At 34.4% G+C, this 144,179-nt stretch overlaps 11 protein-coding genes across 12 annotated transcripts in view; 5 read left to right on the plus strand and 6 right to left on the minus strand.

Annotated features, from left to right (window-relative positions):
- Positions 1 to 27,676: 27,676 nt before the first annotated feature.
- On the minus strand, positions 27,677 to 32,001 carry LOC132618574 (laccase-7-like). The gene is made up of 6 exons (XM_060333601.1): positions 31,823 to 32,001; positions 30,800 to 30,951; positions 29,933 to 30,177; positions 29,232 to 29,360; positions 28,174 to 29,133; positions 27,677 to 28,073 (listed from the first exon to the last, which is right to left on the minus strand). The coding sequence occupies exons 1-6, from the start codon at positions 31,919 to 31,921 to the stop codon at positions 27,943 to 27,945; spliced, it is 1,716 nt and encodes a 571-aa protein (XP_060189584.1). The 5' UTR covers positions 31,922 to 32,001; the 3' UTR covers positions 27,677 to 27,942.
- A 15,848-nt stretch (positions 32,002 to 47,849) lies between these two features.
- Positions 47,850 to 48,985, plus strand: LOC132619557 (uncharacterized). The gene is made up of 2 exons (XM_060334421.1): positions 47,850 to 48,395; positions 48,596 to 48,985. Exons 1-2 carry the CDS (start codon positions 47,850 to 47,852, stop codon positions 48,983 to 48,985), a joined length of 936 nt encoding a protein of 311 aa, XP_060190404.1.
- A 906-nt stretch (positions 48,986 to 49,891) lies between these two features.
- LOC132619558 (uncharacterized) lies at positions 49,892 to 53,434 on the minus strand. Its single transcript, XM_060334422.1, has 10 exons — positions 53,018 to 53,434; positions 52,832 to 52,924; positions 52,669 to 52,743; positions 52,039 to 52,176; positions 51,605 to 51,959; positions 51,379 to 51,520; positions 51,121 to 51,247; positions 50,493 to 50,735; positions 50,207 to 50,409; positions 49,892 to 50,120 (listed from the first exon to the last, which is right to left on the minus strand). The coding sequence occupies exons 1-10, from the start codon at positions 53,432 to 53,434 to the stop codon at positions 49,892 to 49,894; spliced, it is 2,022 nt and encodes a 673-aa protein (XP_060190405.1).
- Positions 53,435 to 55,020: 1,586 nt separating this feature from the next.
- On the plus strand, positions 55,021 to 57,783 carry LOC132618330 (zinc finger BED domain-containing protein RICESLEEPER 2-like). Its single transcript, XM_060333399.1, has 3 exons — positions 55,021 to 55,158; positions 55,661 to 57,332; positions 57,475 to 57,783. Exon 2 carries the CDS (start codon positions 55,669 to 55,671, stop codon positions 57,088 to 57,090), a length of 1,422 nt encoding a protein of 473 aa, XP_060189382.1. The 5' UTR covers positions 55,021 to 55,158; positions 55,661 to 55,668; the 3' UTR covers positions 57,091 to 57,332; positions 57,475 to 57,783.
- Positions 57,784 to 65,259: 7,476 nt separating this feature from the next.
- LOC132617370 (protein disulfide isomerase-like 2-3) lies at positions 65,260 to 71,350 on the plus strand. Its single transcript, XM_060332363.1, has 9 exons — positions 65,260 to 65,453; positions 66,170 to 66,328; positions 67,908 to 68,021; positions 68,505 to 68,662; positions 69,431 to 69,530; positions 70,222 to 70,398; positions 70,496 to 70,641; positions 70,735 to 70,881; positions 70,961 to 71,350. Exons 1-9 carry the CDS (start codon positions 65,331 to 65,333, stop codon positions 71,133 to 71,135), a joined length of 1,299 nt encoding a protein of 432 aa, XP_060188346.1. The 5' UTR covers positions 65,260 to 65,330; the 3' UTR covers positions 71,136 to 71,350.
- Positions 71,351 to 74,036: 2,686 nt separating this feature from the next.
- Positions 74,037 to 77,928, minus strand: LOC132617361 (GDSL esterase/lipase At2g04570-like). Its single transcript, XM_060332355.1, has 3 exons — positions 77,472 to 77,928; positions 75,179 to 75,668; positions 74,037 to 74,466 (listed from the first exon to the last, which is right to left on the minus strand). Exons 1-3 carry the CDS (start codon positions 77,841 to 77,843, stop codon positions 74,270 to 74,272), a joined length of 1,059 nt encoding a protein of 352 aa, XP_060188338.1. The 5' UTR covers positions 77,844 to 77,928; the 3' UTR covers positions 74,037 to 74,269.
- A 15,946-nt stretch (positions 77,929 to 93,874) lies between these two features.
- LOC132619337 (uncharacterized) lies at positions 93,875 to 97,098 on the plus strand. 2 transcript variants are annotated; one of them, XR_009574692.1, is made up of 2 exons: positions 93,875 to 94,206; positions 94,744 to 97,098. XR_009574692.1 is itself a non-coding variant. In XM_060334273.1 (2 exons), the coding sequence occupies exons 1-2, from the start codon at positions 94,093 to 94,095 to the stop codon at positions 96,871 to 96,873; spliced, it is 327 nt and encodes a 108-aa protein (XP_060190256.1). In that variant the 5' UTR covers positions 93,875 to 94,092; the 3' UTR covers positions 96,874 to 97,098. The 2 variants fall into 2 exon arrangements, 1 of the variants encoding a protein (XP_060190256.1); XM_060334273.1 differs by having other exon boundaries at positions 96,661 to 97,098.
- A 6,522-nt stretch (positions 97,099 to 103,620) lies between these two features.
- LOC132619559 (uncharacterized) lies at positions 103,621 to 105,901 on the minus strand. The gene is made up of 2 exons (XM_060334423.1): positions 104,494 to 105,901; positions 103,621 to 104,003 (listed from the first exon to the last, which is right to left on the minus strand). Exons 1-2 carry the CDS (start codon positions 105,899 to 105,901, stop codon positions 103,621 to 103,623), a joined length of 1,791 nt encoding a protein of 596 aa, XP_060190406.1.
- A 1,788-nt stretch (positions 105,902 to 107,689) lies between these two features.
- Positions 107,690 to 111,482, minus strand: LOC132619060 (GDSL esterase/lipase At2g04570-like). Its single transcript, XM_060334035.1, has 3 exons — positions 110,930 to 111,482; positions 109,162 to 109,660; positions 107,690 to 108,010 (listed from the first exon to the last, which is right to left on the minus strand). Exons 1-3 carry the CDS (start codon positions 111,296 to 111,298, stop codon positions 107,817 to 107,819), a joined length of 1,062 nt encoding a protein of 353 aa, XP_060190018.1. The 5' UTR covers positions 111,299 to 111,482; the 3' UTR covers positions 107,690 to 107,816.
- A 23,325-nt stretch (positions 111,483 to 134,807) lies between these two features.
- Positions 134,808 to 143,477, plus strand: LOC132617094 (protein-tyrosine-phosphatase IBR5-like). Its single transcript, XM_060331989.1, has 5 exons — positions 134,808 to 135,353; positions 140,345 to 140,444; positions 142,132 to 142,189; positions 142,547 to 142,653; positions 142,875 to 143,477. Exons 1-5 carry the CDS (start codon positions 135,114 to 135,116, stop codon positions 143,156 to 143,158), a joined length of 789 nt encoding a protein of 262 aa, XP_060187972.1. The 5' UTR covers positions 134,808 to 135,113; the 3' UTR covers positions 143,159 to 143,477.
- A 546-nt stretch (positions 143,478 to 144,023) lies between these two features.
- The window catches only part of LOC132618681 (E3 ubiquitin-protein ligase bre1-like), a 1,223-nt gene continuing 1,067 nt past the window's right edge, over positions 144,024 to 144,179 (minus strand). The window contains exon 1 of the mRNA XM_060333700.1: positions 144,024 to 144,179. This exon is cut by the window's right edge and continues 1,067 nt beyond it. The gene's annotated coding sequence lies outside the window, so the exon portion shown is untranslated.

Genomic DNA, 144,179 nt, shown 5'->3' on the forward strand with positions numbered 1-144,179 from the left:
GGTGTCCACCTTCAAAAAACCGAACCCGAAATAGCCAAATCGAAGTTTGATAAAACCGAACCGAAAAACCGAACGTCCACCCTTATGTTTCACTTCTCTCTGTTTGGATCGGACTAGCTTTATTCTATTACTCTGGTAATCTTGAAAAAATCGAAGATGATTTAAAGATATACGTCAGTGCAAACATAATGAATTTTGACATATGAAGTACGTCGGATTTATGGTTTTTATATATTCTTCCAAAAGTTTCTTGTCTCGTGGTTGTAATTTCCATATTAATTAGCCATTCGCAATTTCCGCTTGGAAATTCACGGGTAACCGTGAAGTATTAGACTAGAGAATCTGAAGAAAAGAATCAGGTGACTTCTTACCTCTCCTTATAATTTCCGAAAACTCCAACATCTGTATAAATGCCACTACATTTTAGAGAATATATATATATATATATATATATATATATATATATAATTGGTAATAATTTGGTATTATTAGTCAATATATTCATGTATTCGAAAATGTACCCCCAGCAAAATGTAATTGAAAAAAGACACCACCTCCCACACCATATACCGAGTCAAGTTCTTTTCTTTTTTCAAGAGTCAGGTTCAGCTAGCTTAGCACAAGTTTCTTAGGTACTGTAGATTTCAATAGATCATATATTTGCAAAATTTATAAGCTAACATAATTTAATGTATTCTTTAATATTTTGGAACTGAATTAGTTACCAAATTATGTAGTTAGAAATTAGTGGAATGAAAGGAAAATAATTTGAGGGTTTAATTTATCCTTATATTTGAGATGGTTTGGCCATGTGCAGCGGAGATGCGTTGATACGCCAGTGAGGAGGTGTGAGAGGCTGGCAGTGGTGGGCCCGAAGAGAGGGAGGGGTATGCCAAAGAAGGCCTGGAGAGAGGTGATTCGGTAGGATACGACGCTACTTCAGCTTACCGAGGACATGACCGGTGATAGGAGGGTGTAGAGGTCGAGTATCAGGATAGAGGGCTAGTAGGGGGCCGCAAGGATTTCTTTTCCGCATTAGGAGTATTATTATATTTGTTCACTCGCTTATTTTTTAGATCTCTCATATAGCTTACTTGTTTCTTTCTTTCTTTAACGTCATTTATCTTATTATATATTGCTATTACTGTCTATTATTATTGTTGTCTTGACACTTTTTTTGAGCTGGGGGTCTATCGGAAACAACCTTCCTACCTCCCAAGATAGGGGTAAGGTCTGCGTACACTCTATTCTCCCCAGACTCCATCATGTGGGAATACACTGGGTATGTTGTTGTTGTTGATTCTCTCACAACTTTGTTCTTTTTAACGCGCAGCGGGAAGGAGAAGGTAGAAATTCTTTACACGGAACAATAATTTCTTTTTTTCATTTTCATGATTATTTTTTTATGTTACTTATTTGATCTTTCGAGAGATTAATTTGAATTAATTGGAGATAAATTAATTTTTAGTTGTACCAATCCATACTACCCGTTTTTATTTTTTATTTTTTGGACAGTGGACACAATGTTCAATTTTTTAGTGGAAGGGGGGCCATGCAAAGAACTAGTCATATGATGTGCAAACATAAACTACCTTTTGTACTCCACTATTTTAGAATGAAAAATAAAGTATATACATGGTTGGTGGATGGTCAAATCATATGTGCACGGACACTACTAAAAATAGAGGTATTTCCCACCAACATTCAGTGAAAAATTTATGCTATAAATTTAAACATGATTTTTCCACCTTATTCCCATCGAACCAGCTCACTGGGAAAACGCATGGTGGGAAACATGTTCCCATTGAAATGCTGGGAAACTTCCTAATTTTTCCGTATGAAAACACTTCCATTTAGTTTTTTCCCACCGACATTCAGTGAAAATAGCCACGAAACATTTTTCAGTGGTAAATAGTGATGTTTTTTAGTAATGGAAAATAAGAGTAAAAATATTCAAATAGCATTTATTTTCTTTTAATTTATGATATATTCGACTATTCGTTACGTTTTGGAACTGTTAAGAATACTATAAAATATTTCACTGACAATATTATTGTATCAAATTAAACTGACGAAATTTAAACTTTAGTGTGATAATTTTTCTGTCAAATAATTTTCTACCATCGTTCTAATATTTTCTTTTACTTCTACATATATAGTATGCAAGTTGTTGACACCCAATTTTGTCCCTCCTTTATTTTAATTTTATTTACTCGGGCTTCTAAATTTATTGACAAGCTAAATACTTTATTGTTATGTCACTACTATTATTTTCGCTACGTTTATTTTTCAACATCACGAGCATTACTTTATCACAAATTTTAAATGTCCGTCATCGTTTCATTTTTTCGGGTTTGGGCTCGTTAAATTAATTATAAGACAACACTTTGTTAAAACCTTTTTTTTTTATATATATTAATTATTAATTGTCTTTACATAGTATATGTTGTACTAGTTGTTAAATTAGAAGCCCAAATTAAATAGAAGAGGAAAGATCAATAATTTTCAGCCAAATTAATGGCCCAAAAATACAAATACAATAATCAGCCCACAATTTTATTCCCCAGCCCACTATTTTAATCCAATATCCGGTCCAGCCCAACACTCGACCCGGTCCAACCCATTTCCCCCTTCACCCTTTAACCTAATTCCTCACCTCCTCTTTCTCATTTCCACGCCGCCCTCACTCTCTCATTCCCTTCTCCCTTTCTCTTCCGCTTCTTTCTCCTCTCTCCTCACGTTCCCCCCACTTCGCCTCTGCCATCCTCCCTGCCACTTCCACCACGCTTGTCCCCCACGCCTGTTCCCCTCTTCGTCTCTCTCCCACGCTCCTCTCTTTACTTTAATACAAACAAAACCCTATAAATGGGATCCGAAGTTGAATCGTGGGAGGGACGGACGTTGTTTTTAAAAAGGGGGATTTGGGCTGGAGAAAAGGGATATTCAGTATCTTTGGGGATTTGGGGGAAAGAACACTCAACATTTCTTATTTTTGTTACTCTAAATCTGAGTTTTTGTTCAAATTCTTTTGTTAGAGTTCTTGGATTGAAGACGAAATCAATCCTACAAAAAGGACCGAAAGATCTGGAACCAAAAATCCCCTACAAACACAAGTTTTAATCACAAAAGAAAGCCTTACCCGAAAATAACAGCTAACGTATCACTCTATTTTTATTTTGATCTGAAGCTTAGTTACTTTAATCGGTTTCGAGCTCGTCGTGTTCGAGTAGATTCGAGGCCGTCGACACCCAGTTCACTGTACCCAAAACAGGTCAGCAATGTCCCTCTTTTGCTCTATTTGTTCGAAATAACGTATTATGTTACGAATGTAATTTACCTGGGTTTAGATGTGACGAAATGATTGTACGACATATCGATATTGGTTGTTGATTTTATTTGGTCTGCAAGATCATGGCTGCCTGTTTAAACTGATAAGATTAATGTTGAATGGCTAGTTTGAGACTTAGGCCAGTTTACCATGTCTTCGCTGCACGGTTTAAGTCGAATTCGATTAATGCTAGATGATAGTCGCTTGTCTGTTTAGTTGTGGTTTCCTCCAGTTTACATTGTCATGATTTTTTTTTTGTTAAAAGACAGAATCTTATCGATGTTAAGGGATAATGATGTGTTTTTATCTGTTCAAATGATTTAATGAAGGTTGCTAGGTTATATAGTTTGGCTTTCAAATGCATAAGTGTTTAGTTTTAACTTAAAACTTGATTGTCGTATAAGTTATTTGGGTTAACATCTGTCTAGTTCATAGTTTGCAAACCTGCACCAATGCCCTATTAAGTCCTGTAATGCTGTTTAAAGTCCTTTGTTGACAAAAATTGCTAGTTGTATACTATATGATCATTTCTGTTAAATCTATACCTGATCAGGCTGATTTAACTATGTTTGTTTTAAGCATTGAATTTGTAGTTTACTAGATTGTTCAGCATATAAATTGGTTGGCTGGTTTGGCTTTAATATATGTTAGCATATAAGTTAGTTCTATCTTAGTTTATTTGTCTGTGTTAGCATTAGTATGCAGTAGTTGAGTCTAGTTGTCCAATATGTATATCCTCATATTGATGCGCATGTTCATTTGGTTGTTTGATCAAACAGTTTAAACACTCTATGCCTAAAATTACTGTTGGTACTGCTAGTATGAAATTAGACATGATCCTTTTGCCTTAGGTTATAATTGACATGAAGGAATAGATTAGAAAGATTTATCTCCGGATGGTGAGTTTGGTAAAAATCGTGAGCAACTTAAAGCAGCATACCATATGACTTGTTTGTAAAAGACAAATGATACCCTTTTGTGTCTTGTATGACTTCTCGGACTGTTTACATGATCATGCCATTTACATTCTGATTTTCAGTATATTCTATAGCTCGTTCTTTTAGGGCATAATTTGTATGGAATCATCTGTGGAAGCATTTGTCTGCTTTTCCCACTTAGTTAGTTAGCTGAAGCATAGGAATTTGAAGAGTATGTTGTACTTTTGCATACTCTCTCGAATTGTTTTGTTGGTGTTCGAGTGATTTTAGAACCTAACTGGGGGTTTCAAAATATACTCCTTTGTCTGGTATTGAAAAGCTTCAGAGGATGTCACTCGGGTTGTAAGAAGAAAGAACCTTGTTAATGCATTGTTATTTCCATAGGAACCCAGGTGATTAGGTTATATTCTGGGCTTTGACAATCTAAAACATCCTTGAAAATGTAACTAATATCTTGCAGTCCTGTTATGTACACATGTGATTCAAGTTTGTGAAGTATAATTCTGTGTTTAAGTCTGGTTTCATTGTTAGAAGAAGTTGTTGTTATTGTTCATTGGGTAAATAGGATATCTGCTAATGTGCGTATGAAGTATAGGTATTTGAACTCAACTGTTTCAGTTTCTGTTTCTGTCTGTGAAGAGATGCATGAGTATTTTGAATTACAGTTGATCTCGGAAATGTGCTATATGTTCTAAGTGAGATAATTCTGTCCAAAACTGCCCATTTTATCTTTGTTTTACCTATCATCAGTTCAGTTAGCTTCTGCTTTGGACCGAATACAATCCCTTTTCATTCTCACTGCAAGTATTTAGAATTCTACGTGCTTGCTTTATGCTACATCTGCCCTGGTCGCTTCTTTTCTTGTTGTTTGTTTAAGAAGACATTAATATACTAATCATAGGCAGCCCTCCCTGTTTCAGGTGAAGGCCATTGGCCTGTCTTGAATTTGCATTACATATGTCCAATTTTATTTATTGGGATATATGCTAATCCTTTTTCTTTTGTTTTTATGCATGACCATCGCATACGAGTCCGAGAGACTCGTTCTTCCTCCGCACTGGGCGTTGGGCTAAAGCCCAACAAACCTCTTCTCGAGTCGGCCCGCAGCATAAATAGAACATAGAATCTGGGCCAAAGCCCAATAACAAAATAGGCTGCAGCAGCAGTCCTAAAAAAATGGACCGATCCATTTGCTCTTCTTTCCTTCTATCTTATTTTTGTTGTGTATTTTTTATTTACCTTGTATGACTAACACTTTATTTTTGCATTTTTAGTTTATACGAGTTATAGAGAATTAGTACGGGTACTTGTGGAAACAATAAGTAGTCATCTTAAGTAATTCCATCAACTTTGTTTTCTTTCATCTATTTTGTCTATTTCCAAAATTGTTTATAGTACTTAAAATATTCACTTATATTACACAATTGATCTTCAAAGACGCGAAGTCGTGAACATCTATTTTGAATTAAGAGTACATCCTATTCTTATTATCTTAGAAAATTTTGAAATGTCACTAAGATGTAAGTATGAACTCATGTATACTTTATCGACAACTCTTCAAGTTTGAATCAATCACGTACATTGAGAAAAAAAAATCCATCTTATCTTTACTTTTAAAGAACGAAATCAGTTAATGCCTCCCCTTTTGAGTTATTTTCAAACATGTTTAAAACATTACACCATCCCGCGTTTTTCTTCAATTTATTTTCTTTTATGCAAATTATTATTTTCTACAAGTCTTATTTTAAATAAGCATTCTCACATGGCTATTTACCACTTTAGGCATATTTACAAGTCTATATTTTTTTTTCTATAATACTATATTTACACTTAGCCTAACTAATCGTAAGTCCGGTCGGATTAACCATTATTAATGGAACTTAGAGGATGCCTAATACCTTCCCTCTAGGTTAGTTGAACCCGTACCTAGAATCTTAAGTTTCGCAGACTTTAAACAGAGCTAACTTTAGAAAATTAACTTTAATGAACTTTAGGTGTCCTAATTCACCATAAATAATTAGGTGGCGACTCCTTAAAATAAACAACAAACAGGAATCACCAATATGTCGTACTTCAAATTTAATCCGGTTAAAATGGGGTATGACACAAGTCATATTAATTAACCTATTAAGATCCCAACATAATCATAAATGGGGTGGGGGGAGTAATATCATTTGTTTGTTTATTTCAGCAAAAAGTGGTTTCTTGGTTGACATCTCCAAGGATGTCATCACAGGCAATTAATTATTAATTGTACTGAATCGTAATCTTCTTTTCAAATATCTTTAGAAAACTTTAATTTGAATATTGGAATATGGTGAAATTTAGAGGATAGGTGTTAGTAAAAATTGAGAACAATATAGATCACTAACAAGAATAACAAGAAAACAAATTATGAAATCACTGTTGTGTCGTGGCAAGCCATTGCCTTAAAAGCGATTTCCGGACTGACCACGGTGCGAATCGTTTAGCCCGGTACGCTCCTCAGGATTCCACAACAACTCCCAAATACCTGCACTGGTGGTTGAAAGTATAGAGCTTGCACAAAGTATTTTGCCCAGGAAGAGAAACAGTGAAAAAACTTTTATGATGAAGAAGATGATTTGTTTCAGTGTATGTTAAAATAGAGATCACTACTTCTATTTATATAGGTAAAAGGTAAGGCGGTGATAACCGCTAAATTTGAAACGTCTCATAACATTCAGGGAATTAATAATAAGATTTTGTAACGTCTCCAACGTTCAAGAAAATAAAGATCGCTATTAGTGCTGAAGTAATGAGCCTTTAACTGTTAATTCCGGAGATATGAATTCGGCAACTAATTCCGGAGATACGAATTCGAGGATACAAATTCGGAGATACGAATTCTGAAAAGTGAATTCGGAGATATATTCGGTAAGCTTATCTTCAGACAATTTCGGGTAGGCTTGTATTGGACAATTCCGGGTTCGGGTAGACTTGTATTTGGACAATTCCGGGTAGGCTCAAAACTAACAAAAATAATAGTTAGCAAAACCAGAATGGAATTAGGCCTTACGTATACCTCGCGCGCAGGGGGTGGGGGGGGGGGATTTATCACTTTTGCCTATTGAGCCCAATTCTCATGTGCGCAAGACTCATCTCTTTTTCTAGCCCAATTTACCAACCCAACAGCACAAAATTCAATATAAGGAGGAAAGAAAGAATTTCCCCTACCTATGTGGGACATTTGCACTTTATAGAGGAGAAAAGATGAGTAAGGAAAGAGGAGTCACAAAGAAACTTTGGCTTTGCATTACCAACATAGAATTGACTAGAATAGCAATAATAACTCTCACATTCTCCCACTAATGCAAAGATAAAGAATAGGAATAATTTCTGGGCAAAAGAAGGAACATGTACTTAAGTGTTAATATCTTTCGATTTGAATTAACACGTAGTGAAATGAGGCAACAACAGATATCTAAAAAGTGAAGTACTCTTGAACTAAATGGACATGAGTTGAGACCCCCACAACACATACTATATCCTTAGTTTTATGCAAACTCCGCGATACTCACTAAAATGCTTTTATGGTCATGCACACACCTTGGGTCTAATGAGTGCTTTAGAAAGATGGTCTAAGTCTTTCATAAAAGGTGATCATACCTTTACACTCACATAGGTGATTTCATCAAGTCTATCTCATAGACAACTGTTATATCCCATTTTAACCGGGTTAATTTTAGAGTACAACATATTGGTGATTCCTATTTTTTTGCTTATTTTAAGGAGTCGCCATCTAATTGATTTTAAGGTGAATTAGGACACCTAATTATTAATTAAGGTAAAGTTAACTAAACCTCCGTTAATAGTCTGCTTAATCAGTGTGATTCTAGGTAAGAGTTCTATATTATTCCAAAGGGAAGGGGTTAGGCATCCTTTAGAATCCGTTAACTACGGTTATCCGGCCAAACTTAGGTTAATTAATTAAGAGTAAATATAATGCTTAAATGGTTCGTTCACAAATGTTGCTAAAGTTTTAAAAGGAAAATAATATTGGTGGAAATAAGATTTACAGAAAATATAATATAAAAGAAAACTTTAAATGCTATTTTTAAAATAGGGCTTATAAATGTCGCTAAGACTTTAAATGAAAGTAATAATGATGTCATTTGAAATAATACTTGTAGAAAATATGATGTATTGCATAAAAAGAAGATTTTTAAATGCTATTTAAAATAAAACTTGGACATGCTAAAGCCTTGAATGGAAATGTAGTAATGTTCTTGAAAATAAGACTTGCAAAAAACATAACAACTCGCCTATAGCCTTTTAGCAAAATGTGAACTTTAGACAAAATTTGTATTATATCAATATAGTGATGTAGAAATACCTAGACTTATTTTCTTTAAAATGTGATGGAAAGGGTATGAGTTTTGTTGACACCCAATTTTGTCCCGCCTCTCCTCCGAAATACCTATTTATGCTTCTAATATTTTTGGAAAATTAAAAAATATATATTTATATTTTTTCTATAATTAGCCTCTTATCAATACCGGCGTTTCATTAATCCATTACAGTTACTAGCCATCATTATTATTATTAGTATTAGTATTATTATTATTATTATTATTATTATTATTATTATTATTATTATTATTATTATTATTATTATTATTATTATTATTATTATTATTATTCACAATTTTTATCATTTCGGCATTTTACCAGCTTACGCACACGCTTCACATTTATCGTTGCATAATTAAATAATAGTGTTTATTTACTTTGAATTTTCGAAATATTATTGCACGGCTATTACAATGCCATTTTTTTTTACTATCTGAGCGTTAATAATTGCATATTTTATATCGAGTAATATTTTAACACAAGTTATTTAAATAGGTCTTTTATTTAAAATGTAGTAGCCCAACCAACTCATACTATTTTCGGATCAATTCACAAAACCAGTACACATTTTAATTTACCAGCCCATTTTAATTCATCCCAACCCAAGTCAAAGCTCAATCAACAACATTATTTTCGAATTAGCCCATTATCACTTAAAATAAAAGCTAGCCCATTCATTTAATACCCAGTCCAAAAGAAATTGATCCAGCCCACAAATTACCGGATCCGACCCATTCCATTTCAAAATAAGGGAAACCCTAAGGGTTTCCCCTTTCATTTTGTCACTCCTTCTCCGCCGCACCCTTCCTCTTTCTCTCCTTTCTCTCTCTTCTCCCCTTTTCCGCCGCTCTCTCCTCTTCTCTCCATCATCTCTTCGTCCCCACCACCGCCGCCTGCACCCCGCTCCCACTTCCCTCTGTTCCCCACCTTCGTCTTGTCCCCCCGCTCCTCTCTCCTTTTTCTTCAACTCAAAAGAGCCAAAACCCTATAAATGGTCGGCGTTGAATCCGAAATGAGACAGGTTTTAGAACCCCCAAAATTGCCTTGCAAAAACGAGCTCTGGAACCTGAGGATCCCTGGAAAAGAAGATCGAAAAAAAAAAAAACACGAATCCCTTGAATCTTTGAAAATATCGATTCTTTGAATCGCAAAAATCCCCCTAGAAAGCATTAAGTTAGCAGCAGTCGTAACATTCTTGATATCGATTTAACATACTAAATTGATTTTCTATTTTATTTCGCCATTTTTATATTGCATTGAATCTGAGGTACACGAGCCTAGATTCGATAAGTTCGAGTGTAGATCGAAGGCCTCGTACCCACTTCGCTGCACCTGAAGAAGGTAAATTTCCTTCCCTTAAATTATTTTTGTATTTGTTGAAATGTTCGAAACTGTTTATGTGGTCTGTTTTGCTTAGTTGTAGTTCAGATTTTTGTTCGAATGTCCTAAGCTCATTTACTGGACTCTGTGTTTCGAAGTCTTTAATGGCCTTATTTCTGTTTCTGTAGCGTTTGTGAATGATATCATGTAGTTCGTAACTCTCCATGCCATTTCTGTTTGGGTTTCCTTTTCTTTTCTTTACCCTTTTCCTGTTTGACATGATAATGAGTAACAAAATTCAGCTCTATATGAGTTGTTGTTGGTCCCCTGTTTCTTAACTGGTTTTCAGATTCTTGGTTGAAATTGATAAGTGTTTGTGTACTCAAAGAATGACATATATTCTTGGAAACAGTTTAGTAGGAACCACTGTAGCAACTTAATACACCACTAGATGCTTATTCCACTTTCTGATAAGGTTAATTTCTAGAATGATTTGTTACTCTTTTCCTAGTATGATTGAAGTTATGTTAGTTGAAGCATTTTCCTATAGAAAGTAGGGTCATGGTTTGCTTTGATAAAAAAAAAAAAGGTTGTTTTCATTTTTTTTTAATTTGTTATTTTCCCTTTTGTTTGTTTACCAGTACTCCTTTAGACCATATATCTGGTCTCCTAGGTTCCTTGATGAATGTTCTGGATGATCAGAGGCAACTATTAAAGTTTGTTTAAGTTTATAAGTTCAATTAGTGATCTTCCAGTTTTCCTTACTGTTTTGCCCAAGAAAACAGTGATAGTTCAGCTTGGTCCTTCAAGGTTATTATCTATATCCAAAGTGTTGGTTTTACTTAAGTTTAGAGAAAATTCGTTTCTTTTCCTTATGTTAGAATTTGAAAAGGTTGATGTACAAAACAATTAACTGGTTACTCTGATTATTATAGCATGCCTTTGATAGTTTTGTATGATAAAATACCTAGTTTAAAGGGGTTGTTTGAAGATGTGTTGAAATCTCTTAAGTGTACCTTTCTTGTGTGTTGAAGTTCTAATAAAGAGGGTTGGGACCAGTTTTAACCTGTGTGTTTATTTGAAATGTGATAAGGTGTTGGTTTTGTTCTGATCAAGTGGCATGAGTTTCTCTGACCATGCCTGCCATTAGTAAACAGGTCCAAGTTTCGTTGTTCAAATCTTTAACTTAGTTGTGACTTTTTCCAAAACTAAAATTATTAATAGTCCCAGAGGTTAAGCACTCCCTTCTTTAGAAACTATCAAAATTGTTTTCTTTTCCCTTGGTTTAGAAATCATGCTTTGAGTTTTCGTTAGAATAAGTTTTTTTTCGGTACTCCCTCAAACTCAACATACCTTCTCAATATGTTTCAGGAAAGATTTCAAAAGGTTTAAGTGTTCAAGCATGTTTTGACTGATAAGTTGTGGTGTGTGCTCACCTGATCTGTTTTCATTGAGGACATTAGTTGCAATGATTCAAACCTTTCTTAATTCTGTTCTGGATGATAAAAGGCTGGGCACATATTTTGTTTGAAATTTCTCTTAAAAGAAACTCTCACTTTTGTCCTAATATGATCAGTCTTGGAAAGCTAATCTCTCTTTAAGAATCTTGTTGAGTTGATGCCATTCCTCTCCAGTTGTGGATTTATTAACTGCCAAAGTCTTATTCATTACGTCTGTTCTGAGTGCTTGTTGTTCCCGTTATGTCGGTTCTGAGTGCTTGTTGTCCCTGTTATGTGTCAAGACCAAGTTTTTCTTGTGTACAACTCATGTGGCAATTTCTATTTAGTCAAGTATGAAGCTTAAGTCCCTTCTTTATGTAGTCTCAATCTCTGTTTCTATTTAGTTACATATATAATGCTTGGGTCACTCTCTCTATTGTTGATAGTTGTTGTTGTTGGTTTGTAGCTGAATATTTCCCTGCTCTTGTGCTAGATTGCTTCAATTTTGTGAGTTATAGATTATGCTTGATGATTTCAATCATTTATTCAAGTGCAAGCATCAGTTTCACCTAATTTAAATCTAAACCAGTTGGCACATTTTTTATAGCAAGTCTGTTTTCCCCCTCCTTTTCTTTGCATGACTTGGGGGGATTTTCCAAATCCCAAATGTCTCGGAGCTGCCATCGAATTTATGAACATTTGTTGCACCAGTGACAACATTTTTGTCCACTCTGTCGCTACTTATTGATGCCATAGATTGTTTCTCTGTGGCTGCTGCTTTGCTGTTAGGTTTGTGTGCCATATTTGATAAAAATAGCTGCTGTTACACTTGATAAGATGAACTGTTGATGCATCCTTAGTTAAACTTGCTGAAATTGTGGTCCTTTAACCTGATGTACTTGGGTGAATAGCAACCCACTGCACAGCTGGCAAATTGCGTGCATTATTACGATATAAACGTTTTAATGTTGTTGAAGCAGTGAAGTCATATATACCTGTGTACACATGAAATATACTTAAAATATACATTTATGTATCATCTACTGATCTATTTTGAGTTTATATTTTACATGTTTTACCTTATTCGTTGAGTGTATACTAATCCTTTTCCTTTCAAATTTTTTATGCATGACTATCGCAAAACGAGTCCGAGGGACTCGTTTTCATCCACATTTGGCGTCGGGCTAAAAGCCCAAACGACTCCTCTCTCTGTCCAGCCTTCTCCTGTCCGCAGCAAGCATATACAAAACATTATGGGCTGAGGTCCATATAACAGGGATAGCCCACAGCAATGCACTGAAATTTCTGGGCTGAAGCCCAACAGCAGCTTGGTCCAGCAGCCCTAAATGGGCTGAGCCCATTTAACTTATCTGCCCCTTTTATTTTATTTTATTTTATTTTTTGTGCATTTAATTTGTATTTCATGACTAACTCTTTATTTTGTTTTATTTTCTTAATTTAGATAAACCTTAGTGAAATTATTAGGTTTAGTTTTAATAGTGGGTAGTTAGGAAGACTAAAAATTAACTCCATAAGTTTTATTCCCTGTTTTTTATGTTAAAATTATTTATAATGTCTAATATTTATTTTTATTGGGAATAATAGATTTGCAAAAATGGCATGACTAGATATTTAAAATAAAGGGAATCACATTTTGCTATCATAGACATTTCAAAACATCACTAATACGCAAATATAAACTCAAGTATATATTTTATAAACATTGTTTTCAAGATTCATCCAATTATATATATATTTTTTAGCCGAGCATCGTTAAGTAAGTTAGTGAAAGGATAAAGAAAAATTCATCATCTTTTGCATTCTATTTCTAAAATAAGTCTAGATTTTCTTTTATCACTATACTCATATAATGTAATTTTATCCTAAGTTTAAATTGGCTAGGTCTTCTCTAAAAGCTTCTATCCATATACAAATCATTATATTTTGCAAATTTCATTTTTAAAATAAAATTATTATTTAAAGCTTAACAACATTTATAAGTTTTATTTTTAAGTGGATTACTATGTATTTCTTCAAGTTAGTTTAAATAACATCACTATGTTTTCCTTTCAAACCTTAATAACATTTACAACCTATTTTCTTAAGATTTAAGCATTATATTTAATCTTAATTAATTAACCTAAGTTTGGCCGGACAACCGTAGTTAACGGATTCTAAAGGATGCCTAACCCCTTCCCTTTAGGATAATATAGAGCCCTTACCTGGAATCACATTGGTTAAGCAGACTATTAACGGAGGTTTAGTTTTAGCTTTACCTTAGTTAACATCTAGGTGTCCTAATTCACCGTTAAATTAATTAGGTGGCGACTCCTTAAAATAAAATAAATAGGAATCACCAAAATGTTGTACTCTTAAAAATTTAACCCGGTTAAATAGGGGTGTAACAAGTTTTCTTTCTTTTATATTAACTATACTTGGCTAAAAGACGTGTATTATTGGATAAACTTTGGAGAATTATTCATAGAATGTATTTGAATTTATATTTGCATGTTAGCGACATTTTGAAATTTCTTTAAAATTAAAATATGATCCCTTTAACCCAAAATATGTAATTACGCTATTCGCAAATCAATTATTCTAAATAAAATAAATATTAGATATTATAAATAGTTTTGACAAAAAAGAGAAAAAAAAATGAAGCTAATGGAATTAATTGATCTTTCTTAAGTTAACTACCCTTTCACTAAAGCTAACCCACTAAATTCGCTAAAGTTCACCTAAATTAAGAAAATAAAAACAAAATAAAAAGTTAGTCACATAATACAAGTTAAATGCAACAACATAAAATAGAGGTGTAAAAATGTAATGAGATGGGCTTAACCCATTTTTTGGGCTGCTGTGAACAGGCTGCTGTTGGGCTTTGGCCCAGTTATTTTTTATAGACTGCTGTGGCTGCTGCCTATGTTCCTGTCTATTGGGCTTTGGCCCAGAAAATGTGTGTCTTTCTAATTTGCTGCGGACAGAGGGCTGGAGAGAGAGAGAAGGCTGTTTCGTTGGGTCTTGGCCCAACACCGAATGCAGAAGGCGAGTCCCTCGGACTCGTATGCGAAGGTCATGCGAAAAAAATGAAGGAAAAAGATTAGTGTACAATCGATGAATTATGTCAAACATGTAAGATATAAACTCAAGCAAGCTAGCAGATTGTGTATATTCTATGTATATTTTAAGTATACACAGATCTATCTCCGAATCAGTTGGCACCAATCAAGCAAATTAACTAAAGTCTTTACATCTTATGATATACCCGAAATGAGGAGAATTAGACACTGCCCAGTCATGGGAAATTAAAACAGGGAAAAAACAGTGATACGATGCACCCACATTAAACATGCTAAACAAAGAAAAGGATTTAGACATAATAACCAGCCATGAAGAACCAAACAGGGGGGACAGCAGGATCTATCACTACAACAAGCTGAGTAGAAAGGCAAAGAGACCACTATTATGACTAAACACACTGATCCCCAACCAAACCTGTATTTAGACTTAAGAAAACTATTTAATAATACCCTATCTATGAGGACACAGAATACTCAAACATCAGCAAATTTCAACTTGTTGGCATACTTGAGACATCATTTCAAGACATACAAAAAGCACTCAAAAAATGGGTAACATTCGGAGTCAACAAACAGATTTGCACACTGGATCCACATTTAACCATTTGAAGAATTTAAATATAGCATTTTGCATGTGTGGCACAGGCAGAGTTTAAAAGAGATGCACTAGCAATACACAGCGCGTATTGAACCTAAACATGGCAGATTTGTGGTATACAAAGCAACCACTGAATTCGAGAGGAGTATTTATAATATTCAGACACAGTTTAGTCCACATTTTCATATTAACAAGACAAACACTAATGACTACATCAAATATCACCCCTGCCAACAGCTCATGATTCATCTCTAAGAAACAGATTTTCAGTCCAATGGTACCAATTCTAAATTCAGTCAACGTAATGCATTATTTGAACACCTGATTTAATATATCATGGAATAACAAAGAAAACAGCAGCCAAGGTGAAAGAGAACATGCGAGTTACAACATGTTTGAAGGGGAGGAGTTATGCAAAAATTCATTCAATGGTACATGATGACATATCTAGAACAGGGAGAGTGATAAATCACAAACAGTAATTTAAAATTCAAGAAGTAAAAGAGGACAAGGATGAAGTTTGATATTCATGATTAATAAGATATCCAAAATGAGATGCAATGCCACAGAATTCCCAAGGAGGAAACTAACTATGCAAGACTACTGAGAATGAACTCTTAATAAAGAATTCAGGTAATCCAAAAAAAATCAAACTCAAGGCGCTGATGGTCATATCAAACCAGATTCAAATGCTATGATTATATAATGGTCACATATGAGTTGAATTGAGAAGCACAGAACCATATTATGTCATCAAGACAGTAATTCAGATAGATACAGTTGAATATGAAGTTACTAGATATGTATTATACACTTAGATAACTGCAGACAATTATGTGTTGAGTCATGGAGCATGGATATATTATTAACAAGTGATAAAGCATAGTGATTAAAGAAAGATTCCAACAATGCATAATAAACATAGAGTCAAGTATGCAATTGTTCCATTAAGACAACATGACAATTGAGTAAGCAAGCATGTGAAGAGCAGTAATGCTTTTATAAAGGAAAAACACATCAAGGCATGGTTTACTAAGTCACCATCAATGCTAGTTAGAGTTGTTTTCGTGGCACATTTGCAATAGTTCAAATTAGGCAAGTTCACATTGGTTAACAGTCAAGATTGGTCAGGGTGACTCAACAATCATCCATGATTCAGAATTAGGCAGACTTGCACTGATACTGTTCCATATCAACCAAAGCAAACATTCATGACTTAGGCCTTTACTACTGATGTGAGATTCCTATTAACAGCTAATCACATTTTAATCTGAACAACAATAGTAATGCCAGCTCAAAAATCAGACCAGAGGTTCATATGGCATCAGTCGCATCCAGATAAGGGAAACAATAATGACAAATGAGGTTAACAGCATATCATAAAGCTTATGCTCAGCACTGACCATATCCAAGCTTAAAGCAGATAACTATATCAGTATAGGCTAGCAAAATTGCAAAGTTCTGGTTCAATGCTAATCATGTTCAACTTATGATAGTCGATTATGACAATATGAACTAGTATGAGCCTCAAACCAATCTTTTAACATTGATCATATTCCACTTTAACAAACAGTCATGGCAAGATAAGCTAGAGGGGACTACAGCTAACCAGACCAGCAACTATCATCTAGCGTTAATCGAATTCGACTTAAAACATGCAGTAAGGATGTGGTAAACTAACCTAAGTCTCAAACTAGCCATTCGACATCAATCCTAGCAACTTAAACAAACAACCGTGACTTTGTAGGACAAATAAATCTTAAACTAATCAGCCAGCATCAATCATATCAATTTAAACAAGCAACTATGACATTGTCGACTAAAAGGGACTTCAATTAACCAACATCAAATATGATACACCAATTATCAGCACCTTGGTATGGTTAATCCGGATTTAAAACATGTATAAACACTGTTTAATTACCAGCAAAAACTCTTCAATTGCACTAATATAGCAGACTGCCTACATTAATGAAATTACTACTAAATCAATTCACACAAAATTCATAAACAAACTAAGCTACCAGGATGAAAATAAACTAAGATGAGGAACAAATTACCTTTTTTGAATGCAGCGAAATGGGGTGCGGGGGTTTCAGATCTACCTCAAAGACTACCAAATCCGAGCTTGCGAGCCTCAGATTCACAACAACAACAGAGCAGACGAAAAACAGAACAACTGTTTTAGTATTTTTTGACTCGATATTTTGAACTATCACGACAACTGCAAACTTAATATTTTGGGACTTTTGTGCGGCTGAGGACTTGTATTTTTCAGGGGGTTTCAGGTGATCCAAAAAAAAACCTCTTTTGTAACGGATTTTGTGATTCCTAAGCCTTGATTCTTAGGGAATTTCCTGAATCGAAAACTCCTCCCCCAAAATGATTTGGAAACCATTATTTATAAGGCGAAATCTATGGATTTTTTTTTTGTGAAGAAGAGAGAGAAAAGCGTGGGGGGAACAAGACGAAGTGGGGAACAGAGGGAAGTGGGAGCGGGGTGCAGGCGGCGGTGGTGGGGACGAGAGATGATGAAGGAGAGGAGCGGATGGGGAAAAGGGGAGGCGGCGGGTGGAAGAGGAAAGAAAGAAAAGAAAAGAAAGGGGGGGGGGGGGGATTTTAGATTCAGGAAAAGATTGTGCCGTCCGGGTCGGATTTAATGGGTAGTGGGCTGGGTATTAAAAATGTGGGTTAATTGATTTGGGCTAGTGAATTAAAGAACGGGCCGATTGAATTAAAATGTGGCCAGGTGAATTGAAAATTTGGGTTGATTTGTGAATTGGTCCGAAAATAGTATGGGTTGATTGGGCTACTACATTTAAATAAAAGACCCATTTAAATAATACTACTTAATATAAAGTGTGCAATTATTAGTGCTCGGATAATAAAATTATATGCCGTCATAATAGCCGTGCAATAATATTTGAAATTCAACAGTAATTAAATGTTGTTATTTAATTATGCGAAGATAAATGCGATGCGTGTGCGTGAGCTGGTAAAAATGCCGAAATGATAAAAAATTGTGAATTATAATAATAATAATAAATAATAATAATAATAATAACAAATAATAATAATAATAATAGCTAGTAACTGTAATAGAATAATGAAACGCCGGTGTTGATAAGGGGCTAATAATTATAGTAAAAAATATAAATATATTTTTTAATTTGTCAAAAAATATTAGAAGCGTAAATAGGTATTTCGGAGGAAAGGCGGCACAAAATTGGGTGTCAACAACAACCTTAAGGCTATGGAATCATTAAGAGCAAAAAGCTCAACCTTATAAACACTACTACACGCCATAGGGATAGGAAATTTAATGTTTATTGATGGCCTATATGGCTTCGTTTGACAACAAACTAGTATCCACCATATTACCTCAATCCATAGGCTTTACCCCCCCCCCCCCCCCCCCCCCTTCCCCCCTCGACGTTTCAAGGATCATTTTCCTTACTAAACCCTTGGTTAAAGGATCCGCCAAATTTCTTTCGGACCTTACATATTCCAAAGAGATAACACCATGTTTCAACAACTGTTTAACTGCATAATGTCTGATGCGAATATGTCTCCTTTTACCATTGTATACACTGTTCTTAGCAATCCCAATTGCCGCATATGAGTCACAATATAAGGAGACTGGTGAATCTTGTCTTCCCCACAATGACACATCAGCCCAAAGGTTTCTCAACCACTTAGCTTCTTGTCCTGCTAGCTCAAGAGTGATGAGTTGTGAAATTACGCGATATTCGATGCTAATTCCTTAAGTTTTTGTGACTCTTTAAGCACTTTTGTTGTTACTTTTTGTGTTTTTATGTTGTTTTGTAGGATAAGATGCCCGAAGAGCATAACAGAGCAAAATGGACCAAAATGGAACAAAATAAAGCAAAACAAGCCAAGATAGCTGAAATGAACCAGAGCACCACCTGCGAATCGCAGGTACTGCATGCGAGTCGCAGGTGGTGCAGCATCTGTTGACAGAGAATGGCCAAATAAAATAAGACAATGATGCAACACATGCGATACCACATGCGACTCGCATGTGGAACCTGCGAGTCGCATCCTGTGTCGCAGATGCTGCACCTCGGCTGATTTATGAGATATTGGTGCTCTATCCAGTTTTATGTGATTTAGAAGTGATCGGAAGAAACCAAGTGAAAACAAAGTAAAAAAGAGGCCAAACTGGACATTTTTGCAAAACTGTCAAAACTGGACAGTTTTGCAAAAACGGGACAGATTTGCAAAACTGAAACTTTGGGGTTTATTTTGTCATATTTTGACTTGGGAAATTGGAGGAGCTATAAAAGAGAGGCTTAGGGCAAAAACATTTGGATATTTGGTCATTTTTCTTACAAGCTTGGAGGCTAGGGTTTTTCTACACAATTGGAGGAGAAGATTGGAAGCACTTCAATGAGATATTTCTTAATCCTTTCTTCAATTCCTTGTTTTGTATTGTATATCTAAGTGTGTAGCTTTTTATTCCATTACTTGAATCTTGTTTATGAAAATATTCTTGATTAAAGTTTGGTTTGAAACTCTTGTTATGCTTATGTATTGAATGATTTTTATTTCTAATGAAGTGGGTTATTGTTGCTTTAATTAATCTCGTTCTTGAATGTTTCCAAAGGGATTAGCTAACCTTAGGACTCACCCATTTACTTAGATTGAGCTCGGAAGAGGAAATCTAGGTTGAAAAAGATTAATTAACAAGAATTTGGGTCATTAAACCCATCTAATAACTTGAGCTCGGAAGAGGATAGTTACTTGAGGTTAAATTGATTGTGCCCAATATCACACTCTAAGGCTTGGAAAATCTTAGAGTGAAATTCATTGATTTGGTTGGAAGACTTTCAATGAGATTTTAGAAATCATTATCTATTAACATAAACCCGCTCTTAGTTGTAAAATCGTGAAATACATTGGATCGTTACTTGAGTGTAATATCCTATTATCCATGCTTGTGGTCATTGATCATTTTACTTGCTTTCTAGGTTAGTTTACATTTACGCATTAGTTATAATATTCTCCAAAAACCAAAATATTATCCATCGTTTGGCTTTAGCTTAGTTGGTGAAAGTTTCTTACTTTCGTAATCGCCTAGCATATTGTTCCCTGTGGGATCGACCCCGACTCATAGTTGGGTAAAATATATTGCATACGACCGTGTACACTTTCTCTTTGAGGAGTGGATTTGGATGTTATCAAAGAGCAATAAACTCAGACTCCACAGTAGAACGTGCTATACAAGTCTGTTTGAGGACTTCCATGAAATAGCACCTGCACCTAAAGTAAACACATAGCCACTAGTGGAGCTAACTTCATCATTGTCAGTTATCCAATTTGCATCATAAAAACCTTCTAAAACAACAGAAATTTATTAAAATGCAAACACCAATCCATAGTACCTCTCAAATACCTTAACAAACAATGAAGAGCATTCCAATGTTCACTATATCAGGCCGAGTATAGTTCATGAGAAACATTACACTCCCAATTATTTTAGCATATTCAGTTTGAGAAATACTAGATTCTTTATTCTTTTTCAAGTGTACATTAGAATCATAAGGTGTTCTCACTAGAGTAACGTCAAAGTAATCAAACCTTTTCAACATCTTCTCAATGTAATGAGACTGACACAAAGAAAAACCATTAACAGTTCTTTTGATTTTAACACCTAAAATCACATCTGCTTCTCCAAGGTCTTTCATATCAAACTTAGAAGACAAAAAATTCTTCGTCTCATTTACAATATTCACATTAGGACCAAAGATTAATATGTCATCCACATATAAACATATAATCACACAATCTGATCCTATCATTTTAGAATAAACACAGGTATAAAAAGCATTAACAAAAAAACCATCAGCCACTAATGTGCCATTGAATTTGTCATACCACTGCTTAGGTGTCTGCTTTAGGCCATACAAGGAATTTCTCAATTTGCATACTTTTTCTTCCTGTCCTGGGACCACAAAACCTTCAGGTTGAGTCATATAGATCTCTTTCTCTAAATCACCATTTAGAAAAGCCGTTTTAACATCCATTTGGTGTACCACTAAATTATGTATAGCGGCTAAGGCAATAAGAGTTCTAATGGTTGCTATTTTAGTCACAGGAGAATAAGTATCAAAGTAATCAACACCTTGCTTTTGGGTAAAGCCCCTAATTACAAGTCTAGCCTTATAGTTATCAATTGTACCATCAGGTCTCAATTTCTTTTTAAATATCCACTTGCTACTTATGGTCTAGAACCTTTAGGCAAATCATGCAAGTCCCAAGTGTGATTAGAAACTATAGAGTCTAATTCACTTTTAATGGCCTCTTTCCAAAACATAGCATCTATTGACCTCATTGCTTCATCATAAGTTTTAGGGTCTTCCTCCATTAAGTAAATAGACACTAATTCATCATTTAAAACATCAATATCACAATTCTCAGTCAAGAAAACAGTAATAAAATTAGGACCAAAACTAGTCTCAATTCTACGTCTTTTACTTCTTCTAAGTTCAATTTCATGCTCATTATCAACAACATTAGAAGAAGGCACAACATGAGAATTAACAAATATAGATGTAGAAGCATTATTTTGCACATCACTAGGCACATTATTTTCAACGGGAAAACATGCTAAAAAAATTCTGCATCTCTAGATTCACAAATAGAATAACCATTCAACGACATAAATCTATAAGCAGCACTATTTTGAGCATAACCAATAAAAATAGTGTCAAAAGTTTTAGATCCTACATTTACCCGTTTGAAATCAGGTAGACCAACCTTAGCCAAACACCCCCACACTTTCAAAAATTTCAAGTTAGGAGAAAACCCTTACCACAACTCATATGGAGTCTTGTCTAACTTCTTATGAGGGACTCTATTAAGAATGTAACATGCAGACAAAACAGCTTCGCCTCACATGTTGTCAGACAGACCCGAACTTAAAAGCATAGAGTTCATCATTTCCTTAAGGGTTCGATTTTTACGTTCAGCTACACCATTTTGTTAGGGAGTATAGGGAGCACTAACTTCATATATAATACCATTTTTCTCACAAAAAGCCTCTAGAGTATTGGTAATATATTCACCGCCCCTATCAGATCTAAGTCTCTTGATTTTCCAGTCTAATTGGTTTTCCACTTATGCTTTGAATTTCAAAAACATGCTTTATGCCTCATCTTTAGACTTAAGAAAAGAAGATATACCTTAGTGTATCTAGAAAAGTCATCAACAAAAGTAATGTAATACTTCTTTCCACCTTTAGTAACTGTGTTCTTAAAATCAGCTAAGTCTGAATGTACTAGTTTAAGCAATTTTGTCTTTCTACTAGTAACAGAATTAAATGGTTTCTTAGCATGTTTTGGTTCTACACACACATGACACTTAGAAAATTCATCAACTTTTACCGCAGGGATTAATTTTATTTTTCTAAGTCTTTTTATAGAAGCAATATTAACATGACCTAGTCTACCATGCCATAAATCAACAGACTCAGCAATATAAGCAGTATTAGAAACATTTTCATTATTGATAATCTCTTGAACAATGTTCAGTACAAACAAACCCCCACTAAGATACCCCTTCCCAACAAAGTCTCCTCTACGAGAAATAATTATTTTATCTGCTTCAAAAACAAGTTTAAGGCCTGCTTTGTTGAGAAGTGCTCCAGAAACTAAGTTTCTACGAAAGGAGGGTACATACAGAACATTGTTCAAGGCTAAAGTTTTTCCAGAAGTTAATTTAAGTAGGATTTTTCCTTTACCCATAACTCTAGTAGTAGTGGAGTTACCCATGTAGACACACTCGCCATCAGTAGACTCCTCAAAGTTATGGAACAACTCCTTATTAGCGCAAAAATGCCTTGAAGCGCCAGTGTCCAGAACCCAATCAGTCTTGTTAGCCACCAGATTCGCCTCAACGACTACAACAACAATAACTTTATTCCCCTCAGCAAGATTGGCTTGGGCAGCACATTGTCCTCCTTGCTTTGAGTTTTGCCCTTGTCTTTGATTACACTGAGCAGCCATGTGACCAAGTTTCCCACAGACGAAACAAGGTCCCTTGAACTTCTGGATTTGGCTCTCCAGCTTGTTGAAGTGATTCTTCTTCTTCCCATTTCCCTTTTTCGGGACTTTCTTCTATTTGCCTCTGAACCTGTCCTTCACAACAGTACCAGAAGTTTCCACAAGGTTAGCTTTAGGAGAATTAAGGGAAAGAGCTTCCATCTTATCTTTGAGACGGTTGGCCTCCTCAGTCCTCATGTGAATGATCAGTTCCTGAAGGGTCAAGTCCTTCTTCTTATACTTCAGTTGGTTCCTGTAATCACTCCAAGAAGGCGGGAATTTCTCAAATAGAACAGTGGCTTGAAAAACCTCACACATATTCATGCCCTTGGTCAGAACAGCCGCAGTCAAGTTCTTATACTTATGAACCTGTTCAATAATTGGCTTATTGTCAACCATTTGGAACTTAATCCACTGGTCAACAGCATACTTTTTCTTCCCTGCATCATCAGCACCATATTTCTTTTTCAAACTGTCCCATATTTCCTTAGCAGATTTGTTAGTAACAAATAAATCAAACAGAGGGTTAGTCATATAGTTCAGCAGATGTCCTCTAACAGTTTTGTAATCTTTTTCAAAATTCTTTTTAGCAGCATCATCAGTAACAACAGTAGCAGAACTATTTGAAACATCAGTAACACCGTTTGGAACATCAACAGGCGGTGCGTCAAACAAAACATAGTGAACTTCGAATTGTTCAAAGAAAATAAAAAGTTTTTGGACCGGCGTTTAAAATTGTTTCCATCCAAAGGTTCAAGTTTTGACAAATCGGGAAGAGTTTTGTTCATGGAAATAGCCATCTGATCAATATTGTAAAAAATCGCTTTCAAATTGTTAGTAAAAATTGAGAACAATATAGATCAGTAACAAGAATAATAAGAAAACAAATTATGAAACCACTGTTGTGTCGCGACAAGCCACTTCCCTGAAAGCGATTTTCGGACCGACCACGGTACAAATCGTTTAGCCCGGTACGCTCCCCAAGGTTCCATAACAACTCCCAAACACCTGCACTGGTGGTTGGAAGATGATTTGTTTTAGTGTATGTTAAAATAGAGATCACTACCTCTATTTATATAGGTAAAAGGTAAGGCGGTGATAACGGCTAAATTTGAAACGCCTCATAACATTCAGGGAATTAATAACAAGATTTTGTAACGTCTCCAATGTTCAAGAAAATAAAGATCGCTATTATTGCTGAAGTAATGAGCCTTTAACTGTTAATTCTGGAGATATGAATTCAGCAACTAATCCCGGAGATACGAATTCGGGGATACAAATTTTGAAAGGTGAATTCGGAGATATATCCGGTAAGCTTATTTTCAGACAATTTCGGGCAGGCTCAAAACTAACAAAAATAATAGTTAGCAAACCGGAATGGAATTAGGCCGGACGTATACCTCACGCGCAGGGGGGGCGCGCAAATTCATTACTTTTGCCTACTGAGCCCAGTTCTCATGTGCGCGAGGCCCATCTCTTTTATATAGGTAAAAGGTAAGGCGGTGATAACGGCTAAATTTGAAACGCCTCATAACATTCAGGGAATTAATAATAAGATTTTGTAACGTCTCTAACGTTCAAGAAAATAAAGATCGCTATTAGTGTTGAAGTAATGAGCCTTTAACTGTTAATTCCGGAGATATGAATTCAGCAACTGATGCAGGAGATACGAATTCGGGGATACAAATTCTGAAAGGTGAATTCGGAGATATATCCGGTAAGCTTATTTTCAGAAAATTTCGGGTAGGCTCAAAACTAACAAAAATAATAGTTAGCAAAACCGGAATAGAATTAGGCCGGACGTATACCTCGCGCGGAGGGGGGGGGGGATTCATCACTTTTGCCTACTGAGCCCAATTCTCATGTGCGCGAGGCCCATCTCTTTTATATAGGTAAAAGGTAAGGCGGTGATAACGGCTAAATTTGAAATGCCTCATAACATTCAGGGAATTAATAATAAGATTTTGTAACGTCTCCAACGTTCAAGAAAATAAAGATCGCTATTAGTGTTGAAGTAATGAGCCTTTAACTGTTAATTCCGGAGATACGAATTCGGGGATACAATTTGAAAATCATTTTTGTACTAATCTTGGGAAACCCATATGAGCTCATTAAAGTATTATAAATATAAAGTAAAAGAAATGCCTACATATGAGTAAAAGAATTTTCAGAAATTCTCAAATTTCATAATACAATTATAAAGTAAAAGAAATGCTTACATGTAAAAATCTATAATAAGCAACAAATGAAAAAAAAAAGAAAACAAAGAGCAACAAGAAGCAAGAATATCTAGCGAAGAAATGACTATTTTTTAGGTTAATAGATAAGATCAATAGAAGAGAGCAATAAGAAAAATAAAGTGCAGCGGATGAGGTTGTTCCTCCCTTAACCAGGGGTCTCCGGGTTCAAGACTGGGTATGAAAAAATCTCTGGTAGGGACCCTCAATTGGGCCCTAAGCGAAGCGAATCTGGATTAGGCGAGCTCTAATGCGGGTACCGGGATAAAAAACAGGTAAATAAGGCAGACTGTTCGACAACTTTGAAAAAGTAGACCATAAGAACAAAAAATAAATTTGACTTTAAAAAATAAGATCAAGACCTAAAAATAATTAATTGAAAAGTTTGATAACTTTTTGGAAAGTTTTGTGAGGACTACAAAAGCCCTTTTGTTGTCCCTTATATATATAGTAGTAATATATCATACATTTAACCCGGTACATAATATTAAAGAAGAGGACTAGCGGGTTACCTACATTTGTTTGATTTCGTCTCAATTTCTGCTACTAAATGCGACTATATGCATTTTCACTAAAGCTATTTCCCAATATTAAATCTCGATAGAGACGCAAGCAGAAGAAGATATAGAAATTATATGCAAAGACTTTCTTATTTTACTTTACACAGCACGGGTATATTTATATACATCGAAATCATAGACTAATAGACAAACAATAAATACATAAGAAATAAATCCTGGACAGATAAGGAGACAAGTCCTAAGTTGGCAAGGATTATGACGAGCCGATACCCCTTTGCAAACTGAATGTGGCTCGCACACCTTGAGTTTGTCACACAAAAACTGAAAACGAGCCTTTGAAAGAAGTTTAGTAAATATGTCTGCCACTTGGATCCTTTGAAGAGAAAAACTGAACCATCAGATCACGTTTGATAAAAACTTTTTAAAAGAGGTAGGTAGCCTAGTTCGTTATGTGTTTGGTAGACGCTCTTACCCAAATTGAGTGTCAAAAGAGATCTCGATGATGACTAGTCACTTGCTTGGTATTTAAGTTTCTTTTTTGTGGTTGTTAATTGATAATTGTGTGTTCGTTAAGGTTGAGGGAGGATTGAGAAAAAGAGAAATAACTAGTGGAGTAATTAATTTCATTAAATTTAAGATTAATAGTCTTAAGATGATTGGTTTACTTGTCATTTTCCTCATGCATGGACGTCTCTATAGCTAGATTAATTAATGAGAAGCTGTTAATATCTCCAAGTCACATGTGTATTTCGTTCTGTCAAATCAATCTGAAGTGAACTTTTTGGGGTTTTAATATATGTAATGAGACTATCAAATTAATCTTATTCTAGTTAGACTTCTGAAATAAAAATGTAGTCAGTCTCTATTTCTTGATAGTAATACTTTCATTTTGATTTTTTAAATTGTCTATTACTAAGTTCTAAAATTTGAAGGACTAGGCACTTAATTACCTCAGCAAATAGAAATATCATTAGAATTTTCAGTAATATAGTGTTTACTCGGAACTATCTTTATAAGGAAATCTGACAGATTTAATTCTTTAAATGAAGTTAATTACAATTAATGTTCATAAACTTTTACTTGTTCTTTATCCTTAACAATATGATGAATTGTTTTTCAATACTATAATTTTGTCATTTTGTTTTAGACAAGATAAAAAGAAATAATGCTGCACGATGACCACACGTGAAATGCATATCATATGATCATAACTTGTGTGAAAGTGAAATTAGTGGCACTGCTCATTTGGATTATGATGTGAAGTTATAATAGTGGACCCTGCAATACAGTCGTGCACAGTCTGCTTTTCAAGTATTTTGGAGCCAAGTTTAATCCGCAGAACACCAAAACTTCCCTTAATTTGGTGATGAATGTGAAAAATAAAGTTCATTTTTTGGAGTTACAAAAATCCTAGCTATTAGGTAGAACTTGTAGAAAGTTATAGAGTAATATCTTTGATATTTGTTGTACTTAGAAAAAAAATCAAGATATTCTAGAGTCTTGTTATAAGACAAGAATAATTAGATTTTTCTTATATATGTATATGGAACAATATCTAGAACTAGACAAGTATAAAAAGAGATGGTTTTGTACATTTGTAACCGGTCAATTCAAGAAAACATTCTTCTTAATAGAGTTCTCCTATTCAAATCTTTCAAAACTTTCTTTTTTTTTTGTTGAATCTCCCAATCTTAATTAATGATATTGTGCTAGCAGAAGATCTCTCCAAATTTTATTTTTTCTTCCGCTATTCTCTACAATGAAAGTATATATAAACAGAGTTGAAAGTAAAATAACTAGTATTTCGTATTTAATGGGAATCCCAAAGGCCAAAGACATCATCTTATTCATAATCAAAGACTACTCTCATACATTACACTTAACACAATATCAAAGAATGATAATTAAATACAACCATATTTGTTTAACAAGTCAAAGAATGACCAGAAAGCAAATGACTCGCTTATACAATTGGTAAAAATGAAACTGAACAAGAATCATATAAATCACTCAAAAAAAAAAAAAATTAAAGAAGGAAATTAAGAATCTAGCATTTAGGTAGATCTGGTGGAGGAGGAGGTAGCTTAGTTGATGGTGTTGGCCCATTCTCAACAACAAAAGATGTGGCTAAACCCCATGGCAAATGAACATCCAAATGACAATGCATCAGCCATACACCTGCATTTTCCACATTAATTATTAGAACAGTATATCAATCATCATCTAAAATATCCTAGAACATAATAGTTAATCTAAATTCTACTAGTTATATATTTACCTGGATTGTTAGCTCGGAAGCTAACGACGGCCCATCCTCCAACTGGAACGCCAATTGTGTTACGTTCTTGTGGATTGACAAGGTTGAATTTTTTTTGATCAACAGCGGGGTTATAGTTGCCAAAGCCTTGGGCCAATACATAAAAGTTGAATCCATGCAAGTGAATAGGGTGATTTTCTATCCCAATCAAAGCAGTATTCTGGAACACAATCTCAACTGTGGCATTGAACTTTACTTTCTTCACCTTTGTGGACTTTGTGGTCATTATAATAGCAGTGTTGTTGCTATTATTAGGATTTGTGTAGTCAAACTTCAATGGTGGTTGGTCTGGGAAATCAGTAGTATATACTCCACCGACATTATAGAAAAAGGCTTCCAACATTGAAATCTTGTCTGGAAACTGGAAAGATGCATTGTTCATGCTAGCTGCCAATCTTTGCCCATTTGGGCCTGCACATGTTGCATTTCCTGGTCTTCCGTCACACGCAGTTAGGCCCAACCCAATAGTAATAAACATATGCTCATCCACTTTTTGAGGTGGAGGGTTCCAAAATGGCCCAGTTACAAGCCCAGTTATATTAGTGAAGAATTTGTGGGCTGTTGGTGTGTCATTAAAGGCTGGTAAAATTGGCATTATGGGAGTTGATGGTAGTGCACCTTCATACACTATAATTCCCCTAGTTGTGGTGTTGTCAAATGGCACCTCGGCTGCACTAGCGTAGGGGTTAGCAGCCATGTAGTAGGATGCCGGGATCTGGTCGGCCGTCAAGAGGACGTCGGTCGTCTGGCCCGGCCCAGTGACGACTATGTCCGTGATGTAGGGGTCAGTGTAAGCAGCATCAACTGCAACAACTTTCATCTTATGGTTGGCTATCTTGAAAAAGAGTTGGTTATTGAGTGCAGCATTGATGATACGAAGGAGATATGTTTTCCCATGTTTCACCTTCAACTTGTATGTTTCTAATAGAAATTAAAAAGAAAGTCCAAGTTAGCATGACAACAAAATAGAACTAAAGGTGTACATAAGAAATTAAATGTGGTTGGTGTGTAATTCTCACGATTAACAGAGCAAGGGTAAAGATCGCCTGGCCAGCCGTTGATAGTATAAGCATCAGAGTTATTAGGCGCAGCACCACTTGCTAGTCCTGCATTCTCCACATCCACAACATTGGCATTCCACCATTCTCCTGCATTTACATTTCAACACATATACTTATTCATTTGCTGGTTAAAATACTTTCAATAAATTTCCTTTCATTAGTAAAAAGAAAACATACGTCTGCATTTGCTAGTTTTATCGATGGTAAAATTTCACTCCATGCATATCATGTCTATCCTTGTAGTGGTAACTTCAGTGCAGCAATAACTTTATATGCCTCAATCTCAAATAAGTTGGGATTGACTATATGATCTTTAGATATTATGTCCATAATAGCATGTATGACCTATCTTTTGGTAAGTTAAAAGTGCTTATTTTAGAGAATTGATATCAAACTTTTAGGAAAAAAATAAATTGTTTTTGAGTAGTAGCAAAAAGTTTCTTAATAAGCTAAAAAATGTAGTTTTTGTCCAGATTCACTTTTGGAACCTTGACCAAGCACAAATTACTGCTTTAATATAATATTGACAAAAATGTTTTTCAAATTAAAAGAATACGACCTAAAGTAAACATAGAAACATTATTGGTTAATAACTAAATATCAAAGTAAACTCATAATTGTAAAAACTTGTGAAGATATATTGAAGAAGGTTAAGTTACCTAAGAGGATAGGAACTTCTCTGTAAGGTTTAGGGAAAGGATAAGAGTGACCCTTTTTAGGGCGAATAATAAGTGCACCATGAACTGTGGCTCTAAGCCAAGATACATGTGCATGCCACCATAAAGTCCCTTCTTGTCCAGTTACTTTAAACTTGTAGGTATAGCTATGTCCGGGTCGGATTGGGCACTGGGTCGCAAATTCGGGTCCATCAGCCCACCCACTCAATAGCTGGAAGACTCCATGCCTGCATAAATTAATTTTCATTAGTTTTTTTTATCAAGTTATTCCATGATTATGCAATGATAGTATTATCTAATTATTTCAACTATTTTCTTTTAACAAATTGGAGGGTGATAGGCTGATAAAGATAAATGCCATAGAGGTATTAAATAATTAGTGATTATATATTATTACTACTATTATTGAATCTGACTTTTTATGTTAATGGCCTTAATTTCAACTCCAGGATTTGATTCTGTAAAACGACATCTTATCAATACAATTGCGATATTTAGGAGTACTTTGCACAAGTGTAACGTTATGAAACCAAAATTAACAAAAATAAAAACAGTGGTTGTTCTTATAATTCTTGTTTCTCTCCTTCTTTAACAAATTAAATTACATGTATAAATATTTTCCTATATTAAAATAAGGAACGGAGCTATAATATTATGTACGTGCTCAGACGAATTCAGTAGCTTTTGCTTAAACGTTGTATTTGTCTTAAAAAATTCATTAAATATGTATAAATATTTAATCAAACTCAATAACTAAAATGAGCTACGTATATGAGTTTGGTGACAAGTTCAGAATCCATAAACTTCAAATTTTATCTCTACCTCTAATTAAAATATTGAAAAACTTACCAATGAATAGTGAGATTGTAAGGTGAATGGTTGAAGACATGAACGACAAGGGTATCCCCTTCGTTTACGCGTATGGTTGGACCAGGAAGACTTCCATTTACAGCAGTGATCACTTGTCTACGGCACAGTCTCGTTATGGTACGGTTTTGCACCTATACATAAAAAACCAATATCATAAACAATACATTAATTAAAGAGTTTACTTCTATTCGATGTTAGGGTAATTTTTTTTTATCCTGTCAATCATGATATATAAGTGTGATAGATTATAACTTGAAAGATAAGGCAAGTAACCTGTCATAACAGGTTAAGATACACTAATAACGTAAAATTGTAAGTGTATATGATTAAATAATTAACTTCTACATTAAATATGTAGAAGTCCTACCAAATACATATTATTTTTGCCATTTTTCTTAAATACTCAACTTAGATGAGATGTAACAAGTGGAAGACATCGTCAGAATCTCGGTCGATACATGCGTATGTGTATAGTATATCTATAGACGGATTATTTTAGTACGTATAATGGAAATGCTGTCGGGTTTATAGTTTGAAGTAGGATTTTAAGTCAGACTTCAAGGAGGAAATGATGAAAACAATACGCCATGCACTGCCGCAATTTACGTGACGGACACAAAATATAAGAAAGAAAGACTTTTGAAATTTGTGATCTAAAAAAATTCATAAATATTTGTGTGTCTAAAAATCATCTCATTAACATAAAATGAAAAGTTTAAAGTCAGTAAATTTATTTCTAATTGAAGAAGTATGACATTCACTTTCGGACAAATCACTATGACGGAAAAGTATGCCACTTAAATTGAGTTGGAGGGAATATATAGTTTTGGTTTAAACGAAAGTTAAACTAAAAGTTGTCTAATCACCAAAAAGGAACTTGAAAAGGAAATATGGTCTTATGAAAAATCTAAATTGCTATTTATACATTTATATGAAACAAGGTTTTATGAAGAGTTGAATAGCTATTTTGCATGGGAAATAAAGAAAATTACTAGTACATACATGAAAAGAATGCTCAACAACATCAGCTGAAACCAATGAGGAGCAAGAAGCTAGAAGAGCTATTATGGTGCAAGCAAACAAGAAAACTTGATGCCCCATTTCCTCTAAAAACAAGAACACTTTCAATTCAATATGTAAAGGCTATAGAACTTGAAGAATGTGAGGTGAAGAGAAAATGAGAAACGAATGCCTTTATATAAAGAGGAGTTTATACACGCACAAAAGCCAGAGGCGGCACCTATTTTCTAATCAAGAACGTATACGTAATATATTTATTAGTTTTATTCTTTTTGTGGAATTGTTTATCCTAGCTAAAAAAATTATTTCACCTTTTCCTAATCTCGTTTTCCATAGGGTCTTGATATATCTAATTATTCGCCAAACTTTTCCACGATTGCGTGGAAGACTTTGTTTAAGCCAAAACGAGGGCATTTGAAAATTTGTAGATAATAATTTAGCAAAGGTTCCTTATAAAACAGCTTGAGTTGGCCATCAAATAAGTACTAATCTGAATAAGACTTTCAAACTGTCTTTTTATGGAATTATATACAAGAACATCTATGTTCAATTTGACTATTTCGTCTATTTTGTTTTTCAGAGTTTTCTCAATGGTTTAATTCCTATAAGCTTTTTTTTATTCAGATTAGGTAGCTTCCATTGTCGTTAGTAGTTGAGGTTCTATTGACATTTGTAACTAGCATTCTTTAATTTTTCTTTAGCCATCTTTTATCGCCTATCGAGCGGGTAGATGACTTTAATTTACTTGGTCCAGACTTCAATTCTACTGAATTGCTGAAGTACTTACTATTTTCTTTTTCTTTTGAAGTACTCTTTAAGTGTTTTTGTTAACCACGTGACATTTAGAGCTTCTTCTTTTTTTAAGTACTCTTTAAGTATTTGTTTTAACCACATGACATTTAGAGCTTACATATTCAAGTGACTCACTAATAGGAAACACTTCTTAAAAAACTTGAGACCTCTGGTTAATTAAGAGGAGAAGAAATCCGTCTATCCTCCCTTTGTCATTGGCACATATTCTAAGTATTACTACTCGCGTAAATGAAATAAAAATATATGTACAACAATTTGGTCAAAGAAACTTAAAAGGTTAAAAGAATTTCAAACTTTTCCCTATAGATAGTTGTTCATCATATATATATTTACATAAATTGGGCTACCGGCCAAGGCCAGCATGGAAAAACAGAGTTAACAAAGTCCCAAATCCCAATACATTGTCAAAATTTAGCTCTTTTTATGCTGTTGCTTACAAATGTTATGCTATTTATGGAGTAAAATAGGAAGTACCATTCGAGATATCTCAATCCAGTGGCATAAACAAAAGGGATAAATTAGAAATGAAGTACTCCGTTATACATGTTAAAGTACATCCTCGTATGAAACTATGAATATGGCAATTTTCTAGATTAAGGTAATCTAAAATGTTGTATGGATCTCATTTGACACGCAATACCAACCAACGAATAATATTGACTGAGCAATATTAAATGGATCATAGGACTTTGTTACCAGTAAGTTTAATTTCCATTCACCTTACACGATACAACCTTGTAGTAATTTGCTTGGTCAAGGACATGAGTCGGTTATTCATGCTACACATTTGACAATTTGTATTATCAATATACATATTCTGCATTGATCTTTCCCCCCCTCCGGCCTTCGATATTCAATGCCAAGGGAGAGATGGTATTTATCGGAAAATATATACTCGCACTTAGTGATTTAACTATATATAGTTAAGCGATAAATAATTAGATATGCAAGATTTTGCATTAATTGATTTGATACAATATGCACTGGAGAATGTCTATTTTCTTTCAGAACTAATTTGTAAAACATTTTTGATCCTCCATTCGCAAGATAAGTAAGATCTCGCAGATAAATAATTGTAAAATAACGGAATATATATTTCAATCCCAAACTATTTAGAATCGGTAACATGTTTCACTTTGTTTAACCTTAAAACGGAAAACAATTAAATTTATGTGTGATGCCAAAGATATGTGGCTAAATTCAATTACGGATTAAATAGTGAAATAAGGCAATAAGTACCCGAAGAAGCAGTAATCTGACCGACTATTAAGTATGTCTAGCCTCGAGTATAGAGACCGAGGTAGATACTTCTGTTGAACACTTACACAGTGAATAATAAAGATAAACTTAAGAACAAATGGGAATGATTTCAAAGGACTCTTATTATTATTGATATGAACTCTTTTGTCTTTTTGTTGCCGACCCTCCATAATGGATGGGAACCTCCTCTTTATATAGTAGAGGAGTCCCAACCCTATTATAATTCTAAACAAAGAAAAGAAATCTGGTGACAGCTGTTACCGAGATCGGTGCCGAAATATCCGGTTGAGGGCGGACATTTCGGCCTTCTCCTTATGGCAGTTAACCGCCTTCCTTTATCGCCTCGTTCCAGATCGAGCTCGATGCCTCGTTCCCGATGAGCCGGTCGTATCGTGCCCGAGCATCACCTTGACAATGGGAAATCGAGCGTACCCTTATCCTCAGTTTTTACCCGTATACACACTTCTCTCAATTTCATTCCATTTATCGGGTTAATCTTCTTACAAAATAGAAGACTATATAAAGATTTACGTCAGTGCAAGCATAATTATTTTTGACATATGGAGTACGTAGGATTTATGATGTTAATATTGTCTCATGATTGTAATTTCTCTATTAATTAGCCATTCACAATCTTCTTTTGGATATTCAAGGATAACAGGAATATACTTGTGAATATAGAAATATCTAGACCGTAATTAATAACTGTGAAGTATTAGACTAGACTAGATAATCTTTCAAAATTAGGAACGAGCACGCGTCATTAATTTCCACTTGCATATCATTCAACTTACTATAAGAAGCAGGTTACCGTTTACCTCTCTTTATAATTTTCCAAAGTTCCAACATCTTTTACTATATATATTTTAGAAAGAAAAAATTATATTTCATATAAGTCAATACATGCATGTATTTAAAAGAAGACGCCACCTCATACACCAGGCCATATACCGAGTCAAGTCTAGCTTAGCACAATTAGTTTCTTTCGTAATTATTGCAGATTTTCAGTAGATCATATATTTTCAAAACTTATAAACTAATATAATATAATATACTCTTTGTTTGTTGGAACTGAATTAATTGCCAAAATATGTAATTAGGAATGAAAGGAAAATATATTGAGGGCTTTATTATTTATCCGCATATTCTATCATTCCCAAGTTTTTGTTCTTTGAAGTCCTCCTTAATTTTAAGCGGCTTAATTGACGGGATATTTCGAGATTAATTTAAATTAATTGCAGATAATTTAATTTTAGTTTTACCAATCCATGTTACTGATTATTTTTTTCCGACACAGTGTGGCACAACTTTTTGTGGAAGGGGGCCATGCAAATAACTAAGTCAGGTGACGTGCAAACGCCAACTACCTTAAGCCTGTTTGGATTGGCTTATAAGCTGGTTCAACCAGCTTATAAATTATTTTTAACTTATTTGAGTGTTTGATAAAATTAGAAAACAGCTTAAATTAATTTAAAAAGTGCTTAAAATAAGTCAAAATCAAGAAGTTGCTCAACCTTAACTTTTTTTTTTTTGCTTAAAAGCTATTTTGGTTTGACCAACAACTTTATCCTTTTATCCCCTATATTTTCTGTTAATTCTAATATTACCCTTACTTCTAAAAACCCTTTAAGCACTTGTATCCAAACATGTAACTGCTTATTTATAAAATAACTTTCAGCACTTAAAATTACTTTAAGCACTTGCGCTTAAAACCCACTTTTTTCAGCTAATCCAAACGGGCTCCTTCACTACAAGAAAGTTTAGAAATCACAACAATTTTTTTTTATATTTAGCAAATGATTTTTTTGTTGCCAAAGAATTTAATTTTGTTGTCATAGTATTGATTATTGTTGCAAAAAGTACTTTTGGCAACAAAAAAAAAAGTTATTGCATGTTGTTGCAATAACAGCCGTTGGGAAAAGTTCATGCAACAAAATTATTTTTTTTTGTTGCCAAAAGTACTTTTTTGCAACAATAATTAATGTATGGCAACAAAAAAAAATTGTTAGACAAATATAATTTTTCTTGTAGCGCTTGTGGACTCCCACTGTCTTAGAATGAAAATTAAACTATATGGTTGATGGATGGTCAAATAATATGCTCACGGAAATAAGAGTGAAGATATTAGAAAATATCACTTCTTTTCTTTTAATTTATGATATATTCGAGTTCGACTATTCGTTTTGTTTTGGAACGTTTAAGAATATTAGAAAATACTTCAATAATGATACTATTATTTTATCAAATTTTATGATTTTCAAAATTTGGATTAGTTTGAGTACTCTCGAAAATTAACTTTAATGTGATAAGTTTTCTGTCAAATAATTTTCAACCATTGTTCTAATATTTTCTTTTACTTCTGCTTATACAAGTCTTATTAGTTATATTTAGGAGCAACATATTAAGCTTCACGTACGTACTATTATCATAAATGGGATGGGGAGTAATATTATTTATTTATTCAATTTCAGTAAAAAGTGATTTCTTGGTTGACATCTCCAAGGATGTCATCACAGCAGCCAATTATTACTTGTGCTTAATCGTAATCTTCTCTTCAAATATCTTTAGAAGACTTTATTAATTTGAATATTGGAATATGATGACATTTAGAGGATAGGGACCAAATCATATAGAGGGAGCAGGAAAACAGTTGAAGTATCAAAAACATTGCTTCTACTAATCAACAAATCCCCTTTTTCTTTGAATTGAGACTAAAAAATTAGACACCTAACTGGCCGGGCATGAGGATAATAATAAAGGAAAAGAAGAGAATATTAACTGAGAAAATCTCATTCCAAATTTCACGTTTCCTTCCAATAATACTCAACGAAGAATTGTCAAGATCTGATATAATACACATGGGTAAAAATCATTTTAGTCCTCCAACTTTACTTTAAATATCAAAGAGCTCCCCCAACATTGAACAATCGACATTTTCATCCTCTTATCTCAATCTATTCAGCCATTGACCGGTAACTTTATATTATTTGACCGATCATCAAAGGGGTAAAAGGAAATTTCACTTATTTTTTTATTATTAGTGAGTACCCTAATTAATAATATAAAAAAAATTCACAGTTTCCTCCGTTAATTAATTCTAACGCTTTCTGCCGTCTTCAATTTTTCTCCATAGCCAGAGCAGTTCTTCATATTTCCGAAGAACCTTTCAAACCCTTGTAACCTTCATATTTCTGGAGAATAATTGTTTATCAGAGTTTGAAAGGTCCTCTGAAAATACGAAGAACTGCATAGGTTATGGAGAAAAATTGAAGACCGCATAAAGTGTTAGAATTAATTAACTGAGGAAACTATGTAAAATTTATATATTATTAATTAGGGTACTAACTAATTAATTAAAAATATAAGCAAAATTTCCTTTTAACCCTTTGATGACAATCAAATAATATAAAATTACCGATCAATGTACGGAAGTTTAGATAAGGGGATGAAAATGTCGATTGTTCAATATTGGGGGAGGTCTTTGATTTTTAAAGTAAAGTTGGAGGACTAAAATGATTTTTACCCAATACACATCATATTCCAGCTGGGGGATCTTCAGCAATTTTACAAAGTAGGCAGAAATCGAATTAAATATAAATAAATTACTATATAAATTGGGAATGAGTTGGATCTCACTTGTCCTAATTAAGGAAAAATGACATGCTTGGTGTTAACACGTTTTTCTGGTAAATATCTACTAGTATTTCTTGCTTTCTTAAAAAATTTGTCCTTCATCAATTTGTAGAAATACATGATGGGTGAAATAAAGAAACATAAAAAGACAATTTTCGGACTAAAAGAGAAAAATACCGTTCAATCGCTTAAGTAATTATAATATTTTCCTTAAATATTTATGAACAAGTCAAAATAAGCGATGTCAGACTAGCCTGTGTTCCACAAACTACTTTATAGGAAAAGAAAACAAGGGAAATTCTTTTTCTAATCCCTCCTCCAACTAATGTAAGTAGTAGTTATCCTTTTTGTTTAATACCTTTGAATCTGTCAAGTAAAATTAAACGCTTGAGTGAAAAGTTGTAAACTTAAGAAACATAATTAAGAACTTAATTAATTCAACATGAGTAAGTACTTGGTAACTATCATACATTTAACCCGGTAACGAAAAACTTAAACAAGAGAAACTAGCGGGTTACGTACATTTATTTGATTGCGTCTCAATTTCCACTACTAAATTGCAACTATATGTATTCTCATGAGATTTCATGAAAGCTATTTCCCAATGGCTTGGTTGTTGATAGAAATGTTTAAGAGGTAGCTAGCCTCTATAGTTCGTTATGTGTTTGGTAGACGCTCTTACCAAAATTGATAGTCAAACGACTAAATGAAAGGTCGATGATGATTGGTCACTTGCTATTGGGATTTCGTTAGGGAGGATTAAGACAGACAGAGATAACTAGTAATAATACTTAACTAGTTTCATAAAATTAAGAATAGTCTTCCTATGATTGGTTTACATGTCATTTTCCCCATGCATGGGACGTCTCTTTAGCTAGATCAAGGAAAAGCTGTTAATCTCTTTAAATCACATGTGTTTCATTTTCTCAAATCAATTCGAAATGAACTTTTTTGGGTTAGAATATGTAATTCGACTTTCTAATTAATCTCATTCTATTTAGACTTTTAAAATAAACACTAGTTAGCCGCTATTTCATAATACTTTTACTTTACTATTTTAAATTGTAAAATTTGAGAGAATATTATTGTGTCTTGTATTTCATATAATTAGGTTGTTTTTATAGGCAAAATGCTAGAACTGTTACAAAATGAATTTGAGCTGGCATATAATTCCTGCGGAGATCAAATTGTTACGGAATATATTCAAGGAGCTGTTATAGGATATTTGTTCTAGAGCTGTTCAAAAATTTATTCTAGAGCAATTACAAAGATTTATTCTGAAATTGTTACCGGGTGCTGAAATTGTACTTGAAAATGGTCAGAAAAATAAAACCAGAATAAAAAAGCTACACCACACGCGTGTCACTTATCACGAGCACGAGCGGACAATGACGGTGTACGTTAGTAATTGCAAAATTTCAACTCAATGAATATGAAGGAAACTCAACTAATCTCATGAGAAAGATGCTCAATATAAAGTGCTGAAAATGATTTTAGACCTTCCTATGTGAGACTTTTAAAGAAAACACAAAAGTAGATTAAAAAAGGGATCCATAAGAAATGCATGTTTTTTGTCATTACATTACCAACAAAAGGTATAATGCCAATGGTTGACAATGTGGAAATGTTATGTGAAAGTCATAAGCGGAATAACTCAATGTCCTGGAGTTGTTGGGTCACAAGCCGTGCTTGAAATAATCAAGCTCTCTCTTATCATCTCCATTAATGGTTTCTTGGACGGACCAAAACTAATATGTGAATTAAGACTTATTTGAATGAGTTTTTTCATAAGTAATTAAGTGTAAGATAAGTTGACGCGGAACAATAAATAAAAAATTTCTATACAAGAAAGTAATTAGTCATTGATACTTGATACATCTATTTCTTTTTAATCAAAGGTGTGAATACAAATTTTCAATGAAAAAAATTATTCTCTATTATTTCATGAAGTTAAATATATAAGAAATTTTACTTGTATTTTTGTTTGTCTTTTAATGATTATATTGTAATATACTTAGTTATGAATATAGCTAATTGTTCTTCAAAACTAAACACCTGGCACAATAGAAATATTATTCAAGCTAATATTTGTATGAGAGTTCATAGCATAGTAGTGTAAGCGTTAATTGATTTTACATACATGGGTGTGTCTACAGTTGAATCAAATTATAACTTTTAGACGTCCTAAACAACAAAATGGAAAAACAACTGACATAAAAGAAAAGAAAAAGGTTGCAAAATCAATATTGATTAAACACAGCTCAACCAAACAGAGTGACTGTGAATGCAGGTTCCTACCGGAAGCCATGGGGATTCAGGAGATACACCACATACTGCGTAAAGCGAACACAGTAGCAGATTTGTTAGCCAAATATGCTCGCACACAAGAAGTTGGGAGGCAAAACTCAGATGAAACAACATTTGGGGACTCACCACCAACTTTTATTAAAGTCCGGAACCAAAATGCCCCCAAAAAATTTTTTTGAACCAAAATACCCAACATAAAAAAAAGTTACCAAAGTACCCATAGCGCAGTATTTTACTGCGCTATAGCACTAACGGAGACGGAGCCGTTAAGTGCTATAGCGCAGTATTTTACTGCGTTATAGAAAAAAAAAAATTGGTACTTCTATACTACAAAAAAAAAAAAAAAAAAAAAATTGGCCAACTTTATTTTTGCAGCACTTAGTGTTATTTTCCATACTTTGACCAATAATTAGTCGTGTGTCAAGATTTCGAAACGTCAATATTTTATATAGAACCTGATATTTTTTTCTGCGTACAATAATGTAGGCTCAATATATCAAAGATACGTAAACGTTCGGATCGTCATTTTAGGGGTTGAAAAGGTGCTCGAAGTAAATTTTGTTTGAAAAAACATAGTGTTTTTTCCATACTTTGACCAATGATTAGTCGTGTGTCAAGACTCCGAAACATCAATATTTTATATAGAACCTGATATTTTTTTCTGCGTACAATAATGTAGGCCCAATACATCAAGGATACGTAGACGTTCGGATCGTCATTTTAGGGGTTGAAAAGGTGCCCGAAGTAAGTTTTGTTTGAAAAAACTTAGTGTTATTTTCATACTTTGACCAACGGTTAGTCGTGTGTCAAGACTCCGAAACGTCAATATTTTATATAGAACCTGATATTTTTTCTGCGTACAATAATATAGGCTCAATATATCAAGGATAAGTAGACGTTCGGATAGTCATTTTAGGGGTTGAAAAGGTACCCGAAGTAAGTTTTGTTTGGAAACTTTAGGGTGTTTTATTTTTTAAGATTTTGATTTAAGCGTGTTATTTTTTAATCAAGACATAATTTTATTTTGAATATAAATATAATTCTAAAAAATATAGGGACAAAAACTAGTTGTAAAGTCGTCAAACTTTAGATGGTCATAACTTTGCGCTCGGACGTCCGTTTTACGCGTTTTTTTTTTTAACTTGCGTATGTTTTCGAGATCTATGCGGACAAACAGCCACAAGGCGGTTTGGCCAAGCCGATTTTTAAAAAAACGTCTTTTATCCCATTCAATTTCGATTTTCCCCCAAATTGGCGTGAAATTTTCAGTTTTATTTACTTATAAGATGATGATACGCAATAAATTTCAACGTAAAAATCCCAGGGTAATGTAGCTGCGAATGTCAATTTCACTTCTACGGTTTCAATTTTTGAAAATAAAGCTGACTAATTTTCTCGACATATAAAGTTAACTAAAATAACTTTACAGTCAAACACTAAGTTTTATCAAATAAAACTTACTTCGGGCACCTTTTCAACCCCTAAAATGACAATCTGAACGTCTACGTATCCTTGATGTATTGGGCCTACATTATTGTACGCAGAAAAAAATATCAGGTTCTATATAAAATATTGACGTTTCGGAGTCTTGACGCACGACTAATCATTGGTCAAAGTATGGAAAAAACACTAAGTTTTTTCAAACAAAACTTACTTCGGGAACCTTTTCAACCCCTAAAATGACGATCCGAACGTTTACGTATCCTTGATGTATTGAACCTACATTATTGTACGCAGAAAAAAATGTCAGGTTCTATATAAAATATTGACGTTTCGGAGTCTTGACACACGACTAATTATTGGTCAAAGTATGAAAAATAATACTAAGTGTTGCAAAAAATAAAGTTGGCCAATTTGTTTTTGTACTGTTTATATAACGCAGTATTTTACTGCGTTATAGAAAAAAAAATTGGTACTTCTATAATGCATTATTTTACTGCGTTATAGAAGTACCAATTTTTTTTTTCTATAACGCAGTAAAATACTGCGCTATAGCACTTAACGGCTTCGTCTCCGTTAGTGCTATAGCATAGTAAAATACTGAGCTATGGGTACTTTGGTAACTTTTTTTTTATTGGGATATTTTGGTTCAAAATGTTTTTTTGGGGCATTTTGGTTCCGAACCCCTTTTATTATGCTTTCTTTTAACAACTAGATGGCCTATGCCCGTGCTGCGCACGGGTCCAACACTTCGAATTATAGTGTATCTATGTATATGTAATTGTGTTTAGATAGTGATAATATATATATATACACACACACAATGTTCCAAATACGATTAATATAACATTGAAATTTGTGCTCCGTATCTAAAACTTTATTATATTCGTGTTTGCTACGAAATTTATTAATACTTTTTAAAAGAGAAGACTTGTTTAAAAGAAAACTATTTTCCTCTCTTTGAGATAAAATAATAGTACTATTTAAACATCAGTTGATACTTTCAATTTTAATTCGATTAATTTAAAGATTAAAATACTTATTATTTTTTATCAACTTTTGATTTGGATAATTTTAATTCAAATTATTAAATTAATTTTACATGTTTAAAACGAAACAAAGTAGAAATTGATTTTCTATTTAAACGAAGAAATGCTATTTTTTATTTTTTGGTAAATATTCTCGGTTTAGCTCATTTTACTTGTCATGTTGTCTTTTGCATGATGTTTTAAGGAAATGTGAATTAGAATTATTCATTTGATATTAATCTCTTTTCACATTTATTAGAGTAAGAATAAAAATAAAAAAGTAATTAAATTATATTTTATTTTTTAAATATATATATTTTAAGTATATTAGGTTTAGTAAACATAACAAATAAATGACATAGCGGAATAACAAATACAACAATTAAATATTTTAAAGAAAAGTAATAATATGGGGTCCATGTTTTTTGTTGTGCAATAATTTCATTTGCTCCCACTAATGGGTTAATATGCATGTGGCAATGAATTCATTATTATTGACTTGATGGGGATACTTTGGGAATTACATGAATATTATTTGATTTTTTAATATATGGGGTGCACGTTTTTTTTTTTTTTTTTGACGTTGCCTTTTTTTTTAATATGGGGTCCACTTTTTTTTATGAGTTCGGAGAGGGTGGGGTCCACTTTTTTTCATGAGTTTGGAGAGGGTGGGGTCCACCCTCTTTTTTTTTTTTTTTAAGAGTGACTGACGACGAAGCATGGGTAAACCGATACTTCTATATAGTAGAAAAATAGAAATATAATAAAATATTTCTATCTATCTTTTAGAAGAGTTGGTAATATAAAATATAAAACGTCATTTTTTTGTCCTTAAATAAAAAAGTAGGTGGGAACACAAAGAATTTTTTTGTCCTTAAATAAAAAAGTAGGACCGAACACGGACGACGATCTTGCCTCTATAAACCGGCTCTTCTATATAACAGTAATAGTAAAGTAATACATATAATTTTTTTATCAAATTTTGATTTGGATAATTCTAATTCAAATTATTATATTAATTTTACATGTTTAAAATGAAACAAAGTAGAAATTGTAAACATTTTTTGTTTAACTCATTTTACTTGTCATGTTATTTTTTACACGATTTTTTAATATTGTTTGATTTTGTTAATATGGGGTCTACTTTTTTTTTTGTGGCCTTTTTTGTTTAACTCATTTTACTTGTCATGTTGTTTTTTACGCGATTCTTTAAGGAAACGTCAATTAGAATTACAATTTCACTTATTTACCTTATTAATTATTTGATCTCCATTTAATATTATTTTCTTTTATGACATTAATCTCTTTTCACATTTATTAGAGCAAGGAAAGAATGAAAAAATAATTAAATTCTATCTTATTTTATTATATAAGTATTTTAAATATGTTGCTGTATAATAATTCCATTTGCTCCCACTAATGAGTTGATACGCATGTGGCAATGAATCCATCATTATTGATTTAATTGTTTGATTTTCTAAGCACTTTTGTATTTTAACTATGTTGTTGTATAATAATTTCATTTGCTCCCTCTAATGGGTTAATACGCATGTGGCAATGAATCAATCATTATTGATTTAATTGTTTGATTTTCTAAGCACTTTTTTTCTTTTTAACATTGTTTGTTTTTTTAATATGGGATCCATTTTTTTTCCCCGTGAGTTTGGATGTGGAGGATTCCACTTTTTTTTCTTTTTTTTTTTTATTTTTTTATTACTGGCTGTACAATAATTTCATTTGCTCCCACTAATAAGTTGATACGCATGTGGCAATAAATCCATCATTATTGATTTAATTGTTTGATTTTCTAAGCACTTTTGTATTTTGAGTATGTTGCTGTACAATAATTTCATTTGCTCCCTCTAATGGGTTGATACGCATGTGGCAATGAATCCATCATTATTGATTTAATTGTTTGATTTTCTAAGCACTTTTTTTTTAACATTGTTTATTTTTTTAATACGGGATTCACTTTTTTTTTTTTAATATTGCTTGATTTTGTTAATATGGGATCCACTTTTTTTTCTTTTTTTTTTTATTTTTTATTATTGGTTGGTGTTTAGTATGGGGCAATAAATTCATCATTATTGATTTAATTGTTTGATTTTCTAAGCACTTTTGTATTTTAAGTATGTTGCTATACAATAATTTCATTTGCTCCCTCTAATGGGTTGATACGCATGTGACAATGAATTCATCATTATTGATTTAATTGTTTGATTTTCTAAGCACTTTTTTTTTAACATTGTTTGTTTTTTTAATATAGGATTCACTTTTTTTTTTTTAATATTGCTTGATTTTGTTAATATGAAATCCACATTTTTTTTTATTACTGGTTGGTGTTTAATATGGGGCCTAAATTTTTTTTTTTTAATATTAGTTGTTATTTAATATATATGAGACCCACAATTTTTTTGAGGCCCACAATTTTTTAATACGGACGCCGAAAACGGACGATCCCACTCGTGCTTCTATATAGTTTAAAAGACAACTTAGGAGTAGTATCTTTTCGATCTACCCCAGTACTGTAATGACTATAATGGTTCCTTTTCTTTCTTTAGTGCTTCAGCAAAAAAAAAAATTTTTAAAAAAATACTTTTTGGTTTTACAAATCACTTTAAAAAGTAAAAAAGTGATCTAAATGGAGTGACGTGAAAGGACTAGTGATTTCAGATATTTTTCTCTTTTTTTTTATTTTTTTATTACATAGGGAAAGGGGATTATAATGTGGGGATTCGAACCCTTACCAACAAATTGAGAGTTCAGGTAGCCAATCAACTGAGCTACTAGATCCCTACACATATTTTTCTCCTTCTCTTGGTTTCCACTCTAAAATAAATTGCCAACTAAAATTAACAGAGAATCACAAGACAAATAGCTTGCGAAAGCTGATATTCTTGTAAAGATACCTACAGAGCTCTAGAATCATAAACTAATAACTAATTATCAATTCATCTGTTCTTATCAACTCAACAGTTCAAATAAGTCCTCCAAATTGAATAATAATATGAATTGAGAACAAGTCCACTACCATATAGTCATATACACAGAATTCAAGTGAGGATCATGCAAGAAATAAGGCCAGAAAGAGAAGTGTAGAACAATTTTTGGACTACATTAAAGTCAAAGTATAAGAAGTAAAAAGCAATAGATTATATAGACCATAATTTGAATTCAAGTGGCTCCTTATTTTCGATTGGATCTTGTTGAAGAAGATAACCACGAAATTACATTCTAAACATACGGCTTGATTACTGCAGGCTCTATTGATAAATTCAAACTTAAATGCCGCTCTTTTAGAAAAACTGAAAAGATGTCATTTAAGAAAATATTTCACAAAAAAAAGTTGGGAAAATTTCACAAATGACTACTATTTAAGGGTTAAATATTGGGTGTAGCTATATGTTTAGTATTTACCCGTCGTAGCAAACATTGTAGCTTGTTTCAGCGATTGTGTATTTGTGTATTCAATATTGTAACTAGTTGTATTCATGAATACAGTCATTGAATTTTGCTGAAATAATTGTGTAATATGCTGAAATCGTGGGATAAAATCTCGTATAAATGGTAATCCAAATAAAATCTTCCTGAAATGACTCTCAACAACCTGGATTCATAATGTCACACGATTCTTCAATTATTTCATTAATTCAAATTTAAAATCTTCTCCAAAAACGTGAAAACAGAGCATATCCTTTCAAAAAAATTGAATTCAAATATTCCAAAAAACATCCAGAAAAATACATCAACATTCAAATGCGAATACGCCACGTTTGTAGACATCCAATTTGTTGTTGTTCATATTAGTTTCTACTGCTTCATTAGTGTTGATGTATGCCGAAATTGTTATAGTGTTTTCGTCGAAATTATATACGTTAATTGATTGGGAATTTTGAAGGTAGATATTAGTTCAAATGATGTTGATGATGAAAGATTAGTTTTACGTTGATTTTTGTTGGTAATCAACATAGCTGCATTGAAATACAAAAATATGTCAAACATAAATGCAGTTATTCGACATTCCGGGGTTTGGAACGCTGAGAATTGTTTTGTGAATTACACAATAGATGCAATCATTTTCAAAGATTATGCCTCGTATGATGATTTAGTTGCTGCAATAGCAAATCAGGTGCGAATAGATACAACTATGAAAACGATCAATATCAGATACATGATCGAGGGTGATTCTATGTCTCTTGAAATATGAAATACATAATGATAAGAGTGTCAGGGTGTATGTTGAACTGAAAAAAGAGAATAGGTAGTTCGGGATGTATCTGTTGTGTATTACTACAGATGATAAGGTGGGTGAACAAAGTGTTTCGGGTGAAATTGTTGTTCAAGGTAAACCAGCGCTAATACCATATAATCATGAAATAGAATCTATGAATACAAATGATGCTATGTCACTGGTAACCAAGACTGTTGGTCAGCCAATAGTTGTATACAATGATTTGATCATTTCAAACAATAATCACAAGGAGGTTATGGTAAATCAGGTATACAGTGATAAGAATACTTTGAAGGCTGTGATGGCGAAGTATGCAATTGATAATAGGTTTCAATTCCGTACGGAGAGGTCAAATTCTATAAGGTTAGCTGTTAATAATATGTATATATATATATATATATATATATATATATATATATATATATATATATATATATATATTTCTGTATCTTAGTTTTTTTTATTTTTAAGTGAGTGTATTAGACATAGCTGGTTATATTTGTGTCTGATTGGTATGTGTGTTCTAAATTGAAAGATTGCATAATGAATTTAGCTGTATACAAATCTGAATTTGCAGCTACACCATTAGGTGTATTTCGGAACAATGTGAGTGGAAATTAAAGGCTTCAAGTATTAACAGATCAACAATGTTCAAAATCAGAGAGTTTGTGGACAAACACACTTGTCCGTTGAAGGATAAGGTGTATTCTTGTAATCAAGCAAGTATTGATTTTGTAGCGGGCATTATTAAACCGAAAATAACAAATTATAAGAGAAAATACACGCCAAGGGATATAATAGATGATGTGATAAATGAATTTGGTGTGGAAGTGTCCTACATGAAGGCTTATCGTGCTAAAGAAAAGGTTGTGAAGGAGTTGAGGGAGGATCCAACTGATTCATACAAGAAATTACCTAGATATGTATACATTTTGGATAAAACGTACCCAGGTTCTCATATAAGAATGCTCAAGAATACTAGGAATAAGTTCTTGTATCTGTTTGTTGCACTGTATGCCTTTATAAAAGGGTTCGACTATTGTCGTCCCATCATAGTTGTAGATGGCAGCCATCTCAAATCAGAATACAATGGGACATTTGTTTCGGCAAGTACTTTGGATGGTGCAGGTATTCTAAAAATACAGTTTTTGATTATTTGTGTAACCATGAATACAGTTACTGTGACTAATTCAATAACTGAAATACATTTTTTTTTTGTGTGTTGAACTGTATTTGCAGGTAACATACTTCCTCTAGCATATGGCATTATTGATTCAGAGAATGATAAGTATTAGACATGGTTCTTTCTGCAGTTGAAGGAAGAATATGGGATAACATGTGTATTGTGTCTGATAGACATGAAAGCATCATCAAGGCTGTAGCCAGAATTTCTCCTGGTGTTCCTCATTTTGCGTGCATATGGCATCTTTGGAAGAATGTATATAGTAGATATAGGAAAAGTCACGAGATGTTGAGTGAAGTGTTCTATTCAATGGCAAACGCATACACGCAAGAAGAGTCTGATATGTTAATGGAAAAGGTTGAGAAGGTGGATATTCGTGTGAAGGAATACTTGGATTTGGCTGGAAAGGAAAAGTGGGCTAGGCTTTATGCTTCAGTTAACAGAGCATGGACTATGACATCAAATATTACTGAGTCTATCAATTCAACAATCGTGCAAGAAAGAGAATTGCCAATCTATGATTTCCTTGAAGAAGTTAGGATGATGTTTGGACGATGGAATCACACCAACCGACAAAATGGTTCATATACATTCACTACTCTCGGGAAAAAATTCAATGAGTTGCTATCTATCAATGAGTATAAATCGACGCGCATGAAGGTTTGTTTTCGTGTTCTTATTATGTACTTGTTATTGTTGGCCATGTTGAAGTGTTCTGAATTGTAAGCAGTAGCTTTCTGATAAGTTTATACAATTGTGTATTCAAAAAATACACCTGCAAAAAACTGAATTACAGTATACTACAGATCTGTATAGTGTATGCGACCATACTTAACTCCAATTTAAATGTTGTTTCTTAGGTAATACTAGCAACTGAATACTTGCACACAGTAATTGATGATGGCCGACGTTTCATAGTTTGTCTTGAAAAGAAAACTTGCACTTGTAAAGAGTTTCAAATGGAGGATATGCCATGCCCACATGCTTGGGTTGTTCTTAAAAGCAAGAATCTAACAACAGACACCTACTGTTCAAACTTATACAAACCGGAGACTATTGTGAAGACTTATGATGTCCCAGTGTATCCTCTGCCTGATGAGAGTGAATGGAAAATACCTGCATCCATCTCTGAAGAGATAGTTCTGCCATCGAGATATAAGAGACCTCCCGAAAGGCCAAAGAAGAAACGTGATAAGCCTTTAACTGAATTGCTACCAAATATACGTTCAAATTCATGTAGTAGATGTTGACATGAAGGTCATAATAGGCGCTCTTGTAAAAATGAGCCTAGAAGAAAATAGTTCAAGTTTCAGTTTTTCTTCTGATTTGTATGTTTTTGATGTGATATGCCTGTTTTAGTATGGATTTAGTCATCTATATCTGTTTCAATGATTGAGTATAGCAATTATATATTGTGGTGCATTTCATTATAAGTCAATTGATGATCTGTTTGTTGTGTATTCATTGAGTTTTCTTGTAAAATATTAGAATATAGTATGTATATAATACACAACCATTATGGGTTATGTATTCAGTCTTATTTTAGAATACAGTATGTATTGAATACATAAACCATTACGGGTTATGTATTTAGAATACAGTATGTATTGAATACATAAACCATCATGGGTTATGTATTCACTAAAATATTAGAATACAATATGTATTGAATACAGAAACCATCATGGGTTATGTATTTGGAATACAGTATGTATTGAATACATAAACCGCCATTGGTTATGTATTCAGTATTATTTAGAATACAGTATGTATTGAATACATAAACCATCATGGGTTATGTATTTAGAATACAGTATGTATTAAAGACATAAACCATCATGGGTTATGTATTCAATAAAAAATTAGAATATCAAATACAGTAAAACACCAAAAAATGAATACATGCACCAGCATGAAGTGTATTGATTAAAACAGTTAGAAGAACAAATACAGTTTTCAAATAGAATACAGCTGTGTATTTAGAACAAAAGACTGTATATACCAAAATGAGATGTATTCATAACAAAGCCACTGCATAAATTGTGCGTCCATTACTAGAAATGTGCATTTGCAACCATGAAAAATACAACCATAAAATCCGATACGGACAACATCATAATCTGATTTACAATTGCTGGTCTAACTGACGAAAGAAACTAAGTAAGAACTATTTTTTCAACATTCTCAAAATCTATCGCTGCTCTAACTGGCTTTGGAGGTGCCTCATCATCGCTTATCGCCTTAGCTTCCATCTTCTGCCGGGCATAATCCCATATAAGTGCAGCATATCTGGTACGCAGTAACTCAACATCAAAATCTTCAGCTGGTATACCATTTCCCAAACTCAAATACTCCGCATATGCAGCAACATAAACCCCCCAATCCCTACGCACAGAAAAAACATATAAATGTATTTAGATAGATGGCTGATCTGGGTATTTAAAATGAGCAAAACGAATAAACACACGTACATGCTACCGGCCGTTTGTTGTGCCAGATTTTCAACATACACGACCTTAAATCTATCAGCCTTGGATTTTTCTTTGTATGCTGGGTGACCATCCCAATCAATGCCTTTCTTTAATTGATAGAATTCAGTGATGTGTAAGTAGAGTGGCAATAGTGAGGACAACTTGTCTATTTCAACCTTAACAGCTACATCATGGCCGAAGCTCTGTACGAATCGTATACATATAGACGTCTGTCCATGAATGATAGAACAACTAACAACCAGTGATTTTTATCTTTCATGTTCACTGGGATAAAGACATTATCAACCATATGCCACGGGAGAGTGCAAATTATCCGGTGGCCTTTCACATATTCACATAAAACATCCTCTTGATTTTCTAGGTTTGCGACACCATCCGGATCACCATAGGATTTAGATATATCATTAATTCTTGTGTTGAAAAGACAATTAACAGTGGTAAACTTATATGTGCTATTGGTGTCATACTTGCATTTCTTGCGTAAGTAGTAAAAAATCACATCAATGTGCTGGAAAAAAGGGATACTAACAGTTAGCATTTAAGACCTAAGAAAACTGTTAAATACACTAAAAAATCACATCAATGTGCTTATTTACTTTCACTGTTTTCATTTTCATAACTGCTTTGATGTATTTGCCCGTATCTGACCTTTCTTATGCTTTCTCTTGAGCCGAGGGTCTTCCGGAAACAGCCTCCCTACCTAAGGTGGGGGTAAGGTCTGCGTACACTCTACTCTCCCCAGACTCCACGTTGTGGGATTAACTGGGTATGTTGTTGTTGTTGTTGTTGTTGTTGTTGTTGTTGTTGTTGTTGTTGTTGTTGTTGTTGTTGTTGTTGTTGTTGTTGTTGTTGTTGTTGTTATTATTAGTGAAAAAAGGAAAGGTGTATCGCACCTCATCATTCAACAACTGCCCATCCATTGCTAACAGGTAAATCAATTTTTTGATCTTCTTAATACCACAATCCAAAAAGTACGGCAGTGTTGCCTTCCCTTTTTTGTAATGGTCATATTTGCTCTTTCTATAAAGTATATACAAATACATATCAACAATATTATATACAAATACATATCAATAACAATGGTACATATTAGTAATATAATGGAAGTTATATTTATAAAATAAATAATTACGGAAGATGAAACAACTTACTTGCTCTCATGCCTAACTAGTAGCCCATCCCTAATCCGTTTGGAGAACTCTGTGCAAACTGTTTTATCAGGAGCCCCAGTGATGCAACACTGCTCAAATGAGTGTTTTTTGTCAAATATTGCAGTCAACTTAACTGAACTGCCTGCTTGAATACAGTAAAATTACATTAAAAATTGGACCACAAAAAGAAATACAATCGTAAAACGACCTATCTGATAATACATACCAGAAGCTAAACTAAAATTTGACAGATAAGGAGATATTTGCAACGGTCCAGGACGCCTATCCTTACGCAATGTCATTACAATTCTCGATATGGTTCTTTGCGATGGAAGCAACTCGTCAGGCAACTCAAACTGAGTTTCCTGATGAATCGCGTCTCCTTGCTTTTGAGCATCAACATTGTATGGTGTTAGCTGTTTTGAATCATGTTCATCAAGATCAACATGGGCAACATCGTCGGCCAGTGTATCGACGATTTTATCATCATTTGAATGGCTATGTATGCTTGCAGGATCAACATAAGCCATATCACTTGTTTTTTGTTGAGATGTATTAATTGGGAACTGGGATCCAAATGCCTAAAATTAAAGTAGATGACAACATTTAAGAACTTCGATCGTAAATTTTAATATACTTTTAAAAAAAAAAACTGAATACCTCTGGTTCATTATGTTCTCCAGATATGACACCTTCTTCCTTGATCTCTTCTGTGGAACCCATTAAGGTATCCTCACTAGAATTAACCTTGATTAAACCAACATCTCCCACTATGCCAGTTCTGGTAGTTGTAATGCCCTGATTTTAAGAGAATAGTAATGTATACATGAATACAATCTACTGTATTATTAAAAATCAACAGGCAGGTGTAATACTGATATTGTATTCATTCAACTGTATTTTAAAATACAACACACATTATATAGTTGAATCCTCATATTGTATTCAACTATGAAAGATGAATACAACAAGCTGTATCAATCTGTAGTGTTAGAATACAATATACTATAGCAATCTGTATCATTTAAATTTAGTCTACTGTATCAATCTGTATTATTTAAATTCAGTCTACTGTATTTCAAAATACAACATACTGTATTCTAAAAAACAACACAGTATTTAGCTATATCTATGAAGAAATGGCTTCTTAAAACTTACATTAAATTCTTAAATACTTAAAAATATGTAGCTGTAATAGTCATATTGTATACATCTAAAAAAATCTTGGTTTAACCGGATTTGGTAAAACATTTAGCCGTATCGAAAAACTGATTCAACCGATAATATTACCTTTGTTGCCTCATGAACTGGTGACTTGTCAAATATGTCATCCTCGAATGTACGATGTGTTTCACCGTCATTTTGCTGAATGGAGCCTCGCTATGAGCACCCTTAAAAAACATCTCTGAGTGTTAAGTTGAATAAACTAGTTTGTTTAATTATTTTATTTTACCTTATCTGAATCATTATTCCCTTTGATTGCTTGAAGAATTTTTGTCAAATTGTCGTTCATCAAATCACGAAGATCATTGAACTCCTCCTTCACCTAAATTTACAAGGAAGTATCAATATATTATGCTTACCATACATTATCAAATACACATACAAACACTAAACAAATCTATAAAAAAACACTTACCGACTTCTTAAATTTATCAAATTCTTTCCTCGTTACAGGCAACTCGTCTTCTTTACTGGTTGACTGGATGTCACACTGGGCAAATGGGGGTGTTGGAGGGACTGCCTCATTGGCCTTTGGAGAAACAAACCTCTTACTCTCCCCCCGTGCAGTATTCCTTGGTGTTGGAATTGGTTCATTCACAAGATCTGCTTTCTTTGACGATGAACCTCCAACAGACAACTGTCTACGTTTCTTGTGTGGTGGAGATTCAGATGCAACAAAACCCTTTACATCAGTGTCCCTAGCCGCGCCCGGTGGGGTAGTAGTAAAATCATCATCATCATTAACTGCTTGTTGCGGGAAATTTGTAGTTGGTGCTATGCGAATGTCATTCGGGGGCAATTGAAAAGCAGCAACCTCATTAACGATCGGCATAATGTTCGCAAAAAAAAAAAGCATCCCCTAAGTAACATTTTAACTCTGTCAGACCTTGTATCAAAAATATAAAAACTAAATGAATGTAAATAGTTGTATAAAAAGTTTGAGCAGAAACAATTACCGTTTTGTCTTCTTTAAACATGCCTTCGATCAGTTCTTTAAATGTTGGTTGACTTTTTATGGTGGTCCAATTCAGTATTCTGGGAATGTTGTTCCCATTCCTGACCGCAATAGTCGGATCAACATTGGAACAACACTCATATAGCCAAACTTTCATAGCAAGTGGCATTCCATGAAGTGTATAAAACTACTTCACAGAATCCATCTTCTATGAAATACTCTTCATTAAGTGATGGAAAGCTACCTTTCCCTACGGGAAATCTCTATAACGTCCATTCTCCACTAAATCCAAATGACGCCTTGGTATATTTACAACATTCCTCTGATCGGACAATATGTACATATGAATGAAATATAGAATGACAATCTTAAAAGCATCAACATCGTTGAGGCCCCAATCTTTTTGCTCGAAGCATTTTATCAAAGCTGCCTTCTTCGGTAGAAGTTTAGACCCACCAAGATATCTTTCTATTAACCTATTTTGCCTGTTTCTGTTAACTTTAACTTTAAACTCCTCTTCATGACCAATATAATTCAAAAACTAGTTATTAAGGCAAACTCCCTAATAGTAAACCGTAAAATGCTTCCATTTATGTCCATTACAAACGCATCTTTAGAGCTTTCCTTTAGCTCTCTTAACATGAAGCGCCTAATCTTTTATGACTGAACCTCACAATGCTGCATCTGGAGGAATACACCAAAGATAGTTTTACCAAATAATTTAAATTGGTTGTCGGTTAGTTTATCCTTCAAATCTTTAAATACTCCAGTATGAGTATGACAAGACATGTGCACGAAATGAGTAGGAGGATATCTCACAAAGAATCTACTTTCCTGTATTTAATAACACAAATGCAAAAGGCTCAGACAATAAAATCATGAACTGAAAGTGTACATAAATACAGTATCAGTCGAAAGTTGTACAACTCATAACTAAAAACTGCAATACATGAATTCATCCAAAAAATTCATTAATACAATACAAATATTTGAATACAAGCTCAGACAATAAATCAGAAAAAGGAGAGCCAAAACATATAGATGGATACAGTGTGATTGAAAAAGGTATACTATTCATATTGTATTACATGAATACAATATATGTACATGAATACATTTCCAGATAACAAATCAGATAAACAAGAGCCAAAAACATATACATGAATACAATATCCCTCATAAAGACTACTACTTGTATTTAGAGCTGTCAAATTGGGCTTGGCCCGTGAGGCCGGCCCAACCTAGCCCTTTAATTAAGTGGGGTTGGGCTAGGCATTTTGCAGCCCATTTAGAAGTGAGGCTCAAAACCCCAGCCTCACTTGACCCTTCAACCTCAGAGGCTGGGCCGAGGCCAGCCCGTGAGGCCCAAAATTAATTAATTAATTATTAATTTAAAATTCTAAAATAACTAAACAAGAAAACATAAAAGAAGAAAAATAGGTACGATACATAAAACATAATACATAATCCTAAAAAAGAAACTAGGGTTTTCTTAAAATCTCTTTCTTTTCTTCTTGCGCAGCTTTCTTAGTTTCTTTACCCTTCGACTGAGTCTTGGTTTATATTTCGAGTGAAGAAGAAGCACAATAAGTCGAAACCTGGTAAGTAATTTCTCTTCTCCATACATAAAGAGTGTTATTTTTGACTTTGTAAATTGATTTGATTTTTTATAATTGATTTGGGGTTTTCGTTATCAACATCTTCTCTTCAGTTTCTTCTACATAAACTAAGTTATTTGAATGAGACCCTTTTGTGCATCTATGTATGCTATTAAGTTAAAAGTCTTGTTTGATTAGGTGTTGGTTGGAGCATATGTGAAATTATAAAGTACCTTTTTCTATAAAGCAAAATTATAGAGTATTTTAAGAAGAAATTATCCACAAACTACTGTAGATACTCTCCAAATCTTGATAATATCAACGAGAACTTCCATTGTGGGTTCAATTTTGTCCTGCTTTGTATTTTTTTAGTAAAGAATTGAAGCCAAATATTGGGTTTTCTTACTGTTAATATGTCTTGGATGTTTATTGTTACTACAACCCTGTTTGAGAATGAATAATGAATTTACATTATTTAACAGTCTTCTTTTTTATCTTATTATAGGAACATCAATGGAGGATGATGATCATAGTACACCTAAAGCTAGTTTAGAGGTGAAATCATTGGAGGATGATGAACATAGTACACCTGAAGCTAGTTTAGAGGTGAATGAACCTGAAGATGAAGAACTTGAACAGAAAAAACCGAGGCAGTTAAAATTGAATGTTTGGATTTATTTCAAGAAGACTGGTAGAGGTAAAGATGGAGTGGAAAGGGCAATATGTAGAGGTTGTAAAGATCCATATCGGGTTGGTTCTACTCCAGGACCCAAAGGTAAGAACTATGGAACATCACATTTAAAACGCCATTTAATTAGATGTAAAAAACTGAAATACCACAGTTTGGGTCAAATGTTTATGGTTAAACAAGGTAAAATACAATCCAGAAAAATAGACCAATTGGTTTCACGTGAAATGCTTGCTGAAGCTATCATTAAGCATGATTTGTCGTATTCTTTTGTTGAATATGATGGAATTAGAGCTTGGGCAAATTATGCAAGTCCAGAATTAATAATGCCATCTAGGAACACTTCTGTTGTGGATGTCCAGAAAGTGTATTTCAAAGAGAAGGAAAAGTTAAGACAAGTCTTAGCTAAGATTCCGAATCGAGTTTGCTTAACTTCTGATTGCTGGACAGCAGGTACTTCTAAGGGGTATCTTTGTTTAATTGCTTCATATGTTGATGACAATTGGAAGTTAGTTAGTAAGATTTTGAATTTTTGTCGTATGATTTCTCCTCACACAGGAGTAGAATTGGCTGCAACTATATATGATTGTTTGAAAGAGTGGGGCATTGATAAGAAGGTGTTCTCTATCACTTTGGATAATGCGACTAATAATGATAGCATGCAAAATATTTTAAAAGGGCATCTTAGTTTGCAACAGAGTTTATTATGTGATGGTGAGTACTTTCATGTGCGTTGTTCTGCCCATATTCTGAATTTAATTGTTCAAGAGGGTTTGAAAGCAGCTAATGATGCTTTGTTTAGAGTTAGAGAAAGTGTGAAGTACGTCAAAGGATCAGATGCTAGAATGAGAAAGTTTGAGCAATGTGTTAAGCAAGTGGGAATTAGTACAAATTTGGGTTTACGTTTAGACGTGGCTACCAGATGGAACTCAACATACTTGATGCTTGAGAGTGCACTACAGTATGAAAAAGCTTTTTCCAGTCTACAGTTGGTTGATAGAAATTACTCTCATTGTCCTACATCTGATTATTGGATAAGGGCAGAAAAAATATGTGAATTCTTGGAACCTTTTCATGAAATAACTAACTTGATTTCTGGTTCAAGTTATCCGACCTCCAACTTGTACTTTATGCAAGTTTGGAAAATTGAATGCATGCTGATGGAGAAGGTACAGAATCCAGATGGAGTTATTAAGGAAATGGCTTCAAGAATGTCCAAGAAGTTTGATAAATATTGGAGTAAATAAGTGTAGTGTTTGCCTTTGGAGCAATCCTTGATCCTCGCTTCAAGTTGCAACTTTTAAGGTATTGCTACTCTAAGGTAGATGATGCTTCTGCACAAGAGAAGGTTGAAACTATGAAAAACAAATTGTACAAGCTCTATAAATATTATGCAAATAGTCAAATTGGAGCAACTACTTCTACTATTTTGTGTAAACCAACTCAAGAAAGAAGCCGATCCAAACAAAAGGAATCCAAATTATTTGATGTAAGTAATTTTTACTTTATTCTTGATGAATTTTCTTATTCATTTTGGTGTAAGTGATACTTTTTAATCAAGCAATTATATTTCCTATTTCTTCCTCTTCTTTTTATTTTTATAATCTGCATTTCATATTATAAATTAATAGGAATTTAAAATGTTCGAGAGTGAATCTTTTTGCAATGCTGGAAAGTCAGAATTGGACCTTTATTTGGAGGAACAGAAGCTGGATTATGAGAAGTTTCATGGGATGGATGTTATTAAGTATTGGAAGGAAAATGAAAGGAACTATCCCGACCTTTCAGTGATGGCACGTGATGTACTCAGTGTTCCAATTACTACCGTAGCATCAGAATCAACGTTTAGTATTGGTGGTTGTTTTGTTACCAAGTACAGAAGTTGTATCCATCATGAGAATGTCCAAACTCTTATTACTACAAGAAATTGGTTGCATGGATTTACTTGGCCTAATGCTGGTAATGTTTTCTTTGGTTAAATTACTATTGTTTTTCTTAATCTATTTGTTAATGGTTAACTGATTAATATTTTGTATGTGATGTAAAATATTGATGAAGATGAAGATGTTAAGGAAACGATACCTCATTTTGATTCAGATGTGATCGATGGTTCTGGTCCTTCTGGATATGTTACAGCTGCAAGTTGAAATGAAGTTGTTAAGCTTTAATTGACTAGTTTTTTAATTTTAACTCGTTAGGATTTTATTTTTGTGACTGGGCAGAATTCTAGTGCAAGATTTGTATATTTTTTGGATTATCAAACTGTAGAAGTTTGCTTACTAAATGTTGACCAGTTAGTTACTATGTTTCTGCTCATTCTTTTGCTTGATATTAATTACTATTATCTTATATAATACACCTGTTATTAAAGTGAAGACCTATAATGGTTGGTGATTTTCCAGTGGCTATCTTGCTTACTGCTTGGTAATCACGTGAGATGGTAGCAGTTTTGAATTGATCATTTTTTATGCAATTTGTACTGTGGCTGCAAATGAAGACAGGTTGTGACTCTTTTTTTTCCGTTTTTGATGTCTCAGTTTACTTTCAATTTCTATTGAAGAGCCAACCCGCCCTAGCCCGTGGCCCGCTTAGGGCTAGGTTGGGCTGCCAGTTTGAAGGCCCTTCAATAAAAAGGGCTAGCCCGTCCTAACCCATTTAACTCCCTAGCCCGTTAGGGCTGGGTTGGGTTGGGTTGGGCCAACCTGTTTTGACAGCTCTACTCGTATTGTATTGCATGAATATAGATCATATACATGAATACAGGCTCAGAGAATAAAATCAGATAAACAAGAGCCAAAACATATACATGAATACAATATCATTCAAAAGGGCTACTACTCATCTTGTATTGCATGAATACAGAGCATATACATGAATACAGTTTCTATCTTTATCAAACTCAAACACAACAAAAATACAAATATCAAAAAAGACCAAAAAAGATACTCTAATCAAATACATTATTGATTTATTGAGTGTATCAAAAAAATACATTGTATTCAGAGATTACAATACCTGTTCTACCACCCCCACTGGTTTTGAAGACTTGTCTTCATCAACATTTTTACCACCCAATGCTTTTGAAGACTGCTCTTCAGCAACACTTTTACCCTTGCTCTCAACATCAATTTTAGCCTTGCTCTTTGAAGAGGCAACAATGACATTTCTACGCTTGTCACTACTTGATTCAAATAATTTGGAATTCGATGGAGTCTGAACACTATTTTTCCGCTTGGTATATTTTGCACCTTCCTCTTCCGTAATTTCAATACCTACAATATCATGGGGCAACTTGACACTATTCTCAGCAGCCATTTTAGCAACAGACCTGCAATTTCGTCTTCATCTTGAGTGATACACAAATCAACAGATGGAGCATCATCAAAATACTGGACAAAATTGGGTATACCTCTAGTAACTCGGGTTGGAGTGCTTCCGTCCGCCATTAAAACAAACTTCTAACCTTTTTCGAAAAAACCCTAGCAATGTCATAAATTTTTGCTTAAAATCAATGAAAGGGAAGAATCTATGAAACAAGATACACTATAAAGAACTAAAAATAACCCCAGAAACTAACCTATTAGTGGGCAGCTACAATTTAGGATGAATGAAACAGTGAGAATCGTGCATAAGGTAAATGGGGAAAAAATAGGAGAAGATTGATCGAGAAAGAGAGAGAAATCGGTTTAAAATTGGATGAAAATAGGGATACACGCGCTTGGATTATGTTTTGCTGTGTTTTACCTTGCAAGTTACTAAATGTCATTAATAAACACTTATTAGCTAAAGGACGTAATTAAGAAAAACTATAGTTACGAAATTTAATTAAGACTTAACTGTTTGTTAAGCCACGAAATTTTCCCAAAAAAATTAGCTAAATCAAAAGAATTGTGTCAGTACGGCTTACATGACAAAACTAAGAGCCCGTTTGGATGGGCTTATGACTTTTGGCTTGTAAGTCATAAGCCATAAGTTAGAAATTTTAACTTATGATTTTTTGACTTATTTTTATTTTTTTTAGCTTAAAAATAAGTGCTTAATTTTTTTATTTTTTTAATCTCACCTAAACACTATAAAAGTGATTAAAAACTCTTTTGGCTTAAAAACATCTAAAACAAGCCAATCCAAACATGATCTAAGTTATGTATTTTCACCGTCTAAACCAACGCAAAAGTAAAGAATAGATATTCAACATTATTGTCATTTCTAGTGTGACAATTAAAATTCTTTTGTTAGCATTAGTATTGATTTATTTTAGTTTAGGCTTTATTTGATTTACTAACATCTATGAGCTATAAAACTTATTGGACCATTCAAATTTCTAAGTCTAATCTTGAAATAATTTGTTAAAAGATAGAAACTATGAAAAAGTTTTAGAGATATTTATAAATTACATTACAAATAAATATTTTTATCTATAAACTGTTTTTAAAAATTGTATACATGTAACTTCGGGTTGGTTTGGTTCGGTTTGACTTTTTTTAGTTAAAAGCAAACCAAACCAATTATGGTCGGATTTTTTTTCAATATCAAAACAAGTCAAACCAAACCACTGATCGGATTTTTTTCTCGATTTGGCTCGGATTATCAGTTTGATGCGGTTTGTCGATTTTTCTTTTGTATACCCCTATTTCAGACAGTGAGTATTTTTCAAGGCAGAGTTTGCCATTTTGCCTTATGCTTGAAGGCAAACTCTGCCTTACGATTTTTTTTTAAAAAAAATTGACTGAGCGGTGGTTCGAACCCGAAACCCATGAGTTTTTAGGCGAAGGATAAAAATTAAAGACCAGCAATTTGAGGGACAAAATTAAAGACCACCCCCAAATAAGGACAATCGTGGAAATTGCCCAATTAAGACTGAAAAGCCCAACAAATCGTTCCAACAAAGTTTAATGGGAAATTTGCACGATTGGCCTTATTCGGGGGTGGTATTTAATTTTTGGCCTCAAATTGCTGGTCTTTAATTTTGCCATTAACCTAAAAATCCATGGGTTCCCGACCCGAACACTTACTCAGTCATAAATTTTTTTTAAAAATTACAAGGCAACATTTGGATTTCACAAGGTAGAATTTGCCTGCAAAACTCTATCTTAAGGCAGGCAAAAGTTTACTACCTTATAAGGCAGAGTTTGCCATCAGGCATAAGACTCTGCCTTCAGGCTAAGGCAAACTCTACCTTAAGGTAGAGTTTGGATTCAAAATTCTACCTTGTGAATTATATTTTTAATTTTTTACTGAGCGGGGGTTCAAATCCGAAACCTATACATTTTTGGTGAAGGAAAAAAATTTAAGACTAACAATTTGAGGGACAAAAATTAAAGACCAGTGCCTTCGAAGAACAATCCGCGCAAAAAAATGAAGTTTAATATGTTGAAAGTTGTAGGCCCATGCCTGCACTATTAGTAGCCCAAATTTGCTGCTCTAGCTTCTAAGGATGTTTGACAATACCTACAACACATTGGACCCATTTCTCTATGTGCATGGGCTCTTCAAGCCCAAAACAAGTTCCAACTACTTTTTTTTGCGCGAAATAGCCTGCAAAAGGACTGGTCTTTAACTTTTGGCCCTCAAATTGGTGGTCTTTAATTTTTATCTTTAGCTAAAAGCCCCTTGGTTTCAGATTCGAACCTCCCGCTCAGTCAAAAATTTTAAAAAAATCGTAAGGCATAAGTTGGGGTTGGGATTCAAAGCCAAAGTTTCAAACTTTGCCTTAAGGCAAAAAAAAAAAAAAAATTACTTTGCTGAAATTTTGCAAACCTCTGTCTTAAGGCTTAATTTTGGATAAACGTTTACCTTAAGGCAAATCTCTGCCTTGTGATTTTATTTTATTTTTACTGAGCTTGGTTTCGAACTCAGGACCTCGGGATATTAAGCGAAGGGTAAAAATTAAAGACCACCAATTTGAGGGGCAAAAATTAAAGACCACCCAGCGAAGAACACCTGCAAATTGCCCTACAACTATAGCTTCCTCCTACTCCTTCCTCCTTTTGCTTCATCATTAGTATGTAGTTTCTTGCTATAGGGATGACGATTGCTAATATTTTCTTTGTCACGATGGTTGCAACCTTGAATTGGATCCATTTCCAAAGCCAATTGTTGTCATACTCAGTGTTTTAAAAGGCGTAAGGCGGGGCGTTTTACGTCTGCCTCAGAGAGGCGTAAGCCCCGAGGCACGGGGCGTAAGCCCCATGGGATTTTAATTTTTAGTATTTTATAAAATGATATAATTATAATCAATACTTTTAAATAGGTGAAATAGCGTAAAAAATAAAGAAAACTATAAATAAGTGATATATATATATAAAAAAAAGTTCACGTGACGATGGGGCCCAAAGAGCACCGGCTGAACTCAAGAGATATATATATGCTCCACCCAAAAAAAAAAAAAGAATTAATTAGAACAATATATTATACGTCTATATATATATATATATATGCTCTACCCTCACAAAAAAACCTAATTAGAACAATCTATTATACGCTACTTACAAGTACAAGTGACTGCTCGTTACTTTTTTGAGATAGTAGAAGACAAGATAAATAGTTAGAAAAGAACATATATTAGGCATTCTAGTAATAAAAAAAAGTCTTGACTTTTAAATTTAATGTTTCAGTTCCTTTTTAAAACATTTGAGTAATTACATGTTGACTTTTGAGAATTTGGGCATTATACTAAGGACTTATTTAACAAATTTCGTTTTAGTTTGAAAAAAATTTCTGGGCTTACGCCCCAACAAAAAAAAACTCGCCCCAAACGCCCGGGCGTACGCCCCAAACGCCCAGGAGTACGCCCTAAACGCCCAGGCGTACGCCCCGAATTGCTGGGCGTACGCCTTTCGATACTTTCGCCCCCCACCATAGCCTCGGGGCAATTTAGGTACGCCTCGCATCGAGGCTCGCCCCGAAAACGCCTTTTAAAACACTGGTCATACTAGCAGTTCTGAGAAAAATCTTTTAGAACAATTCAAGAAACTAAAATTACTGTGCTAGTGCCCACAATGCAAATGGTGTCAGATTCTAGTAGATGTGATATTCTCAAAGTATGTTTGACCTTTCTGTCTTCAGAAAAGAATGAGAGAGAAATTTACTTTGGAGATATTTTTATGAGTTCCACATGAGTATGCCAACTTCATATATTTTTTATCTGAAATTTGACTTGATTGTCCCAAATTTCAGACCCTTTCACGCAAAAAATTAGTAGGGTTGAATGTGAGACTAGCAAGCCAAATTTCAAACAAAACTGTCGTAGGTCGAGTTTGAGGATGCCATGCAAATTTCAGACAAAAATTGTATGAAGTTTGTAACTTCAGACCCATTGATTTGAAATGGTTAAACTTATAAAAATTTATAAATTTCAATTCTGCCTTAAATAAAGGTCCTCCAAATGAATATTGCACTTACCCCATTTATGTGATAATTCAACTCAGTTTCCCTAATAAACTTGGTGAACTCTCCAAAAAAAAAAAAAAAAAAAAAAATGGTAAAGATATCCAGAACTTTGTTCTTGGAAAAGGAAAAGGAGAAATAATGGAAACATCTCATTGACGAAAAGGGGAAAAAAAATAAAAAAAGTCCTACTTTTCATTTTTTTTCTCTATCACTATATTAAGTCCAATTAGGGATGGACACAGTACGGCATATACCGATTATCATATCGAAATCGAAATTTTTGATACCGCGATTTCGGTATTATGGTATTTGGTATGCATTTTTGAAAAGTTTGATATTTGGTATGGTTTTCGATATTGATAAAGAAAATACCGAAATACCGAATACTATACTGAAGTATTCCATATAGTTACATATACAATTCATATATATATAATACTAACAAATATATAATTAGTATTAGTATAAACTAATTGTTTAGACGTTGAAATTGCTTGTAGTTTCTTTTAAATATTTTTCATGTGTAAGATGTTAGTATGATATAATTTATTGAAATGCCTTTTTTATGTACCAAGTATATATATCTTGGTTGAAATGCCCTTTTTGTGTAATTGATTAACGAAGGGCATTGCTTGTACTTTCTTTTGAATATTTTTACACGTGTAAGGTGTTAGTATAATATAATTGATAATATAATTGAGACGTTTCTTGAATATCCGATGTCTTAATTCTTTATTATATGTATAAATGTAAGTCATAATCGAACAAACTATGATTATCGAATTACCGTACCGCAAAGTATCGAAATCGAACTTAAAAATACTGAACCATACCGAATTAATTTAGTATATAATAATGGTATAGTATTTTTAAATAGCAAAAATCGAAATTACCGAACCGAAATTTCAAATACTTAATCATGCCCACTCCTAAGTCCAGTCGTTCTGTTGGATCTCTGAAACCGGAATAACATCATAAGCTGACATGGACAATTCTAATCGGCAATATACTTCAAAAACTAGATGGTAAATTCCAATAAAGGATAAAAAAGTTTCTTTTTGCAGAATATTTATTGTTTATATATTGAACTAATATTTTGGTTGGTATTGAAGAATTTTTCACTCACATAATTTTTATATTTTTTTGGATTAAAATGCATTTCCAAAAACAAATTTAACTTACAAATATTATTTGTTAGCTTCTACAATCTTTTTTTCTACAATTAGACCTCTCTTTAACGGCACCCGCATATAACAACACCTCTCTATAATAGCCAAGTTTTTTTTAAACCGATTTTTATGTTATATTTTTCTTCTCTATAACAGCATTTTACCTATAATAGCAACAACCAACTTATTAATAGTACGCTTTTTGTAAAATTACCTCCATATAACAGCTATCTTCTTTTTTTGGTAATATAATAATTAACCATCTTTATAAAAATAAAATATTTATGATTATCAATTATAAGTGTAGAGATTTTAATCAAATATTTGATCATTTAATACACTTTTTATGACAAAAAATATCATATGAATATATATATTTTTATCATTAAACGATTTTCTTTCGTTATATAAAGTGTGATTAAAGCTTAGAATTTGACAATTAAAAATAAAAATTAGATTTTATGTATTTTTGTGCCTATAACAACGAAGTATTATTTAAATGTCAATATTGTTATAGGTGTATAAAAATCATTCTCTATAATAGCTGAAAAATTTTAAATCCAATAAATATTGTTATAGAGAGGTTTAACTGTATCAATCAAATTTATGTTTAAATGGCTCCTTTAAGTGTTTTGGTGAAATTATCTAGAACTTTCTACTTGAAAAAGGAAGAGAAAAAAAAAAAAAAAAAAACCGTCTCCCCTCTATTTTCCTTTTACTAATAAAATAAAATGAGTCCAATTTGGATCTCTGAAACCGGAATAACGTCATAAGCTGACATGTACAATTCTAATTGGTCAATACCACGTAGTGACCATTGGTGCCTCTCTTCTTTTTATTTTATTTTATTGTGACTCCTCAGTATTAGCCCTCACCATTAATAATACTCCATAAAATCTATTTGGAAAAAGAAAAAAATAAGAAAATAAATGGATCGAGCTTCATTTTTTCCACTTTTCTTGATTGGTTTAAACCTTGTTGTTACTGCTAATGCGTTGTATGGACCTTCATCACCAGTTGTTCAGTTAACTGCATCCAATTTTAAGTCCAAGGTATTTTATTTTATTTACAGCTCCCTGTTTTTTAATTTTCATTTAAAGACCCAATTTTTAAAGATGGGTTTACTTTGATTTTAGTTGAAGGGAAAACCCCATTTTGTTATATCAATCTTTGTACCTAATTTTCATTCAAGACCCAATTTTTAAACATGGATTTACTTGATTTTAGTTGTAAGGGGAAACCCCATTTTGTATTTGACTAAATGCGAGATCAGTGTTTGTTTGTGTAATATTTAGGGAAGGATTGGGTTTTGTGTGAGTTGTTTTATTGATTAAATGTTATTCTTTCTTGTTGTTTGGAATCACTATTACTTAATGGCTATAATGAATTTGCGTTTTGTTCATGTGTTCTTGTGGTGTTAGAGATTAATGCACTGCTTTATTGAAATGTTGTTCCTATATGCTAGTGCTAATAATTTATAGACTACCTTGGCACTATAAAGTTGGCATTTTTTTGTTTGGATCATTGACAAAGAGTAAAAAAAAAAAAAAGTCAGTCCATCTAAGCTCCAATTTTCATTTTCAAAACAATAACTAATTTTGGGGTAAAACTAGAACCCCGTCTGAATCTTTATGAAATGTGTTTATATAATACTTTGGGAGTTTCTTACTGCTTTCTATTGCAAATAATTTCTTCACGTCTTACTTTCACCACATAGCTGCTTTAAATTGCATCTCAAAAACCTTAAACATTTTATGGGTAATTGCAGGTGTTAAATTCAAATGGTGTTGTTTTAGTTGAGTTCTTTGCGCCTTGGTGTGGTCATTGTCAAGCTCTGACACCCATTTGGGAAAAGGCAGCTACCATATTGAAAGGTGTTGCCACTGTTGCAGCTCTTGATGCTGATGCTCACAAATCCCTCGCACAGGTATTGCTTAGTTAGTGATGTCTTAAATATGCATATCCGTTACTTCCATGGTTATAGTGTTTTCTGCCTTAATTTTTTATCAAGTGTGTCTTCTGCCTTATAACCTGAACAAGAACTATTGAAATCTGCAAGGATTTCAGATAAGGATGTATTTAGATGATGAAATAAAACTCTCTAGTATGACATTCATTATGGACCAGATCCAAACTGCCTATTTTATATTTATATATGGTCCTACCTTCCAAGGCCTTACACTAAAGCAAATACATATCCGATCCCAGATTCATGTTACATAGATAGATGTTGCTCGAATTATGGCCAATCACTCAGTTTTGGGCTTCTAAGCCTTGGACATCTTTTTGGGAATTATGAGTTTGAGAATATCTTAACATGTCATTGAAGTATCCTTGAATAGACTGTATGTCTAGAGGAAATGTGAGGAGAAAACTAGCTAAAAGATTTCTATCCATCTCACTTAGGTTCTATTTATCAAACATGCGACTAGCTTACTCTCTTGGAACATTTAATTCTACAGAAAGAGTTGAGGTCCTTGACGTGTTAGCATAGTTAAAGAATCATTGAAACAATTAAAAAAGTTAAAGAATCATTGAACTTGTGCGTGGTTGCTACGACTTGGTCCACATTCATTTTGATTTTCACAGTTGCTATTGAAGCTTATCTCGGAAACAGCCATCCTACCTTGGTAGGAGTAAGGTCTGCGTACATTCTACCCTCCCCAGACCCCACGATGTGGGATTTCACTGGGTTGTTGTTGTTGTTGTTGTTGCTATTGAAGCTTATAGGACTTGGTTTCATGCTGTTCCTAGTTTTCTAAGAAAAGGAAATTATACTAGGAGGACCGTGAACCAATCTAAAATAGCTCCACACTATATAACTTAATAGTTTCCCTAGCCTGAATAAGATTCCAGTCTAATAGAATATGGGAAGAAGCTCAGTAGTAAAGTCAAATTAGGACAACTTGATCTAGTGTTATTACAAGGCATCGCTTAACGCGAGGAAGTGATGTGAAGCAAGGGGTTATTGCCATGGGCTTTAGAGAAGTTTGTGCTTCAAATGATGGTGCACAAAGTGATATCAATGAGAACCGGTCGCTCCTTTCAATATAATCATTATTTTATATTGGATGGTGAGTTGCTTCAATTGCAATTTAATTTTTGTTGTACTAAAATCACATATGTTGGATATTTTTTAATTCTCACATATTGCGCGTCACTTCAAAGAAGCATGTGTCGCTTTTCTCGCTCTTCACTCCAAGTCCCCTGAACCTTGTCGTTGTATTGCACTTTTCGCTTTTAAAAATCACTGCAGTTTGGTTGGAATATTTAGAATTGCAACTTCTGACCTATTTCAAATTGTCATCAAACTGGCTTTATGATATTGCTGCTCTCATTTTTCACATCTTTCCGTGCACATTTATGCTTCTTATGAATAATGAAATATTCTAAAATCTAAAAATGCCAAGCGTCATCATCGTATCAGTGGGTCGGATTTAAGGGTTCTGTTTCACACTTTCAGATAAATTCAGAAGTGAAAACTGACACATATATTCATGATTTAGGAATATGGAATCAGAGGATTTCCTACCATCAAGGTGTTTGCACCTGGAAAACCTCCTGTTGATTACCAAGGGGCACGCGAAGCGAAACCAATTGCCGAATTCGCGTTGCAGCAGGTACTTATCATTGTTTACGTTGTTTGAAAGTCAGTCTGTACTAGGGCTTTCTTCTTCCAACTTTATTTATGTTAAAAAGTCACCTAGCTTCATGTCTTTTTTCTGTCCATTTACAATTTCACCTCCTGCAAAAGCCCTTTGTCTTGAACAAATCAAATGATTCTGCCTTTCATTTTCTTATTGCCAGATATAATGCACTGCTAAATCCAACTCTAGTAGTTAAGATGAATAAATTCCTTTATACGATATCAGGGGTTAAGCTGTATTCATTTACTTGTCAAAAGAAAAAGGATTCTGTGCATTCACTCCTCACGCATTTGATGATAGTAAATAATCTATTTAAATTATAAATTATTTATCGAGCTTTTAATCATTATGTCTTGTACAATTGATGGAATGATGGTCTTGAGTCCTTTCTCCATGTCCATTTGAGTCTTCTTGAGAAACCAGGGAAGGTTTTGATGTCAACTGCTTTATATACAGATCAAGGCATTGCTGAAAGAGCGAGTACATGGAAAAGCAACAGGAGGATCTTCTGAGAGTTCTGAGCCTAGTGCATCAGTAGAATTGAACTCAAGAAATTTTGATGAGAAAGTGCTTAAGAGCAAAGATCTCTGGATAGTTGAGTTTTTCGCACCTTGGTAAGTTTCAAGTGTTACGACTTTAGTTTCTTAATTGTCAGCCATTAAATTATTGTACTTGCAAGAGTCTAAGACCTTTTCTTTTGGTGCATATATGCCTTTTGTTTCCTTCACATGGTGATGACTTATCTAACACTTGCTCTAAGCATTTCTGAGTGTTTCACTTGAGTAGTTGGATTGCTCTTTAAAGACTATTGCTGTAGCAGGGCGCAGAATAAAGATCTATAAATGATTCTAGCGCAGAATAAAGATCTATAAATGATTCTAAGTTGTTATATAAGTAGTAACCCCTAAATTCCTTAGCCCATTATTTATCTATGGTTCCGATTTCTTGAGGAGGAAACTGCAGGACATTGTTTTAAACTGATGTAACCTCTGATAATTGTGTATGCCAGTAAATGTAGTGCTTTACGTCATTTGTAATTAACTATTCACAAATCTGAGAGAGGATGTACCAGACATTAGAACCTTATACAACTATATGGCAGGGAACCTTAGTTTCTCTATAAAGCTTGAAGTTAGAAGGCTCTTAACATTTGAGGTGGACCTTTCGTTAGAGTTTATCCTTGTGGTCACTCCTAAGTTTCTGAAGATGAGTGTGCTAAAGGTTAAAGGACATGTGTGAGTGCGATAAATGAGTCATAAGTTACCTCCTTCCTCCAACTTTTCTTCTTTGCTTCAGACCCTTCTCAGCAATTACTTGCTTTTAAATTATATAATTGTTTCTGTTTACTTACTGATGCCTTAAATTTAAATGGCACTTTTAAGGTGTGGGCACTGCAAAAAGCTTGCTCCTGAGTGGAAGAAAGCTGCTAAGAACCTTCAGGGTAAGGTGAAGCTGGGTCACGTAGACTGTGATGCAGAGAAGGTAAGTTTGGAATCTTATGATCAGTTCGACATTTTTCATCTAATTGATTTTTAGCTCTGTTTTTCTTCTTTCAAATAGTAAGAGAATACAGACAACATGTGAAGGTAGTTTCCGCAAATAAATTTTTTGACACACTGTTCTAGTAGCTTAAAAAGCTGCTTGCACCCATTAGCTTGTGTTATGAAGTGAAACCTCTAAAAAATGAACCTGCAACAAAGGAATTGGATCATTTATTATCTATACTATCATTCTTGATGGTTTTCTGATTGTTCATATTTTCGGGCCTGCAGTTCTCTTTTCCTCTGATGACTTCTAACTCTATAATCATATGTTGAAACTTTTTATTTTGTAACTCACACAACTATCTTTTGTCTCGTAAAAAAAATAGACCCAAAAGTGTAAGATTTGGGTCCACTTTTTTGTGCGACAAAAAGAAGGGTCGCTCAACTAGTGTTAATTGTGTGAGACACATGATAAAGTTTTTCTTAACACTAAACAAACACTAAACAAAATGGTGAGATACGATTGGGTTATCATACACAATTACATGGAAAATGAGGATGACATGGTTGTTCTCATCCCTTGACTTGGAATATCAAATGATAGTTGTGAAAATAGGATTTCTAATTGGAGTTTCTTTTTAACTTTCAACTTTTTGAGTGTCCTAGTTCTAATTAAGGTCTGTCATCAGTCTTTGATGAGCAGGTACAATGTCCAAGGTTTCCCCACAATTTTGGTATTTGGTGCCGACAAGGAAAGCCCAGTCCCATACGAAGGTGCAAGAACAGCTACAGCCATTGAGTCCTTTGGATTAGAGCAGCTTGAAACAAATGTTGCACCTCCTGAAGTGATTGAGTTGACTAGCCCAGTAAGCCGACTTTAATCCTGTGAACTCTTCTTCCTTTCTCTTGCCTATCATACCCATTAAGATAATATGACTTTGTTTGTCCTATCTCCTAATGAAGGATGTCATGGAAGAGAAATGTAATTCTGCTGCAATCTGCTTTGTTTCATTCCTGCCGGATATATTAGATTCCAAGGCAGATGGAAGGAACAAATACCTAGAAATGTTGTTAGCTGTTGCAGAGAAGTTCAAGAGAAATCCCTACAGGCAAGTACAAAAGTTTTATCATGTGCGATACAATCAAGTGGATTAAAATGTTCTCGGATTTGGAGATAACATAAGATTTTGTCAATTTTACAGCTATCTTTGGGTGGCTGCTGGTAAGCAACCAGATCTTGAAAAGCACGTCGGTGTTGGTGGTTATGGATATCCTGCTATGGTAGCTTTGAATGTTAAAAAGGGAGTATATGCACCTCTTAAGGGTGCATTCCAGCGTCAGCCTATAATGTAAGTACCTATCTCCATATGATTAGAATTCCAGTGTATTTGGGATTGAAACATGACATTGTTCATTTTGCATATACAGAGACTTCGTGAAAGAAGCTGGACTAGGTGGAAAAGGTAATCTTCCATTAGCAGCTACTCCTTCAATTGTAAAAAGTGAACCATGGGATGGAAAAGATGGAGAAATCATTGAAGAAGACGAGTTCTCTCTTGATGAACTTATGGGGGATGACACACCTAACAAGGATGAGTTATAGGTCTTCTACACTCTCATACAGAGGATTACGATAAGCTAGAATAGAAACAGTTTTGAGTAACAAAGCCGTGTATTACTGTGTTAGTATATGTTATTCATCATCAGATTGACATCCCCAGTTCAAAAGATTTCCCTTTTCCTTTGTTAACTGGAACTTTACATGGATTGTTACTCTTGGGGATTATATCCGAAGTCGCCTTTTCTTCTGTTGGCTTATTTTCGTCTAGTTACATAAATCAGTGCTATGAGAGGTTTAGAACATAATATATTGCAGACTGTAGCTCTATTCACCATATTGGTAACAGTCCTTTAAATTAGATAAATGTCATAAACTAAGCATTGCTGTAGGAAATTTCAAGATTTTCTGGACTATGTATTTGGTTTCAAAGTTGGCTATTTTTCGTGTCAAGAATCATGATATTTGGATCGATCCTCCATAATTGAATCCATTCGCTCGAAATTTGTCCAAGTGTTTTCTTAAAAGCTATGAATACTTTGCCTGTGAGCATGGGAGAAAGGTAATGATTCAAGTGAAACTATAGGAAAAAGAAATGTAGCAAATAAAAGAGCTGAATAAAGCACTATTCTGTTTTCGGTTTGGGTACCTCAATCTTAAAAGGGTCATTTGCACGATTAACCCTCAAATTGTTGGTCTTTAATTTTTTCCTTTCGTTAAAAATCTCTTGGTTTCGGGTTCAACCCTCGCTCAATAAAAAAATAAAATAAATTATAAGGCAGAGTTTTGCATGGCAGAGTTTTAAACTCTACCTTAAGGCAGAATTTTGCTCTCGGGCATAAGGCAGAGGTTTGTCTTCAAGCATTTTTTTTTTTTAATTTAGTTGGAATTTTACAAATCTCTGCCTTAAGGCTTAGCTTTTGCCCGAATAGGCCTAATTTTGGACAAAAGTTAGGCCTATTCAGGCAGAAGTATGCCTTTTGCCTTAAGACAAACTTCTGCCTTGCGATTTTTTTTAATATTTGATTGAGCGGAGGTTCGAACCCAGAACTCATGGGTTTTAGGTGAAGGACAAAAATTACAGATTTCAAATTTGAGGGGCAAAAATTAAAAACCAGTGCCTTGGAAGGACATTCCGCACAAAAAAATGATCTTAAAATGTCCATGTTAATTGCCAGTAGGGGTGTATATGGACCGGGTTGGTTCGGATTTTTCAAATACCAAATCAAACCAATTGTATCGGGTTTTAAATAGATAAACCAAACCAAACCAACAAAAGTCGGGTTTTTCACTCTGGGTTTTTCTCGGATTTTTCGGGTTAGTCGGGTTTTTTCGGGTTTTTTTTTTTGGTTCAATACGAAGCATCTTATAATAGCATTTGCTTGACCAAAAATAAGCATCTTACCCTTCTATTTCTAATTATGTAAAATGAAAAATGTGTGGTGAATCCATTGACTCATTAAATAAAAAATTCATAACAATTGAATCAAATAAGTACAGAACATGCATGTGATGTATAACTATAACAATCAAACAAAATGTAGTAACAAACAACTTCAATATTGTTCCGTAAAATGAGTTTTAGTTAGCTTTTAAACATTTACTTAAAAAGCCTATCACTAAATGAACAAAAAGATTATGTGCCTGTTTGGATAGACTTATGCCTATAAGCTGCAAACAGCTTATAAGCTAAAAAAAAATAAGTTGGGGTAGTCTAACTTATTTTTTTTGGCTTATAAGCTGTTTTCAGCTTATAAGCTGCTTTCAGCTTATAAGCTGCTTTCAGCTTATAAGCTGCTTTAGATAAGCTAAGTCAAATGGGCCCAATTATTTTTTTGAGCTTATTTTAAGCACAAAATGACTTTAAGCTGGCCAGCCAAACACTCAAAAAAATTGAAAATAGCTTATAAGCAACTTATAAGCCAATCCAAACGGGCTCTATAACTCAAACTTAGCATTAAGAATTAATTATACACCACAAATACTTACAAGGAGGATTATACAAGAGGTGTTTGTTAGAGGTTCCCAGCGGACAACACTCACAAAAAAATTGGATGAGCTGATTTTCTACCCTTAGTCTACCAGTTTTGTTTATTGTTTGAGTTGTTTTGATGTGATAAAGGCTAGTTTTGATCACTGCTAGGCTGTTCTGCCATATTAGTGTTTTGACATTGGACAACAGTAGCTATTTGTAATGAAAAAGTCTCTTTTAATTGCCAAAAAAGAATTAATTATACAATCGGATATGGTACCAATTCTTAAACGGATTGCACCACGAACGAAGCTGACTAATCAATGCTTAAAAGTGATAAAGTTATACACGTATTTATAAATTATATATGTATAAAAATATTTATAAATTGTATATATATATATAATCAGATCAGTTTGGTCTCGATTTGGCTTTTTTTAGTTAAAACCAAACCAAACCTATTATGATCGGGTTTTTTTATCCAACACCAAACCAAACCAAACAAACCACTACTCGAGTTTTTTTTTCCAGTTTGATTCGGTTTGTCGATTTGGTGCGGTTTGTCGGTTTTCATTGTACAACCCTAATTGCCAGCTTATTGAGATGAGAACTGAAAATGGGTACAACTGATAATTACGGAAATATGGAGGGATCATATGACCATCTGAAGTGAGATGAAGTAATAACTTTGTAGTTTAGCTTCAAAAGTAATAAAATTTTGTTTTTAAAATTGTATGAAATAAGTGAAAGCCTATCTGTTGAATTAAAATAAGACCATTTACTTTTGGCGGAAGTAATAAATGAAAGCCTATCTTTTTAATTTTTGTAGTGCACAAAATAAGTTGTAATTACTATTTACTCCTACTCTTTCTGGGAATTAAGCTCAATGTTTTCCTTTTCCATTTTCCTTTTTGACAAAGATCAATGGCAAATAAAGACTTTTGAAGAAGATAAAAGAATATAAACAAGAAAAATTTCAAGAAAAGGTAATTATATTAGCACGTAAAAAAACTCATTTTGTCATTACATATATCCCTTCTTCATATAAGGGATGAAAGAAAATCACCCAACACCACCAGTTAAGTAACTAAAAATCCACTCCATCTAAGAATTTACACACGTAAATTACATACCCTACTAATTATATATGGAATTATGAAACAACCAAAGCATACAAATAGATTTATCTCCATCTTATAATAACTAATTATGCTAAAAACTTGGAGAGTGCTGTTTTAACCACATGATCAGCAATGATACGATCAGTTTTCTCCGTTGGATGAAATGCATCCCAAAATATATATTTGTTTGCGTCTTGACATGTGAAAAGATTGTATCGATCACATGTATAACCCATCTCAAAAAGTCCTGTTGCACAGCATGCCATTGAAGCAACCTCAAACCCTGTCAATTAATAACAAGATAAAATACTATCAGTTTATGTCTGTGTATCAATGGTGTGAAAAAATTCATTAATTCTTGAAAAATAGAAAAACAACCTCATGTATATAATTGTTTAAGTTGCACTGATCGCGTGAAAAAATTTACACATGCACCGTCATTATATATAACTTAACTCTTTTTTAGTTTAAATTTTGTGCATTGACGGTTAGAAGCAGATCATTGATCTAAACTTTTATGGGTTTAATTTTTACGGTTCTTAGTACCGAATCTATTAAAATTGTTTTTAAAAAAAATATGTCTTTTAAAAATTATTGGTTCATACTTACTCTTTAGGACAATTTTAGTGAATTTGTACACAAAAACTTATACTTCGTATGAAAGTACTAGGTTCATATGAATCCGGTAGCGACAAGTTGCATTTGGCCCTGCTAAAGGTGTAAAAGTTATTTACACAATCATGTCACTTAAAAGATAATTGCTGGTAACTCGATTTAATAACATTGATCGGTAACTTTGAGTAAAATAACAACCCACCTATTATAAAAAGTTAAATAATTACACGATTGGTGTAAAAATTTCATTACATAGTCAATGTTTATAACTTAAATCTTTTTTTTCTTTTTCTATTCGTTACTTTCAAATATTGCTTGTATTTTACTAAGATACACTATAAGAACATCTATTTTTAACTAAAAAGAGAGAGAAAACGTACCATATGAGGAAGGTTTTTTAATCATTTGTAGCATAGGGTCGTAAGGGCTAGAAAGAACAACTTGAATACCAGGAAGCTCTTTATTCAACTCCTCCACTAATCCACTCAATTTTCCATTAAAATTCACAGCCACAACATTGTAACTCTCCATACATTCATTCCCATTTCCCACATTTCTTGTTCTTTCTAATGGCATACACCCCATTGGAGGAAGCCCACCAAGTGATATCTTTCTTGCTCCAAGATTGTACAAATTTGTGATGAAATTCTTGGCTATTCCAACAAGGAAAGTTTGGTACTGATCCACAGTGTATTGAGATCTCCTTCGAGGCATTGCGTAGTAGTTTTCAAGGAAGTCATTTGTTCCAAGGCTTGTGGCATATAATGCCTCACTTAGTACTTCATTTGCCTTTGTTTCACCAAGATAAGCTCTTAGTTTCTTTTGGTATTCTTTGTAGTACTCCACTTCTTTCCACAAGGGTATCACACCCTGCAATTTTGGATCATGTGCGAGTAGCCATTCAGTACAACAACAAGAGAAACATGGTAGCTAGGATTATCATACAATGACTAAATACCAGTACTAGAAAATCTCTATTTTCCCACTGAATTTCTCACTGAAAAATGATCAGTGACTATTTCCCACTGAATGTCGGTGGAAAAAATAAAAAAAAAGTAGTGTTTTCACATGGAAAAATTAAAATTTTCTCAGCGTTTCAATGAGAATCTATTTCCCGCTATACATTTTCTCAGTGAATTAGTTTGGTGGGAATGAGGTGGAAATATCATATTTTGTAGCGCAAATTTTCCACTGAATGTTGGTGGAAAAAACCTTTATTTCTAGTAGTGTACTATTTCATCTACTCCATTTTATGTTGTCCTCTATTTTGTTTTAATTCGTTCAAAAAATATGATACCGATATTTGTATGTGAAAATATGAAAATTGATGTTTTATAAGGGGAGACAAATTAGAAGTCATGACATGTGAAGCTCTTACATGTCTCTTCGAAAATACCCAATAAAAGTTAAACATGTGAACTCTTATATACGTGTCTTCGAGAATATCCGATAAAAGTTAAAGATGTGAAATCTTACCACCTTTAATTAACTCTTAAAGGTAAGGAAATTTGGTACCTTGCATATATTTTAGTTTTTGCACCAATTTTTATTTATTTATTTCTTAAAGTCAGATAACTATTAGCTCTCAAACAACCAACACAATATTATGGCACTACAAGAAAGTGCAGAAATGGCAACAAAAAATTAAATATTTAGCAATAACTTAGTTTTCTTGTTGGCAAATGAACTTTTTTGTTGCCAAATAATTTAATTTTGTTGTCATAGTATTGATTATTGTTGCAAAAAGTACATTTGCTAACAACAAAAAAAGTTGTTACGCGTTGTTGCAATAACAGCTTTTGGGAAAAGTCTATGCAACAATTTTTTTTTTCTGTTGCCAAAAGTACTTTTTGCAATAATAATCAATCTATGACAACAAAAAAAGATTTTGTCGCCAAATATATTTTTTCTTGTAGTGTGGGACTAAAATTCAAAGACACTCTTAACATAAGGTGTCATACTATTCCTTTTATATCACTATTAGAAATAGAGGTTTTTCCATTAACACTTAATGAAAAATTTGTGTTAAAAAATATAAGTTTTTCAATCTCCTTCCCACCGAAACAGTTCAATGGGAAGATGCATGGTGAGAACAGATTCTCATTGAAAAGCTGGGAACATTTTTCAGTGGGAGATTTTAGTGAGAAAATAGTGATATTTTAGTATGATAAGCTAATTTTCTATTAAAATAACTAATATGTCCTTCAAACTATTACAAAATTATAAATTTATATGTATAACGACAATAACAACCTATAAAAATGGAATATAGAGGGACTTGAGGTTCTAATATTTTGAGAATTAGAAAAAATATTAGAGATCGATAAATAGTAAAATGCTTGAACCAAACCAAATGAGTTTATAAGATGGTGACTAACTTATGACTTTTGATTTACTTTGACTTATAATTAAGCTCTTAGCTTATAAGGACTATTAATGTTTAATTATCAAACGTGTAAATAAGTCATACTAGAATATTTAAGCTCGCGTGTCCAGCTTATAAGCTTAGTTAAACACCCTCCTACTATGTTTAATGGAGAGTTTGTTTACACACCCAAAGACCAAAGTATGTTTATAACGCTATTTAACCAAGTACTACTTTTATTAAACTGTTCTACAAGTACAAGCTCTAAAGCAAACAAAACATATAAGAGTACTGCAAAGAGGCTTTACCAGAACATCAGCAGTAGCATTATCATATCCAGTACCAGCAGAGGCAAAACTAACTCCAACAGCAAAATCAGACATATTATAAGCTGGATCCAAGTATGCTGGAACTGTTTGTTTTAAACCAGCTGCCTCTGAAATAAAATCAGTAGTAATTCTTCCATTAGAAAATCGACCGGTCGCCCTACCACCTGCAAAATCACGACCATATGGCATAAAATTGCTCCGAGCAATTGTCTCAATATGGTTGTTATTGCCTGGATCGACCGATGAATCACCAAAGACAATAATTGCCGGAATTTTGGCATATGTTTGGGTTAGTAACAAGAAAAATAATTGAACTATAAGGAGCCATGATGATATGTTACTATGTGCCATTTTAATTTCACTTGGTTACTTTCATGCTATGCGGTTGAGTAGTTATATAGTACAGAAAATGAAGGTTAGCAGTTAGAAAAGGGGAGACGAAGTCACGAATGAACTAAAATTTGTTGGGGGTTTTAATGGGGTAGTAATAAATAAGTGCTACTACATTTTTAGGCAGGACAGGGACAAAGAGCTACTACACGAGGATCCTTTCATGTTGACATTGCATGCAATGACGGAAAGTACTTGATTCTGTAAAAACAACCAAATCCAAAAAATAGGTGCATTATTTAATTCATGAATCCAACTACTTTCTTTGGCTCTTGTAGTAAAATTTAATTTAGCCTTTTCAGTACTGAAGAATAAGTGCACTTGAAATGACTTATTTTCCTATTTGTTAATTTTATATGGCCCTCAACCAAACCATATGCATATATCCTTAGGACTTAGGAGTACTTTTGAGTTTGACATCACTTATCTAATAGTACTAAAAAATGTTTTAATTGTCTATTAACATGCAGAAATGATTTTGATTGCATGTTTTTTCTTATATACATAACTGATGAACTTAGTTATATGTTAATCCAAGTCAATTTTAGTTATAAGTAACGAATTTCGGTGTAATCCAAAAAAATAAAAATATATTCTCATTAATTCCCTGAGGTTTGAAGTTTCCAACTTGCTGATGAGAGCATGTATTTTATCCGTTACTTGTATTGATTGCCCTATTACGTATTGAGTAAAAGGCACTGCACATTAATAAGAAAGGAAGTCTTTTGTTTTTATTGTGATTGAGTAGTAATGAAATTCTCTACCTCAGTTCGAGAAGGAACTGAATTGAAGTTAGCTTGCGCATGAGTCATGATTAATTAATAAAAACAAAACTGATTTTTACGCTTAATTATGGGGAAAGAATTGAGAAGCTCGATCAGGTCTATACTGAAGCCAGCTTGACATTTTGGTGTATATATTATCTGCACTGAAAACTGAAATTCATGATGTTCAAGATATAATATATACGTAGAAAATGTAATATTGATCTACTTATACACAATATGAATTTTCAGTTAAAAAATATGTAATTAACCATCCTTATTGTGCCCCTTATATACAAAATACTATTTTATATGAAGGAAAATATGCATTATTCCTAAATTCTAATATATCTGCATTTTTTTTCCCAGTAATATATCTGCAACTTAAGATACCAGCCAAAGTCATCCACTAGCAGGCCAATAGTAGTACAATACGGCAAAATGAAAAGTACTGCACTATATTGGTATTTGGTGGCTAGTGGGCTACCAGTTTCAGGGAGACATGATAGAGGACATAACTTGCTCATTCATATGATTTTTTTTCTTTTTCATTTTTCTTAACCTTGAGAAAAGCCATAAGAAAGTTTAAATTTCAAATTAAAGGAAAATTAAACTAGATAATTGGTTATGGTATGATGGAAAACATTTTCTATTTTCCCATTTTTATGATGGTCCATATGTTTTTCAAAACATTTTCTAAAAGAAAAACAAATTCCTTAAAAATTAGGTAAATGACTTCTGTAGGAAATCAATCCGTGATGTGTATTGATGTATCAAAGTCCTTATATACAAAGTAGGTATCTAACTATCAGCATAATACTCGGCTAAATTATAGGACCTAATTTACTATACATAAGGAAGAGATCATGCCTAATATATGAAAGGATTATCCTAATATTTACAATATTTACGTAGACTATTAGATAGTCTATCACACCCCCGCAGTCGAAGCGGGAGGTTGTCGTACGCTTAGACTGTCCCTGAAATCATCAAAGAGCACGCGCGGAAGACCTTTAGTGAAGATGTCTGCGATCTGGTAACGAGACGGGACGTGAAGAACACGGACTTCTCCACGGGCAACTTTCTCACGTACGAAATGTATGTCCATCTCAATATGTTTAGTGTGTTGGTGCTGAACTGGGTTACCTGATAGGTATATGGCACTAACATTATCACAATAAACCAATGTAGCTGTCTGGATGGGACAACGGAGCTCCAACAGAAGGTTGCGAAGCCAACAGGACTCAGAGACGACATTAGCGACGCCACGGTATTCGGCCTCGGCACTGGACTTAGACATAGTAGGTTGCCGTTTGGATGACCATGAGAGGAGATTATCGCCAAGGAAAACACAGTACCCGAATGTGGATCGGCGAGTGTCCGGACAACCACCCCAATCTGCATCTGTATAAGAAACAAGAGAGGCAATGGAGGATTTGTACAGATGGAGACCAAACTCAATAGTACCTTGAATGTATCGGATTATGCGTTTAAGAGCATGCATATGTGCAACCTTTGGTTCATGCATGTGAAGGCATACTTGTTGAACCGCATAGGAGATGTCTGGTCTTGTGAATGTAAGGTACTGCAACGCGCCGGCCAACTTACGATATTGTGTGGGAACATTGCAAGAAGGTCCGGCCGTGGCACTAAGTTTGGCTTTGGTGTCGACCGGTGTCTGACTCGGCTTACAGGCAGTCATGCCCGCACGCTCTATAATATCTGCTACATAATTTTTCTGAGAGAGAAACATGCCGTGTAAAGTCCGGGTAACAGCAATACCCAGAAAATAGCTTAAAGGACCCAAATCCTTCATAGCAAATTCGGCACTAAGCAGAGACATGATGGATTTTCTGAGGGCATCTGAGGAAGCTGTGAGAATAATATCATCAATATATAGCAGAATGTAAGCAATGTCAGAACCTCGACAATAAATAAAGAGAGATTGATCAGATAGGCTATGTGAAAAACCAATAGTAGAGACATAGTCTGCAAAGCGTTGGAACCATGCACATGGAGCTTGCTTAAGTCCGTATAGCCATTTCTTCAAGAGACAGACATGATGGGGATGCTTTGGATCTTTAAACCCAATAGGCTGATGCATAAAAACAGTCTCATTAAGATTACCGTGTAAGAAAGCATTCTTGACGTCCAACTGATGAATGGGCCAAGAGTGTGCAAGTGCAATGCTCAAGACAGCGCGAATAGTAGCCGGTTTGACAACCGGACTGAAAGTCTCGTCGCAGTCAACTCCAACCTGTTGAGACCTGCCATCACAGACAAGACGGGCTTTGTGCCTCTCAAAAGAACCATCAGATTTCTTTTTATGACGAAAAATCCACATAGAACGAATAAGATTCACATCAATGGGACGTGGAACCAACTCCCACGTCTTATTTTTAATTAGAGCATTATATTCATCAACCATGGCAGCTTTCCAATTGTGGTCATTTAAAGCACTTATAGGATTTCGTGGGATAGGCGAGATGGTGGAAGTGTTTAAGTTAAATGGTTGTTTGGGCTTGAAAATCCCATGTTGTCTTCTAGTGACCATGCGGGTGGGCTGCTGGGCAGGCACGAGTGGGGCAGTGGGGAGGGGCTGCTGGGCAGTGGTCGTGCGGGTGGACTGCTGGGCAGTGGGGGGGCGGACTGCTGGGCAGTGGGGGGGCGGGCTGCTGGGCAGTCACGGGTGGAGTTGTGGGGGGGTTGGGCTGGACCGAGGGAACGACGGGTGGAGTAGGCTGCAACAGAAAATGTAGAGTGTATGGAGAAGTCCCATGGTCCAAAAAATCATAAGAAGTTTGGGTTGGTGAGTGCAACTTTGAGAAGGGAAATTAAGTTTCCTCAAAGATGACATGCCTTGATATGATGATTTTGTTGGTGGATAAATCATAACATTTATAGCCTCTATGATTTAACGGATAGCCCAAAAATACACACAGGGTGGATCTTGCTTGCAACTTATGAATAGTTGTAGATGGGAAAAGTGGATAGCATAGACACCCCAAAACTCAGAGATGAGAATAGGAGGGGGTTCGTTGGTAGAGAACTTGCGTTGGTGATTTTTACCCAAGGACCTTGGTGGGAAGTGCATTAAGGAGGTATGTGGCCATTTGGAGAGCATGATGCCAAAAAGAAGGGGGCATGGAGGAGTGGACAAGAAAAGTGCGCACTATGTTGTTAATGGATCTAATTTTTCTTTCTGCTTTGCCGTTTTGAGGAGAGGTATGGGGGCAAGAAAATCTGAAATTTAAACCATTGGAGGCGCAAAAAGATTGAAAATGCCCATTGGCGAACTCCCGCCCATTATCACATTGAATGTTTTTTATGTCTCTTTCGAATTGAGTCCGTATTAATGCCTTAAAATATAGAAAAGTAGAATAAACTTGGGAATTGTTAGAGATTGGAAAAGTCCAAAGAAAATTACTATAATCATCAAGAAAGAAAACATAATAGCGGTGCCCATTAGAACTCAAAATAGGAGATGTCCATAAATCACTATGAATGATATCAAATGGCATAGTAGTAAATGACAATGAATCATAAAATGGCAATTTAACGTGTTTCCCCAAAGGACAAGAGGGACAAAAAGAAGTTCGGGCCCTATTACATTCAATTAAGGCATTACTACGAAGAGAACTAAGGATAGCATTTCCCGGATGGCCTAGTCGGGAATGCCATAAGCTAGGTGAGGCGGCAATGAAGGTTGATGGTGGAGTGGTCCGTTTTGTGGCAATGATAGGATACAATTACCCGGTGCTCTCACATCTCATTAGGCGGCTCCCCGTCGGTAAATCCTTCACAGAAAACCCAAGAGGATCAAACTCAACAGAAACATTATTGTCCTTAGTGAATTTACGTACGGAAATAAGATTTTTGACGAGTTTTGGAGCATGCAAGACATTTCTGAGACGTAATTGGGGATTAGGTGGGGGTAGGGATGTATGACCATAGCCTCGAATGGGAATAGTGCTACCATTACCAACAATGATTCCAGAATTATTGCTCAAATTAAAATAAGACGTGAGAGTACCTAAGTTGGCAGTCATGTGGGAAGTCGCTCCGGTGTCCATGTACCAATTATCATCCGGTTGATGCATGGACAGAGTGTGCATGGCTGCCTCCACGTCTGTTGGAGAGTACCCAGAATAGGACGGACCATGCATGGAATAAGCCTGCTAAGGTCGTGGACCCGCACCGAGAATGCCGCTGTCGGGCTGGGGGGCAGTGGCCACTGCTGTGGCGGCCAGGCAGGCCAGTAGTAGCCCCCTGCCGGTGGCTGTCCCGTCGGCCACTGGCCGTGGTTGGTCTGTCCGCCGCCGCCGCGGCTGGATTTCCCGCGGTTGTTGTTGTTGTTCCCCTTTCCCTTATTCCTGTTGGAATTCCTGCCAGATTATTATCACGATGGTTAGTTAAATTATTGGTGCCGCCAGGTGGCGGGGAGGGAATATCATTATCAACAAGTAGAGCTGCAGGACTAAATCGCGGGCACGTTCCTTGGCTGCGGCGTCTTCGAGCTTGAGTCTGGAGCACACTTCAGAGAAAGAGGGCAGCACATCCTTCTGCTGGATGGTGGTGACAAAGTGTGCATATGTCTCCGGTAAGCCTGCAAGGAGGCGCAAGACCATACGTTGGTCGGACACCGGCGACCCTACGTTAGCAAGCTGATCCGCGAGTGACTTCAGCCTATTATAATAGGCCATAACCAAGCCGAAATCGGCTATTTTTGTGGTGGTGAATTCAGTTTCAAGGTACACTGCCCTTGAGTGCTTGTTATCTTGGAAAAGTTGAGAAACTCGATTCCAAGCCTTCTCCGCAACATCATCTGCCACGAGAATAGAGGTAAGAATATCATGGGATACGGTGGCGTATATCCATTGAAGGACCACCGCATCTAGCCGTTTCCATAACGGAAGATTAGCCGCCTTCGTTGCGTTGTACGCGGTGAGTTCAGTGGTGTCAGTTGGTGGTATGATGTGCTCAAGTACGGAGTGGACACGGGCAAGAACTTTGAATAGTGTCGCCCATTCGTGATAATGGCCGGTTTCCATGTCTAGAGTGATTGGTATTAAAGATTTCACATTCGTGACGGTTAAAGCAGAATGGAAATTTTTGTTGTCAGCCATTGAAGAGAGAAGAGGGAGGAGGAAGAAGGTGGGGTGGCTACGGCTAGGGTTAGGAGAGAGGGAGGTGGACGGCTAGGGTTTAGGATGCTAGGGTTTTTAGGAGAAACCTAGTCTGATACCATGTTGGAAATCAATCTGTGATGTGTATTGATGTATCAAAGTCCTTATATACAAAGTAGGTATCTAACTATCAGCATAATACTCGGCTAAATTAGAGGACCTAATTTACTATACATAAGGAAGAGATCATGCCTAATATATGAAAGGATTATCCTAATATTTACAATATTTACGTAGACTATTAGATAGTCTATCAACTTCTTTAGTGAAAATAGAAAAAATAAGTTCCACAAACAACATTCTACATGCAAATTGTCATCCTTCCACTCCAACACTCCACACACCCCCACCCTCGCCTTAGGCCGTCCACCCTCACCCCCTGCCCCCGTGTCACAGGCCGCCCACCCCATAACCCACTTCTAGCACCCCCATCCCTCATCCTCCACCCCGCTCATCCCATCTCCACCTTCATAGTGTTTGCTTAAATAATAGTATAAAATCCTTCAGATAATATTTTCTGTTTACTTATCAAACACCTAAATACGTACAACATTTTTCAGAAAAACATTATGTAGGAAAACTTTCACGAAAAACATCTTCATCCCTACTAAACACACCCCAAAGTCTTAGTGCATTTTTTCCTTTCGGAAGTATGCGTTATCATAATGAATGCTGTACGTATTTCATATTTTTCCCGTGATTCTTTGACGTATAATTAAAAAAAGGATACGCTCTTACATGAACAATGTAATTGTATTAAAAAAAAGATGTAGGCCCAATTAATGTTTTATCCAATGTTGGAAACTTGAAGTGCTTTGAATTACACTAGCTAGGAACAACTTCTTAGGGTCATCCACGTGGTGCAAGCTCGTGGAATTGGTTGTTGGTGGCTCATGTAATGCCACCTCTGCATGGGTGAACTCAATATGGATCAACAGCTAGAGGGATTCTGATTACTAGCGCAAAAATAATAAGCATGCAAGTCTACGTTTGCATTTAATTCATGATGAAGAAAATTTGCCGTTCCGAAGTCAACAAATTAAATTCATATAATGTACTGATAATAATATAAATAAGTCGCCTAGATGATAATTACGCTTAATAGTTCAAAAAGGTGGATTAAAAGAGTGTTTGGCTAAGCTTATAAGTGGTCAAATTAATCTATAGATATTTTTTAATTTATCTACGTGTTTGATAATACCAAGAGTGCTTATAAGTCAAATTCATAAATTGATCACTCCTAATTTATAGTTTTATAACTTATAAGTATATTTTTCTCTTACCAAATCTTTTACGGTTTTATCATTAGTATCTTTTGTAATTTCCGAAGTAAATTTCAAAAACATAACTTTTAATTATTTTTCTATTTTATTTTCATTATTCTTCCTTTTTTATATAGAAGTACCTTTATTTTTTTATATTTATTTTTTTTGTGAACAACTTTAAGAACATTTACGTTATTTTAATAGACAAAGTGCTTATAAGCACATTTTTACCAAATACACTAAGTGTTACTACTAGTTTTAACGTACACTTTTAACCAAACACCTAATTACTTATTTGCATAATCAACTTTAGCACTTGAAAATATTTTATGTTTATCAACTACTTTTAGCAAACTAAGACGGATTCTAATAAAGTGAAAATAGTTCATTTTACGTGCTAAACGTCCGTAAAAGGTTAAAACAAACTGATAATATAAAAAGAATTATATTGTCTAGATGTTAATTAAATTCGTCCAAAGAATCCTTTTAAGGGTCCTATTATTAAGATTCTAGAATATGTGTGATGCAGAAAGCGAGAATAGTCACATCTGGTTGAGAAAATAGAAGTTAATGTGATATGGTAGCACCAACCAACCACCGAAAGAAATGAGGGAGGTCATTAACTTGGAGGCTACATTGGAGTTATATTCACTACTGTTGAGCAGAAATGGAGGTGGTAGTTGGATATCCTTTATATTCTTCAACATATATTTATTGCTAAGCAATTCCATCGACGTTATAATTATTTCTTTCTTTTTCCCCTTTCTTTCTTTCTTTCTTTCTTTTTCGTGATGATGATAACTGAGAGTGATTCATTTTCAATATGTTGAAAGAAATTAAAGTTTGGCTTTTCAATAAGCATGCATTTGATATTTGATAAGGCAAAACTCCTCCTAGTTTACGTCTCAATTTATGTTGTATTTTTTAGATATATGTCTCAATTTATGTCACATTTTTTTGATTTCGAAAATCAAATGAACTGATAATTAATGGAACGACCAGGCAGAGGGTGGCTGGCTGGCCGCTCCTATGTGATCATTACTGGGTTCTATATTTATTTAGTTTTTGCTTGGGGCTGCACGAATAGCAGCTTGGAGGATCCTTTATTTACAAAATAATTGGAGTTTATAAAAGCGTATAAAGTTTAGTTTGCCTTAGAACTAAGTTTAGATTTGCGAGACTGAAATGCGAGATCGCAAGACTAAACTTTCAATTCTAGTTGTTTGTAGGGCCAGCTTAACAAGATCGGGGTCCTAAAGCAATATTTCACAGAGAGGTCCTAAATTTTTTTAAAAGAAAGAAAAGATCGTCTTATGTATTTTTATTTGAAATATACTTTTCTAGCATTTTTAGATGTGAAGTCATTAAACAAATCCTTTTCAATTGATAATATAGTTATTAAGGGCTCCTTTTTGAGATTTAATTAATTCTTCAAAATAAAATTCTCTTGTTGGAATTAGAAATATATTTACAACAATATACCCAGTGTAATCCTACAAGTGGGGTTTGGGGAGGTAGTGTGTACACAGATCTTACCCCTACCTTGGGAGGTAGAGAGGTTGTTTCCCATAGACCCTCGGCGCAAGGAAAAACATATTAAAATATTACATAATTAGAATATTTAATATTAAGAATAGTAAAAGCATTGAATTAGAATTTAATAATGCATATATATAGTAATATTTTAGGAAAAATGGAGCCCTCGAAAAGTTGGGGCCCCAAGCCATTGCTTTACTAGCCTTATGGTTAAGCCGGCCCTGGTTGTTTGCGTCTGAAGTTGAGAATTGGTCAAGTCAAACTTCAACTTTTAGATTTATTGAATTCAAGGGCGGCTCAATAAAATTGGTGACCTAAAGCCAAATTTTAACAAGAGGTTTCAAGTATATTCAATAAAACTAACTCACGCACGTGCATCTCATGCGCCGCACCTGCATCCCATCAAATAAACTTAGTTGGAATATGGCCAGTACGATTTCTCATGCATGAAATGTACACATCGTTATTTTTACCAACCGATTTCTGGATACACTAGTTATAATTTTTCATATGCTTCAAATTGTTCAAATCAATTTTAAAGTTTTCTTTTATATTTGCATTAAAAAATTATACTTTATACTTTAAAATACTCATTTTTTTCAATAAACTAATTTATAACCTATAATAGTGAAAAATGGGTCCAAATTTTTTTGGGGCCTAAGGCCTTTGCTTTATCAACTTTACCCTAAAGTCGGCACTATAGTTATCTTTTCTTATCATCAGGTATCTTCGATACACCCGATTTATAGGTGATCAAACATGGGTTGGCACTGCTGACGCTTTTGAGGCAACACCTCCTCTATCAACCCAAGTGTCAAGTGAGGGCGTCGACCACTAAAGTCAGGTCAGCGTCAGCTTATTCCCCCTCGAACCATTTTCTAGGGCGGAGGATTGCACTATATGCTTGGAATCCTTCAAGGTTGGAGAAGAAGTCCAAATCGTTCCCTCATGTCGTCATCAATTTCATGATTGGTGCATCTGAGGCTGGAAGGAATGGGGAATAGCTAGTCGTGTCCTATCTGTAGTCGGCTCTACGGAAATATTGAAGTGTAATTTGTGTCTGGAAAATAGTAGATTTCCATGTGTCATAATTTTCTGCTCCTTTTTTTTTCATGTTACATTTTGTAAAAGTAATTCACTCTTTTTTCTTCTGTTTTTCTTTTGGTGTTGAAATTGAGACGTTACGTGGGTGTTTAATCGAATGCTTTATAGAGTGGTTGTTGACACCCAATTTTGTCCCGCCTCTCTTCCAAAATACCTATTTTACGCTTCTAACATTTTCTGGAAAATTAAAAAATATATATATTATATTTACTATAATTATTAGCCTTTTATCAAAGCCGGTGTTTCATTATTATATTACAGTTACTAATTATTCTTATTATTATTATTATTATTATTATTATTATTATTATTATCATTATTATTATTATTATTATTATTATTATTATTATTATTATTATTATTATTATCATTTTCGGCATTTTACCAGCTCACGCACGCGCATCGCATTTATCTTTGCATAATTAGAATAATAGTATTTATTTACCGTGGATTTTCAAAAAAAGAAATATATTATTGCACGACTATTATAACACCATATAATCTTATTACTCGAGTCCTAATAATCACACATTTTTGTATTAAGCAATATTTTGTCACCCTTGGTATATCATTAATTAAAATGGGTCTTTTATTCAAGTGCAGAAGCCAAACTATTTCTTGCACTCAGTCCGTATTTTTGATTTATCGGATTCCAAATCAAAGTCCAATCAACTCATAAATATTTTCTGACCAGCCTATATTTTTTACCCTAATTTTTAGATCAGTCCGTGTTCTAATTCGCTGGCCCATTCTTTTAATACCCGGTCTAAAAATTGACCCAGTCCACAAATGGACCGGGTCTGACCCGTTTTACACAAAATAAGGGTTTCCCCTCATCTTCCCTTTCATTTTTCGTTCCCCCCCACCGCCGCACTTCCACCGCCGCTTCACCTCCCTCGCCTTCCTCTCATCGCCACCCCCCATTTCCGCCGCTCTTCCCTCTCTTCTTTCCTCTCTCCTTCCCTTTTACCCTAAAACCCCCACTGCCATCCCACGCCTCTGTTCCCCACTAATTTTCTCCTCACGTTCTTCCCTCTATCTCCCACGCTGCTCACTGCCGCTCCACTACCACGTTATCCCTGACACCCCACTCGTCTGTCACACCACTTCACTTTGTTCCCCACGCTCCCTTCCTCTGTCCCCCCCTACGCTCACTGTCATCCCCCACTTAATCTTGTCTCCCCCGCTCCTCTCAAACAAACCCTAATTCGCCCTATATATAATCGTTGTCCAAGTCAAGAAGAGGGGGGATTTTTCGGATTCATAGGAGGATTTTCTGATTCATAGGAGTACCCCAAGAAGGATTTGTTTTTATCTTTGATGAAACCCCTATTTTGATTTATTTTGATTTCTAAAATTCCCCAAGAACAATTTTTGTTTAGCTGCAGAAATCCCCTAAAGTTTTGAGTTTCTTTTAACCGCTTCAAATTCCCGTCTAAAATTACGAAGTCTTCATAAGTTTTAATCTTGTTTTGATATTCATTCGAAATAGAGGATTATTCTGGTTCTCTTTCATTTCCAGCAACTGTTTTCGAGCCCGAATAAATTCGAGATCGGAGTTTGTAGTGTTCGAGTGATATCGAAACCCCTTCACCTCACTTCGCTGCACCCGAAGAAGGTCGGTAAATCTCCCTTTAGTATTTCACCTCCTATTTTAGTCTTAATTGTTAATTTCTGTCATGCCTTAGTTGTCGTATGTTTGGCTGCCGTTTGATTTAATTTCCAGCTAATAATAATTTAAGCATGATTAATGAGCATTAGTTGCTATTTCTAGTTACCTTTTAAGCATGATTAATAGACACTAGATATTGCTATTAACAGAATTATGAGTGTTAGTAGCTCAACATGAGTAGGTATCCTTAGCTATGGGTTTGAGTTTAGTTACTTGTTGATATTAACATCGTCCAGTTTGATATGCTGCTCATATGATGCCTAGCTTATTCCCTGTTACAGTTTGTTATATTAAGATTTGAATTGGTTGTTGGTCCAACCTGTTAGATTGATCACCTTAAAGTGTCCTCTAGATCAGTACTTATATTAAGCAAGGATTCCATGTTGATTAATTTGGTTGTCACAACAAAGTTGGTCATTCCATAATGAAGATTAGATGTTGATTGGTTTCAAACTATGTTGGCAGAACCTGCATTAGTTTAGTAATATTTTGCTAGTAGGTGCAATATTGTGGTTTGTGATTTTATTATTGGTTCAATTGTATGCCAGCATATTCATCTGTTGGTATAGTTAAATGATTTTATATTAATATAAGTATAAATATGGTTAGCTTTGCTGGTTTAGAATGATGTTTGCTTCAGTTCAAGGTCAGTAAACTCCATATTCTTTATCTTCCAGTCCTGATATGTAGTTTGTTTCTATACTTAACTTGCTGTTTAGCTCAACATGTCCCTAGGATGTGTTTAAATGTGTATAGAATGTAGTTTCACTGCCCTGCTTAGTTACTTGTTGTCGGCTTGCCTGCATTATATGTTAGTTCAGTTTAAGACATGTTTAGATGCTCTTGATTAATGTGTAGTTCACTTTATGCTTAAGCCATCCTGTTGGTTTAAATATATACGAATACATTGTGTAATTTGTCCTTGTTAAACATATATCCTGTGTTATTGAATGATCTAAAGTAGAATTCAGATATATATTTGGATCTGATTACCAGTATGTGGTGGTCTAGTTTAAGCTATTGTTTGCTTGAGTATTGGTTCTATTGGTCTATTATTATGGTAGATGTAATGCTATGATTGGTCTGATTAAGTTTAGAAGTTGAATGCTTATTATGTTTTAATGTGTTTTTAACCCAAATTGTCCTTCATGTTTCGAATAAGTCTATTGTTGTCCAATATATACCTGAGTATACATCATTCCTTAAGTTTTAAAAAGCGGAACAGATCTGATCTTATCACCTTATTTCTGTTTTGGTTTCGGGTTTCTATGCAGTCATGGTGGCTTTGATATGTATTCAGTTAGGTAGTTTGTTCTGTCTATGTGCTATACATTATGTGACTTTGCGTAAATCTCCGGTTAACTCCCAATAATGTGTATGTGTACACCACTGCTGTTTGCCTGCGAATTATGCGTATGTATATATGCATCACTTGTGTACGACGCATAGTCTATATTATCATTTGGTGTTGTTCAAATTTTGTGCATCATTGCGAACATATTTCAGTTAGCTAGGTATATTTGCGCATTACTGATATACCTCTATTTAAACCAGCTATGAATATGTATACATGAATTATACTTAAATATACATAGTATATACATAGTATACTGATTTGTTTTTGAGTTTATATTTCATATGTTCAACATTATTCATTGATCATGTACTAATCTCTTTCTTTCATTTTCTTGCATGAACCTTGCATACGAGTCCAAGAGACTCGTCCCCCTCCGCATTCGGTGTTGGGCCAAGGCCCAACGAAATACGATTTCCCCCCTCTGCCCAGCTCTGTCCGCAGCCAAAGGAACAAAAAATGAAATTTCTAGGTCACAGCCCAATAGAAAATACAGCAGCAGGCCACAACAAAATACAATGAAATTGGGCTGAAGCCCAGCAGCCATTTGATCATAGCAGCCTTGAAATGGGCTGAGCCCATTTACCTTATTTACTCCTCTATTTTATTTTCTATGCATTTAAATTTGTATCGCATGACTAACACTTGTTAATTTAGATGAACCATAGTGAAATTAGTGGGGTTTAGTCTTAGTAACGGGTAGTAAACCAATAATTAATCCATAAGATTTATTCTCTTCTTTTCATGTTAAAACTATTGTCTAATATCTATTTTATTTGAAACAATTGATTTGCAAAATAACATGACTAGATATTTAAAATAAAGGGAATCACATTTTGCTATCATAGACATCTCAAAGCATCGTTAATACTCAAATATAAATTCTAGTATATTCATAAATAAATATTCAAGTTTGAATCAATCACGCCTTAAGCATAGTCAATGAAAGATAATTAAAGAGAAAGAAAACTCACTTCCTTTGCTTCCCATTTATAAAAATAGTCTAGATTTTTCTACACCGTCATATTCATATCACACTATTTTATTCAAAGTTCAAATTTGCTAAGTCTACTATTAAAAAACTATTACTCATATGCAAACTATCTTTTGCAAGTTTTGTTTAAAAATAGTATTAGTATTTAAAATCATATTAACATATCTTTAAGTGTTATTTAGCATTTCAAATCTTCTTTTGTTAAATGGCCTTTGAAATCTCCTTTCTATGTAAATTATCATATTTTCCATCAGTCTTATTCTAGCTAATATTTCTCATTTAAAGCCCTCTATCAATATCCATAAGTATCATTTTAAATAGCATTATTACATTTTTTTTCTCTTCTTTTAAAAACCTTAGCAATAATTTACAAATTATTTTCTTAATATTATATTTGCGTTTAGTCTATATTAATTAACCTAAGTTTGGTCGGATAACCGTAAGTTAACGGATTCTAAAGGATGCCTAACCCCTTCCCTTTAGGATAATATAGAGCCCTTACCTAGAACATACTGGTTAAGCAGACTATTAATTGAGGTTTAGTTTTAACTTTGCCTTAGTTAACCATCTAGGTGTCCTAATTCACCGTTAAATTAATTAGGTGGCGACTCCTTGAAACAAATAAACAGGAATCACCAATACGTCATACTCTTAAATCTACCCGGTTAAAATGGGGTGTGACAGTGGTCAATTTCAGTTGCCTTTTGTTGAATTTGAATGACCCCTTTCTAGTCTGGTTTTATTTCAGCTGCTCATTGCATTTCATAATTTTTGCAATTAAATGAAGAAATGATTTAGTGGTTCGCTAATTGTGTAAAATGAACTTTTCAATACATGATTTCATTGTTTTTTTCCATTGTTATTATTGGATGACAACATACAAAATCTCTGTTGGCAAAGGACTCGAGGAAATATAGTGGGAATCGAATTTACTTCATTGATGATTGTTCAAGGGCGGCTCAGTAAAATTTGTGGCCTAAAGTCAAATCTTAATTAGAGGTCTCAAGTATATTCAATAAAACCAGTTCACGCACATGCATCACATGAGATAAACTTAGTTGGAATATGACCGGTATGATTTCTCGTGCATGAAATGTACACATCGTTGTTTTTACTAACGGATTTCTGAATAACACAATTAGAATTTCTCAAATGCTTCGAATTGTTCAAATTTATTTTAAAGTTTTCTTTTAAATTTGAATTAAAAAAACTATACTTTATACTTTAAAATACTCATTTTTTCAAAAACTAATTTATAAACCTATAATAGTAAAAAATGGGGGCCCCAAAATTTTGGGGCTTATGACCTTTGCTTTATCAGCTTTACCCTAAAGCCGCCCTGATTGAATTTTAAAGTTTGAAATTCAAATTTCACACTCGAATGGTTGAAGTTAAGTTTAGCCAGCTTCCAACTTCAGGCCTTTGAGCGGAAATTTGAGAACTTCTAAATTACCATAGATCTGTAATTAAAAACTACCAAACCTAACTACACACATCCAAATATCTGAATTTGCCATAACTAAGCCTTGATGTTAGCATAGTCATTGAAACGTGGAATTGATCATGTCTTCATGAACTATGTATAAAAAAGATTCAATGATTTCATAGAAGACATTCCTAAAGTATTTTACAGTATCTTTTTTTATGAATAAGATTCAATCTTATTACTTTTGAATTACCTAGGAAATGCAATATTTACAAAGCAAAAAATTAGACTCCTGGATAAACGACATATACTCTGAAAAAAACACAATAATGGATGCGAGGAAGGGACAACAACAAAAATATTTGAAGTTTACCAATACTAACTAAATTTTAAATAATTTTTAACAATTAAATATTGTTTAAATAGTATCATCACAAGCAACTATTTGGTGCCATTCATACAAAATTAAGAGTGTCTAATGCTTGTCTGGACAAGATCTTGAGCCCGCCGTTTTTGGGCTGGTGCGAGCCGGTTATTTTACAAGAAAGAGGTGGCTTGACAGCAGAGGTGCACTCACCTGGAGCAGTGGGAGGGAACGTGCACTCGGTAAGTTTTGAATTTCTTTTTTATATATATATATATATATATATATATATATATATGCATATATACCCTGAGAAAAGGGTGATGTAATTAATTGTGCCTCCTAAAACACAAAAATCATCTGGGGGCGCTGATCGAAGTTGCAACTTAGCTTGTTCTTGCGCGCGATGTCGTGGTTTCAAACCCGAGCAGTTACATCTGCGTCACCTTTTTTTATTTGCTTAAATGTATTTTCATCATCTCATCCGGCCCCACCCTTTTTTTCATTTAATTAAAAAAAAAAAAAAGTAGAAGCCCTAATCTCATATGTCTTCTATGCTACTTCATCAGAACATAACAAAAACCCCATTTCCAAAAATTTCAAAGTTTCAAACCAATCTTCACGTACTTCATCAGAGTTTCGTCGGCATCTGCAAACTGGTAAGTGTTTCTTCTATTTTAGGGTGTGATTCTCATATTGCGTTTTTTTTTTTTTGTGCTATGAAAGGAGAGGTGTGATTCCCCTTACGGAAAATATCGTGTTTACTTATAATTTTTTATGAGGAGTGTGATTACTCCATTTCATATTATTTATGTTGTGTTATGAAAGGAAGGGGGGGATCCCCTGTTAAAAATATTGTGTAAATGACTTTGCTAGATAAATTTACCAAATTTGAGTAAAATTTGGGGAATTAACTTATCAATCAGTACACTTTTATAGTCGCACATGCGGTGCATCTCATATAGACAACGACTTTAATTTGCTTGGAGTTTGGGAATTAATTAATGATGATATGTTAGAAAACCCTATAGTGGTATAAATTGACACTGTTGTTTCCTGTTTGTACATTAACGACTGCAATTTAGCCTTGGGGAGCTAGGAAGCAATCCTCTTAGCAAGGCAGGTTCAAATATGAAACTTGTTTCCTAGGGGTTTAATGGTTTACTTATATTCTTGATGAAATCATTGTTTTGTAGGAATTTCTTGTTGATTCTTGTGAATTGAAATGGATGTATTTTTGAAGAAATTTAATTCTTCTCAACCAAGTTTAAGTTCCAGAGGTGATTCATCCTGTCTTATAGATGTGTTTGATGTGGAGTCACTTAAATATGACCCCGGAGAAAGAATAACTATTGATAAATATAGCCCTAGGATACAAGATGATGTGAGAAGACACTATATTTAGAAAGCGCATTGCCAGCCAGTTGGTCCTGCTCATACATTCCCTCAAACTTTAATCGGGACAAAAAATCGTTAATTTGTTCCAGCGTGGTCCGAGGATTCATATTCTAGGTGGACGGGGTATAGTGTGAAGAAAGATGCTGCATTTTTCTTATGTTTCTATTTATTCAAAAATAACTGTGTAAAGGGAAGGGTAGGTGGTTCTTTCACGAAAGTCGATTTTAGACTTGGAACAGAAGTTTGGAAAGATTTACTTTACATGTTGGTGAAGTAAATAGCATCATAATAGGTGTTTCAACAAGATGCTAGATTTGGAAAAATCAATCTCAATCGATTCGAGTTGCTTTTGACAAACAATTTAAGGAAGACAAAAGTGAGCAACGAGTTCATGTGTGGCAAGGTTCCTCTTGGAATTCGGATTGTCTTTTCGAGGTCATGATGAATCTTCAAAAAGCAAAGGCTTTTTTCTAGGGCTTTTGGAATGGTTTGCAAAAATGCTTCTAGATATGGATAGTGTCATATTAAAAAATGCTTCAAACAATGCCATGTTGACTTCTTCAAAAATTCAACAAGAGATTGTGATTGGTTGTGCACAAAAAACTGTGAAAGCTATAATTGATGACTTGGATGGATAGTTGATGAGTCCAAGGGCATCTTGAACAAATGGACCTTGCTTTGCGGTATGTTAACAAAAAAAGACGAAGTGAATGAGCCAGTCATTGCTATTGTTCGTGTTGGTGATACATCGGCACAATCATTGAAGGAACAATATGTTCTTTGCTTATGAGTCACTCTTTAAGTACATTCAAAATACATGGACAAGGTTATGATGGAGCTAGTAATATGAAGGGACACATGAATGATCTTAATGCTTTGATTTTGTAGGAAACTCCATCGGCATATTGCATTCACTGTTTTGCTCACTAATTACAATTGGCTCTTGTAGCTGTTGCCAAAAAATATTTGCTTGTGAAATATTTCTTTGGTATTATTGATAACGGGTTGAATGTGGTTGGAGAATCATTTAAGCGTAGAGATCAACTTCGGGACCATCAAGCAGAAATATTGAGGCAACTTCTAGAGAGTGGTGAAGTTCAAAGTGGGAAGGGTTTAAATCAAGAGCGAGGGCTTCAAAGACCAGGTGACACTTGTTGGGGATCTCATTTTAGAACATTGGATAACTTTGTTATTTTTATTTTCATCTATAGCTCATGTGCTTGATGCGATTAAATCTGGAGGTTCTAACATTGGTGAGAGATCGCAAGCAGGAGATTTTTTTAGTATGATCAATGAATTTGAATTTGTTTTCTTACTTCACTTGATGTTGAAAATATTGGTGATGTCGAATGAGCTCAGCGCATCTTTACAGAGGAAAGATCAAGATATTGTCAATGCCATGATACTTCTTGACATTACTAAGGAAAGATTGCACTCGATGAGAGTCGATAGATGAAAACCTTTGACGAATGGTGTTTCCTCATTTTGTGATAAACATGTTATTTCGGTACCTAAGATGGACGAATTTATATCCATGGAAAGTCAAAGCGTAGACCTAGTAGTGTTACTTTACATCACTTACATGTTGATCACTTTTATGCTATAATTGACTTGTAACTTCAGGGGCTTAACAATTGTTTTGATGTTGTGAGTGGTAAATTTCTCTTAGTATGGCAAGCTTGAATGCGGCTAATGGTTTTGCTAATTTTGATAAGGAAAGAATAATAACATTGGCCAAGCATTATCCAGATGAGTTTGGTGGATTGAAGCTTCGACATCTCAGTTACAAACTTGATACTTTCATAATCCTCATAGGATGTGGTGATCCTAGATTCTCTAATTTGAAAGGAATTGGTGATTTGGCAGAAGCGTTAGTTAATGCAAATCTTGTGGAGACTTATTCTCTTATGTACATACTTGTGAAGTGACATTGATTTTACCTATCGCTACGACAACTGTAGAAAGAGGATTCTCATCATGAAGCATATCAAGAATGAACTGTGTAATAGTATTGGTGATGAATTGTTAAATAATTGTTTAGTTTGTTAAATCAAGAAGGACAAATTTGTAATATAAGCAACGATACTATCATTGACCATTTTCAAAAAATGAAAGCGCGCGTCGATATCAAGTATGAATGGATGATCTACTTTTGCTATATTGGTAGAAATTAATGACATTTATCATTTTGAAGTTTATACTTTACTCGTAATTTATTGCAATTTTTATGTTTTAAGAGAGTTGCAAGCCTTTGTAGCTAGTAATTGACATGAGCATGTTAAAGCTTTTGGTGCCCCCTCCCCCCTCGTCTTCAAATCTTGGGTCCGCCTCTGTTTGACAGGACTCTAACTGGCAAGGGTCATTTGCACGTTTGCTCTATTTTGTGCTGATTTTTAGGTTTTGCACCTCAAGGAAAATAACTTTTTCATGGGGCACAAATTTATATTTTCGCATCATAATATTTCACAAGTTATGTCCACTTTCTTTAAAGAACTTATGCCCCACTAGACATAAATTGAATTGTGAAGGACAAAAATTAATAACAGCCCATTTGAAGGCCAAAAATTTAAGACCAGTCCATTTGAACTTTGAAGGCAAACCGGGCAATTATTTCTGTTTGAAGGTAAACCGTGCAATTATTTCAACTTGGCAAAGCTCATAATTTCAGTCTAGTTTTAGGCAGGTTCTCATTTGCATAACCCGCAGCCCTATCTTTTTCTCTCAAGTTTTCTATAGATGACATATTTATTTTCAAATAAAGGGTAAATTTCTTTAAATATCCCAACAAATGACTTAGCTATAAATACATCCTTAGTAAACACACCTAAATCATTTACATATTTCAAATTTTTCATAAACTAATGATTTTATCTCTATTCCTCAAAACCAAATACTTAAAACCTCTTATCTTATATAATGAAAATCCTACATACACAAAGAACATTTATCTAACTAAATTTACAAAATAAGCAGGAATTTTTTTTTTTTTTTTGAAAAAAAAAAAACTAAAATATGTTATCAAAAAAATAAGGAGAGAAAATCCTTTGTATATTGCTCATGATACTAGAGGTTGGTATTATCTTATACATATAACAAGAAAGTAAAATCATCTACTTCGGATCAGACCACGAATGGTGTACTACATATCTTAGTTAAAGTTACTTTTCTTTAAAATAGTGTGCTACATTTCCCTAACTTTTATATATATATTAAAAGTATGAACTTCAAAACTTAAAAGTTAAATTACCAAAATACCCTTCTAATAACTTAAATATTTTACTTATAATTTTTCTTTATAAAAATGAACAACTGCAAAAAAAAAAAAAAAAAAAAAAAAAGAGCCAACACTTTAAACCCCTTCATGAATAGTCACAACCATTCTATTTACAAAGCCAAAAGAAACAAATCATCACTTCCCAAACTAAAGAAATACATCGTCACCTCCAAATCTTAACTTCTCAGAACAAAGGAAACAAATTGTCACTTCTCATTTTTCAATACTTTTCTACAAAATCATCCATAAAAGCATTTAGTTTAGTAACACGAGCACACTAGAAGAATTAACTAGCGGATACATTATATGAATGGTTATGTTGCCCCAATGTTGTTTCAGAAATGCAAGCACTGAATATGTTTATTCGGCAGGTCATAACTTTTTTTTTTTAATTATTATTATCGCTTTTTGTGTGTGACAAGTGGAAGAACTTAATTATATTATTTAATAACTGCTAAATTATGTTTCTAGGGTTTTCCTCCTTGCATATATATGTTGGTTTAATTTAGTATCCATAGATTACTACCATACTAATAAACTTCTGATTTAGTTTTGTTCTTAGGCTATTTGGATTAAAAAAGAGATGCGGGTATGATTTTCCTTCTTCTTTTTTTATTTCTTCACATGAAGGAATAGATGGCAAACTTATCATTGTGTTAAATATATTTAAGAATGAAAATAAACAAAAAAAAAATGAAAAAGATACAAACTTTAGAAAATAATCCAACTCTCATGATTTAATGACGACATGATCAAGCACCTTCATTAATAGTGCATTATATCTTTGTCATACTCTCTTCATTTCATAATGTTTGTTTAACGTTCCTTTTTAATCCACTTGAAAAAGAATGTCTCTTTCCCTTTTTACAACTCTTTATTTCCAACTTTTCACATGGCATATTAAGACCACAAGATTAAAGGACATTTTGATATATTCTACATATCTTTAGTTAACAATTAGAAGATTCCAAAGTCTTTTATACTTTCTTAAACTCCGTCTTAAATCAAAACCAGACGAACATTTACAAATGGATGGAATAATATTTACCGTAGAAGAATTTTTGTAATTATAAAACGCAGGCAGGCGTTTATAGGTACTAGACTGAAATTTAGCAATGGATTATGTGATAATCATTAATTAGCAAAACCACAATTAAACAATACAATGTATAATCATAGGCTCTTACATAAAAATAGAATGCATAGTCCTGTGCCTTTCCAAAAGGAAGAAAAAGTAGATTAATCAATTGTAGAGGCTGGATTTCACTTTTGATAGTGATTTATTCTTTACTGATATGTTGGAGCCAAATCCTATAGTATTTTTTAAATAGATTAAACATATAAAAAAATTTAATTTTTGTCGTTTGAAAAAAGATGACATATTTTCTGAGTAGTTAATTTTGTTTGTGTACTTAACAATAAACAATAAATAGCTTTACAGAAAAAATTGGTTTACAATATTTAAGGGTTACATATTCTTGCCAAAACTAAAAAGGAATTAGCTTGATTACTTCTGAAATTGAAGTAATGAAATTATCAAACTCGAATAAATTTTAAGTTGAATATATTAATAGAGATTATTAATGACTTCTAAGGTACATAATTCTTTTCTTTATTGAGTTAAGATAAATAAAATAACAATCATTATTTTCTTGTATGTAGAATTTAATTCTATGGATCAATTAAAAAGTTAAATTACATAAATACCCTTCTTATTATTTGCTATGTAAATACCTTAATTTCTAAGAACTACAAATAGAGACATACGCCTATTTTCCTCTTTCTAAATAGTTGCCACCGTTTAGTTGCATCATTTTGTTAGACTGAAATTACCCTGCATTAGAAATCGCACCCAAAATAGAAAAGAATTAGAATAAGAATATTTTTTTTTAATTAATTACATCCATCATTGGATGTGTATTTTATTTCATTCAGCAAAAACTTACATGAAGCACCATCGAAATCAATGGCACTCTACAAAAGTTACTAGTATAAGAACTAGCGAAGATACAAAATAGGCCTAACTAACGAAGAAATTGGCCTTATCATATCTAATTCTCATACTGGGAATCTGAGACTTATCAAGATGGTATGCTCCTCTTGATACGCCCGGGATTTGTTGCCAGTTTTGAAAGACAAAAGTGCCTTCCCTGTTAGCGCCCCATTTAGCTAGCCCATCCGCTACTTGATTGGCTTCTCTATAACAATGCTCCACACTACAATTCATTTGCAACATAGTTTGTAGTATGTCGTCGATAACAGTCTTGAGTTTCAAGTTGTTTGTACCCCTTCCCCTAATCATATTAGCGATCAGCCTTGAGTCCAGCTCTAACTCAACGTTGGTTAAGCCCTTTCGGGCACACAGCTGCAGTCCAAACTTGGCTGCTTCTGCCTCTGCCGAATTGCTGCTGCTGCTGTCCACTTTTGCCGCAAATGCCATGACAAGGTTGCCTCCCTCATCTCTCACTATGCCCCCAATGCCAGCTCCGTTTCTGGACCAGCTTCCATCAGTGTTGATCTTCACTTTGCCAGCTACGGGTTTAGTCCATAATATAATTTTCCAGTTGGTGCTGGGCCTTAGCTTTTCCACGTGTTCACAAAAAGTACTCCAACTTCCGGCTACCTCCAGCTTTGGGAAAGCTTGCTTTAAGGACATCTTGAGATTCCACCATATATGATTTTCCATTCCTCTGCGCCAAAAATTCCTTTGACTGCCATATTTACAAGAACACCTTTGTTTCCATATTTCCCAAAGTATGATCACAGGGAGGATATGTAATGTCATTTTGTGGACTTCATTACTAGTTTTGGATTTCCACCAGTTCTCTAAATTTCTTACGATACTCCAGGTTGGCTACGTGTTGATCCCCAAAGGAGTTCCAAATGTTTTCCAAATCTGTTTGGCCACCGGATTATGTATAAACAAGTGGTGTCTTGTTTCGTGCTTTTCCTGTTCGCAGCAGACACACATACAAGCTCTATTAGTAACAAACTTGCATAGAGTATCATCCAAAGGAAGTTTCCTATGGATGATCCTCCATGCAAGAAAGGATATCTTAAATGGGAGTTTAGAGTGCCATACCTTGCTAGTGATGTATTGCTCTTTCTTGTGGGTTCTGATAATTTCCCATGCTGACTTGGTGGAGAAATTGCCATCTATGCCCGGATCCCATATAGCTATGTCCTTTTTGTTGTTGTTTCCTATACGAACTCTGGAGATGCTTCTAATCAGGTGACTAGGTATTATTTGCGCAAGCTCGTCATTGTTCCATTGTCCTTCCTGAAAAAAATCTTTGACTTTGGTCTTGGAATAAATGGACTGGTTAGGGACTAGCTCGGCTAAGGAACCCTTCCCTGTCCAGTTATCCCACCAAAAGTTACTCCCTCCTTCATTAATTTTCCATATAATATGCTTCTCTGCCTTGTGTTTGATTTTCATAAGTTTTCTCCAAGTATTGGATTGGGGGCCATTAATGGACTTGGCTACAGGGTGTACTCTAGAGCAATATTTTGCCAAGACAAAGTTGGACCATAAGGACTTTTGGGTTCTCAAATTCCACCACCTTTTATAAGCAAAACCATCGCTGATATCTTCAAGTCTTTTGATTCCAACCCCTCCTTCCTCCTTGGTATTACACAAATTGCTCCAAGCACTCCAATGATATTTATTTTTGTCATTATCAGCTCCCCAGAAAAAATTGGCAATGTGATTTTCGATGAGCTTGAAAGTAGTTTTAGGAGGTGTAAGAGCTGCCAAAGTATATGTAGGAATGGCCTGTAGCACACTCTTAATAAGAATGACCTTGCCTTCATAGGATAAATATTTGCTATGCCACCCTGATAGCTTTTTGGTGATCTTATTGACCAGATCATCGAAGTAGCAAATTCTCCTCTGTCCCGCATAAATAGGGCAGCCCAAATAGGTAAAAGGGAACTGCTTGTGCCTAAAACCAGTATTGTCAATGATTCTGTTGATTCTAGAAGGAGAGACTTTTTTTGAGGTACAGAAAAAACTCTTGTCTTCATTCACCTTTTGCCCGGAACTTTTTTCATATTTCCTTACTTGCTTCATGATCAATTTGACAGACTTACTTTTCCCAGCGGTGAAGATGACAATGTCGTCCGCATATGCTAAATGATTAACTTGCGGGCCCTTCTTACTCATGGTGAAAGGGTAGAAATTGGGGTTAACATACAACTTGTTAAGAAGTCTGGATAATACTTCAGATCCCAAGATGAATAGAGAGGGGGAGAGAGGGTCTCCTTGCTTTAAGCCTTGTGATGATGTGAAGAAACCTGTTCTGTTCCCATTAATAATAACTGAGTACCATACTTGTGAGATCAGCCTCCATATAATTTCAATCCACCATTCAGAGAAACCAAAATTCCTAAGAACAATAGTAAGAAATCCCCAAGAAATCCTGTCGTAGGCTTTTGCCATATCGAGCTTGATCACCACATTGCCACCTAGATTAGGTTGCGTAATATCATGGACAATTTCCTGAGCCAGTAGTACGTTATCCGTAATAAGCCTCCCTTGCACAAACCCACTTTGGTTCAAGGAAATCATCCTGGGCAGGAAGGGATTAAGTCTCTTTGCAAGTATTTTGGAGATAATTTTGCTTGAGAAATTACTTAGACTAATGGGCCTAAGATCAGAGAAATTAGTAGGAGAATTGACTTTCGGGACCAAAACTAGGCAAGAATGAGAGAAGAATTTTGTTAGGTTACTTCCTTTAAAGAAGCTTTGGACAAAGTTGAGCACATCCTTCTTGATAATATCCCAACATTTCTGATAGAACATGCCACTGAAACCATCTGGACCTGCTGAGCTAGTAGGGCTCATATCAAAAATAGCCTCCTTTATTTCCATCTCCTCTGGTAGCCTAGCAAGTAACAGGTTATCCTCTTCTGAGATGCATTTGGTGATGCAAGAAACAACCGTTTCATCCACTGTAGTCTCTGGTAAATTGAAGAGATTTTTAAAATGATTGACCGCAACTTTGCCAATTTTTCCTTCGTTCTGAATCCACTTCCCTCTATGATTTTGTATTCTATGAAGATGTAGCCTTCTCCTTCTATCTTTTATGATATTGTGAAAGTATCTTGTGTTGGAGTCTCCTTCTTCGTACCACTTTATTTGGGATTTTTGTTTAAGAAGAGACTCATGCATAGCCATCCAAGTAACATATTCTGCCTGTCCCTTATTTAACTCCGCCCTGGTTTCCTCAGTATTGTCAAGTGTGTCCATATCTTCTAATCTCTGCACTGTTTCCTCCCATTCCACCACCTTTTGGAAAACATCACCGATGACTTCTTTCGACCAAATACTAAGCTGCTTTCCTAAGTTCTTCAACTTTTGATGTAGAATCCACATTGGGTTCCCCCTAATATGAATTTCTCATTCCTTTTTTACTATATCATAGAAGCCCGGTTGATCACTCCAGAAATTCAGGAATCTAAAATATTTGGTGCCCTCATTCATATCATCATAACATTTAAGTAGTAGAGGCCTATGGTTGGACCCTGTCCTACTTAAATGCCTAACCACGCTGTTTTGGAATTTGTGTAGCCAATCATCATTAAATAGCAACCTGTCCAACCTTTTCCATATCCTTTTGCTTGGTCTTCTGTTGTTACACCAAGTATAGGTAGAGCCTATGTAACCAGCATCCTCCATCCCACATCTGTTCATACAGTTAGCAAAGTCCACACTCTTGTAAGCCCTGTAAGGTTTCCCCCCCAGTTTTTCAAAAGCCTCCAAGATCACATTAAAATCCCCCCCTATACACCAAGCACCCTGCACCTGAGGAGTCAAGCTGTCCAGATTGTCCCACAGTTCTTCTCTTTCTGACGCGGTACACCTGGCATATATCGATGTAATATGGACCCCATCGGCACTGGACCCATCATTTAGGTACAAGGTAATTTGTTGATTTTCGTTGGACACCACAGTAGCATAAAGATGCAAAGACCAGAAACACCAGATCTGCCCGATGTCATTGCTAATACAATGCTGAAAACCCAAGAATTTTTTGTATCCCTCAATTTTGTTTTTGTTGATAAAAGGTTCAAAGATAGCAACAAACTGAATGTTATTTAATTTTATCAAACTCTTCAGTCTGTGTATGGCCTTTTTTTACCTGACTCCTCTTATATTCCAAAAGAGAGCACTGATCATTAAGATATTATGGACGTTTTTGTTTGTGTCCTTCCCTTGTTTACAGGGGCCGAACTTCTTTCGCTTTTTTTTTTCTAGTCTTTCTTTGTTTACCTCTCCCTCTCTCTGGGGAGAGATCACATTTTTTTTGAGCTTCTGTTAGATGTTGTTTTCCTGCATCATCCGAATCACCTTGTTCTGCATCTTCAATCAAAATTTTCCCAAAATCTGCGTCGCATTTAGGCGGCCTGCTGTCTAACTCTTCTGCCAATTCTTCCTCCCCTCCTCGTTTTTGTTGTTCTTTATAATTATTCCTGTTTAAATCTACCACAAGATCAATGCCTTTGTGGTTTAAGATTTCAATGTACCTGTTTGAAGTTCCATTCCTGACCTCCTCCACTACTTCATCCTTGCTCTCTTGGCTTTCTATTTGTTCCTCCCTTTCCGCATTGTCCCTGTTCTCCTCAGATTCATTATTTTTTTCCATACACTGCTGTTGTCCTGAATCATTTATAAATGGACCGATTGGAGTAATCTCCTCGTTGTTGTTACTGGCAGTGTCGCCAATATGTTCTGCCTCACTGTTTTGGGGGACTTCTTGATCAATCTGCTTGTCCACATTCTTCTTCTCAACGGAACTGTTCTGTATATAACCTTCCTGGCGATTTTTTATCACCTTGAAGGTGACTTTAGTCTTCTTTTTTAGGGCCTTCTTAGTATGATGTTTTTTCTTCTTCCTCCTCTTCTTTTGATTTATTCTAAATACCATGCTTTCCTTTTCATTCTCTTTACTGTCCATATCATTGTCATTTGCATATAGCTCATCTTCCTGTCCCCTATTATTGTTGCATTCCTTGGTAATCTCCCCCGCTTCAGCATTTTTCGTCACTGTCTTATCCTTGCTGTTGCTGTTGTTTCTCGCATCTGTTGCATTTACTTCCTCCTTTTCGGTCTGTTCCTCAACTTTGCTACTTTCAGTTGTGTGTTTTCTCCCTTTTGTGCTTTCACTTGCTTTTCCTCGCTCCCCATTGTCTTCGACCTCTTTTTGTTTTTCTTTTACATCCTCCTTCTTCTTTTCAGCATGTCTACATTGCAGTATTGAGTGTCCAAGTAATTTACAATGTCTACAATACTTTGGCACATTCTCATACTCAATTTTTTGAGTGAAGCCTTTTAATGGACTATCATCATCCTCTACTCCAATCCAGATCGAGTCAATTTTTGGCTTCGTCAAATCGATTTCGACTCTAACCTTAGCCATACTAGGTCTAGTCCTGTTTTCAGTAGCTAAATCCATTGAGAGAGGTGTACCAATTGTTCCTACTAATTGTTTCACATAATGCCATGAATGGCAATGTATAGGGAGAGAGGGTAACAACACCCAAGTCGGCACTATAGGAGAATCCACATCCGGTCTAAAATCAGGGGTCCACTTCTCAAGCCACATAACTTGACCTTCAATTTCTATAGATCTTTTGTACCAAGTGTTTTTAAAATCCTCTTCATTGTTGAAATCGAGCATTACAGTTCTAAAATCAAAAACACCTATTTTGCAAGTACCTCTTACCGTAACTTTTATCAATGGACACTTCAATAGGTATCATTTGTGTCCTCCCTTTTTCTTTTGGAAAAACAAGCTAGAAGCTTTACACAATCCTCTTTTATTGTGTTTATTGTACAAGTTTAAATAAAGGGAATATAGTGATATACTCCCCGTTTAGCACTCTATCACATTTTCAGCTTTTGTTTTCTTTCTTTTATCCAACTTCAATCTTCTTTCACCAAACCGTTATCTTTTTTCCTCAACCATTTTCTTTTCATAGCTTTTCATTCGTGTACTTGATGGTTAGATTTTGTGCTGGTAATATTTAATTTCATGCCTTCTTTTTTCTGACTATATCCTTTTGCGTTATCTATTTCTAATCGATTTGTTATATTAAAAGTAGAAATCCAAAATCAAAAAGATAAACCTATTAATAATATTTACAATGTATATTTGATAATAATACTTACAAGAATAGCTAAAACTATTTTAAATAAACCTTATACCTTGATTTGAAGGGTTGTGTTCCTTCGAACAAATTAACTTTTCAAATGTGGTATGTTCACATTTATTCTTATGCTCTAATTCTAAATTTCTTCACTGGGTTAAGTTTTTGTGTTAGAAAAAAAAAATTGCAACTTTAATTTTTTTAGTAGCCATTGTGTCTATCAAATTTCAGTAAACCATTTGCATAATGAGGGGAAATTCCTATCTTCAAGATATAATTTATTTAAAATTCATTGCCTAATTTTTTTTTAAACAACCTATTCAATAACGGTGTATATGCAAGTAGTGGTGAAAATACGAATTCCGTTTAACAATAGCATATTGATAAGATTATCAACTGATAATTACTATTTTGGTTTGCAAGAGGCAGTACAATTCGAGGTAGAATACATTTACCAATTTGATAAATAACTTTAAAGGTTCTCTTGAAGAATTATGTGCTACAATTTGAAGGGAGAGTGAAGTAGTTTGATTTTGAATTGACAATATTTTAGTCTTGAAAACTAAGTTCTTAGTCCTTAGGGACAAAATTTTTGAATAATTCATTTCTTGACAATTTTATGCATAATTTCATGAGTTCTTTTTTATTTTTTTGTTATTGTATGATACTGAAAGGTTCAAATTTTAAAAAGTTCTCTTATTTCTTTTCCAAGATTGGTGAATTATTGGGAGTAATATTTTGCATAGCTATCAAAGAGAGAGAGAGAGAGAGAGAGAGAGAGAGAGGGAAAAAAGGGAAACAAATGCGAAATTTAGGAGAATTTGGAGTTAATTGTTGTCATCATTGAGTCGGTTCCCTTTTTTCCGTACTATCCAACAAATTAGGAAAAACTTATTTTATAATTGTTAATTACAATGTCGATATTAGATATCTATTTCAAATGATTATTTGGAGATAAGTTGATGTTGTAAAGAAGTTATATTGTGTTTGACATGAATTTCAGAAAAAGTTGGACTATTATGAGTAAAACATTACTTCACTTGAGATATTCAAACAAAAACTAAAACTTAAAAGATTTCCATTTGAAAATTGAACTAATAAATAAATTAATAAAGCAAACACTGATTTAGCAAATAATGTATGTCTAAATGTCTTTCTAACTCGAGCAAAAATTGTTTGAAGTAATGCGTATGAAAAATTCAACATATATATAAAAAAATAACAATGATATGATATAAACGTGCAACGCACTTTCAGAGAGATTAGTAATGAAATAAAAACGAGAATGTGAAACCTGTAAGGTTAAACGCTGGCATAGAATGTTTAAGATTAAAAAATGGTACGTACTTTTCTCAAACTCATATTCCAAAAATCGAAAAGCACATATGCATCCTCCCAGTTCCCAAATCTACAAAATCCACATAGTATGATCCCACATTAATGCAACTATAAAAATTGTCCAAAGACGTGTTTCAACAAGAATTCAGAAATAATCTGGTTTGTTTTGTCCGTGACATGAAATGCGTCCCAAAATACGAACTTGTTTGCATCTGTGCATGTCAAAGGGTTCAAACTATCGCACAAGTAACCCATCTCAAATAATCCTGTACCACAACATGCTACACTTGCCACTTGAAACCCTGCATTTTAAAAATAGGTTGGCAAGAAAAATGACAAAATTAAATACACTGGTAAATTCATATTGAAAAGGTTACAAATTGGAGATAATTTGTTAGTAACTATATGATGTGAAGTAATAAAAGATTAATTAACTTAGTACCTTTAAATAGCAGTTTGAAGAATAAAGTTTAGTAACAACGACGTATTACCAAACTTTAAGAGAATTAATTAAAATTTGAAGGGGCTAAGCTACTTTTAGGAACGATGCATCATTATCGTTGAATACAATAAGAGAGTAGGGTTCTTTATATGATCTCATTGTTCTATTTGAAGATCATTTCGTCAACGTGAATTATGGAAAACCATATAATAATGTCAATTATTAAAGCTACTCACATGATTTTATTAACTTCTTCAGACTTAATCGCTGATCGAGCCAAATAATTGGACAGAGAGACTAAAGAACAGGTGAACAGCATATAGTGCAACAGCTATACTACTAGCACTAAAACCTCTTGTCATTTCTTAGGAGCTCAACTGTACTGCCTCTAAAAAAAAGTTAACATTTTTTAGGGGAAAATATCCAAATTTACCTATTTACAATAAGAAATAAGTATATTAATTTTATCACTAATTATACTGTTGGATCATTCATATCATTGTAATTAGCACATCGTCTTGTATTCACCCTGATTTTAATAGGACCCCGACATAAAATTGGGTGGATTTATTTCCACGGGAAAAAGTTTGAATTCATCACTCTACTTTTTGCGATGGTTTAAAATTACCTGCTATACTTCAGGTTGGAGCTCCATAGAATCAAGGGCAAATACGTGATGATTTGCTAAAAACAAAAGTATGAATGGCCCAAAATATAAATATAAATAAAATTAAAATATTTCCTATAATTAAGGGGTATTTTTGACCTTTCTCAAAGAAAAGCAGTATGACCAGCTAAGATATGGCGTAAATCCAATATAGGTCAACGTGATACACAAAAGAAAGCTCTCTAGAGATGAGTTTAATGGTAATTGTTGTTTAATAAATGTATAACCTGAAATATAAGGAGTTAACTGATCGTGCATGTATTTTAAATCTTTTAGGACTTAACCTATCTCACAGGGCACAAGAATGTTTTCAGAGACAACTAAAAGTGGAAATATGTACTTACCATATGAGTGAGGTTTTCTGATCATTTGTAGCAAGAGATTATAAGCATCAGCAAAGACCACTCTAATCCCAGGAAGCTCTTTATTTAACCTCTTAACCAAACCACCCAACTTCACATTAAAATGCTTAGCCACATTATTATATTTCTCATTGCATCCATCTCCATTCCCACGCATATAATTTGTTGCTCTTTCTAAAGGCAAACAACCCATTGGAGGAAGTCCAGTTAAGGAAATTTTCCTTGCACCCATATGATATATTTGCCTCACAAAATTATGGGCAAGTCGAAGAAGGAATTCTTGAAATTGTTCTTCAGTGTATTGAGACGAGCGTGTGCTTTGCATTGAGTAGTAATTTTCCAAGAAATCATTTGTTCCAATGCTGACTAAATATAGTGACTCCTTTATTATGTATTGGGCTTTCTTTTTGCCTGCATATGCTTTTAATTTCCTATTATATTCCTTGTAGTACTCCAATTCCCTCCACAATGGTATCACATGCTGCATAAAGTAAAAGAGTTTACTTCTTGTACAAATACCGTATATGCAAAAGAATTTTTAAACTATCAAGTGACGCTAATAATAAATGGTACTAGTTACCTGAAAAATAAGGAAAATAAAAGGTTCTGATAGGTTATGTTACACTGTTAGTGGAAAAACTATTTAAGCTATCTATACATTTAAGTTAGTAAATCCAAGGAAAAATAGCTGTAAGTTTTACTACAACTATCTGTTATTGTTAGCTAAAACAACATAGCTCTTTAAGTAGGATCCTAGAGTGTACAAAAACAGTTTTTTTTTTTCTTCACATAATCCACTAGAGGAATATTTACAATCTTCCAAATTCAATTGACTACAATCAATTATATACTCTCATTTCAAACAACTTGCCCATGAATATAAGCAATATAAAATAACTCAGTGAACCAAAAAAAGGCAATTTTGGACAATGTCGCAAACCACAGCGCCAACTTTGGGCCTTGAATTTCCTATATTATTGTGTAATGATTCCACTAGTTGAATTGACAAAGATGTGCTAGTTTTGTAACAGCGAGGACATAATTGGCTCCAACTTTAAAGAAATGACAAAAGTAGACCATTTTGCAAATTACAAGTATTGTAAAGGTACTCTCTCCGGTTTAAAATAATTGAAGTTTTAAGCTCAAGCACATGAATTAAGGAATTCGCTAACTTTTAAAAATTAAGAGGGCTTTTGACTAAGATATCTTTAATTATGATTTTTTTTTTCTTTTTAGGTTGACATAATTATCGTGGGATATGAAAATGTGTTACGGGCAAGTTTGAAAAAGAGAACTAAATACCTTCTTGATAGACTAAAATCTCAATTATTTTGGACCTGCTTTTAGAGGCTAAATCCTCAATTATTTTGGACCGGAGAAAGTATCATTTTATCAAGAAAGACTAGAAAAAGATAACAGCGCCCAAAATTGGGAAGGAGGGAGTAAAAAGACCATAAAAAGGGAGAAGTTGTACTCCCTTAGTCTCGATTATCTGTCGTGATTTTTAAAAATATTTATCTTAAATTATTTGTTTTTTTAAAGTTTAAGATAAAGTTAATCATTTTTTTCCATTTTATCCTTGGTAGTAATTGTTCTTAAAGAGTACAAACACCTCAATAGAGTACAAATTTTTTTAAAGAGAGATTATATATTTTAAGCCATAAATAAGGGTAAAACAGTCAAAAACTCTTCCTAATTAATATTTTTTTAAGGAGGTACAAAAAACATAATTTGAGACAGAGTAGCTTACAAGCACATCAGAAGTGGCATTATCATAACCAGTACCAGCAGAAGCAAAACAAACCCCCTCAGCAAAATCAGATATGCTAAACATTGGGTCCAAATAAGCTGGAACAAATGGCCTTAGTCCAAAACCTTGAGATATAAAATCTGGTGGAATTCGCCCATTACAGAACCTTCCAGTTGGCTTTTTATCGTAAAAATCACGACCGTATGGCTCGAAATTACTCTTAAGAATGGTGGAAATCTGGTTGTTATTACCTGAATCAACAGAGGAATCACCAAACACTATAATTGCTGGAACTTTGCCACCTAAAGTTGTAGACATTAGTAACAAAAATTGACTTAGGAATATATTGATGAAAGTGTTATAAGCCATTTTTGAGTTGGGATTTTTGAGTGCAAATTTTGGTGATTTTTATATAAGTGATTAATTAATTGGGTTGGAAGGAGGATCAGTGTAAAGGTTTGTTGGGATCATTTAATGGTGTCTAAAGTTATTACTACTATTAATAGGACTAGCAAAACTTTTTGTATAGTAGTGAAGAGTCCAATAAAAGTTTGAGTGGAAGCAATTAATGAGACTGGGTTGGAAAGTATGTAAATTACCGTTCAGCGGTTCTTTAATTTTGAATCGGGAATTGCAATTTTGTCACTCTTCTGTGATTCTTGGTTTGGGTGAACTCGAATTTAATACTCCTAGATTTTGACAATCTTGCTGTAGTTTATAAGATGTTAAGAACTTGCGCACTCATTTTTTGACTGAACTCATTGAGAATGCAGGTATAGTTAACGAAAAAAATTAATTATCTTCATCGCAATTGAACCAAAAAATATTTTAAGCTGATTAAAAGTACTCCCTCCATCTATTTTTTACTTGTCTTGTATACTAAAATAGATGTCCACTTTGGAAAACCAAGAGATATTCACCATTTCATACCAATTTTACCCTTATTATTAATTATTGAGTTGAAAACTTCAAGAAATTGTTAGTGGTTGCACAACTTTTAAAGTATATTTGGTTGATTTCAACCATTAGATGACATATTAGGGGTGATATAGTAACAATATCATTCTATTTATGATTTCTTAAGGGGTGGGTGCCAAGTCAATACAGAACAAGTAAAAATGAACGGAGGAAATAGTTGATAAGCATCACCCTAAAATTTATTTATTAGCAGGCCAATCAGTTAAACTATTTAGAATGAGGTCAAATCGTGTTAATTCTTAGACAAATTTAACGAAAGTGACGTAATAAGAACGACAAAGAGTTGGGAATTTTTTTTTGAAAAAGCAAAGATTCTTATTAATTCTCCTGGATCAAATGATGATAATTTCTGAAGATAGTTGAACATCGAAGTTGATAAAAAAATGTAAGTGTAGAGATCAAAATCCTATGGCCAAACGCCTACTTAGTTTGCAACTTTACAAATTCCGTTCAAGGAAAGAGTCATATCAAAGAAAACCCTATTCACAATATAAATTAAATAAGGGTAAACAACAGTAAAAACTCGAAAGGAAAAAAAAATGGAATTGTACTTTGGGGAATTAATTTTCTTTCTTATTTTCAAAAAATGAATATTTTTGAAAGTGATATTTGATCCTCACATAAACATCCTCTAGTTTATATATTTGGAGGAAGTAAGAATGTATCCACTCGTGTGAATATGTCTTGAAGTTATATTTGTGACGGAACACTCACCTAAGACACATCACACATGGATCTTCATGATAAATAGGGGTAGAGAATAAAAAATGACTAACTAAAATGTGCGTGTAATTTTTCTCTCAGTCAAGGATACATGATTAATATACTAGTCTTAACACCACTCCTAATTCAGTAAAGGAATCAGAATTTTCACTAAGAGAACAAACTACATGATTAATATACTAGTCTTAACACCACTCCTAATTTAGTAAAGGAACCAGAATTTTCACTAAGAGAACAAACTGCAAGAAAATATATATTTAAAGAAGTCAAGAAAATTTAACATATGCTACATAATTTTTTTTTATCTATCCATACATTTTAGTTTTACAGTAAAATGGTGTTAATTCGCCCCTTGAACAAGAATCGCTCTGCCGCTAAATCTGATGGGAATGTACATTCCTCTCCAGTCGATAGGTCTTGATCTGATGGGAAGCTTCCTGCTAACACTTTCTTCTCCTAAACTAGCTATACATTGTACAATTTATAATTAATGTACGGCCCTTTTGTAAATGCAATGGAGGTGTGATACGATTCAAGTATTTCCTTACCTCCTTTAATAGCAAGACCAATCTACAAATTATACAACCAATTAATATAGTGATGTAAAGTTTGGCAATGTTAGTCATGATAAAGCGATAAAACGGCCAAAATTTCACCAAATGAAAGCTTAGTTACATTAGACATCATAAATAAACATTTTCTTAACCTCATTATGACCCTCACAACAATAATACGAGGAACAGATTATGCATGTTTTCTGACATTGTGGACATCTCTCGGTTTTGTAATTAAACAGCTGCAGTGGAGAGGTTTATCATCTTGTATTTCTGTTTATTCACTTTCATTTGGACTGTAGGTCTAATGGGGATAATACTTTTTAAGTTATTGCAATTTGCAGGTTTATTTCATCATATTCCCTCATTAAGATTGCAACATGCCTTAATCCGATCGCCAACAGCTGATAGCAACGACTTATAAATTGATTATTGTACCGCGTGCAGTGACTTAAATTAGTAGTGTGGATATAAGCAATTATCAACATAAGTACATGAGGCTCAATAAAGATTGACGGTCACATTTTGTAGACTATAATAGCAGAGAACACGCCAGAATATTATAAAACCCTTCACCCTTTCCATGTACGGCTGTGCAAATTAACGGTTAAACCAATAATATGAACCGATTATTGGGTTATTGGGTTAATGATTCGGGTTAATGGATTACTGGTTCGGGTAGCGGGTGGTGCCCTTTGGTTATTGGCTTATTGGGTCGGGTCACGGTTTGACCATTTTTGTTAACGGGTAAACCGATAACCCGATAACCATTTATTTAATTACAATTCTACCCTTCCATATATTAAGTCACTTAACTATATTTAGGGTTCACTTGATTTCCACTTCATAACCATTTTTCTTGTTTTCTCAGATCACCAGGACATGTTAATGGTATTGATGTGAGATTATTTTTTTTTCCCACTGAAAGTGCTACTTTTTTATTTTCAGTGGATTCTAAATTTTGATTCTATTTTTTTTGTACTATATTCTTCTGAAAATTGTCCTTTTTTTAATACTACAGTTCCCTGTACACTAGATAATTCCAATGATGGTGTACATGGTTGATGATTAAGGAACTTATCTTTCTTCGACTAGTTGATTTAGAAATTTATCTTTATTTTCCTCTTTTGATACCAGGTCAAACTTTACGCGGTTGACTACAATAGTAGCCGAAGCTCTTGATTTTTTTTTTTTTGTGTGAAGTCTTAACGGTTAAACCGATAAGAAATAACAACCGATTGACCGATAACCCATTAACCAATATCGTAAGGGTTCTTTAACGGTTTAACAATTTACAAACCGATAATTGATAAATTAAACCAATAACTTTCGAACCCGAACTGAACCGACCGATATGCAGCCCTATTTCCATGGGCAGTAGCATCAGGTTCTCAGTTCTCTATAAAAGTATAGTTGCATCATTGTGGTAAGCTTTTGTCCATCTTTTGTTGTTGTACATCCTGTTATTTTATCCATTTCTTTTTACTTAGATGTGATGAATTCACGATTTTTTCATTACCTAAATTTTTTAGAAAGTAAAAGGAAAGTCTAACGATATTAAGAAAAGTAATTAGTTTTCTTCATCTTTTCGATATACTTTGTATAATTTAATTGAAATTAACATCTATAAACATTTGCAAAGTATAACATTTTATTTTTATTTATTTAAAAGTTATCTTTATTTCTAAGTAACCTCATTAAAATCTCAACAAAAGAATAAATATAGCATATATAATTGATGTCTCGAGAACCAAAATATTTTTCTTCTTTTGGAAGAAAACGTTATAATTCACATTGGATGCTGTTAAAAAATTAAGAGACTTTATGTCACATATTTATTTGAAGGCAAAAAGAAAAGGTCTAAAGTAAGGACAAAACATGAATTTTTATTCAATTTTTAAATATTTTTATACAATTTAAATATGTGGGAATGTAGTTTTAAGAGTTTGCAGAAAATATCAAACTAATCTTTCAATAAAGTTAATGTCACAAAGAGCGGGAAAAAAAATAAAAAATAATTACAAATTTAACTTTTTAATCTTGGTTTTCTGCCCGTGCTAGAGTTTGCAGAAAATATTGAACAAATCTTTTAATAACTTAATGTCACAAAAAGCGGGAAAAAAGTTACAAATTTAACTTTTAATCTTAGTTTTGAGTCGGGGCTTAGCACGGGCCAAATGGCACTAGTTTTGTAATATTAAATGCAACTCTTAACTTATCTTGTGGCTGCATTACAAGGCAGTGTAGTGGTTATTTACACAAGTTCTACCTTTTTGAACATGACAGTGTAGTGGTTATTTTCACAAGAAGAGGGTTGTTATCGGCCCCTTTAACATGATGGCTCAACCTGAAAATTAAAATCTGTAAGAAAAAACAGTGTTGAATCTGTTAAGCTATATATGTAAATATATATTCTGTGATTGTTTTTAGTATTGTATATATTTAGTTGCCTATTTAGTAGCCCTAGATTAAGCCTAATTATAGGCAATGTATCCTGTATATATTCGAAGTCTTCAATGGAAAACAATGAGGAAAATATTCTATTATGGTATCATATTTCTAGAGCATATTATTTCTTCTCTTCCACAGCGCCCTTTCTTCTTCCCTAGCCGTCCCTTTCTTCTTCTTCATTTTTTATCCTTCTTCTCATCGTCATGTCTGATTCAAAGAGTTCGTTTCATCCGGCTCTCGCGGTGTCTAATATCCGCAACCATATCTCCATAACTCTTGAAATGGAGAATTTCAATACTCGACATGGCGGAGCTTTTCAAAATTACCGCACGTTCTCACAAGGTCCTTCACCATATTATTCCTCTTGATAATGGCAAGGCGAAGGTCCCTTCTACTGAGGATGAAAAGGAATTGTGGTCGAATCTTGATGCTACGGTTCTCTCTTGGATTTATGCTACCATCTCCAATGATCTTTTGCATACAATCATTGAACCCGATGCTACGGCCATGGATGCTTGGAACCGGTTACGTGATATTTTCCAAGACAACAAAAATTCTTGTGTGGTAACCCTAGAGGCCGAATTCTCCAATACTAAAATGGAGAATTTTCCAAATGCATCGGCCTATTGTCAGCATCTCAAGACAATCGCTAATCAGTTGAAAAATGTTGGAGCACCAGTATCAGAAAGTCGGCTCGTCATTCAACTTGTTTCCGACCTTACCCGGGCCTATAGGGGTGTGGGGACATTGATACGACAAAGTGATCCTCTACATCTATTTTATTAGGCTCGTTCGATGCTTACACTCGAGGAGGCCGGATTGGCGAAGGAGGCTGCCACGGGCTCCGAATCTACAATGGTGGCCGCCTCACATTCAGATGTTGATGATGGATTCTATCATTCGGATCAATCACAGGGCCGAGGAAAACAATCCGGAAATCGAAAAAATGGTAGCCGGAAGTCCAGCGGTGCTGGTCGTGGTTCCGGCGGTTCCAAGAAAGGCCGCGGTGGTGGTGGCCAGAAACAGCAGCCGGGGCAGCAGTGGGTGAATCAGGTTCCATGGGGAAATTTCCCACCTTGGGCTTGGATGTCACCGTGGGCAGTCCTTCTTTGCCCGTATCCAACACAAGGGTGGGCTGCTCGTGGTACAGCAGCCCAGAAACACCAGCCGGGGATCCTTGGGCCACGTCCTCAGCGGGCGTTTGTGGCAAACCCAAATGGTTAGTCCACTTCCTACTCTCCTACAAACATCGAAGCGGAAATGCATACTATGTCTCTCAATCCACCCGATCCGTCATGGTACATGGACACCGGAGCAACTTCACATATGACATCTTCCAATGGTAATTTCTCGTCTTATTTTGATTTGAGCAATCATAATAATGGTATTATTGTCGATAATGGTCATTCTATTCCAATTCGTGGTTATGGTCATACTTGTTTGCCTTCCCCTAGTCCTCCCTTATCCCTAAATAATGTTCTTCATGCTCCCAAAATTATCAAAAATCTCATTTCAGTTAGAAAATTCACTACTGATAATAATATGACTGTTGAGTTTGATCCGTTTGGGTTTTCTGTGAAGGATTTTCGAACAGGGATGCCAATAATGACGTGTGATAGCCGGGGTGACCTTTATCCTCTTACCACTTCTGTCAACAATCAAGCTCTCCACTCAACCTTTGCAGCCATCTCTCCTAAACTTTGGCATGATCGATCGGGTCATCCAGGTGCTCCTATCTTAGATGCTCTTAGGCTCAATAAAAGCATTGATTGTAATTGGGGTTCTAGTTCTAGTATTTGTCAATCCTGTGTTTTTGGAAAACATATCAAGTTGCCATTTGGTTCTTCAAATTCAAGCACTTTTATGCCTTTTGATATTATTCATAGTGATATTTGGACATCACCTACTTTGAGTTCTATGGGACATCGATATTATGTTTTATTATTGGATGATTATTCTAATTATTTGTGGACTTTTCCATTGGCTAGAAAATCGGATGTGTTTGAGAAATTCTTAATTTTTAAAGCCCACATACTCACCCAATTTGAACGTAATATCAAAAATGTGCAATGTGACAACGGGAGGGAGTTTGACAATGGTCTTTTTTGGGATTTTTGTAAAACTAATGGCATGTCCTTCCGTCTTTCTTGCCCTCATACTTCGTCTCAAAATGGTAAAGCTGAATGGAAAATTCGGACTATAAATAATATCACTCGTACTCTTCTTGCTCATGCATCTTTTCCTCCCTATTATTGGCATCATGCTTTACAAATGGCTACGTATCTTCTTAATATTCTTCCGAGCAAGCTTTTGGGAAATCTATCTCCTCTAGAAATTCTATACCAAAGGGTTCCCTCATATTCTCACATTCGGGTATTTGGCTGCTTATGTTATCCCTTAATTCCGTCAACTACTATCAATAAATTGCAACCCCGGTCTACTCCATGTGTATTGTTGGGTTATCTTTCGAATTATCGTGGCTACAAATGTTATGATTTATCTTCCAATAAAATTATTATTTGTCGTCATGTGTTATTTGATGAGCATGTTTTCCCATTTGCAAAGTTGCATACCCCTTCTTTTAATGCTTATGATTTTCTGTGTGATAACATTTCTCCATATACTCTTCATCACATACAAAATCAATCCACTGCCTTGGACGGTCACCAGTCCGCCCAACAGCCTGAACAAATGGCCCAAACTCAACTTGGTGGCCTAGATCCCACCAACTCGTCTCCTCCTTTGAGCCCAGATTCCACCGTTTCTCCTTCCTCAACAAGCCAAACTAGCTCCCCTATCTCTCTAAGCCCAAATCCTACTCCTCCACGTGCATCAGTGACCCAACAGCTAACATCTACTTCAACCCACACAATTCAGCCGTCCATGGTAACCCGAAGTCAAATGGGCATTTTTAAGCCAAATAAAAAATATGCTCTGCAAGCTTCGGTTACTCGTTCTCCCTTGCCCCGTAACCCGGTCGAGGCCCTTCGTGATCCGAATTGGAAAATGGCCATGGATGATGAATATAATGCTCTCATTAAAAATAAGACGTGGGAGTTGGTGCCCCGTCCACTTGATGTTAATGTTATTCGTTCTATGTGGATTTTTGCTCATAAAGAAAAATCTAATGGTGTTTTTGAGAGGCATAAAGCCCGTCTTGTAGGTGATGGGAAAACTCAGCAGGTTGGCATTGATTGTGGCGAAACGTTTAGCCTGGTGGTGAAACCGGCTACGATTCGTACGGTTCTTTCTCTCTCTCTTTCAAAAGCATGGCCAATTCATCAGTTGGATGTGAAAAATGCTTTTCTTCATGGTGAGATACAAGAAACAGTGTATATGCATCAACCATTGGATTATCAGGATCGTTACCATCCGGATTATGTATGTCTTTTGCGAAAGTCATTGTATGGTCTTAAGCAGGCACCCCGTGCATGGTATAAGCGGTTTGCTGACTATGTCATTTCTCTTGGTTTCTCAAATAGCAAATGTGATAATTCATTGTTTATTTATTGCAAGGGGACTGACATGGCTTATATCTTGTTGTATGTTGATGATATAATCCTGACTGCTTCTTCGAACGCTCTCTGTGTGTCTATAATGGGTCTTCTTAGCTCGGAATTTGCTATGAAAGATCTTGGTCCTTTGAATTATTTTCTTGGCATTGCTGTGTCCCAACATAAGGGTGGTATGTTTCTTTCACAGCACAAGTATGCCGAACAAATAACTGAGCGGGCCGGAATGGCCTCATGCAAGTCATCTCCTACTCCTGTTGACATAAAGGCAAAGGTTAGTGCAACTTCTAGTGCTACCTATGAGGATCCCACTCTTTACAGGAGTCTTGTCGGGGCTCTACAGTATCTTACATTCACCCGACCGAATATTTCTTATGTTGTTCAACAAATGTGCTTACATATGCATGATTTGAGAGTTGACCATATGCAAGCTCTAAAGCGCATTATCCGGTACCTTCAAGGTACGCTTGATCATGGCCTCCATCTTTATTCATCTTTTGTATCTTATACTGATGCTGATTGGGATGGTTGCCCGGATACAAGACGTTCTACCTCTGGTTATTTTGTTTTTTTGGGTGATAATTTGATTTCTTGGTCTTCCAAAAGACAACCTACTCTTTCTCGGTCGAGTGCTGAGGCCGAGTATCGCGGTGTAGCAAATGCAGTATCTGAATCCTGTTGGTTACGAAATTTACTATTGGAGCTACATTGTCCGATTAAAAAGGCTACAATTGTTTATTGTGACAATGTTAGTGCAATTTATTTATTGGGTAATCCGGTGCAACATCAACGTACCAAGCATATTGAGATGGATATTCACTTTGTACGGAAAAAGGTTGCCCGTGGACAGGTTCGAGTTCTTCATGTTCCATCGCGATATCAAATCGCGGATATTTTTACTAGGGATCTTCCGCGTGTTCTGTTTGAAGATTTTCGGGACAGTCTCAGTGTCCGTCAACTTCCCGCTTCGACTGTGGGAGTGTGTTAAGCTATATATGTAAATATATATTCTGTGATTGTTTTTAGTATTGTATATATTTAGTTGCCTATTTAGTAGCCCTAGATTAAGCCTAATTATAGGCAATATATCCTGTATATATTCGAAGTCTTCAATGGAAAACAATGAGGAAAATATTCTATTAGAATCAGATGTCTAGAAGGATTCTTCTGATATCACGTACTTGCGTGCAACAATTTCACGATCCTTGGCTTCTGAGCAGTTGAACCAGACACATCCAACACTTTCTAAAATGGTGCTCCTGCAACAAGATTGATATATGGAAAAGGAAACATAAAAGATCATAAATCTTATGCCTGCAATTATATAAAGACAAGTTTGCAGACCAAGTTCCTAAGTATGTGTGTCATTTGTCTTCTCAAGTGCCACTAGAAAGGTAACTTAATACCCTTGGTGGCAACTAATAATGCAGATGAAGTTGAACCACACAATTCAAATACTTTGAAACAATTGGATGACACCCCTCCACTAATGACAAGGCGAAGGCTTGTACAAGAAGGCATGCTTGGCTATAGTGTTTTATACTCCTTAAGGTTTGAGCATAAGCAAATGGAATGCTAGAAATTAAAAGTGATTAGCCAGTTCGACAAATTTTGGCCTAGACTGTATTAGCAGGGTAGCAAAGAAGATCTGGGTAACTTGTTTTTATAATTGGCATGGTGATTTAATAAGACTCAAAGCATACGATATTCTTATTCCTCAATGTGTATTACTATATGTTGCTTCATTTGCTTTATACCTTAATATTTCGCTTTCATATTTTTATTGCAACCTTGCTCCGAAAAACTTCTCTTTTGAGCTGAGGATCTATCGAAAACAACCTCTCTACCCTACAAAGGTAGGGGTAAGGTCTGCGTATATCCTATCCTCCCCGGACTCCACTTGTGGGATTACATTGGGTATATTTCCGTCGTTGTTGTAAAGCTTACAATATTCTAAATTTACTGAAATAACCACTTCACAAAATATAAACTGCCGAAGTGTCTTTTATAGACTCAAACAAGTAAGGTTTTGAATTCTGCCTGTACAAGATACTAGCAAGATTTGCTTTCCCAGTGAAATACATGTAACAAGATGGGGATAGACATACAAAATAATCTAGATTTCAATCAAGCTAAAACTCTCATAAACATCAACATTTCCTACTTCTTTAAGAAGAAGAAAATCTGGTTTTGTTGAATGAAATCCAAATAGCACGACACCAATTAGAAGGTACAGACAGTCAATGTTTGCCTTCAATAAATTCTTTGACTAGCAAACCAAGTCAACTCTAATTCCACAGCCAACCTATACTTACCCTAAGCTTCAATATTTTCCTTCCATATATTTTTGACTAGCAAACCAAATTCAACTCTAATTCAGATCAATGCACTCACTCTGCACCAAACTATTGCTACTTAGCTTATGCAGTTATCATAACGTCATCTGCAAAATTTCGATCCAACACCCTGTTCCTGAATCATTACCTGAGTTATAGGTTCTAATAGTTCAAAAAGTTGAAGTTAAACTGTTCAGGTGCTATTAAGACTTAACTTTCAGAAATGCTCCATCACGTGATCAGTGACCAGCATTACAAGGCATCCTTGATCAATTAATTTATCAAAAAAAAAAAAAACACGGGCAAGGAAACCATCCCTTTGGTGCCTGTGACACAGTAGTACCGAAATGGACAACAGGAAGATTTACCAAAACAGGCTCATAGTAGATTCACGAAAATTAAGAGAAAAGCTAAAGCAATACAAAGATAAAGTAGGAGACCCCGAGGCCGGGACGCAAAAATCATTAAATGCCAACAAACTGAATTCTTGGCCCATTCAACCCAAAGTACACACATGAATGCGCGAGCACAAAACAAACAATTTAAAATTCCAATGGTACCCTCGTTGTTAGTAAGCATCTTGTGGTTGTTTCTCATTTATAAGATAGTAGAAGTAGAAATATGAATATAATAATAGAGAGATTTGTCAGAAACTGTCACTTTCCTTTTTCCGCTATCTGTTGTATATCAAGATGGAAAGTATGTCAAGGAAAAGGTAACTAGAAACATAATGCAAGTTACTTAATCATCTGCCTCCGCCCCTCTGCCCCTGCACCCCTCTGCTTCCGCCCCTGCTTTGACGGCCAGTATTTCATCTCTGTTTCCTTAACTCGTAGTGCATTCTTTTGCTCCAATTCTTCGAACTTCCCAAACTGTTTGATCTTCTGAGCATAAACATTCTTGCCAAGATAATTTGCCTTTTTTGCTTTCCCAAGCTTCAATATTTTTTCTATTCATGTTAGATCGGCCACAACACATAATTTATCATTGGCATCAACATAATTACATAGAAGACAGCACTCCGCCGAGGACCTAAAGCCAAAAGCACAAGAAAACATTGAGAGAGAGTTCAGTAAAAATATCAATATATCAGAGATGATTTATCCAGGAAAAGAGATTACATACTCTTGTTCATCATCTACAATACCATCAATAACACTTGCAATTGCAATTGCAATAGCGGCAATACCCATTATTCCTTTCTTTTCAAGCAATTTGCGCAGATGACCTATTAAACCAGCCTCAAATACAGCCTGGGAATTCAAACACCAACCACAAGCATATATGATTTTAGATTTAAATTCATTCGCAGTTCCAGCTTGAGGTTAAACTAGAAACTTACATACCTAAATCAACAACTCATCACCACATCATATCACTTTACATGAAGTTTATCAATCACTGGATTTTTTACTGTTCTGTCGTTCATTTTAAGTATTAAGCCAATATTTAGAACGAAAAGAAAACCCATAAACGCCACATGCTAAAAGCAATTATGTATTTGAAGAAGTAAACTTTTCTTAGCTACAAGAGATTTGCATTTTTATCAGTAATGTAGAAATCAATGTAAGAGAAGTTGATTTGCATTTCTATCAGTAATGTAGAAATCCAAGTCTGAGAGAAGAGGGGGCAGTGGAGGTGTGATTACATCCATTCCGGCTCTGTTCAAACCCAGAAAATCTCAGTAGTCGTCAAACTATTAATTTTATTACGCCAATGTATTTGATGCACTACCTTTGTGCATTGTTAAACTTCAGTATCTTTGACTTTGACATCAGCTTCGTACAAAGTTTATTCTCCTAAAAAAAAAAGTACTACATGGAAAACATTTTCCAAAACAAGCAATCGCTATCTAATGTGCTTTTTAATCCTTGACGAAATGTTTTAAGTTGTATGCTACAAGTCATAATATGAAGTAAGCAAGAAACAGAAAATAGAAGAATCAGTACACAAATTTCCTCCCAAGAAGGCTACAGTTTTACAGCAGGAGCGGTGATAAAGAATCAGTTACTGATTACATCATTCTTGTGGGCACCTTCTTTCTTTCTTTATAATTTTTTTGACAAAATATAGTTCCTATTTCGCCCCCTAGTAAAATGAACTCTTTCACGATTTTGCAAAGAAATGAATATATTAAATTGGGGTAAATCACAAATTAAAAAGATGATAAGGTGTGAATCAAAAAGTAATGCATAGGTTCAGGGTACAAATGCAAAGAACTCCCTATTTGACCACCCAAGATTTGCAAACTCCTTAGAGAAGGCGTGCACACAACTGTCCTTTAAATCTTGAAGACATACCTTTGCCTACACAATGCTCTCACAAGTAATCTTTGCTATAATCGCGCAGACCATTTCTTCCTCTAGTTCTCTATCTAGCAAGCTCGACAGGTAATCAATGAAGTGTTGTTCCTCGCCCTGCATTGCGGAGTACGTTAGTAAAAATAAATAATATGCATGTCTGAGGTAATTACACTTCAGCAGAAGATTGAAATAAATAACAAAATAAAAAATTCATTTTCAAGTGTGAAACTATTTTAGCACATTGAAGGAAGGAGTATGTTATAATAGTTTGATAGGCCAAAAAAGAAAGAACGAAAAATAAATGACCGTTTTCGCACCTCACGTATGCAAATCTCCTTTTTTGTCATTATATTTACTAATAAATAGAACAGTACGGATGACGGGGTGGGTTATTGAAGTACTGTTGTATCTCCTAAAACATCAATTGACGCATACATCAGATTCAATCGTACGTCAGATTGGAAGAAGTGGGTTAATTGAGAAACTAAAACATTCCACTCACATGAGGAGCTTAACCAACACCGGAAGAACATCCGCCTCACAGAAGGCCTCAACAATCTCATTGTCGCTTGCATAATCAAAATCGAGTGTTTTTTCAACAAAACCTCAACCCAATGTATGGCAAGAATAATCTATTGTACCAGAAAGGTAAGAAAGTACGTCACATACATTACTTAGTACCTCTTGATTAGCATTTTCATCGACAAGTTTACAAAGAGCTTTGATTGCTGGTCTCACCTGACAATTGAATTGGAATCAGTAATGTAAAGCATCCATTAAGTTCGACCTATTTTGAATGCTTAAGAAAACCAATATCGTTGCAGCACATAATTACAGGCCTAAAAACTTTTCATCAGTCATTAGTTGACTTTATTAAAATGAGGTTCTATTATGCCTCCACAAAGCTTTGATAAAATAAACGTGAGTTTTCTCAACATTGGAAGTTTCCAATTTTTTCAGCAAAGTATCCAAAGCCCTATGCCGAAGAGCATTATCACGACTGACACCGTTGAAAACAACTTTTCGCAATTCCTCCACAACCTATAGTTGGAAATAAAATACAATCAGTCTACTAATTAACATAGTTTCAGTCCATACAGCATAGAGGTCTGCCAATTTTAAAACGTACCTTCTCACAAGCACTATCTGTTTCCAGAAGTTCTAAAAGAACTTGCACCACCTCATGCTTAATCACGAAAACAGGTTCTAGCAAGTGGCGTGATAAGTAGTCAGATATATTGTGTATGAGAGTCACATCAGCTTCAGACTATGAATACAAAACCATAAGGATAAAGTAAGTGTGAAGCTACGACCACGAGGCAGTAAAGAAGTAATCAAACATGACTCTCTACCTTGAGCTCTTGTGAACCTGATGTCTCCGTTGTCTGTTTAATACTTTCAAGTAGAAGACAAACATCAACAGATTCAAGATCATCTATTTCAGAAATGAAAGCTGTGAATAAAAATTTGCACGTAAGTGATATGTAAGATAGATAAATTTTGCAAGCGCAGTCTTAGTCATACCTGAGAACCATTCTCTGAGCTCTTTGATCCACGACAGCTGTGTATGGCTATCAGCAGACTCAAGATGAGAAACCATTGATTGAATATCAAAGTCAAACTGTAAACTAACAATTCAGTTACACACATTCAGCCTATAGTTTGGTAAGAAAATACAATCAGCCAGCTAATCAACATTGCTTCAGTCTATACAACATAAGGGGTCTAAAACACACCAGACCAACCTCCTGAGTTTGAAATTTTTGCTTAGGGTCGGGCAGGTACTGGAATCTGTTGTGATCGTCGTCAGGCTATGAACGTAAAACCATAAGGATATAGCAAATGTGAAGCTACAACCACAACACACTAAAGAATGCACAACGAAGTCACTCTCTACCTAGAGCTGCAGCAAATACTTTGTCTCTAGAAAGCCAACAATATCAGAACATACATCTTCTATAATACGAATCAATTCTGTGAATAAAAATTTTCATGTAAATAATAAGCAAGTTGAATAAAATCAGCAGAAAAGAAGTCGAAGCAGTCTTAGTCATACTGTCAGAGAGAATTTCTTCATCTTCTTTGGTCGTTGACTCCTACAAATTGCTAGCGAAAACACGAACAACCCTTGATTGATGATCTAACTGCAAATCAACAAATCAGTTACCATTACCCACATTCAACCTATACTTTAGAAACAAAATACAATCAGCTTGCTAATCAATAGAGCTTGAGCCTCTACAACATACGGGTTAGCCACACACCCTACCACCATCCAGAAGCTTTTGAAGTAATGGGGATGTCACGACCCGACTAGGGGCCGTGACGAGTACCCGGGGCTAGCCATCGAGCACCACTCGTTCTGCTAATCATCACACTCATTAAGCCTTCTTTTATCAAATTCATACTCAAATCATAAGAAAAATCATTTTTCATTTGAGAACATAAATACCTTTATATACATAAGTCTTTCGGCCATCAAAATAATAAATATGACCTCATGAGACCATATAACCCACACTGTGTATCTACGAGCCTCTACTAGAGTACTAGACATATGGACGGGACAGGACCCCGTCGTGCCCAAAACATACATATACATATATACCAAAAGAATAATCAATGGCACCTCTGGAAAATTGAGTGCTCTTCAAAGCCGCTAATAGCTCCTACGAGTCTGGATCAGGATCACCTCCCTGTCTACCTGTGGGCATGAACACAGCGTCCAAAGAAAACGGACGTCAGTACGAACATTGTACTGAGTATGAGAGGCATAAGCAATAGTGATACGTCAATGAGATAAAGGAAGCATCAATAAGGAACATCTATATCTGACTGTCATTTATAAAAGAAATAATAATACATGTTGTCTTACTCATAATCATCATCATATCATATATGCATAAATGTATAAGTTGCCCGTCCATGTAGGTACGGTGTGATAATCAGTAGCTTGCGTCCAGGCCTCCCACGTCCGGGGTACCATCTCATGCCGCCCACTAGTGGTGCTGCCCGTGCCATATAGACACGGTGTAATCATCTATAAGCCGTCCGCCTTAGCGATGCTGCTAGGCCATATAGGCGCGGTGTAATATCATTAACATGTACTCATCATAATGCATGCATAGAAACTCAGAGATAGTTATACTTTATCGAGGTGACATAAGGTCATGGACCCTCGATTCCATTATGGAGCATTTATAAGTATTCTGCCTCACCTTGAAGGAAATAGTATATAAGGTGAGTGTATAGAATAAACAACATCATTAACTTTGTAGGGATATTATATCATGAACTCTAGAATCTTTAGACTTAAACTCATCATCATTATTGGGCTCATAATATATATATCTCTTATCTCATATGGCTAGTCATGAACATAGACTCCTTGTTTTCCGGAATGTAGGAGATTCATGAAGAAGAAAGAAAAGTCAAGTCATAGGATTCATGCCATAGAAAGAAAGGACTAAGCTCACATACCTTTTCCATTTAATTATCTATCGCTTGCTTGTTCTCCTTCAATGCCCACGTTTCTACCTTCAAGAGAAGTCGCATGAACATTAGTTAATCGATTACTTGAACGTGCTTACTAAAGCTAAAGAAAATTGGACGGCATTTCCTTCGTTTATACAACTTTTCCCATAATTTGTATCAACTCCCAAACATTCATAACAATGTTCCCAATATCATAAACGACAAGCATCATTCATTTATTATTATCCACATTTCACAATTTCACTTTAATTCATCCATAATCATGACCATAGTTCACTATCGTGTTCTTTCACATATAATACTCATTCCATGTTCTACATGTCATTCATAACCTATTTACAATCTTAACATATCCATTTTCATGATTCATTCCAACTACTACTCAACAATGTCACTATTCACATATTTATGACCTATTTCCTCCCTCCTTCTACAATCCAAGTGTTTCAACTTTTCAACACCATAAACAACATGTAAATACCATAAAAATTACCTTGGGTGATGGATGAACAACCTTTGAGTGGAACTTCTCTTCTTGCACCAAAACCCTAACTTGCTTCCCTTGAGTTTTCTTGGTGTAGATGAACTTTTTGTTAGGTTTCATACACTTGATTTCATGGTTTTGATGTAGTTGATCATGGATTTCCCTTGTTTTCTTGTGGATGAATAATGGAGAAAGTTCTAGAGGTTTCTTGGTGTGTGGAGAAGTGGAAATGATATGAATTAAAATGAGAGAAGGGTCCTTATATAAAATCTCGAAATCAGTCCCGACCGAGATATACGGTACGATCGACGAAGTGTCGATCGAATCGACGGAGCGTCGATCTGATCGTCGAAGTCGTTAAATTTCCAGTGAGCAACCTTTCGTTTCCTTTCATTCTACGGTGAGAAGGACGGTCCGTCGAACTGATTGACGGAGCGTCGATCTGCTCCGTCGAATGTTCTTTGTGCTAAATGAATTCTACGGCACAATCGACGAAGCGTCGACCCGTCCGTCGGTACAAAGAACGATCGTCGAACCCCCCTTTCGCAGAACTGCAGTGGAGTTTCATTTGACGAACTTTTCTCCCTTGCCTCTAACTTCTTTGGAATCTTAATTAGAATCATTAAGTATCCCTTCTTACTTATAGGGACATCGTATACACCTTAACTTACGTTAGTACATTCACCGCTCAGCAACCCAAAATTCTGAGGTGTAACAGGGGATCACTTAAAATCATTGTCTCTGAGAAACCAATTAGGCTCAGTCTGTGAATGCAAAACCATTACGATAAAGCATGTGTGAAGCTACAACCACATAAAGAAGCCACAATAAAGTAATCAAGACATCACTCTCTACCTTGAGTAGACAAACAAAAGCATAAGATATATCTTCTACTTCTGTGACTATAAAACTTTGCACATAAGTGAATATGAAAATCGAAATAAAATCAGGAAAAAAGAAAGCTTAGTCATACATACAGTCAGAGAGCAATTCTTGAATTTTTTTTATCGCAAACTCCGACAGAGAGCTACCACCACCAAAATCATCGTTTGTCTGTGAACACAAAACCATAAGGATAAAGAAACTGTTAAGCTACAGCCACCTATGTTGCTCGGACTCTCCAAAAATGTCAACGGTGCGTGTTGGATACTACAAAATTAATGCATTTTTGAATAATCTGACACGGGTGCGGCAACATTTTTTGAGAGTCCATGCAACATGAAAAACCACAATACACTAAACAAGTACTCGTAATTATCAACACAAACAAAAGACCTAACACATGGCTATTCAAGGTATACCAATCAACGTTAGTTATATGTGTAAGTAACTTAATTTACTTTTCTAATATTTAAAAGTTCAAAATCAATTAAAATTTTGATCATTAAATTCTTCCTTGTTCAATTAGGTAATATTAGAAGTCCTAACATTTAGAATTTTAGAATTGGTTAGATTCTTACCTTATATAAATTAAGTCCTTATATAATTTATTTTGGTTTGATCAAGTCCGTGTATATTTGGTTTGTTTAGTCCTGACATAATATGTTTGTTTCTGATTTGGTATATATTTGGTCGTAAGTACCAAATTCTGCCCATATGCACAGTAATAATTTCCTTATTCCTCGTTGGCTTCATTTACAGTGACGATGTTTCAATTATCAAGACCCAGAGTTCGAGAAACTCCACTTTTGAAATCTCAGTGAACATCTTTTATTCGGCCAAAAATTACACCGAAGGCATCCTCCTTTATATCCTCCATCTTCGTCTTTTATCCTGGTTGTGGAGAATTTCAATGTGTTTCTCTGGAATTTTTTTTTTTTTTTATATTAAACCAATTCCATAGACTACCTTTGTCTATGGTCATTGGAGGGGGGGGGGGGTTTTGACATTGACCCTACCTTGTTAATAACACATCCGAAAACATACATGGGAGGAGGGCTATGCCATGATTCCCTCTTTTACATTTATGAGGACTAACCTTTCTTACTATTTGTCCCTATTAGCTAGGAGAACACTACTAATTAGATTGATTTCCAATTAGTTTTGTTCTCATTACAAAAAATCTTACAACTCATGGGACATCATATCTATAATACAAAAGCAACCTGATAATATTGATTTAGAGAGTGTTTGGATTGACTTATTTTGAAGCGTTTTTTTTTTTTTTGACATTTAAGCTCCTTTTTATTTATTATGGTATTTGATAAAGATAAAAAATATTTTTAAGCACTTACTTTTAGGCTAAAAAGGTACAAGAATAAGCCTAAAGCCAAAAGTTGGGTATTAACATCTCATAACTTTTAGCTTTTAGCTTATAAGTTATTTTTAGAGAGACAATCCAAACACCCTCTTAGTTTCTTGACCTTACTTACGTAGCTTTTTTTAATGGCTTAATAAATCGATAACCCCTCTAACTTGCCAGCAAATTTCTTTTAGGCACTAGACTTATGGTTTGTTCCAGCTGACCACCTGAACACATGATAAAATGTCCTTATTAGAAATTTTTGGTTCAAATTTTAAAACTTTTTCTTGCGCATGATCTCAAATGCTCATTACGTAGATAAGTTAACCACTTGAAATATATCATCTTATTTAATTATACAAATTATCCTCAATTGAAAAATGTCTGAGGTTTTATTGTTTGCTGAGACTAATCTTTATAATTAAATGAGGTGACATATTTTTAAGTGGTTAATTTGTTTACATGGTAGACATTGAGAGTATGCCCAAAAAAATTTAAAATTTGAACCGAAAATGTCTAATAGAAACTTTATCATATTCTCAGGTGTTCAACTGGATCAAGTCATAGTTAAGTGTCTAAACGAAATTTCCTGATAAGTTTGAGGGACCGTTGATGTATTAAGCCTTTTTTTTTATTGGTCACACTGCCATGTAAGGAGCGACCGAGCTTCACATGCTTACTTTATTTGGGATTGAGTTTTTTGCGTTCAATAGAAACATTTTAGAGATTGATTAAGTGTCTGCTAGGTAAAAGCCTCCTTTAAGATGGCTAAGTGAAATTTGATGACAACTTTAAGGGGTATTCAACCTTTAAGGTTTTAATTCCGTCATGTGAGCCTCCTTTCCATTTCATTTAACCGATTATAGGTTACCTGGACCTACCGTATCCACCTTTAAGTACACAATTATAAAGTCTAATTACTATTATAACGAATATGCACTTAGTTATTTCACTAGTTTCACCAGGCCCGGGCTTAGCACAGGCCCAATTTCAAATATAAAAAGTAATATTTTAATTAAGAAAATATAATTTATATTGGTAATAATTAAACTTCAAATAAATATATTTTCAATATATAAAAGCAAAACTTTCATTTCACTCTTTTAATATCTTAACTTTCATTTTGATGCAATTATTTACTTCAAATTAATGCGGAGCCATAATTTGAAATATATGAGTTTCAAATCCTTATTTTTTAAGTTATTTAGTTCTAAATTAATAATTTGTACATATTTAATGAACTTTTAAGACAAATACAGAATTTGGACCAAAGTGCTGCCGAATTCGATCAAATCGGTAGCTGACACTCTAATTCTTCCCTACTTCAAACTCATTTTGTGTTTAAAAGATTAATTTTAGTTAACCAAACAAGAAATTTTAAAGATAACCCGATCTTAATTGATAACATTGTCTTTATTTTAACATTATATGGCATCATTTAATAATTTTTAAAATTATCTTAAAATCATTTTTGTACTAATCTTGGTAAACATATATGAGCTCATTAAAGTATAAATATTAAGTAAAAGAAATGCTTACATGTAAAAATCTATAATAAGCAACAAATGAAAACGAAGAAAACAAAGAGCAACAAAAAGCAAGAATATCTAGTGAAGAAATGACTATTTTTTAGGTTAATAGATAAGATCAATAGAAGAAAACAATAGGGAAAATAAAGTGCAGCGGATAGAGTTGTTCCTCTCTTATGCTACACGAATCTGGATTAGGCAAGCTCCAATGGGTACCGGATACCTGATAGAAAACAGGTAAATAAGGCAGAATGTTCGACAACTTTTAAAAAGTAGACCATAAGAACAAAAAATAAATTTGACTTTAAAAAATAAGGTTAGGACCTAAAAATAATTAATTGAAAAGTTTAATATTTTTTGGAAAAATTTGGTAAGGACTACAAAAGTCCTTTTGTTCTCCCTTATATATAATAATAATATATCTGGATATTCAAAACATAGCAACTCCTTAATTTTAGGCTCCAATCTTTCAAGAAAAGGCCATAAATAGTCCCTCATCTATAGGAGTAGGTCTAAAATGGTCCCTTAACTATATACTTACCGGTTTTAGTCCTTTAACTATTCAAAAACTTATCAAATTTGGTCTCCATCTATTTTTTTATACAAACAGCGTACAAACTCATAAACCTTCGTGAGATTAATCGTTAAACCATTCCTCAGACCTATATTTCTCTCTCCCTGCTTCTTTTTCCTCAAGTTCATTCTTTAACCTCAACTTTTTTCCTCAAGTTCTCTCTCGTGTTTCTTAACCGACGGACAGCGTCGGTTAAAACCGACCCAGTCCGTCGATTTTGTTAAAGAAAAAAATTAAAAAACTGACGGTCTCACGTCGGGTTTTTTTTTTTTTTTTTTAAATTAAAGAATGTAATGTAGGAACTTGGAGTCAAACCCAGCTATGTTCCTTGGCATTAAAGGACTTTACCACTAGACCACTGATATTTTTTGTTCATATACTTACATTGATTTAATTTATACTGTTTTTTCGCTCTAAAAACTGACGGACTCCGTCTCCGTCGATTTTTTATAAAAAAAAAAAAAAAAACTGATGGACTCCATGAGTTTATTTTAGAAAATAATATAACAAATAATTATATTTTTTCGCGCATTTTTGTGCAAAAAATAATCGATGCAGTCCGTCGGTTTTCTTAAAAAAAATATTTAAAAATATTATTGAAAAAGCCGACAGAGTCTGTCGGTCTTTCCGTCGGTTTTTTCCATCGATTTTTTTTCTGTCGATTTTTATCAGTTTTTTTTTTTTTAAAACAAGAGGAGCTTGAGGAAAAAGAAGCAAGAAATATAGGCCCGAGGACTGGTTTAATGATTAATCTGACGAAGGTTTATGAGTTTGTACACTGTTTGTATAAAAAAATAGACGGAGATCAAATTTGATAAGTTTTTGGATAGTTAAAGGACTAAAACCGGTAAGTGTATAGTTAAGGGACCATTTTAGACCTACTCCCATAGATAAGTGACTATTTATGGCCTTTTCTCCCAATCTTTCCTACCCCCTTCTCTCTCTCACACACACCTATAAATTTGTCATGTTTTATCTTCGTTTTTTTTAATCTGATTTCAATTTTCCGTTCACTCGACAACAAATTTGAACTTTGGAATACTGAAATGGCATCATTTTATCAGCATCTCAAAATTTTCAACAAAACTACATCAAATTTCAACTCCAGCATATTAAAATCATCACGTTTATCAATTCGCTTTGAATTCGATTTCATTTTTTCGTTTAGTCGATTTAAAAGAATTAAAGCTTCATCGTTTAATCAAAAAGCTATTAATTACCTGAAGACATAAAAAATGATATCTCCTATACAAAATTAGCAACATGCAATTGGCATGATGAACGTTTCAACAATTTATCTCCTATGTCGTTTTTTTTTTTTTTTTTTGAGAAATTATTGAGAGGTTAGCAATGTTGGGTTGGAGGAGGGATGGAGGTAGGTCGAAGAAGAATTGAGGCGAGGTGATTAGACAAGACATGACATATCTTCAGCATACCGATGATATGACCTTAGATATTAGGTTATGGAGGACACATATTAGGATTATTAGGTTTTTCTTCGAACTGCTTAGAAATGCTTTCCGAGGGTCTATCGGAAACAATCTTTCTACCTCCTAAGGTTGGGATAAAGTCTGCATATACACTACCCTCCCAAACCCACTTATGGAGTTACACTGAGTATGTTATTGTTGTTGTTGTATACATTAGGTTAATTTTTTGGTTAGTTTTTAAATATAGCTTTTCAAATTTAAAAAAATTATAATTTTACCATTCTTTTTTTCTCGCAAAACTTTAACTTTTCCAAGTAAAATATATATTCAAGCACAACTACAATTTTTAATCTCAACTTCAAACACTACTTTTTTTTTTAAAGTACCACTCAATTTATGTCTAAACGCGTATTTACTATATTTAGCTATAGATCTCCCTATAATCAAATGTGAACACTTAACTCTCCCATAATTTCTTGCCCCCTTATATGCATATTAATTTCTTTGCCTTAATAGGATTAGTAATGTAAGGCCCAATCCCTTGCTTGTATATCTTCTTTCGAAGTTCGCTTTTTATTTTAGAAAATACATAAAATTAGCCATAAGCACACCGCCTAGTAGATTTGCTAAAAAGAAAAAAAACATGTAGGGTCTCTCACAATACAGGAGGATTAAGAGTTTGATATTTAAAAAATATGAGGTATATATTAGCGATTGAATCATATCACAAAAGTATTTTAGTGTAATTTATGCTTAGCTATAAATAATAATTATTAGGAAAAAAGTACTAGTAGTTTTTAATAGTACTAATTTGTTTTATTTTTTTAGTCAATTTCCATGAAGATAAAGAAACAAAATACAAAGGAAGAACTCAATTAGACTACAGTACCAAAATTAATGTGCATCACTGATTTATCCCCGCTGCTATTGGCTAAAGGGGTTGTTTGGCACGCATACTAAATTATTTCGAAATTATAGTTCTGGAATTAATTTATTCTATTCAGAAAGAAGGATAAAATAATCTCAAGTTTGATTGAATAAGGTAAAATATACAGAATTAAGTTTGAGATTAATTTTATACTCTGTTTAATAGAAGATATAGAGTTGGTAGAAAGTACCTTCCACCAAACAGAGTGTAAAATTAAGCCCAAACTTAATCCCGTGAATTCTCACTTATCTCGTGTACCAACGACCCCTAACTATTATGCAACTTTGCACTCCATCAAACCCTCAAAGAATCCCCGGTAGGCAGTATAATATCACCAAATTTATGTACCTCCTACCAAATATAACAGAGTATAAAATCAATCCCAAACTTAATAATGAATATGCCACCCTATCCTATATACCAAACGACCCCTAAGTATTATGCTAACCTTGTACTCCATCGAACACTCAAGAATCCCCCGGTAGCTATAAAATCACCAAATTTAGCCTAAATCACCGTCTGACACTTCTCCTTACAATAACACTTGGATTTAGAAATTCTTTTCACTTCTTTCCCTTAAAGAATCGCTACAAATAATCAGATCAAATCTAGACAGATTAAAGTTTCTTCTTTTTTTTTTTGATAATGAGGAAGAGAGAAAGAGAAAACCCATGTGGTATTTGTGGTCATTATCACAAGTATGAAGAAGGTGAACCATGTGGGATTTGTGGTCATAGAATGGCTGTTGTAACTGATAAGAGTTCTTCAATACAAGTTAGTGCTTTTCCTTCAGAGATCTTGCCTGAGTTTCTTTACTTGGGTAGTTATGATAATGCTTCCAGAGCTGAACTTCTCAAGACTCAAGGGATTTCTCGAGTTCTTAATGTTAGTCAATCTTACTTGTCCCTTTTTTACTTTCTTGGTGTTGATTGAATTGTTAAGTAGAGTTGAAATGTTGCAATCTTTGAAGAAAAAGTTGCAAAAATATGATTCATTTTGTTGGTTGACCTTGTTCTGTTCTTGTGTTTGAGGGATTTGGAGATATGCTCCTTATCTTTTGCATTGTCTTTTGGAAGAAATAAGGGGTCGTTTTGTTCAGAGACTAGTTATGATGGGATTAGTTATGCTTGCATTATTTCTTATCGACTATTTGGGTTGTGAACATGCATTGCATAATTTTCAAATAGTAAATAAGTTGCAAAAGACTCTTTTTTGTTGTTGGTAAATTATAACTAGTTGACCTTGTTTTGTGCTTGTGTTTGAGGGATTTGGTGATATGCTCGTTATCTCTTGCCTTGTCTTTTGGAAGAATAAGGGGTTGTTTGGCTCGAAGGCAAGTTATGCCGGGATTATTTCTTATCGACTATTTGGTTTGAATTGTATAGTTTCTAAATAGTACTGAATAGGGTGTTTAAGTATAAGAATAGTACTGAATAGGATGTATAAGTAATACCAGTATTAGTTGTACTAGACTTAATTTTCCAACCAAACATTGTACTACAATCTTATACCGGCATTATTCTACCTAATACACCCTACCAAACGACCCCTAAAACCATTGAAACTTGACGGCTGCGTACTTTGTGGGGAGGGAGGCTAGGATGATAGTGTATCCAAATTTCTTGGAGATGCTTTTCCTGAGATAACTTCACTAATATTTAGATAGTCAAGGTCAATAATTTGGAGTCTGGTGGTGAGTTGTGGGGATAAAGACTAGGCAATTTCCCTTATAACTAGGCAATTTCCCTTATAAATTTTGTCCTGAATACCTTTCACTGTTTTTGTTTGATGCTTGCCAATTCTTTTTCCTCGAGGATAATCTGCAAGAAGTGGCCTGGGTTTCCAATCCTAAGGTGTGCCAATGAATTTAAATCACTAAATTAACCACAACTTAATGTTTGTAACACATGCGGGTTATCTCTCCTGTGTGGTTTGCGAGCTATTACACAGGAGCTGGGTTTACCCTGTGCGCACCCGAAGGGTAGCGGCTGCGGGTTCCCATGTCATCAAAAAAAAAATGTTTGTAACACATACCGACACTAGGGGTGTGCATAGTCTGGATAAACCCAAAATCCCAACCGAAATCCAAACGTTTTAGATTTTCATTTTAGATTTTCAGATTATGGATTGGATTTCGGGTTTAATTTTTTAAATTTTCAGATTTTCTATTGGATTTCGGATTTGGAGCTTTGGATTTTTACATATCAGCAAAAACGAATTTCTTATACCTTATATTTAGCCCTTCCATCCGTCTGTCCTTTAGACATTAGCGCATTACCTATATGTCCAATCTAATAAGTCAAATACGTATACCCTACTCATTAGACATCAACCTGTTCAATACTAATTAGTAAGTCCAATATGTTTGAATTTGTTAAAATTTTCAAGATGACTATGTTTTAGATATTTTTTTGTTGTTGTCATTGTCAGTATATTTTATGTATGGCATGATTTTACTATATTGGACTTGTTAATTCATAAGACCTTATTAATTCTTCTGTTGCATTTCCTTGGTAATAGTTTCATTGCTTGCATGAATATTTTATTTAGATGATTGTGATAGCAATGAAGAATTTAAGGCAATTGGATATGAATACTTTATTTGGATGTTCATGTTTTGTAAGAAAAAGAAGCAACTTAACTTATATAGGTTCAAAATTGAAAATCCGAAATATCCAAACCGATTAATCCAAAACTGGACTTAACAAATCCGATCCAATCCGATCTTATTTGGGTCAGATTCGGATTACATTTTGCGAAATCCAAAAACCAAAATATAAAACCGACAATTATCAAATTCAATCCAATCCGAACCGTGCACAGCCCTAACCCACACCCTTTATTCCCGTAATAAATTGCAACTTGTCAAGTCTGTACAGAAGCTTTGTACTTAGGTCTTTTGAGTTCTTGGGAACTGTACGAAAATCTTTGCTTTAAGTTGGGGCTAGAAAAATGATATTCTTGCTTATGGAATAGTTCACAAGGAAGGGATAAGAGGACTATTGCCGTAAGCAATGAAGAAGAATCTTCTTTCACAAAAGTATCTAGCTTATTTTCCTTCTCACATTTGTAAAGAAGTTCACTTCAATCCTCTTCTTGTAAATGAGTTGGTGTCATAGTTGTTAGTACCTTACACCACGTGAGGTCCAAATTCATTAGGTAAAAAAAAAAAAAAAAAACACTAGGTGATTTCTTCTCATTTGTAGAGTCTTGGTGGGCAAGAACTTGTGTTGGTGAGAGATAATAGGTACCCTGTGAATTAGTCGAGGTGAGCGTGAACTGGCCCAAATACCACCATTATTAGGAAGGGAAAAAGGGTATCTTCTAACACATGATGCATATCTTTATGGTCCTACACAATTCTTCAAAGATAGTTGTTTATGACCTTGTCTATTTGGTGTGCGATTTCAACTACATCCTACAATTATAGTGTGAATGTCTGTCTTGGTTCTGAATTTTCTTGGTCTTCGTCTGCGCAGATCTAGGTCAGACCATTATTTTGATGCTGGTGATATCAATGTTGGAAATGGATGATGAATTTGTTTCAAAGGGTTTTAAGTTTATCTTAAATTCTTTAACTGTTGTAGTTTAATTTTTGCTGCATTATTGAATATCTCATTGATGTGAGATTTCTAGCATATTTTTAGTGACATAAGTAATGGCTGCTTACTCAGAAGCATGTTTTTTCTTGTTTTTGCTCCTATGTTCATATCCGTGATTTTATGATATAGTTCATAATTCAGAAAGTGATATTTGATGGTATTTAGTGTTTGACAAAGATGTCTTTGTTCTTAACCCGTGTCATCAAATTAGAGGTTAACGTAACTTATTGAAAGTAATACTGAAATTATGGCAGTTTACCACACATTTATTTAGTTTGTAGAGCAGGTACTGAAATTTAAAGCGAGCTGGCCTGTAAGAAAAGAACCAATACAGTATGTCTATGTTGTCATTATTATGTTTGCATCCACGTTTGCCACTTGGCCAGAAAGGGAAGGATGCAAATACGAGAATATGACACACAAACAGCTTTTGATATGTTACATTCATATGCTTGACCTTGGAGGACCGGTTGGTGTTTGGAATTTAACTTTCCCCTTTGAGATAGGAAGAAACATGGATATTATCTCATTTTATTTAATATGCCCGGTGAGGGTTTGTTGTTTTTAATTTTGAACTCCATGGGTTTCTTTTTGGGCTTGTACTTGCCATTTTGGCAAATAGTGATCTGCAATACATTTTCTTTTTCTGGTGAAGTAGTACATTCTCTTGTAGTTAATATGTTTTTGAATCCACAGTTTTAAGTGCTAAGCCAGCTTTAGTGGGAGCAGTCCATATTAGATGATAGGAGTTTTGAGGAAACAAATGCTGCGGTTTGGATATGATATTGTCTGGTTCATGTATGATGATGATGCATGTGAAAAACTTTAACTGTGATGTGTACTGTACCGGTGGAAAAGCATATTGAGCTGGTATCATTGCGAGATGCATTGTTTGTAGGAAGGCAAAAGATTATAGCTCAGTAGATTACGATATTGCCTAAGACAGTAGGAGTTATTTACATGGGCTGATTCATAAGGGAATTTTTTGGTGAGCAGGAAGTTCCTGCAAATGAAGAAAGAAATGGAACTGACAAGAGAGCTGAAGAGAATGAAATTAATGTAAATTATGGTATTTAGATGGATGAAATTGCAGCAAGTGTAATACACGGCATGGGGTGAATGCTTAATTGTATGGGCTGATTTTCTATGTTGCTCGAACTCGGATATGGGTGTTCGGTTTGGGTGCGGATCTAGAGGTCGGATTCTTCATCAGATAAATTTTAGGACTCGTAGTTATGGATCTGAGTGCGGATGCGGGTTCTGTGATACAGCCAATAAATGTATATTACGGCATATAAAGTGTATATTTCGATTAGTTAAAGCTATTAAACTAAAACTAATAAAACTTCATTCTTTATAAACACCAATATTTTATTCTTGTCTCGAGTAATAAAAAAGCAGTCTCGTTCTTTATATCACGATAACACACACATACACACACATAGTCAAAAAACCCAAAAAATCAAACCAAATACCTAATCAATCTGTACTTCTCGGTCATAGAATATGGTCAAAGTACCCAAGATAAGTTTACCAAATCCAGTATGGATCCAACACTTACATCGTGTCGACACGGGTGGAGCAGGGATTTTGAAGAGTTCGTGCAATATAGCTGATTTCACTCTTGGATGCTTTCTCACTGTCTAACAATTAGTATCTTGTCCAGAGAAGGAATGTTAGTTTTCCTTTTTCCGTTGTATATCTTCCATTAGATTATGTGGGAGATCTTGAATAAGATGCTAGTTACTAAGAAAAGGAAGAGAACCTTATTCATTTTTAGCTTGAGTGCTCGGCAGCTGTTGTCTGTTTTTGTTTTTGTTTATGCCCTTCCATTATTGATCAGGATCTTGATGAGCTATCATGAAATACCGCCAGGGAGGTCGTGAAGTTTATAGTTCTTTAAAGGAACATTCTTTGAATCTTTTTGAATAGGAGCTGTGGATTAATTATACTCAAAAACAGAAAGAACCCGGTGAGGTTTGTTTGTCACCTTTACCATCGAGCTGGACTTTGGTTCTTTTAACTTTTACTGGTTGGTAACTCAATTTAGAGGGGAAGAGAGTGCAAACAGTTCTACATAGCTCGTTTACTTCCTACTCTTTTTCAAGTACACTAAGCTGTTTCTCTGCAATTTTCTTATTGATGCAATTTCAATTTTCTTTCTAGTGCTTCAGAAATTATGCATGAAAAACTTTGCATGCTCTATGGATCCCTTATGGCTCTCAAAATTATGGAACCAGGTTTCTCATTCACACTTACTCTTTCTCTGTACAGACTGTACCTGCTTGTCAAAATCTATATAAAAATTCCTTTACTTATCATTGCCTTCAAGATGACCAGGATTTGCACTTTGACGATGCCATCCAATTCTTAGGTGAGTGTCATTACTTGTGAACTTAGTATGTGTAAAGCTTACTTTTGACAGTTTTTGACCTTTCAGGTTCGAGAGATTTTTAGTCTGACACAGGATTGCAGATAATTTCTATTTAGATACTTGGCTTTGTTGGATATCAAGGAACAATAGGATTTGAAACATGTAAAGTTACTACCACCAAATAAATTGGTTTTTAAACATCTTTTTGAACAGGTTCTGGCATTATCTTCTGAATTTCTCTTTTGAAGTTTCCTAACAAATAATTTGTGGTTGAATGACTTTTTCTGAAGTAAATTTTTTACTAGCACATAGTTAATTCTTGGGTTCTTTCATACAGAATACAAATGTTACTTATGAAAAGAACTTTGTAGGAAACCTCTTCAAAACCCGAAAACCATAACTAGAAACCCTTTATTTTACAGTACTTATCAATCAAACCTCTGCATTATTAATTCCATTTACATTATGGAAACATCATAGCTATATTCGTAAAACAACACACATTATACTAATAGTTGCATAAAAGGCAAATAATATTTATGAAAAATCAAGACATAAAAGTAAAAAGAATTGAAATTTGAAAAATAGCACAAGGAAATAAATCATTGAGAAAATGTCAAATATAATAATAGAGAGGAAAAAAGGTGAAAATTTTGAAGGAAGATTTAACTTATTAAAAAATAGGGTCAAAGGGATAATTAGAAGCATGTGGCCGTTGTGAAAGTAAGCTTTGTTTGGTTTCAGTTCGATTCAATACTTTGTCTTTTAGGAAAAGATATATTGGCCAAACATGACAAAGGAAAAAAAATATATTTTTTTGTGTAAGGTTCTATATTTTTATTTTTTGTATACAACTTGTATGGAGGATTTTTCCGATTACACCAATAAACTGTTCATCAAAAAAAAAAAATATTCAATATCGGATCACATAATGATTCCAACTGAGATAATTCTTCATCTTAAATGTTTACAGCTTTTTGATCTGAGATAACTCTTTGATTGGAGTTGCTCTCCTGTAAGTTAACTTCTGATCAATTTATTAAGTCACAATATGCTTGATTATGTCCCTTGTTCCTTTTCCTAATAATCACCTAGTTCCTAACTTTGAAGCTTTGGCCTTGTGCTTTCAACGAGACTAGGCATCCTACCTCTAAGTTGACATGCTTGTATAGAGAGTTTTATTGTATGTGTTTTACTTCTACCCTCTAGCTGCTTGTTATCGATCCCTGTCTGTGAAGGACAAATCTAGTGTTAAACTTCTCTTCTGAATCTACCTGGACTTCGACTGCGAGCTATTCAGAGAATTCATTCTTTCACACATCTTCAATGGTAGCTTATTCCAGTTGAATGTTGAGTCCTCTACTGCCTCCTTAGTGCATAGATTTGTCCCCGGCTGATCCTTGTTTTGAACTTTTGGGGAACTCTCTTTTGCCTTTTCATATGTTTTGGTTATGTTTTGGATATGTATTTGTACATGACATATTGAAGATTTAACTTGAACTTTCTGTACATTCTACAACTGTTGAGCAGGAAGGTATTAGTACTAAATAAGATATCATGCAATTCTGACTGCTTTAGTTGAAACTATCATGTTTGTGTCTTCAACTTTGTATTAGAGCTCTTTATATGCTTTGTAGGAGGCATTCTGCTTGCCAACTGATGCTAATGGTATTTTTTTCTTCTGCAGAACAATGTGAAAAGGATAGGGCTCGTGTTCTTGTACATTGTATGTCAGGGAAAAGCAGGTAGATGTTTGATTTGTGAATTTTAAGTTTTCATGATTATCTGTTTTTTCTTTTTGGTTTTGTGCTGCATCCTTTCCTCCATTCTCTTTCTTCTTCCCCCGGGTTTCCCTGAAATAAAGGTGTACAGGTCAAAGCGTGTTTTGTTGTTTTCAGTTTGATACATATTTGTCTTATTACTTTTGAAGCTGAAACATAGATATGCTGATTGAGAATGAGAAATGCTATGCTGATTGAGAATGAGAAATGCAGTAAACTATTCCATTGAATTGCTTTCCGTTGATTGTGCTTGTGAAGACTGCCATTCTGGTTTAAAGAATTAGTGATTATCATTAGAACTTAATTGTGCTTTGTTGACAGGTCACCTGCCATTGTAATTGCTTACCTGATGAAAAGTAAAGGCTGGAAACTTGCACAGAGCTATCAGTGGGTGAAAGATCGCAGACCTTCTGTCGACCTTAATCAAGGTTTAGATATACCCTTATAAGCATTTCTTCATGATATACCTTTTATCAATCTGAAAAGCTATGATACCTAGCTAGTTACTCTACTCGGATATGCCACTTTGGTGGTCCACCATATGCAATAAAGTTGCTTGGGGTGCTTGCTGTTTTAAATTGTTAGTAAAAAGTTTATGTAAGAGCCCCTATATGTCAATGAGACCTTTCTTTTATTTTTTGTAATGCAGGGGTTTACCAAAAACTACAGGAGTATGAGCAGAAGATCTTTGGGTCACTGGAGAACCAGCCTGCCTCTGCCATGCCAGTCTTCACTTCTCCCGTGCCAGCCTTCAGCTTTAACTACCCAACACCCACTGATTCAGTTCAAATTCCAACCTTCAACAGTTCTGGTGCTACATCAGTTTTTGCTCGTCCTGTTTTTGGCGTTCCTCCACAGGATTTCACCTTTGGAGCTGCTGCTCATAATCAGCGGAATACCTCAGAGAGCGACATTGCTATGGATGGTTCGTAATACTATCTGCCTTTTGCTTTTGTGGAATCCTCGACTTGAATGGTCGTTTAGAAAGTTACACAAGTCGCTGAGTCAGTTGACAGTTCGTCAGGAGTTTGCGGATGTAAAGTGGGAGGGAATGCTTTATATTATACTCACTAGTTTTAAAGTATGACATGTTAGTACAGTATGGTACCTTATTTTTCTGGAAAATTCAAGTGAGACTTGCTCTAATCTATGCAAGCTTCTGAGAATTATGTTCGGTTAATTCCGCTAATAACTGCATGGTGTAATGCAAGTAAATATTAACCATGGGAGGTTGAGTTTTGACCCGATAGAATTTTTGCTTTATAAAAGTTTTGCAGAAACAGTTCTCTCTTCTTGTTTAGGTGTTAAAAGTACCAAAAACCATTTTGCTAAATTCGCATTGCAGGAAACTCATGATTTTTGGCAATCCAAATATCAATAACCGTATAAGCTTTTATCAAGTGAATGTCATTCTTGGGAATGTTTTCTATGGTAAATTGTTGTTTTCTTTCACCTGGATAATCTGAGACATGAATCCATCTCTGGTCCTTTTTTATGAGGTTCAAGTATTAAGCAGTACTTGACTGAAAATAAAATAAACTGGGATCGCTTGCGAGATTTAAACGTAAAAATGAGTGCAGGGCTGGTCATTTTCGGCTTAAATAAATATGGGTTATTTGCACTTTTATCCTTATTTTGTGCTGATCTTTAATTTATGTCCCTCATAACAAACAAACAAAAAAAATTCACTGGGCATAGCATAAGTTTAAATTTTCACAAAAATTAAAGACCAGTCCATTTTATGGACAAAACGTGCAATTTTATGTAAAATATGACGATAACTGAAGGCCAGATCAACTAAATGCGAGAAGCACTTTATTCTAGTTGGGTCATCGCTCCGCTCGTCCGCTTCACTTTTTTTCCAATAAGAATTTCACTACACAAAATAATAAAATGTTTACTCACCCAAAAATAAAAGGAGTGAAGATGATATAACTCCGTTTCAGTCCACCAA

Source organism: Lycium barbarum, chromosome 11, assembly GCF_019175385.1.
Source record: "Lycium barbarum isolate Lr01 chromosome 11, ASM1917538v2, whole genome shotgun sequence".
In the NCBI taxonomy this organism is placed as follows: Eukaryota; Viridiplantae; Streptophyta; class Magnoliopsida; order Solanales; family Solanaceae; genus Lycium; species Lycium barbarum.

Bases quoted from the DNA above. Each gene is read 5' to 3' on its own strand.
- LOC132619060 (XM_060334035.1), bottom strand. From the start codon at position 111,298: ATGGCTTATAACACTTTCATCAATATATTCCTAAGTCAATTTTTGTTA. The intron at 109,661-110,929 runs GTAAGCTACTCT...TACTTTATGCAG, and splicing joins ATGCCACTTCTGATGTGCTT to CATGTGATACCATTGTGGAG. The intron at 108,011-109,161 runs GTAAGTACATAT...TTTAAAATGCAG, and splicing joins CAGAAAACCTCACTCATATG to GGTTTCAAGTGGCAAGTGTA.
- LOC132618574 (XM_060333601.1), bottom strand. From the start codon at position 31,921: ATGGGGCATCAAGTTTTCTTGTTTGCTTGCACCATAATAGCTCTTCTA. The intron at 30,952-31,822 runs GTATGTACTAGT...TTTTATGTATAG, and splicing joins TTGTTGAGCATTCTTTTCAT to GTGCAAAACCGTACCATAAC. The intron at 29,134-29,231 runs GTGAGAATTACA...AATTTCTATTAG, and splicing joins TTACCCTTGCTCTGTTAATC to AAACATACAAGTTGAAGGTG.
- LOC132619559 (XM_060334423.1), bottom strand. From the start codon at position 105,901: ATGCTCGATTTCAACAATGAAGAGGATTTTAAAAACACTTGGTACAAA. The intron at 104,004-104,493 runs GTAAACAAAGAA...CTTGGTGTATAG, and splicing joins CTCCCCAGAGAGAGGGAGAG to GGGGGGATTTTAATGTGATC.
- LOC132617094 (XM_060331989.1), top strand. From the start codon at position 135,114: ATGAGGAAGAGAGAAAGAGAAAACCCATGTGGTATTTGTGGTCATTAT. The intron at 135,354-140,344 runs GTTAGTCAATCT...TTCTCTGTACAG, and splicing joins GGATTTCTCGAGTTCTTAAT to ACTGTACCTGCTTGTCAAAA. The intron at 142,654-142,874 runs GTTTAGATATAC...TTTGTAATGCAG, and splicing joins TTCTGTCGACCTTAATCAAG to GGGTTTACCAAAAACTACAG.
- LOC132619557 (XM_060334421.1), top strand. From the start codon at position 47,850: ATGGTTCTTTCTGCAGTTGAAGGAAGAATATGGGATAACATGTGTATT. The intron at 48,396-48,595 runs GTTTGTTTTCGT...GTTGTTTCTTAG, and splicing joins ATAAATCGACGCGCATGAAG to GTAATACTAGCAACTGAATA.
- LOC132617370 (XM_060332363.1), top strand. From the start codon at position 65,331: ATGGATCGAGCTTCATTTTTTCCACTTTTCTTGATTGGTTTAAACCTT. The intron at 68,022-68,504 runs GTACTTATCATT...CTTTATATACAG, and splicing joins CCGAATTCGCGTTGCAGCAG to ATCAAGGCATTGCTGAAAGA. The intron at 68,663-69,430 runs GTAAGTTTCAAG...GGCACTTTTAAG, and splicing joins GTTGAGTTTTTCGCACCTTG to GTGTGGGCACTGCAAAAAGC.
- LOC132618330 (XM_060333399.1), top strand. From the start codon at position 55,669: ATGGAGGATGATGATCATAGTACACCTAAAGCTAGTTTAGAGGTGAAA.
- LOC132617361 (XM_060332355.1), bottom strand. From the start codon at position 77,843: ATGGCACATAGTAACATATCATCATGGCTCCTTATAGTTCAATTATTT. The intron at 75,669-77,471 runs GTAAAGCCTCTT...CCAAAATTGCAG, and splicing joins ATGCTACTGCTGATGTTCTG to GGTGTGATACCCTTGTGGAA. The intron at 74,467-75,178 runs GTACGTTTTCTC...ATTAATTGACAG, and splicing joins TAAAAAACCTTCCTCATATG to GGTTTGAGGTTGCTTCAATG.
- LOC132619558 (XM_060334422.1), bottom strand. From the start codon at position 53,434: ATGCCGATCGTTAATGAGGTTGCTGCTTTTCAATTGCCCCCGAATGAC. The intron at 52,744-52,831 runs GTAAAATAAAAT...GGCTCCATTCAG, and splicing joins GGAATAATGATTCAGATAAG to CAAAATGACGGTGAAACACA. The intron at 51,248-51,378 runs GTAAGTTGTTTC...TATACTTTATAG, and splicing joins CTAGTTAGGCATGAGAGCAA to AAAGAGCAAATATGACCATT.
- LOC132619337 (XM_060334273.1), top strand. From the start codon at position 94,093: ATGTCTTCTATGCTACTTCATCAGAACATAACAAAAACCCCATTTCCA. The intron at 94,207-96,660 runs GTAAGTGTTTCT...AATTTTGATAAG, and splicing joins TCGTCGGCATCTGCAAACTG to GAAAGAATAATAACATTGGC.